We start from the raw sequence: 144,179 nt of genomic DNA on the forward strand, positions 1-144,179 counted from the left end.
GTTAGTGTGTGTCTACACACATGTAGTAAAGAGTACGTGGGACAATAAAGGTTGTGGTGACTTGCATCATGCCCTCACTTGCTTCACTGCCACCATGTGTCTTGTGCGAATGTCACAACAACCCCTGCCTCCCCCCTCTCCTCTCCTTACCCCTCCAACACCACTGTGAGAACACCTCACCCCCTTGATTCCCAGACGTGGACACACCCAATTCACAGACTCACATCCAATCAAATCACACCCTTCCATTATGTAAATGGACTTCAGTATTGGCTCCTAAACATGGTTAACTGTCACTTCTCAAAACTGTATGGATGTGTTTATCTGCACATCTCTGCTAGAGCTTGGCTACGGATTAAGATACAGCACGATAAACTGCATGAAACCAATCTCAGTGTACCTGCTTGAGTTTTGTTTTAATACACTGTACCTTTGAGATTAGAGAAGTAAATAGTCACGTAGACAGCCAGCACATCTTCAGTGTAACCTGAATACATTTCAATGTATGCCATATAATGTTAGATTACCATACAAAAGTAATCTTATTTTTGTGATTTGAGGCCACACTGCCAGGATGAATAGGTGTGGACATCTAAGCTTATTTGGACTCATGTTACAAACCCAAATAAAGTTTTTTTTAAATCCACAACCAACGTGTATCTCACACTTGACAACGGTGTCTAGTTGTCACTCCCCAGCCAAGACAAGACTCTTTTCATTCAAATCAGAAGGAAGGTGTTAAAATCTCACCTAGACCACCCCCACTCTCTTCCCTTCTCTGGAAAGATAATACAGTTGTTTACGGGTGATCTTCCAGAGAATGGGTGAACAGATGTGGCCTGCAGAGAGGACGGTGTGCAGATAAGACTGTGACACCTTTAGTGACTAAACCATTACACAGACCTGCATTAGATTATGTCTGATGTTCATCATAGGAACAAGCTTGCACTTAAAATAGACAGGCCTTGACGATTGAGTCATGAGGGAAAGAGGCGATCCCAAAGTAATCCAATATATGTATCTTTTAATGTCTTTATATGTAGCCTATTTGTTAATAAATTATTTTGTCTGTATTTGAATAATGTCCACAAAATTCCACATTCAAGGCAGATTTAATTTGCAGCATTAAAATCTTGATTTTCATCCCATAAACCTACTAAACAAGCACTTTTTAAAAAACTTTTCATAGGAAAGTAAAACTTTAAGGACACTTTCAGATTAAAATGACAGTATTTAATTTGTTTTGTATTAAAAAGAAATAGCATAATTCCTAAAATGTTCTTGGGCTATACTGGGATGTCTGTCATATGTGGAATTAATAGTCCATTCAGCATAATAAAATTCCTTGAACAAAGAAGTGTCACAACAGTAAAATCTTCAGACGTTACGCACCAGTCTTCTCCTTTTACACCACAAACTGCACCATTACACATCTGAGCTGGAGAGCTGATAGTACCCTGGATGTTTTTGGGTTATCACTGACATAATGAGCCCCGGGGTAGCCTGTTTGAAGTGTTGAGCACCTCATCGTTCACAGAGTGCTAAGTGCACTATTCAGTTGTCTGATCTCAAAAGCTGCATGTACTTCAGTTGTGCACATCTTTGATCATGTGTGGTCATTGACAGCCACTCTGAAGTCATTATGTCCCCTGATGACTGTAGATTAGCATAAAGGCAAAAAAAACTGACAACACACAGTAGAAGACGTGTATCTGATAATGACCTAGGTGTTTTCCAAAGCTTTGAGCTTGATATTAAAGTGTCTTGCAGAATGAGAAAAGGCTTATCCACTCCTGGCGACTTGGTTTGCAAGTGTTGGAGGTTGTTTGCATATTACCCTCCCCGCGTATTACTCAACTGCATGAGAGATGAGCAGATTCACAGTGGCAAAGTAGAGCTGTTGACTGTGGGACAGAAATAATCGTTGTTGCCTCGAGGCACAGTCACATTCAGGGACTAAGACAATTCTCACTGGCTTTGCTTGACATCGAAACTGACAGTTTTTTTTTTGTTTAGTTTTTTATCAACAGATGTGCACAATTAATATGACTGACAGGTTGGCTTTTGTTATGAAGGTGAACTTTATAGGTGAATTACATGAGTAACAGAGTAATTAAATTAAAACATTTATATGCTTTTTCGATCCAATGGGTAAAATATTGAGTTTTTAATCAACAAATCACCAATTAAACAGAATTTTTCATGTTTATGTTTAGTTACTTATGCCTTCCACATTAATTTTTAACAGTGCCACTCTATAATAACATTACATAGATCTGTCACGGCTGCTCAGAAATACATAAATGGTAATTAAAAATACAATAACAACAACAACAACTGTGTGAAAGGAACAAGAACCAAGTCTGCCTCAAAGCATAACTGTTCAAACTGCCAGTTTGGATGACCGAGGAGCAGCAGCAGTGAGCCAATGGGCTTTGTCCTCGTCCAGGCAGACCTGTCGGTGCACCTGCTGATTCCCAGGCCTCTTTGCCAATCTTCGACTACAGTGAAACCTAACGAGAGTGAAACTGGCTCTGAGCCAGAGGAAGGCCTGGTTGACTACTCCTGACACAATCACTAAAAGCAGGGGATCCTGGGAGGAGGACCAGCCCTGTGTGAAGATGAGAAATAAAGATGACTAACCATGAGAACAGAAAGAGAGGAGGAGGAGAAGAAGGAACAGTTCACTGAACTCCTGGGAACATAAAACCTGTCCGACATTGCCTTTACGATTGCTCAACGAGTGTACAATAACTGTATAACCTGTCTTTGTTTGCATCATGTGTGACTGTGTCATCACGTGCATGTAAGACATGGCATTTGTCATGTTTTTTATGTTTTATTATTTATGTTTATGTTATGTTTTGTATGAACGTAAAGAACATTGCAAAGCATCTGTGTTTTTCCTCTGAGTGAAAGACAGGAAAACAGTTTGAGTGGAAAAGAGTCATAAATAAGACATGACATTTAAGTGCGTTGCTCAAAGGAGTCTCACAGCCCGACTTGACCCAGAGCTGCTACCTTTCAAGATGTTAATAACCGTAGTGCTCCTGACCTTTACCTGCCCTCGCACAAAGCTGAACTTCCCTGTGCAAAACACAGACACGCACACGGGATAAACCTTTGTTTAACAGTGATCGCACTTCAAAGCGTTTCCATTACTGCCTATAAGCCCTCTAAACTGAGGGCTTAAAGATGTCCGTCCACAGTTAAATGATCATTCTGGTTAATTCCAACTGTGCTCTTATTTTTGTAATTTTCTGATAATATTAGACACAGCCAATCAGTCGATCAGAGATCAACATGGCAACATTGCTGCAATGTAGTCTAATGGGGATAAAAGACACAAGGATACAGTGTGCACGGATATCTGCCAAGTATAGTTGGTCAAGAAGGAAATCTGCCTGCCAGAACCTTTTTTAAGTTTTTAAAACCCTACATGATCATTTGACTGCTTGTATTTCTCCTTTTAGTTTTATTTCCAGATGTGAGGAATTAATCTGGTGAACACAATGTACATGACCCCCAACTGGCCTCAAATACAAAAAAAGACCCAGTTGTTGTAAACCAGTGTTCCCCTTGGTTCCATCATTGGAGTTAAGAAATTGAAGAAGTTATGTTATTATTAGGAATCGATAACCGGTCGTGGTTAGATTAAGAGTGAGTTGAGGTTAAGCATTATAGAAGATGGCTTGTTGGGTTTAAGGTTAGGTTTAGTTTAAGGTAAGGAGAAGCCAAAGGGACAACATATTTCAATACAACACCAGAAAAGATTCCTTTAACCATGAACTGTTTATTTGAGCAGTTGGAGACAACAAACTGTAAAACACGTAAGACATATTATCACATTATCTACAATAATATGGTTGATATTGTTACACACAGAGCAGATACAGACTGACCTTAGCATTTGCTTGAAGTCATGTTTCTAGTCAACTTATGATTTTAAGAAATATTTGTCACTGGAGCTTCTAGCTAAGATATGCTTTGTTTTGTTCTCCAGCTTGCTGCTAATTTTGTACTGGGCAGTGAGTTTTAGAGCTTTTTCATAAAAAAAAAATGCCTGTAGTATCTAAAAACAATAATGATAAAAGCAGTAAGGGTGAATCAGAACAGTACCAAAACCATAAATGAGTGGAGTGGAGTTTCACCACTACAAGGAACCCCTTTCAATAGTCTATTGACTAGAACAGCTTGAAATTGCTTTTTTTTTAATCTACCGTTTGAAGTGGATCAAGCTTTAACTGGTCTCTGAGTCAAAGTTCATCATGAGTCCAGTTGTATCAGCAGTGTCAGATGACAAAACACTAGCCTGCTCTCTGTGACCCCTCCTTACAAGGTCATTCGGCCAAGACGAAGGATGTCCTGCTTTAACCCGCTGATAACAGCCATTCAAACAGAACTCTGACACATGTCCGCATGATGGACGGCACACTGAGTAATGCCAAACAGATTGCTGATGTATTAGGGTGAGTGTGTGTTTTTTTGTCCTCTCGCTCATCGATGACTCATCCACCCTTGTTGTGAACAAATGCACTGCAAAAGCCATCAGGTCCGACAAGTGTTTTATAACCCGCTGTGCTCTGTCTTTATATATCTCTCCTTGTCATGTTCGCTGCACAAATAATCATCCTTTTCTCAAACTCAGATCGTTTTCACAGTCACACCTTTCAGGACGCATGTCAATGTTGATGTGCACACTCCTTTGTTGTGATAAACCAGCACACTGCTACTGTTTATTCTCAATCAGTGAATTTGATTCAATCACTGTTGAATGTGTCTCTACCCCTTTTTTTTGAAAAAGGCCCAATCAGACACAGCAATCAGTCACAGCATGGCACTGCCAAACCCCATCGGCAGTCATGTGGATTGCATTAGAATTGGTCGACCCCGGAGCACGGCTGGAGGCCAGAGGTTACTTATCATATCTTTGGAGAGAGAGGTGGTTCAGGAAAAGTACCTGGAGTGGTGAGTGGGATTAGTCAGACTCCCTACAGAGAACAGTGCTCACTGCTTTTGGAGACTCTTTTAAAAACTCTTCCTTGGAAGTAAAGTACTTGCTACTATGAGATGGGTTGTGAATTGCACAGTGATAACATTGCGTTGCAAGCTGTTCTAAAAATGTACATAACACAGAGGCTATAATTTGCACTTCATTTATTTGCATCACATCACTCCCGCATGTAAAAAAGACACACGGGTTAGACAAGGAGATGGTGAACTGATACAGAATGTTTGTGGGGTACAAAATCAATGCATTTAAAATCCATGTCTTTTTTCATATTTAATATACATAAACACGACAAATGACCTGTTTTAACAAACAGAATATCATATACTTTAGACTGACTTCCACAAGAAGCATAGTAAAGCCTATCCCTGGCTCTGGTCACTTATTTACACTTGTATATCCCTCAGAAAAAAAGTATATTATTTTACACTTACATTCAAACAGAGGCAGTTTAGCATTCTCTAACTCTGAACACACTGGGTTACTATTGAGGCGTGTATTGAGCATATAAACAAAGAGAGGCGAATAAAAAAAGCCGGTTGATGGTGGTGGTGGGTGGATCTGTAGGGTGGAAGTTAAGTCTCCTGCAGAGTTTGCTTTCACAGATGCAGATTGATGGGAGACTGGGACAAAAAGCCAAAGGTTACCGCTGGTTACCGCTCCCATGCAACCATTCAACTGAGACAAGGGGGATTTTCAAACAAGTTCCTGTGCCAGTCTGAGAATTAAGGCAAGAGGACATACATTTGTTTCTGATTTGTCACAAACAAATCGCCCTGCTGTGTGTCTTTCTCACATCGGTCGGCTTTAACGATTAAACATAAACGTCAGGTGTGATAAGATTGTCAGTTGATTAACTTGGAAGACTTGAGAATATCAAGCCAAACCAGCCAGGGAAGCTTTCACACACAGGTAAGAATGTGGCACCTGGCACTGCAACCTGAACTTGCAGCTGCCGCATATAAATAGGCTGCTGTAGCCGGACGGCGAGAGCACAACACAGAAGTGGCTAACGCCCATCTGCTCAAACACTGCCCCGACACTTTCTGTTTCTCTCTCTCTCTGTGTCATTAACAAGGCTGCAGCTGGTAGCAAAACACACCATGCAAATTCACAGCATTTACATGGTGCCCAGTCCTTTCACTCTGTGGCTGTATGTTGATCGACTATATATGTTCGCCTCGTTTTACTCTCAGTTCACTTCCCCTTTCTCTTAAGTGGCTCACCAGTGATGCATACACACAAAAGCATGCACACACTTTGATTTTAATGTGAGAATTTTCCTTTTGCCCTGTAACAGTCAAACATTTGAATATAGTGTAAACAACACTACAGTCCTTAATCAGTCTGCTGAGGTGTGAAACCAGACCTAGAGTGACCCAGAATCCTCTCTGCCGTCTCCACAGATGTTAGTTCCCCGATGCTTACTGCGCACCATTTGGCATCCCAGAGTAAAATAAGCCAAATACTTAAACAGGGAAGGATGCCACAGATCTGAGTGACGACATCAAGCGAAAATAAAGGATTTAAATAAGTTAAGAGTTTTTTTGTTCCCAACCCACAGGGTTCGCAGTCTGTTCATGAGTTCAGATGAAGCAGAAGAACTTCTTCCAGCTACACCTCGAGAAAGCTTTAGTGCGCCTGTCGGAAAACCTCCTCTTCTTGGTCTTCCGGGTTTTGTTCTTAATGGCGGCGAGGATGGCCGCATCAAACGCCTCCTTTAAGTTCTTCTGCGTGAGTGATGAACACTCTATATAGTCTGTAGCCCTGATCTTCTCTGCCATACTCCGAGCCCGTGAGCTCAGAACTGGTTTGACATTAGATCTGTCTAGGTTGATGAGGACGTTCACATCCAGCAAAAGGTCCGACTGTGTCCCAACGAGGACGATGGGTGAGGACGGGTTATACGCCCGGATCTCTGAAACCCACTTCTTGGTGATGTTGTGAAATGAGGTGGGGTTGACCACGCTGAAGCACAGGAGAAAGACGTCCGTGTGGGCATAGGAGAGAGCTCTAAATTCATCAAATTCCTCCTGAATGAAACATGAAGACAGAAAGTTAGTGTCAATCAAGCTGTGTACAGACAGTGAGACAGGAATGAGTGCAAAGGACTGACTCACTAAAGTGTTATGAAAAGATCATCTATTGAAATTCAGGGTGAAATCTTGTTACTGAGTCACAGATTGGATAAAGCAGGGACGTGACAGAGCTTGTACCTTCACAATTTACCTCTTGTGACATCAAAAAATACAATATATTATTTGGGGATTTGAAGTTTGTATAGATTTTGTGTAATCACTTGAGAAAAGGAACTTAAAAAGAGCTTAAAAACTATGGTGGAACTATGGTGATATTTGTCTACATAAAACACAGACTAACTAAGAGTCTTACCTGTCCAGCAGTGTCCAGAAGCTGAACTTTGACTGGAGAGCCTTCTACCTGGACCTGACCTGTTGAAAAACAAGTAACATTAACCAGTCAGTATCACTTTAGCAGATGAATACAAATCAAAGCACACACACTGACCATCAAATGACTAAAATCTCATCAGAACAGTGCATCAATTATAATTAACTTGTAAGAAATAAAACATTATTATTTATAAGTCAATAATTCAATCTATGTTACTACTGAACCAAACAAGCACACCAGCATTCATGCACTTTTACTCTCAATAAAAAAAGTTACTCCTTTTTTATTATATTGTAATAAATAATCATCATTATTATCACTATACTGAAAGTTCATCATAACTAACCGGAGAAGACGTCAAAGCCGGTCTGTTGATATTCGGTCGGGTATCCATTGGAGGTGTAGCTGACTATCATGCTGGTCTTCCCGACGGCTCCGTCTCCGACCAGCATACAGCTGATGACACCGGGCTCCAGCTCATCTTCCCGGGTCAGCCCGCAAGCGGAAGGGACTCGGGACTCGTGGTAAAAGTAATCCATGTTAGGTGGCATGTCGATCCTCACATTAAACTCGTGAACGCAGACTCTCCTTCCTTCAGGTTGCTGGGTCGAGAGACTGAGACTAGATACTGAGAGTCAGCTCAGGAGTCTGTCTGTAACATACCGACAGGCAGCTCGTCCTATTCTGACTGACGGACGACATGTGCGGGGAGGGACGTTTTTAGGCCAGGGGAGTTTGTGCTCAGACAGGTTGTGATTTGCATAGACACTCCCACCGAGAAAAGAAAGAAACAGAAAATAGATAGATAGATAGATAGATAGATAGATAGATAGATAGATAGATAGATAGATAGATAGATAGATAGATAGATAGATAGATAGATACCAAACTACTTTTAATTACACTCCTAATTCCTAAAATGTATGTTTTAAACCTTTAAATCAGACCAGATTACGTTTTTTCTTTATTATTATATTATTATGTTATTATTTTTATTAGAAGCAGAGTCCGGTTTTATTGCCAAGTCTGTTTCCACATGCAACAAGTCTGCCTGTGTGTTATGGTGCATAACAACAAACACAGAGAAAACAAAAACAAACAAAAGAAGAACAACCAAGTAGAAACAGGTACTGCAAACAGTCAAGACATATTAACATAGAATGGAAACACTGACAATAGAAGGATATGCAAAACATGTGCGATATATCCGTTTTTTTAATATAAAGACACAGTTTTGTGTATAATGTGCAGAAAATGTGCAACATACAGAGATAATAGTACAGTGTGTATTTGTTTATGATTATTTAATTATTCAAGTATGTCTCTTTTTTTAAATGTATTTTATCCTTGCGTGCTGATTTCAATGCCCACATGGTTATACTGCAGTTCTATGCATAAAAATGACACATTAGAAAAATAAAAAGCTGTGATACGCGTAGCTTTTAAAGTGCAATGAGAAATGTGTTTGCACAGAAGCACATGGGAGTTTATTTATGAAAATTGTCTGTGCTCATTAAAAAAAAAAAAAATCTTCATGGTCGCTTCACACAAGTCCGGACGCACTGCGCCCCCTGGTGTCAGAGATCAACACTACACCGCACATGTGATCACATGACTCCATGTGTCACCTGATTGTCCGGGTCCACCCTGTGTTGTGTAGTCGGAAGCTAACCTAGCTGTGATGATGACAGCATGAATGATTGAAATTTCATATATTTCTATGTTTACCGCAGCGCGAGGCATTACAGTCTGCATCTTGCTTCTCGGTTTAGGCGCGTGCGTAGAGAGGAGGTGCGGTCGCGTGTCCTTTAACTGGTGCTAAGTTGTGATAGCTAGTTAGCTGTTTAGCCATGTCGTCTTAGGGTTGTCTCTTCGAAAGTCTTGTTTTTTTTTTTTAGATACATTTATTTACAGACAGTGGAATAAGGTACATTCAAACATGGCCTCGATTCTTGACGAGTACGAGGACTCCCAAAACACCAGGCAGAGTGCGCAGCAGCACAGCCGCCTGTCGACCGCTAACATCGGGATAACTCACTCAGGTAGGTCGCCCTCTCTTCTTCTGGAGAGGCTCAGTCTCTCAGTGTTAAAGCACGTTGCTTTCACTGACACTATGCTCTGCTTTGCCCCCCCTGGTTAGGCTTTGTGAATGTGAGACTCGAGGAGGAGAAGCCGATATTCAACAAGCAGAGGATCGACTTCACACCGCCTGAGAAGATCAACCATCTCGCGGTCTGCAGCAATCAGCTGTGCATGAGTCTGGGAAAGGACACCCTGCTGAGGCAAATAACACAATCATAAGCACTTAAGACACTGATAATGCGTTTGTGTGGTTTTGATTGGATTAGTACTCCTGGGTTGTTAATGCAGCTGATACTGATGTTTCATGTTGTTTTCCATACAGGATTGACTTGGCCAAGCCAGATCAGCCCAATCAGATTGAATTAGGAAGGAAAGATGAAAGTAAAGTGCACAAACTCTTCCTGGACCCCACTGGTGAGAGTCATAGTTTGTTTTGATGAGACTAATTATACGTCTGCCTTCTATCATGATACATTGGCTGCGAACACTGTATTCTTTAGCTCGTAGAGTGTATTACGTAGTAACGCATGAGGTATAACGACATGAGACTATGCCAGCCAAACTCACGTCTAGTGTGGCTGTCTCAACACCTCAAGCCTTCAAATTAAACGCCAGTTGCTACTACACAGTTTATAAGATTGCTATGTCAGTGTGAAAGTTGTCATGTATGAACAGCAGCTCCATCCTCCTCCATATTTTCCCACTCCAGGCTCCCATCTGCTGATCAGCCTGAGCACCAGTGAGTGTCTGTACCTCAACAGGAACACGCAGAAGGTGCGCAGTCTGTCCCGCTGGAGAGGCCACCTCATCGAGAGCGTAGGCTGGAACAAGCTGCTCGGCAGTGAGACCAACACAGGACCCATCCTGGTTGGCACAAGTCAAGGCATTATCTTTGAGGCTGAGATCTCTGCAACTGAGGGCAGCCTGTTCAACACTAACCCAGATCAATACTTTAGACAGGTCAGAAGATGTGTGATTTGTGTATAATGTTATTTTTCGGTTTAATTACTGCATGAATGGTAGAAAATACTGACCTACATATTATTACTTCCTCTTAGTATGCACATAAACAATAGTGTATTCTTTTCCTGAGACAGGTCCACTCCCTAGAGGAGGATGGAAAGCCTGCGCCTGTCTGTTGCTTGGAGGTGGAGCGTGGCTTGGAGAACAAATACTTCATCATCGCCACTACCCGCAAACGCCTGTTCCAGTTTGTGGGTAAGGTGGCCGAGGGGTCAGAGCAGCAAGGCTTTAGCTCCATCTTCAGCCAGAACCAGGATCTGCTGCCCAGTTTCCAGGAGTTCCCAGCCAACATGGGCTACAGCGAGATCACCTTTTACACCTCGAAACTTCGCACCTCCCCTAAAGCGTTTGCTTGGATGATGGGTAATGGAGTTCTTTATGGTCAGCTGGACTATGTCAGGCCTGACTCTCTGCTGAGTGATGTGCAGGTAAATGTCTGTGCGTGTATGGAATAATTTTCCAGCTCAAACTGATGCATCTTTTTGACATGCTGTCTTCATATTTCCTTTTTTTAACAATCAAACAGGTGTGGGAGTACACCGCAGACATCGACCTTAGCATCAACAAGCCCATCTCCATTGTGCTGACACAGTTTCACTTCCTGCTGCTGCTCCATGACCGAGTTAAGGCCATCTGCACTCTGAATGGACAGGTGGTATATGAGGATGTGTTCCCAGATAAATTTGGCGCCCTAAAGAAGATGATCAAGGACCCAGTTGGCGGGTTAGTGTGGATCTACACTGAGCGGGCAGTTTTCCGGTACCATGTCCAACGCGAGGCCAGGGACGTCTGGCAGATGTACATGAGCATGAATAAGTTTGATCTTGCCAAGGAGTACTGCCGTGACCGGCCAGAGTGCATGGACATGGTGCTGGCCAAAGAGGCTGAGCACTGCTTTCAGAACAAGCGATACCTCGAGAGTGCTAAGTGCTACGCACTGACGCAAAACTACTTTGAAGAGATAGCGCTCAAGTTCATCGAAGCCAAACAAGAGGAAGCCCTAAAAGAGTTCTTACTGAAGAAACTAAATAATTTGAAACAGAGTGAGAGAACGCAGATCACCTTGCTGGTCACCTGGTTAGCCGAGCTCTACCTGAACCGGCTTGGCCAGCTGGAGAGCGACGGTAACAGCATCATCTTCCAGGAGACCCGCGAGGAGTTCCGCCACTTCCTCAGCAACCCCAAGCACAAAGAGTGCCTGTTCAACAACCGCAGCACCATCTACGACCTTCTGGCCAGCCACGGCAACGTGGACGACATGGTTTACTTCTCTGTCGTCATGCAGGACTACGAAAGAGTGATATCCCATTACTGCCAACATGACGACTACAGCGCTGCTCTGGATGTGCTCTCCAAGCACTGTGATCAGAAGCTTTTTTACAAGTTCTCCCCCGTCCTCATGCAGCATATTCCCAAAAAAGTGGTGGATGCGTGGATTCAGATGGGTAAGCGGCTGGACCCAAAGAAGCTCATCCCAGCTCTGATGAACTACAGCCAGATGGGCAGCACCCAGCAGATCAGTGAAACCATCCGCTACATGGAGTTCTGTGTGTACGAGCTGACTGTGACAGAGGAGGCCATCCATAACTACTTACTGTCGCTCTATGCCAAGTACAAGCCGGAGTCTCTGCTGTGGTATCTGGAGCAGGCAGGTACGCACGCCTCAGAGATCCATTATGACTTGAAGTACGCCCTCAGGCTGTGTGCGGAACATGGCTACCTCCAGGCCTGTGTCCTGGTTTATAGGATTATGGAGCTGTATGAGGAGGCAGTGGATCTTGCTTTACAAGTAAGTAATGCGTGATTTTGATGTATTTTTATATTTATTCACAAATAATTATCCAGATTATTGTCAAGAAAAAAGAAAAGACAAATGCCACGCTAACTTGCAATATATTTATCGTCCATAGGTAGATGTAGACTTGGCCAAGTCATGTGCAGACCTGCCTGAAGATGATGAGGAGCTGAGGAAAAAGCTTTGGCTGAAGATCGCCCGGCATGTGGTGCAGGAGGAGAAAGATGTGAAGAAAGCCATGAACTGTCTGTCCAGCTGCAACCTGCTCAAGATCGAAGACATCCTGCCCTTCTTCCCAGACTTTGTCACTATTGACCATTTTAAGGTTTGTAACAAAGTATTTCCTCTCTTTGTTTTGAAGCTCAAATGTGAGGTCAACACGCAAAATACAGTATATTGCTGTACTTCATTCTCTGTTCTTTATGGTTTCTCAGGAGGCCATCTGCAGCTCCTTGGAGGAGTACAACCAGCACATCGAGGAGCTGAAGCAGGAAATGGAGGAGGCCACAGAGAGCGCAAAACGCATCAGAGAAGACATCCAGGAAATGAGGAACAAATATGGTGTTGTGGATTCCCAAGAAAAATGTGCTGCCTGTGACTTCCCATTGCTTAACAGGCCCTTCTATCTGTTCCTGTGTGGACACATGTTCCACTATGACTGTCTTTTCCAGGTAATCCTGCTTTTTTTTTAAATATCAGTATGTGCCGCTGCACATTCTTTAGTTAGTTTAGTAACTACCATTATATAGTGTAAGATTTGCCTGAACAGCTTTCAGGTTGTAATAATTTCCTTTTGTTTTCTTCCACTTTCTAGGAAGTGACCCCTCACCTGACGACCTATAGGCAGAGTCGTCTGGAAGAGCTGCAGAAAAAGCTGGCTGCAACCACGCTATCCTCCAAGTCACGTCACCGCCCGGTACCCAAGGATGAAGGAGACACTGCCAGTCTGGGAAAGGGCAGTGCGGGCACGAGCCGCGAGCAGATCAAATCAGACATTGATGACATCATTGCCTCTGAATGCGCGTACTGCGGCGAACTGATGATCAAATCCATCGACAAGCCTTTTATTGATCCACAGAAATTTGAGGAGGAGAAATCCAGCTGGTTATAAATGAGACCACCCTATGACAGCCCACCATCTGTATGTCAATGAAACTGCACCATGCGTAGGACTGACCCATTCACTGGATACAGACATTCACCTTGATTGCCTGTTGGTAGTGCCTACTGCTGAAAACTGTATCAGCTTGTGTTGTTCTCTACAGAATACACTTATTTTGTTGGCAGTATTTGAAGCTGATTGAAAGACCTTTGCACTTTGTACAGGAGCATGTAGTAAAACATAGACATTGTCAGCAATGCTACAAGATGTGATGATGTAAAATATTGCCAGGGCTGTACAGTGCATAAAAATGTGCCTGAACCTCCAACCATAATGGTAGAAAAGGATTCAAAAGCTGGAATCAGATACAACTGCACTATACGTTTATTAACTGCATTAGATTATGCACTTGCTTTAATTGTTGGAAACATTACCTGCACTTAGACAACACCTGTGATTCCTTAGTTCAGTTCAACCACTCCGCTCTACAGGTCTATGTTATCTATAATAAACTGTTAATTCAAATGTACACTGTTTTGCAATTCAGTTGCGGCAAGCTTGTCAGCACTGATGAACTGATTCTGGTTGTTATAAGTGTAATAAATATTTAACAAATGATTTTTTTTTTAACTATCAGCTGTATTGGAAGACTCCAATACCGTTCATCAAAGTTACTTGTGTGTGTGTGTGTGTGTGAGAGAGAGAGTGTGTGTGTGAGAGAGAGAGTGTGTGTGTGTGTGGGGATCAATAGCACCTGGGAGCTGAAGCAGGACATGGACTATACATATGGTGTGTAACATAAAAATAAAAATAACTCCAGTAAATAAGTCCAGTGGCAAGCATCATTGGAGTCCCTACTAGAATCATGATAAAATACACAGTACGTTAATACATTTATACACAAGTGTGTGTATATATATATATATAAATAAAATATAGAGTTAACTGTCAACACTTAATATTAGATTCATATTTTAGTGTCATATTAAGTTGTGGATATGTAACTACTGCCTCACCATACCTAAAACGGAGTTCCCTTCTGATGACGTCAGACGCAGCTCGGTAATCTTCGCAGTGAGCAGACACTATTAATCGACATCGGAAATTCATCGATAAATCCGTTTTAGTTGCGCATTCACGGCCCCAAATGATATACATGCTAGACGCGTACCTCGCCTTGTTAGAAAAAATACATCGCTTGGATTTGTTGTTACATTAATGCTCTCGGAGACGTCGATAGACGAGCTTCCCTTTATCTGCGATTGATTGGAACGCCTGCTCCTTGCTGTACCCTCGCCATGGCGTCGTGTCTCTGCTCTCTCAGTAACAGAAAGTGGCCGCCTCTCTGCTGCTGCTGCCGACTCAAAGCTCACAGACTCGCTCGGCGCCTCGAACCGCCATTTTGGAGTCAGAGAACCGAGAGTCGGCAGCAGCGAAGAGAGGGACGAAAAGGGGGACACGGGGCCGAGGTGAGAGACTCCATGGTGGTTGTTATGGCGAAGGAGCAATGGGGGGAAGATGGCCGGGAGGGAGAAAGAATTAAAACATGGGGATCATTCCGTTCACCAGGCAACCGAGTCCCCGCTCGTGTCCGCAACAAGGGTACGAGAGGCGCGGGCGGAGGGCCTTGCTTGTCGCCGCACCGCGGCTAGCCTGTTTAAAATAACTGCCATTAAACCAATATCATATCTTAATACATTGTTTAGGCAGGGAGGTGGTGGCCTTAAAGAGACAGAGCCGGTTTGAATACTTCATATTAGTGGCGTGAGAGGACGTCTTAGTGTTTGACGAGCTAACGTCTGTGATGGAAAAGCTAACTTACATTAGACTTGTAGCGAGGGGACTCGCTCGACCCGTGACAAAGGCCACACGCTACAAGAGCTGCCTAACGCTGATTAATATCTCTGGTGTTGGTTTACATAAAGCAGTAAGCTGTCAGCGTGTGTAAACCAGCACCTTGACCCTATCATTGATCAGAGGCGATGCTTCAAGGCAGCTAACGGTCGTTAGCCCGCAAGGTTAGCCCGGGCTAACGCTAGCTCGGAGCTGCTAGCCTGCTAATCACAACACAACATAACGGCGCGATAGCAGAGGAAGATTATTATTATTATTATTAATTTGAGATTACACAGCAGTTCTTAGTATGTCTTCATTTAAATAAAAATCAAATAAAACAAAAGGCCGAACTCCCGCTTGGCTTTTGTTATTGTCATCTTCCCACACGGGAGGCAGTGAACTCGTCTCAGAAAGTCAAGTGAGTGGTAATTACAGAGGATTTAAGTTGACTGTATAAATGTCCCCGTCAAAACAAACACACAAAAAATGAAACGATAACCCAAACAGCATTGTAATAATTGCGTAAGGGACATTTACAGAAGACCTGGTGACATAAAACTATTACATTTGATTCAGTCTGACCTTTTAAAGAAACTGAATCGACTGATACAAAAATAGTTTGCGCGATCTGGTGTGTTATAACAACAAGGAGGGAAACAAGATTTTCATTATAAAGAAAGCAACTAGTGTACAATGTAAATACATAGTGTTACAGGTGCTGCCATTTTTAAACTAGATATGTTTTTATGGAAAAGTTCTGTATCTAAAAACCAATGAACAACGAAAGAACAACTTACCATAAACAAAACACAATATTAAAAACACTCAAAGATCAGTGCATGATTGTGGGTTTCTTCTTTTTTTTTCCGTAGGGGTTTTCACCTTTGTCTGATCATTAATCTTGGAATCAAGAGCTATGGCTTTCCTTACAGTGAAGGTAGGTCCACTGCGTATACTCTATTCGAAAACATGCAGTAGTACCATACTGCATGCCCGGTCATTGGAAAGGAAAGTCATCTTCATATTTAGACAAAATTTAGGCAGCGATTGAGAGGTGTGGAAACTGGCACCCACATGCCAGACTAGCTGGGAAAAGCTGTACTGGAAAAGGGAAAACTCAGCAACTGCTTATGAACGTTTCATGAGTCATTTACAAATCCTTTAAGTGGTATGAACCATCATACCATCGGTTCTTGCTATGATTTAGGTGAGATATGATAAAACAGCAGACTCTTACTCATCCCATAGTCAGCAGAATCCTGTGCTGCTCAGTCTGACTCGGAGCCATCTGCTTATCACCTTTATCTCGATCTCCTCTCTTCTTCCTCTCTCATTATAGTAAAAGTTTCTGCCCTGCTGGGCAGAGGAGTGTGTGCTGCATGGCGTCAGGGCAGGGTGCCCGGCTGGAGGTGGGGACATCAGGGAGCTCTGCCCTGGCCAAACCTCTCTACCTGCAGCGCTTGGAAAGAGCCCTTCGGTTGGATAGTTTCCTGCGCCAGACTGCTGCCATCTTCAATGAAGACATAACCAGGTACAGGCCCAGTGAAGATGTGGTGCATACACTTTGTAGTTTAAAGATGGGTCCAAAATGGTGGACTTACAGCTATGTATTCCTCATTTTCTAGTGATGACAGTGATGACAGCGATGATGCATTGGGGACAGGGCTGTCCCTGGAGCCCTCATCTCACCATACAGCGTTGACAGTAAAGAGTGAACCATGTGAGCAAGGGGATGGGTTGGCAGAGGGGAAGCCCCTCAATGGTGTTCTGCTGCAAGGTAAAGGTAAGATACATACATATATTTATGTTACTCACATATTACTACACATGCACACCATCACTAATGTAATTCAACTGCTTGTGGAAGATGTCGTTCATGCACATTTATATCATGTCATGTTTCTTCTCTCCCTTTTAAACTCCACAGACCAAAAGGCAGATAAAACTAGCTTGTATAATTTCTCCAAGCTAAAGAAGAACAGGAAATGGCTGAAGGTATTTTTATAGACGTACTCTTCATTGTACTACTGATTGAAACATTCAGCCGATTAATATATTTCACCAATAACTAATAGATTGATCCTTTCACCGTGTTTCTTCCTCTGCCTCCTGCAGAGTATCCTGTTGAGCGACGACACCACAGACTCGGACACAGACTCAGATGACTCAGATTTCAGTTTGTCTCGCGAGGAGCTGCATGACATGCTGAGGCTACATCGTTTCACAAGGCAGCATCAGAGCAAGTTCCACTCTGACCGGGAGGTATACCCACACACACACACACAAACAAATACTGTAATAATTACAATACCTCTGACATACTATTTTAAATGTCATCACTTCCATATGTGTATAATTTCCTTGCAGCTTCACCAATATCAGTACTACAGCACTGGACTCCTCTCTACTCATGACCCCTTTTATGAGCAACAGCGCCACCTACTGGGCCCAAAGAAGAAGAAAATCAAAGATGAGAAGAAATTCAAGGGTAAAGATCGTGACTGTGTCAACACTACAACGGCAATAACTGAATAATTACTGGAATAGTTAGAGATTTTATTTGTTTTGTTTTTTACAGCTAAACTAAAAAAGGTGAAGAAAAAGAAGAAACGGGGAGAGGGAGAGTTTCTCGATGAGGGGCGTCCTTATGTCACCAAGATCTTTGCAAAGTTTTCCCATGATGCTCCGCTGCCCATGGTGAAGAAGAAACATCTCACCATCGAGCAGCTGAATGCACGGCGACGTAAGGTCTGGCTCACTATCGCTAAAAAGGAGATCCCCAAGGTTAGTATGCATGACGATGGTCAAAAATGAGTTGCTGGTTATTAGTGTATTACTACAGTTATTAGTCCTAATTATCTTATTCATTCCTATTTTGCAGTCTTTCAAGCAGAAGACCTCTGCTAAGAACTTAGTATTAACCAATGCTAAAAAGGTAAGCAAAGTGTTTCACACTGCTGCTTTTATTCAGAAATCTTCTAAACCATTTTGTGAAATCTGATTTGTTTGTTCCACATTTTTCTGTTGACATTTGACCTGTACGACGAACTCATTTTTATTTTCATTGTGCAAGAACAGATTGTAGATTAAGTACAACATTTAACCTCCATTTTGTTTGTCCCAGTTGGCTCACCAGTGCATGAGGGAGGTTCGACGTGCAGCTATCCAGGCCCAGAAGAACTGTAAGGAGACGTTACCTCGGGCACGTCGCCTCACTAAGGAGATGATGCTTTACTGGAAGAAATATGACAAAGTGGAGAAAGAGCACAGGAAGAGGGCGGAGAAGGAGGCCCTGGAGCAACGCAAACTGGATGAAGAGATGAGAGAAGTAGGTGGAATGGAAACTCGTGTGGCTTTTGCTTTCTACAGCAGATTATTTTACGTTTTGAAAACACATATAAACAGCAGTTTTAAACAAAGATTTAGAATATATTACACAAAGCATATATTCTCTGCTTTCCACCCTCTCTCACAGGCCAAGCGTCAGCAGCGTAAACTGAACTTCCTCATCACCCAGACAGAACTGTACGCTCACTTCATGAGCGGTAAAGCCAGCATGGCAGGTCCAGAGGGAGATACAGCCCAGGAAGAAATTCTGAGAAAGCTGGAAGACACTGGAGCACAAAGACAGATTGACATTGGAGGAGGGGTGATGGTCAACATGGGACATGAGGACTATGGTATGAATTACTCAGGCTAGATTATTATTCTTAGTTAGTAACCGAAACTCAATGTTGATGTTTGACATTGGTAAATTTGAAGTCTTTGTATATACAAAGTACTGCCAAATACATCAAATGAATTGCCAAACAGACTAGTTATCATTGTATTTGTTACCTCTTTATTCTATTTTCTTCTATTGTATTACTCTTGTGTATAAGAAAGAGATTTGGCACTGAATTGGATTTTTCTCTTTTGTGCAATTTCAGACAGTGAACACTACAAGTCCCAGGCCTTGAGGAATGCCAAAGAAGCCTACCAGATTCATCAAGAGAGAGTAAGTTGATGCATGCACGTCCTCGGAGGTCCACGCATGCACATCGCTGCTCTGCCCGTACTGTGCTAAGCTTCAAATCTCTCCCCGTAGACACGGATGTTCGACGAAGAGGCCAAGGACAGCCGCAGCGCATCGCTACATGCGGCTTGTGGCTCGTCCTCAGGCTCCGGGTTCGGAGAGAGCTACAGCCTTTCCAACCCGTCCATCCATGCAGGCGAAGACATTCCACAGCCCACCATCTTCAACGGCAAACTCAAGGGTTACCAACTCAAGGGCATGAACTGGCTGGCCAACCTCTATGAACAGGTATGCCGCTGACATCAGAGGCCTGTGTGTTCGCTCACCGTGCTTTGAGTTGGCATATCTAAGATTTGTATCAACGTATTGTGTGTGTGTGTGAACTCAGTACTCCTCTTTTCCTAATACCAGACTAATATTATGGCATTAGAATAAGATGAAAAGAATTATCTTCACTCATATGCTGTGTAACCACTAATAATACATTAGTTAGAACAGATGCTCAGTTCAATATGTCTTAATCCATTCAAACTCAGTTTTAAGTTTTTAAGTTTTATTATGTTTTACAGTCATTGTAGTCATTATATTCCTATTTATTCAAATTCGGCCTCATGCAGGAAGCGATACTTGAAGAGATTTATATGAATGCATGACTATCATATAATCAAATCAAATTATCATACATTTTAGAATAGTTATAATGATTGTATCATTACATTCATAGGCTAAAGAAATGCTATTGGTCAACTGAACCCAATTATGACTACTTACCCACCCACTGTGGACTTTTCTTTTTAAAAGAATGTTGCTGCATGAGGCTCGATGAATGATTTATTTCCTCCTGTGTTTTCTTGCGCAGGGAATCAATGGAATCCTGGCAGATGAGATGGGACTCGGAAAGACGGTTCAGAGTATCGCCCTGCTGGCACACCTTGCAGAGGTGAGAGAGAGTGAGCGCCAGGCCAAAAGGTTGCTTTCACCGTAAACTAAAAAAGCTTTATGGAATATTCAATTGTCTCTGCTGTTGTTACTCACTTATGAAAACATCTAACATCCAGATTCTTTGCACACCTGCATCCTTTTAAAGAGTCCCCTGTTTCTGGCCGCGCATTTCATCAAATGACTCATGCGACTTATTTCATTGTTGCGAGTAGGAGATTTGTAGATTGTTTGGTCTCGTAACACCAAAAGGAGAAAACGTGGAATTTAGGGGAAACGTGTGCTTTTCAGTGTCGAACTATCGCTGACAGGAAGATGCATGCTGGGCTTCCTGTTATTGGGTGCTCAGACATCCACGTACAAAGACCACCTGCGGCGACTGACTGATGTATTCTCCTTTTTTTCTGTTCCCGCACAGAGAGACAACATCTGGGGTCCATTCCTGATCATCTCCCCTGCATCCACGCTCAACAACTGGCACCAGGAATTCACCCGCTTTGTGCCCAAATTCAAGGTGAGAATCCACGGCGCGGTAGAGGGAGTTGAGCCGGCGGAAACACCTGCGAAAACATGTCCGCAGGAATCCTGGCATCCTTCATCTCCACTGTTGTTTTAAATCGTTTTCTCTCCTCTAATGAACCCGGCGCTGGTGTAGGATTCTGTCAAACATCTGAGAGCTAATGAGGATGAAGCACATCGAGAAGTATTCATTAGGGGGCAGTATTGTACCAGGACACTGACAGCATTGCTTATCTTAACACTTGACTCCAGTGCTGGTAATACATTTGATTGCTGAGTGACTGCACTTTCTTGTTTTTTGCCTGTAGTAACCAGCCTCTGACAGGCAGCTTTGTGCATTCTGGAACATTAAAAAAACATTAATCAAACACATCAATACGTCGTGTGCTCACACATGCACACGCACCAAAATATGCACAACCCTTTGTTGCGCTCAGCGCTCAGCTATGCCTGTTATTTTTTTCTCTGCGAGTTTGAAAATAAATCAATTCCAGTCTGTTTTGCTAATGAGGTGTGAAAAGAGTCTATTACACAATTTGAAGATAAGCTTCCTGAACACTCAAAGCAAGACTGACCCCAAACAATGGAAAACCAGCTTACGCTGACTGATGTAACGATGTGTAAATCTTTTCCCATCGCATTTTACATCAACAACTCAAGTGAAGCAGTAATTGATACATGATGCTATGCCTAAAGCGTTTCCCTTGGGAACATCACTATAGCTGTGTTTTTATTTGACTCTCCTCTGTGTAAATGTGAGCGTTTCAGGGAAGTTTGAATATCTTTTTTTTTTAGTCACGTCTCGTCATCGTTATTTCTTACCCTGCCAGGTGTTGCCATACTGGGGGAATCCTCATGATCGCAAGGTGATTCGGAAATTTTGGAGCCAGGTAAGTGACAAGAAGATGATTATTATTATTATTAGATACTGTACTCTTCTGTTCTAGTCTGTATACCACCCTCTACATACGTCTGTGTCTGTTTTGAATAGAAAACCCTTTACACACAAAACGCACCATTCCACGTGGTGATCACGAGCTACCAGCTGGTGGTCCAGGATGTCAAATACTTTCAGAGGGTCAAGTGGCAGTACATGGTTCTGGATGAAGCCCAGGCACTGAAGAGCAGCACCAGGTAAAACAATAACACAGCTGCTGTGTCGGTTAAGATGTGTTCATGCCCTATACTTGATTTATTCATTTAATCTATTTGATAATTATGTTGACAGAGTACATGCTGCTTTTTGAATGTTTCAACCCACGTCCTATGGATGGAGTCGAATATTCATTCAATATTCTAAAGTTTCTCAAAGTTTTATAGATTTGTAGCTGCATTTTTTTAATCCTTCACTAACCACCACTTTCAGCAGATAAATCCACCACCCAGATTTTTCTATATTGATTTTACTGCTTTACTAACTACACAAAAAACATAATATATAATATAACTGTGAGTTTCGAGCGTTTGTTGAAAGTTGAGTGTTAACATGAACAGATCCCAGTAGTTCTTTTAAATAAGCATAATATGTAATTTGTAATACATTGGTTAGAATACACAGAACAGCAATATGTCTAAAAGGTGAAAAAATATAGTTCTTCATCTGTACTGCTGACTACATTAATATGCGTCATTTCTACTATTGGACTCTGTCCAACATCTACAAAACTAGTCACAAAATGTCTTGAGACGAGAAACATACGCTTGCATACAAACCGTGATCCACAGTCTGAGTAATGGGTGTGATTACAGTACAGTCGAGTGTCAAACAAACACGATTAACTCATGTAGTTGTTGTAGTCGACCTCCAGCCAGCTAACCACTTCGCTTCCGCGTTTTCCAGCGTTCGGTGGAAAATCCTTCTGCAGTTCCAGTGTCGAAACAGATTGCTGCTCACCGGGACGCCCATCCAGAACACGATGGCAGAGGTGAGCAGTGTGTGTGTGTGTGTGTGTGTGTAGGTGTGTGTGTGTGTGTGTGTTCATGTGAGCAAGACAGAACTGTTGACGACCGTATGTTATTACTGTCTCTCAGCTGTGGGCCCTGCTGCACTTCATCATGCCTACATTGTTTGATTCCCACGAAGAGTTTAACGAGTGGTTCTCCAAGGACATCGAGAGCCACGCTGAGAACAAGTCTGCCATCGACGAGAGTGAGTACACGTCTCGGGTCTGAGAAAATAAAAATGTTTTTTTTTTCTCTCCAGCTGACGGCACAATATGCTTCAGCTCATTTGTGCGGAAAATTCGTGTACCATTCGTGTGGCGACGCCGAACTCTTCCTTCTGCTCGTTGTTGCATGTGATATGTTCTGCAGGTAACCATTTCTCGTTTGATGTTTTTTGTTTCAGATCAACTTTCCAGACTGCACATGATCCTCAAGCCTTTTATGCTGCGTAGAATCAAGAAGGATGTGGAAAACGAACTCTCAGACAAGGTAGAGGAGTGAGCCAAGCTTCAGGTCCAGAGCTGACATTGATATCGTAGCAACCCTCAGTTTCAAATGAAAAAACAATGATTATATTAGGCAGAATTGTATCATTAATATTACAAATTTCAGTTAAAATGTGTCCCATGTAGCCATACTTCTTTCCCCGTCCTCTTTAAAGCTGCACCCTACCTCAATCTATCCCCCTCTACACCTCATTGACACACAAAGTGTTGTAATAAGCTTTTGAGGGATGCTTGTGCTGACAGATCCTCTTGACAGATGTTGGATTCGGGGTCTCTCGCTGTCACACGCGGCAACACATACTCACTCACACGCCGTGGGAGTCTCAATGCACAAAGTCAGAGGAGTGGCAGAGTTCACAGCTCCCCCACATCTGTCTTTTTCACTCCCCCCCCCTTTGCACCCACATGCCGTCCTGCCAGCCCGCTTCCTTTTTTCTTCTCCACTTTCGTCGGTTTCTCTTGTTTTGTCAGGGCAGTTCACTCGCGGTTCACGGTCAAGTTTTTACGGTTTGTTGTTGCTCACTTTCACTGCTTTCATCAAAGCGTGACACTAGATAAAACCAGAGATCTTGATGTGTGTTTAAAGAACGGTGGGTCGAGTTGTAATTTGTACCCATAAATTCAATTTTTGGTCGCGCCCGTGTGAAAATACTGTGTGTGTTCTAATGGAGACATAACACTGCAGTAATGCTGAATCATTTGTCTTTACTGTAGCCACATGTTATATATGCAGCCAACTTTTACTTTGAAAATCAATCTCTTTACAAACCAAGTCCAATGAAGGACATTTTCATTCACTGCTGTCATGTTACATATCCTTCCTTTTTGTTTCATTTCATCTTTAAATGCAGCCAACCGCAGTAACTTAGTCATCACTCTTGAAGCCCTGAACTTCACCAAACAAATTTGAGAAAACCATAGAGACAGTTTACAGTGTCATTGGTCCAATAGAATCATTTTTTATGTTCTAATCGTAGTGTACATACAGGAACTCCCCAATAGCGACGCTGCAGATTTGTGTGTTAATTAGTCGAAAGCTTTTCAGACACGCTTGTCCTCCTCTCCCTCTACAGATCGAGATCCTGACCTACTGCCAGCTGACATCGCGGCAGAGGTTGCTGTACCAGGCTCTGAGGAACAAGATCTCCATTGAGGATCTGCTGCAGTCCTCCATGGGCACGGCCCAGCAGTCCCACAGCACCACATCCTCCCTCATGAACCTGGTCATGCAGTTCAGGAAGGTACGGGCTGTGGCCTGCGTTAAATAGCCCTTTTTGGTTTCCAGTATAAAATTAGAATTAAGCACAGCAGTTTTGATTGTTTTCTCTTGACTCAGCAGTCACAATGATTGATTGCAGTTATTAGTCCTAATGATTTAAGGATCATTTTCAGTAACATATTATCAAAACGCTGAACTCTGAAATTCAAGATGTACAATTAAACAATGACTTGGCAGTTTTTAGAACAAGCATGAATATTGCTGGTTCTTTTGCCTATTTTTCCTAATACACTGTCCGCGTCTGCTCGTCTGTAGGTGTGCAACCACCCTGACCTGTTTGAGCGCCAGGAGACACGCTCCCCCTTCCACATGTCCCTCAAGCCCTACATCATGTCGAAGTTCCTCTATCGCTGCGGCCTCATCCACGCACACAACCAGGCCAAAAACAAGTAAGTTCTTCCACACAGAGGAACGAACAAAAAAAAAATGTAAATGTGTATCAAAAATTCTGTCGTTTTGAATATTGTTAGGTTTAATACATATTCAATATATACTTTTTAAAGAAAATGTGTTTACTTATACTTAAAAAATCTTAGTTCCTGTGGATATTTGATGATTTGGGGGGTTGTAAAATGCTATTATCTCAATAAAAGCTGTTAACAGAATAAATGTGGGTCAGACTAGGATCGGATTATTCAGTGGTGTAACTCTGTCTCTACGTCCTCCTCAGATTACTTCAAGTGCTGTTGTCTCCCTTCTCTCCAAATCACATCCAGCAGTCTCTTTTTCACAGAAAAGGTGGGCACGTACTAAGCTTTGAGTTCAGACGTACATGAAGCTCTTGACAGCCTCTTTCATTTCACATTCAAACCTCAGTTTCACCCCAGTTCCTCCTTTTGATGTTTGCATCCTGCCCATTTTTTTGTTTGTTTGTTCCGTCTCACAGTCTTCATTCTGTATTCTGTTTTCACCGTTCCAGGTGATGACAAAGGGAGCTGTTTCTCCTTCCTGCGCTTCATCGATGTGTCACCAGCTGAGTTGTCCAATCTCATGCTTCAAGGCACCTTAGCGAGGTGGGCTTTCTGTTTACATGTTCGGTTCTGTTACTCTCTAGAAGTTAGATAAGGGTGGGATGGTGAGTAAAAAGACTGCCCTTCAACAAGAAGGCCACCGTGTCCAAATGTCTCTTAGAAGGACAATAAATGTCCAAAAGCCCTGGAGATCCCGTGCTGCAGTCGATTCTGCCCTCTGGAAGTTAAATAATTAATGCCCAACTTTCGAACAGTAGCCATGGTGATTGCAGAATTATTTATAAAGCGTTGCTATGAACATTCTTTTGTAATTTAATTTTCCTCTCCGGCCTCTTGCTACTTTCTTTCACAGATGGTTAGCCCTTTTTCTGTCCCTCAAGGCTGCGTATCGGCTCCACTATCAGCGCTTGTTCAGCCTTGAAGAAGAAGGTCAGGCAGAAACCAGAGACTTGGAGGGGGATGGCGGCAGGTCAGGGCCCAGGAGTAAGTGTCTGTCCCGCAAGGACCTGATTCTGTGGCTGAACAGACCCACCAATTTCCCGAACACGCACACCAGCCCTGTCCTACAGGTAAGAAGAGACACTCATCCTAAAATCAATATACAGGAAGAGCAGTTTACTGTGTGTGTGTAAGACAGACAGGTGAAACTCCAGTAGTGAGACGTGCTGCTGACGATGCTGAAATTGTCCCCAGAGCATCAGTCAGTGTTTGGCCACACGGCTTGCTCTCTGCCCCAGGTTTCCTCTCCCCTCCGCTGGGATCCAGTGTGGAACCCAATCCATCTGTAGCTCCATGACCCAGTAACACAGTCCTCCCTCCCTCTAAACTGTGTGTCTCCAGTGTCTGTGCAGATCAGCGTCAGTTTGTATCTCTGCTAACACGTAGAGGAAAGTCACATTTTCAAGATCAGCAAGTGATTCTAAGGAGACAAAGGGCCAAAGTCTGAAAACCGGGAATCGCTTCTGTCTTTTTAAAAAAATATATTTTGGTCTATTTTTTTTTGTCACATTTAATAAACAGCACACACATCTCCTATTAGTTAATGTCATAATATATGAAGCAAGTCTGGCTGACCGCTGCTCTTTCACCCCCTCAGAGATTCGAATGCTTCTGAGGACGATCATAACAAAAGTTGGAGTCGGTGCGGGTTAGGCAAACGGTCGCTGCAAAACAAACGGGTTGCCGCTGGTTTACGGCACACGCTGTGAGATCTGCAAACGACTTGTTTTCGTTCCGTCAAACTATTCTGGCAGCTTAACAGTCTGAGCAAATGTAGCACGCCACAGCTCCTTTCAACTGTATTCAAACGCTTTCGTATGTGTTGGATTCTGCAGCTGAGAACCACAGAGTTACATTGAGACAGCACATACTTGTACTTTTTGGCAATATGGAAGCTTAATTATTAGTTAGAAAGAGACAGTATAAAAGCAAAGGTGCCAGTTCAAATACACAGACCACCTCCGAAAAAATGTGAACAGCTGCAGCCTGCAGACACACTGCTGTAGGAGTGTTTTAATCATACTGAGCTGAAAAAGCATTAAAAAACAACACCCCATCAAAAGTTTCACTCAACAGTTACCCTTTGAGCAGATATGTTTCACATCGCCATCCTCTAACAAATGAAACTGAACTTGTTGGGGAGAAAATACTTGAAAAGCTGTAGGGGTAATTCCATCCTCCTCTTACTCTCCTGGCCTCATCACACTGAGTCAGGCAGCTGCCTAGCGTCTTAGCTTTCCCTCCCCTGGAGCTTCAAGAACCAGAGAGCAGAGAAATATTAAGAAGCAAATTTAAATATGAGACCGAAACTTACAGACACTCGGAGAATTAATACTGTATGTATGCTGTATGATCGCGCTGACCCCAGACTCCCACTTGAGCTCCTAGAAATTACTCACTCCCACAGCTTATGCCAACTCCTTTCAGCTCCTCGTTTTTCTTTTGAAGCTCTGTGTAGCTGGCTCACGGCGCTCTCTTCTCTCTCTGCTTGGCTCGTTGCTCTCTGGCTGTGTACTTGACATTGTGGTCAATGTTGCCTTCAGCTTTCCTGCTGCTCCTGTTGACGAATTGAAAGAACCGGGGCGACTCTTAACATGTTTTTGTTCCCGGAGCACTGCTTTATACGTGTTCTTTGTGCCTCTCTCCTTCTGTCCATCCCAACACGAAGCACTCGTGTAAATATAAATTGTAAGTGTTTATTATATAGTATGTATGCGTGAGTGCTTGCTAACTCACGGCGGAGATGTCATTCTCTAAACTCTGCCATGAGATGGCACTGTGTATCCACCATTTCTGTGGCGTCACACAGTAACATACACACAACTTTCACATACTCCTTTAACTCCTACATTATATTTGAATTATTTATCATCTCCTCAGCTTCAGCCGTTGCTCAAAATGTATGTATAATGTATGTCTCTGTAGGAGAGATTACACGATCAGGCGGTTTATCCTGTAACGTACGCAGCTCAAATCATATAAGCTGCATAATGACAAGGTTTTAAGCATTTAGCTGATGTTTTATAGAACATTTCAGGCGTGTAGACCAATAAAATTTAAATATGCTGTTGGAGCAAAAAAAAAAAAAACCCACACAAACGCTGCACTCTGTAACCTCTGTAGGTTTTAGTTTGTTTGCCCGATCTCCCTGCAAAGCAGGAGTCAGTTCAACAGGAGATGTAACATCAGCTGTGATTTGTGTTTTTGAAATTGCTGCAATGAATATGTTTGACCGTTACTCTTTTTGTGAAGATGTTTTGGCCTGCAGAGTAACGTAGATTTGTGCGTGTGTTTCAGGACCTCGTGTTCACACCGCTCAGGCCCGGCATGATGGGACACGCAGACGTGACGATCCACAGTCGAAACTCTGCCTCCTCGTCGCTGCGTCCCTGCCAGCGCACACTGCCACCCAAGTTCCTGCTAGCCGTCACGCCCAGGGTATGTGTGTGTGTGTGTGTGTGTGTGTGTGTGTGTGGCCAGATAAAGGAAAGTCCTTTTGTGTGTTTGTGTGGACAATCTGTGTGTGTGTGAGAGACAGACAAGCGTTTGGGTGGTCGTGGAAAGGGAAGAGGGAAGCGCAGTGCATGTTGCCTTTGTAGCCTTTCAACAATGAGCAACTCGTGTGTGTGCGTGTGTGTGTGTGTGTGTGCGCATGTGTGCTTGTGTGTGTGTGGTTGGGCTGTGGGGGTCACCACTCGCTTCCAGCTGCATTTAAAACAAACAAAGCCTCTAAAAAGGGCTTCTTGCTCAGTTTGTTCACCAACTGTTAAGCTTGCCATCTTCCTACACACACACACACACAGAACCTGCTGATTCAGTGAAACCTCAGTCTCTAATGTAAATCTCTAGATAGTAAAGTCCAATCTAAGTTTTTGTGTTTTTCAAATGAATAAACACAGAAATATACTTGTATCATGTTATCCTGAGATCTCCCTTCTCTTTCCCTCGCACAATATTTTCTTTTGTTTCAAATATAGAAAACCGAATTTTTCTTTTTGGTTTCCTAGGTGACAGCAGTTCCCATGGAGCGTTATTGTGACGACCGTAGCGCCGAGTACGAGTGGCGGGTGACACGCAGCGGAGGGGGCACTGTCTTCAAACAGTGTTTCCTCTACGGCTCCCCTGAACTTGCCTCAGACTGGTGCTCGAGGGCCAATGCCTTCCACCCACAATGCCCTGGGGGTGTGATGGCCCTCTACCCACGACATGGATGGTCCTTCATTCGGATACCTGGTATGTTTCTCACTCACTAACCTGATGCTACGTAGCTAAAGGGTAACACATTAACGAGCTTCCTCTCGTTAATAACTATCAGTGCAGCTGATAAATGACTATCGAAGGCCGACTGTTAGTCTGTGGGAAAAAAGCTCATAACATCTGTGATAGTAACTCATAGTTTAGCTCTACTTTCATTTGTATGAGTCATACTTTAACAGACACTTTTATCAAATGGTGGATATCCAGCTTTTTTGACTGAAGGGTGAAATAGGGGCCCGTGGGAGAATCTACAGAGGCCAGCCCAAGGTCAGCAGGGCAGAGCCGGGTACATCACTCTCCTCTGTCGCTGCCTGTCCGTCTGCCAAGCAGCCAATCCCTCACAATCTAATGGAACCGCTGAGATAAAGGGCTTCTGCAGAAGTTCACTCACATAAACTCCTACCACCGATTTCCATTGAGCTCCCAACACAGGGGGGCCATGGGCGTACGTGTGCTCGCAATCGCTTTTATCAGAAGAGCTCGGGCTCATTGAGTTAAGGGTCAGCTGGAGCAGAGTGGGAGCTGATTCGCTGCCAGGGCTCGGATGACTGATGGATGTTCAGGGTTAGAGAGGCCATTAGAGTTTTACAGACAACACTTCCCTTCTCACTGACCTGCGCAGCCCCTCTACCTCTGATAAACGGTCTCTGTCATGGATTATGATGACTGCTCTCTTTTTGCTTTGTGTTGTAACAGAGGTTCCTGGAACATAAAATGGACGTGTGTGTCCTTTTTACACTTGTTTGATAAGCCCGCAGTACGCACATTTTGCAGGTTTTGCTACTTGACGCACTTTTACTTCATATTGTGCACGATGCAACATAAAATCCTTTTAAAAAAATCTATAAACACGCTCTCTCAGATGGTAATATTGTAATGCTTGATTTTCGTCCTTGCACCCATCTGTGCATACATGCGCTTGTGAGAGTGTTTGTGTGTAAAAGTGAGAAACAAAACAAGTATTTGTGTGTCTGTGTGAGAACCTTCTGAAAGCTCTTGTGAAGTTATACGGAGGCAGACAAAGCGAGGAAGTTTAGCTACTGGTCATTGTTCAAGTGCTTAGTTAGGTAACACTAATAGATGGTCCGTCTGTGTGTGTGTGTGTGTGTGTGTGTGTGTGTGTGTGTACCATCGAGTCCATTCAGGGAACTCACACAGGGGAATGAGGTGTCTCTCACCTCTCCCTACACACTCTCCCACGCTCGGCAGCGCTGCCTTTTCACACACACACACACACACACACACGCACACACACAGGCTGAGGACAAGCTTCACCCCCGTCCCTCACGCTAACGGACGGCACGGCAAACTGATCTGAAATCAGTATCTGGCCGCTGCCTCGCAGTCCGTCTGGTCTCCCACTTCTTTCTCAGCCTCAGTAGGAAGGAAGTGACCCAACACTCCGGCACCCGTCCTCCGCTGAACACATTGTTGCCACATCAAGGCCCAGATATGTACAGTAGCCCAGCTGAAGTTTCCCACCCTCCCTCTCCTCTGCACTCCCAGCCCCACACCTTTCAGAACAAATGGCAGAGCTGAATAACTGTTTGTTTTGAGCGCCATGGCGTGAGTACGGCTGCCCGCTGATATCGACGGAGGAATCTAATCAGAGGACTTATTAGGAATCAGGCCACACAGGAGGAAAAAACAATTGAGGCTGTAATGTCTTGAGCCTCAGATATTTTGTTTTTGTTTTTGCTGTTATTATGATGGCGAGGACAAAGTTTTTCATCCACGAAACAATGAACTATCTACTCCACGTTAGTAACGTTAACATTGACGATGATGTGACACCGCCGCACCATTCCCATCAGCGGTGATCACAGAGAAGTGCGCAAGATGCACGCAGGGTATTATCAGCCATGAACTGAACCCATGCAGTCATTTAGTCTGAGCCACCAGGACATGACAGGAGAGAGGAGGTTTCAACTATAATTAGAGAGACATTCCAGTCTTGTTTGTTTGCTAAATTCCTGCAGTCCTGCGGTCACCTCTCTTTCACTTTCCCGGAAACTGCACATATAACCGTTGGTTTGCTTATATTCAAACGATTTCATGCAGAGAGTTTGGTATGCGTCAGGTTAGAGAAAGTTTTTTTTAATTCGCGTGCCGTGGGATTATTTGCAGAACATTCCAGCGCGACACAGGAATAACCTCCCTGGCTGTCTGTGTGGCCCCCCGTGTCGCTTTCAGTAATTAGAAGGAGCCGCTCCACAAAATGACGGCCTTCTCACTACAGCGCCGCCTCTTGATTCTTTTTCTAGCGTTATCGTGAGCTGGGAATGGACCGTCACTGCTGGAATATGTGTGAGTGTGTGTGTCTATGTATCAATCAGACTCTGAGAGAGAGAGAGAGAGAGAAACCAGTCAGGTCTGGCCCGGCAGCCCACATCAGGCTGTGGGAAATGCAGTTCTGCCTTCCTGTCCCTTCAAAGAAACTCTGCTCTCCAGCAAAATGGCAGGAAGCTTCCCCCGGCCATCTGATAGACGGGCACAAAACAACACAGACGGCCAGCCTCACCACATCACCGTCTGACTCTGCCCTTCGCAATGCTGCATTAAACTGGCACCGGTAACTGTCTGCGGAATTTAGCAGAGAGAAGAAGAAAAAAAACAACCCAAAAAACATCCAGCTAAGTGTGTAAAGGGACAGAGATGTTTTGATCTCCTGGTCTAATTTATGGCTGTTAATGTGACAGGAACAAGAAGGAGAAAAAAGTGTGTTTTACTGACACCACTTAAATCTCAAAGTAGACTGAAGGGGGAGACATTAGCCACATTATACCTCTACGGTGAGATCTTTAAACATGGAGGCCAAGTAGTATCTGTCTCACTCTGTCCCTTAGCCAGCTAGCTTTCATCTGTGGTGTGTGTCGAGGCAGCACTGGCCAGGGGTAACTAGCAGTAATCTATCTTAATGACAGAGTTCACAGTGGGCTGCTGTGGTGTGGTGAAGTTCCCCCCACGATACTCCGGGTCCTCCACAGACTGTCTGTCTCTTCCCCTGCTTAACGACTCCTAGAGACCCGAGAGCAGTGTTTTTACATGTCTGAGAGGAGACAGGGAGACAGTGATGTACTGTGTTTGCAAACATGTTCCATATATATATATCTCTATGTATCCATGCGTAAACGCAGTTCATCACTCACTTGTCTGTCACAAGTAGTAGTCACGTAGGCTCATTTTTTGGGGGGGGCTTTTCTGGAATGCGTGTCTGCTGCTCCAGAGTAGGCGTATAGTGGCCTCTGTACAACTTCACCAAGGCCCCGAGAAGACTTTTTAAAATCTCCTGGTTTCTCTCCCGTCTTTCAAAACCTCCCGTCGGCATCTGGCTCTTAGCCGTACTGATGCTGCAGCTGCGAGAAAATTAAGTTTGAGTCTGAGTTTTGTCAATAGGTGCAGAAGCAGCAAAGTAGTGTCAGGCTAATATTTCCATCATCAGCAGTGCTGAACAAGTGTTGCCCATTGACTTATTGATTGCACAGTGTAATATATCATTATACAGTGAGGGGCTGACGCTCGGTTCGATCGTTGATTCGACCCGCTCCGTGGCCCCCCATCTGTCTCTCTTTCTCACATAACCATCCATCCATCTTCTTTCATCAGCTCCTTTTCGATCGCATCTGGCCCACTTCCCTCTCTGGTTAGGGCGGCTCCATTCTCGGCTTTGGCAGCAGCAGCAGCAGCAACAGAGGGGAAGGGGACAGGACAGGACAGAAGATTGTAGTGGCGAATTAATGAAATTAGCGCCGTGGTTGGTTTGGGAGTATCAGGCGCCAGGCACCAGGGCTGGGCCGGGGTTAATTAGCTGGCAGCAGGCCTCTAATTGGGTCAGGACCGTGTCAGGCCCCTGGCTCTGGCCCTACAGGGATTGGATTACACCGTCGGGGGACAGACAGAAGGGGGAGGGAGAGTGTGTAGTAGCGGAGGAGGGAAGGAGGATGGAGAGGGAGCTGGAGGGTGCACGGTGGATGTGGTAGAAAAGGGGGAGAGAGAGGAGGGACAGGGGAGTGTAGCCTAATCTGCCAGCAGGAGGTAAGATGGGGAGGGCTGGCTGGGTGAATACCGCTGTGAGACTGGATTGGATTTAGGCGTGTGGGTGGGTGGGTGGAGTGCTATGAAAGGGGGGGCAGGGCAGGTGGTGTAGCTTGATATGTGTATCCATAGCAACGGCAGAGTGGTGTGACACCACATGGGATTTGCTTGTGTTTTTGGGGTGTGGTCTCAATGCAGTCCTTGTACTTGTCAGTCCACATTTAGAAAGTTGTTTTGCGTCCATTTCAGGACATTTAAATCCACATTTTTATTTTGTCACTCACTCTGGAGGGTCCTGCTGTTTTGGTTTTTATGCGAGGCGAGGTGATCTCACACTCCTTTTTGGCTTTGCCATCAGCTCTATGTGATGCTGTCACTCTGTAAACTCATTTTAACTGAGTGAATCTTGAAGGCCAATTCATTTAAAGCGCCACACGCCACAGATGTATAGACCCATTCATTTAAATGCTTCTAAGCCCTTGCACAATTCATGTTACATGCATGGTTACTACATCCAGTTTGCTCACATTTATGACCTATGGTCATGCATTTCACTGCAGCCACATGTAGCTTGTAATGTAAGCCATAAGTGTTATGTTGGAATGAGACCGACCACTAAAGCCCTCCCAAATCGCAATTATTCATTCTCTTGGCTTTGCTTTATAGGGAATAAGAGTGATATTTAGAAATAGGGATTTTCTGTATGGAGCACTAAATGTTTTGAACTCGGCCACCTCTCTCTGTAAGCCACATCGCCGCGCTTTAGGGAGTTTGGCTTGTTGCAGGAGTGAGATTTTTTTTTTTTTTTTTTTTTTTTGCAAACAGTCTCGTCATTTCTGTCGGACATCTGTTTCCCTTCTTTCCTTTGATTATTTTGCATCTTTTCTTTTTTTGTATCAATCCTTTCTTTGGATGTTGAAATAGTTCAAATCGCGATCAGACGGTGCCCGTCAGCTGGTACTCAAAGATTAAAATGGAGGGGGTATCATCCCTGTCGTCAAATATCAGACGGTGGCTTTCTTAAGGAGCAGCGCAGCTCTCCTATTAATGGTCTTCTTCATAATCCAGGCATAAACAAGAGGATTAGCCTGACTGTCCTGCCTCTTCATACAGAAACAATAGTATCCAACTGCTTAATATGGGATTTATAGATTTACAGTTTATGCCTTTCAAGAATTAGTTTAAATACATACCGCATTTAGTCCTGTTTGGCCTCAGACAGGGCCTTTAACCTATCTTCAAACATGACACTGGAGTCTGGCGGCTTAGATATAATCTTCTAAACAGAAACAGATTGGTGGCAGGGGTTGAGCAATATTGCCTTATATGAGCATTTGCATCTTTGCCAAGTCGTGGTTTGCATCTGGGTGGTTGGTAGTGTGGCCCACAGCGTTGGTTGGTGCCCTTGACTGAGCAACGGCCCCCGGTTAGACTGGCACCTGCGGTGAGCAGGCCTGTCTCATCTTAACCACAACATCACGGCCGCCGCCACTGTGCTAATACTGCCTCAGCGTAGCCGGAGCCACCACAGACCCCCTTCACTCTCCCGTCTGTCCCTCTCTGTCTGGACCTTTTTCCTTTTCTTCAAGTCTCTGCACGCCCCACTCTCTCCTTCTTTTTCTTTTTTTTTTACTTTTCGCTTCATCCACTTCCTTGACGCCAAGGCCAATTATAAGCCTTTGATGGCATGTGTTTGTGTATCTCAGGGATTGCGGTGTGCTGGTCTCTTGGTACGCACCATATTTGAGCCACAGCAATGTAACGACTGCCTACTTTCCAATAAATCTAGATTTAAGTTGGATCTGCTTCAGATTTAGTTTATTGTCTCTTGCTATTAGTGTATTACGAGCATCTTTTATCATCCTCCCATGCCTCCTTTTCCATTTCTTTAGTTTCCTTTCAGAATTTTAGCCCAACTCTTCTTCAAGTATTTTCATTCAGAATGACAACAATAGTGAAAAACATATATACTTTGTCTGCAATACACCAGCTGTCTGGAGGAAACCCAAGCAAGTGAAATTAAAGACCTAACTTTGATTCAGAGCTCATCCTTGCCTTGGACTTTGTGACCAGGGCCAAATGTATGTGAAAGGGCTGACACTCCACACTGACCTGTAGGTGAGCTCCACAATACCTCCCCAGAGTGTTTCCCCTGTTCATCTGTTCTATTAGTTCCTCTTTAACACCTCTACAGGCCCTGACCTTGTTTGGGGGCCTGTACTAAAGGGTCACAGGTCAGGGTTCAGCCTGAGTACACATTACCATAGAATGCTACAGCTTAAAAACGGAGAATGATCCAGTCGGTTTTCGTGAGTCTCGTTGGATCATCAAGCGTCCTGATTGTCTTTCAGCGATGACTTCATATTGGGGTTTTACGGATATTCTAGGAGAAAGTTGTCGTATGCATTTATTATCACAGTCTCAGTTGAAATATTCCGACCTTGTGTTTTGGATTAGTGGCACGTGATTTTAATGCGGTTGGTTACATTGCATTGACAAAGCAAGGAAATATGAATGGGAAATATTTATAAGCCCAGGTTTTCACTGTACAAAAGGTCTTGGGAACAAGTGTCCCAACTCGAGTCCGAGACGTCCAAGCCTGACTCTCCCAAAGGGACTCTCTTGTAACCCTGGCCTGACCCTGGACCTGGCCTTAGGTTTTCCCCACTCAGGGTCGCGACCCCTTGGTCAAACACCATAGTGTGCCTGTCATTGGGTCGATGGCAGCCACGGACCTTTTCTCATTCTGCCATTGTGCCAGATGACGTTAATTCCTCATCAGCTATACGCTGAGGGAACCACTTCAACAGCAGACCCAGGGTCAGATCGCTCCCCATTTGCTCTCCGTGGTCAATCATTTGACGGCTGAAGAATACCTGACAGTGGCAGCAACGTGACCGAGACCAACTGCCGGGCCTATTTGTTCGTCTTTTGTGCTATTGTGTGAAAACGAGAGTGTAAATCACTTTTCTCCCAATTTCTCTCTCTTTCATTCTCCCTTCTCGCTCTCTCTGCTCTCATCAGTAAGTCCTGTCAATAAGGCACACGCTTTCTTTAAACAAACGCCAGATCAGGGACAGATTTAGGAGGATTGATCCCAGGCTGATCCACTCCGGTGAAAGGGTCTTTATCCTGGAGAATGCAGCCTTATCGAAGACTTGTATTGATTAGGGGAGAGTTATTAACCTCTGAACTGATCGGACTGCTTTACTGTGTCATGCCATTAAGCAGATGTATTAAATCGTGATATTATGTTAACTCACGAAATAAAACAAGGCAAGCTTTGACTGTTTTGTTGATTAAAAAAAAAATGCATTTTTTTAATGTTTTATTGGACGTTCTGACTGTGTTAAATGAGAGTAAAGTCTTGATTTTTATTTCTTTGCCTCTTGTTATTCTAGATAAAGAGAGCCTGATCACAGAGAGCGGCAAACTGCACACTTTGGATATCCTACTGAGTCGGCTAAAGGCCCAGGGACACCGAGTCCTCATCTACTCCCAAATGACCCGCATGATAGACCTGTTGGAGGTAACGGCACACACACGCTCTCTCTCTGTCTCTCTCGCATGGGATGGGGTCATTGTGATTTGTTTAGGAAACTCTTGCTCATCTGAAATTAATTGTTAATTAAAAAGCAATTTAGTTTTAATTGTGCCATAACTGAAGACTTTGGAACCGTGAAATAAAACACGAATGCGCACACGCGTACCAACTACCAAAAATAATCTCTAACAACACACCTGTAATGTGTCATTTGCATACATCCCTGTTGTTCCAAGCCAGTTGTTGTAACTGGTCCCCCTTCCAATGGCGAGGCATTGAGCTCCAGTACCTCTAATAAGCCTGCCTGTCCCCCGTTAGCGCACTCATTAGATCGCTAATTAACAGGTCAGGGCTAATTAGCGGGGTCTCATCTGCAGGGGAGGCAGCCAGATGGGAAGGATGACTGGAAGGAGTGAGGAAAGAGGAGAGGGGGTGATGGGAGTGGCAAGGGTCTTTGGGTTAGAAGAGAAAGAAATTCAGCAGGACAAAGATAGGAGGGGAAAAGACGGGAACATGTAAGTAACACAAAGCCAGAAATGATAAACAGCCTTTATCTACACAGGATAAGTCTGAGCTGCTTTAATGGGCACAGAGTCAGCGCAGATATGTCATCATATTGTTTAGGTAATTAATGAACAAGAGCTGTTAAAATCATCAACTACATCCAACCCAGAGACACCTTCTCTGCGTTTAAACTTCTTGGCCAGCTGTAATCTGTTGTGGAGGCCAGGCGCAATCAGGGTTGAAGTTCATATAATTTGTCATATCTGCGTCACCGCTCTCCACAGGAAAACAATAGCGCAGCGCAATTTTTGCCAGCGGTCATGTGTTGAAAGCCTCGGCGCAACGCTCTATTGTTGCCTCCATATTTGTTGCAAACATCACTATGGAGCCAAAAGCCTCTGGCATGATGTCATTGGGAATTCCTTCCCCATTCACACGGCGCAGCACTGTTTGCACAGCCAAATCTTTTGATGGCAGATGGACCCGGCCCAGGTGGTTAAGGACTGTCTTCCTGTGTGTCTGGAAAGTCACGTTTACGGGCCGAGGGAAATCAGCAAGTCAGTCGTTCTGCGTTAATGTTCTTCTCACCGACATGTCCCACCTGTAGACGTCCCTTCAAGCTGTGATTTCCAGGTATAATTAGGGAATATCACATGGCCTATTTTACAGGATAAGTGACCTCATACAGTAAATGGGAGGCTGTGACAGCATCTCTGCTCGTGGGTTAAAGAGATCCACAAATTGATTCATATATTCACGCAATCTGGCTTCAGTTTTCCTCGTCCATATTATCTTTCTCATCGGTCGGGGATAAAAAACTTCTGCAGATGGAGTTGATTTCCTGAACATGAGACTGCGACTAAGAGTAAGAGTGAAGGAGAGGCTGATGCTAATCTCTGTCATTAGCGTCATTGTTTTCGTCGCCGCTTGGCTGCCGGTTCTTCTGGTGACTTCACGTCGTTGGGTGATGGATCGCCCGAGATCCGGGTGGCCTAAAGAAGAATAACATCACTGGTTTTCTCTGGCAGCAGTCGACGGTGGAGAAGGACCGCCAAGTTAGTGCCCTGCTGCTTGAGTTGTGTGTCTGCGGCTGCTTAGACGGCACTTTACTGTCGACTTAGATTACAGTGCTGCCGGGAATGCCCACTCTGACTCTGTGGTACTGCAGCCGGAAAATCAGCAGCAGATTCTTTTATCAAAGAATACAGATTACAGATATTCAGCTCTGACTATGTTTGCCTGTCAGCTCCTCGTTATTAACCAATAAAAAAGTGGAATACCGTTGATTAAATTTAGATTTTTTTTTATGATGCATTTATGATACGTTCTGACTTTATCTCTTTTTATGACTTATTATATATTTCTACACTGTGAGTAGAAAAAGAAAAGTGTAGCCTGGGAAAACAAATTAAGAGCCGTGTTATAGGGATTATGGGTAGTAAAGTTTATTTATTGTGGCCTGTAAGTGAAGCTGATGGATGGATATTTTCCAAGCTCCCGATCACGTTCATGCAACAGTCTGGAGTGGAACGCGATTCTTAGCATCTAAAAATTGTTGGACTCAAAAGGATTCAAACTGATGCAGCACAGCCAGAGATATCGAAATTTCTAGTTCCACACATTCATCAAACCGGGCGCCTACATTACCCAGAGTGCAACTTGACAGCAGATGGTTCAGATATTTGTGTGTTATGCTGATAGCTGCTAACGTAGCCTGGAGCCTCTGGCCTCGAACAGGGATGAGGACTGAGCTATAGAGGGAGAGAGAGAGAGCTCCCTTTCTTTAACTCGCAGTTTTATAAACCCAACCCGATGGTGACTTGAGTGACATCACTTGAGGCAATTTGTCAGACTGCGCTACTGCCCCCCTGGAGCCACTAAAGGTTTTATACAACTTGCAGCGTTCAAACAAGTTTTGATGGCTTTTCCAGTCTCAGGCTGGTAGAATATGTTGGTACTGTATGCATTACAGCGCTAAAAGCAGTTATGACACACTGGTGTGAGTTGCACTTCTAATGAACACATCATGGTGTTGGCGGTCTATGCTGTTTGCTGGCTAAAATGTATTTATAGTGCCACTACATCATGTTCTTTTTAAGTGGTATTTTTTTGCAGTTGTTGGGACAGGAACAGACTGTGACCATGCACACTGTGTTCCCAAAAACTGTAATAAATACACAATGTGACCATGTACTTCTAAGAGTTTTTTTTGTTCCTTTCTTTTCTTGACTTTGGGGACTCATTATTGTTTGAAAAGTTGAGAACAACCTGGCTGCCAGTCTAAGAGGCGGTTTTTCATGCACGGGCGAATGCCAACTCCGAAGATTTAAAGTACAAATCCAATTTGAGCGGCGACAGAAATACAAGACAGGAAAGAGGAAATTTAATCATGCTTTTAAACCAATGTGTGTTCTCCCATGCCTCTCTCCTCTCATACATCATTTCAAGTGTGTTTGTCAGATAACACAACCGTCGAGGTTTGTTTTTACTAAATATGATCCTGCTGACAGTTATTTGGACATTTTGTCAGCTTGACTTGAACCCACACCTTGATTTATAACATTTGCAACAAAATACAAGAGGAAATTGCCAGCTGTTGAGGTATAGATTTCAGTGTGGCAGCACTGTTGGAGGAACTCCATAGCAGGACTCAACAAACTTCAACACGTGGCAGTTGAACAGACTGAAGTGATCTTCTAAAACTTTTTGTTTCCCTGATGATTCAACCATAAATGAGTCTTTAAGATAAAGAAGGCTGAATAAGGCTTTCTACAAGAGCAACAATATCTGCAACATCCTGCTGGCAAACCATCAAACCTCAATTCAACAAGGTCAGCAGCAGTTTGGCGAGCACGGGGCTAATGGTCCCTAATGTAGTGTTCACTCAGAGCAGATGGGGCTGTTGGGAACAGAGCCAGACACACACAGAAAGGAGGGCCGGAGGCCCCAAGCGTCATGACAGAGGTTTGGGAGGGGTCACAGAAAACATAGTGTCAAATCATTGATATCATTGGTAATGATTGTGAGAGGTGAGTTGTGATGTGTGCCAGCAATTGTGAGCACTTTCTTGGTTTCAGGGGCACTGACATGTTTGAGTGAGGAGGTCAGGGGTTCGGGCCAACACTTAAAAAGAGATCAACATGTCACCTAATCACTGCTGTTGCACTCAAGAATCCCTCCCATCGGACATAACACCCACACGCAAACACACACACACACACGTATACAGAACAGCTCAGCAGACATTGGGGGGGTGTAGAATATCAAATTTGGCATTTCTCAATGTCTCTCTAGGCTGGGATTGAGGTTTTAAGTCAGCAAATACGCATAAGAAATGTGGGATGTTGATATTTTGGACACAAAAGTTGCTTTCACGCAGAAAATCTTACATTACAGATTAGTATTTCTTCACCCTTGGACCTTAACTAGTAGACCTACAGGGCTTATCTGCTCCTCGGGGGGAAAGAGTTAAATAGCGAAGCATATTTGAGAGCTCAAACTCAGGAAAAACAGTTTCCAGTTCGTTCGAGTTTGGAGAGTCTGTAATTTGTCGGTTTCAAAATCGGTAGTGAAGGTGAAGGCTGTGGTCATGTTGCACAAATCCATGAATTCAAACCTTATTCAAGAATTCCACGCAGGACTGGAAAGCAATTTAAAAATGAGTTCTTTTGATAACCAGTTATATTTGAACTTTTTTTTTTAATCTCTCCAGGAGTACATGGTTTACCGTAAGCACACCTACATGCGCCTCGATGGATCCTCCAAGATTTCTGAGCGCAGAGACATGGTGGCTGACTTCCAGAGCCGGTGGGTAAAGACAGATATGATCTACAGTATGTGTGTGTGTTTGAGTATGTGCAGGAAACCAAACACCCCTTCTATTTTTGCCAAAAAACTACCCGTAAATCTGCCTTTTTCGTATATTGCAGCAATCAGCGAACAGTTTAATCTTACATGCGTGCGTCCAAATATGTGCCTGTGCCTATATTTCCTCCAAACGCTCTGGTTTACATTAGTGTGCGGCTCTGAGGCGCCGGCCTGGTTCTCGTTGTAGGTGAGAGAGCTTGTGGCTTATTTTGCGGCGGCCCTCTTCAATTGGTATCAGGTACAGGTTTGACTTTGCAGGCCTCTCTCCTCTTAAAGTTTTAATGAGTTATAACAAACTGTGTCATCGTGAATCATGCCCAGTTGTGCCGCCAGGCTTTGAATTAATGTTGACATGGTTCTTAACTTGCATTGTAACTTAATTTTGTGCCCTGATACTGTATATGGATATCTGTACTGTGCCAGTTGTAAATGATACCTTCGATTCTCTCCCTCCCCTCTTTGCTCCCTCCCTCCCCCCACTGCCCACTGCAGGACGGATATCTTTGTCTTTCTGCTGAGTACGAGGGCTGGAGGGCTCGGCATTAACTTGACTGCTGCTGACACTGTGAGTCACTGAAGGAAAAAACACTGCACCAATACAATCTCAAAGCTTCAACAGCAGTAACATTTCTTATTTATTCAGATAATATGTTGACATACTGACCATATCATATATATGTGTGTGTGTGTGTGTGTGTGTGTGTGTGTGTGTGTGTGTAAGGGTGGTGAACATGTATATATAAATGCTGATGTCTCTCTCTTAGTCTTAGTATAATCTCCCTGTGTGTCCCCGTTCACGTGGGATTAGCTTTCATGACAATGACTTTGTGAGTGAGACAATGACTGTTAACACAAGACATCTGTCATGTTAAAGGGCATTTCACTGGGGATAACACATCGCTGTATTAAGTCTCAGAAATGACGAAGGGAAGGGATCATGCATCATGTTTGAGCTTTCAGCGCCCAAATTGAATCATTTGTTCCAAACAATAACAATTACTTGAGCAATGATATCGTGTTTTTGTCGAAAAGTAAAGGTTTTGTTTTCCCCTTTCAGGTCATCTTCTACGACAGTGACTGGAACCCCACAGTGGACCAGCAGGCCATGGACAGAGCTCACAGGCTGGGTCAGACCAAGCAGGTCACTGTCTATCGGCTCATCTGTCAGGGTACGATCGAGGAGAGGATCCTGCAGCGGGCCAAGGAGAAGAGCGAGGTCTGAAACACAAGCACTCATTCATACAACGTCCAAAATTTGACACAGTTTGAGAGTCAGTCTATTAACGCTTTATTGTTCTTGTCTAATAAGATCCAAAGGGTGGTGATCTCTGGAGGCAACTTTAAACCAGACACACTCAAACCCAAAGAGGTGGTCAGCCTGTTACTGGACGACGACGAGCTGGAGAAGAAATGTGAGTGTTTTTACACACCTTTGTCTTCTTTGCGTAAAAGCCAACCCTGACCGTAACGATAATACGATGTGTCTTCTCCTGTAGTGCGTCAGAGACAGGAGGAGAAGAGGCAGCAGGAGGAGAGCAGCAAGGTGAAAGAGCGCAAGAGAAAGAGGGAGAAGTACGCAGAGAAGGTACGGTACAACGTGACGGGCAGAAACCTCAAAATGCATGGTTGGTAGAGCGTAGAGAAGAATGAAGAAAAGAACAAATGTGGGACGTTAAATAGGAAAGTGATGAGGTGAGAGGGGAAGGAATGAGGTAATGGAGGAAGACAAGCAGCCGTCAATAGAGGCTGCATTAACACCTCGTCAGGAATGACTCCAAACACAGAGGAGGAATGTCCGAGAAGACCAGGGGGCCTTTATATCAAAATCCACTCATGAACATGGCTGTGCTAATCAAATCATGATGATCTGTATATTAGATTATGAGACAACTTTTGCGTCAAGATGACTTTTTTGGCTCACACACACAGTGTCCAAAATGCAAAGGGTTCACCCTCCAGGGAGCATGAATTTGCTGTGTAAACTTAATTTCAGTCAGACTGTTAGATGTTAATGTTTCTTGCGTATAAGTGTAGACTTTGATCCGAGAGGTCAGGTCAGAGAGTCGACAAAAAGATTTGGATTTGTTCTCTGGGGATCACGATTAACCAGAGCAAATTTCATGGAAATCCAACCATTCGTTTGAGATACCTTGTCATGGGCTTAAGTAGTGCTAGATGTGAGGTCGGGGGGGTCACAAAAATCATTAGATGTCAACCTCTGGGGACCGTATCCATACCAGATTTCACGACAATCTGGCCTGTACTTGTTGAGTTATCTTGCTCTGGACTCTGGACAGACGGACGTCCTTAGTCCATGAAGAGGACACTGATGACTGAGAGGTGATGATGTGAGATTCAGCTACAACAAGGAATGGGTGTAAAATGTATGAAACCTAATCTGTCCCCTTCTCCCTCTCCCCCTTTTCCGTTTCTGTCACGCAGAAGAAGAACGAGGAGTCGGAAAACAAGAGGAAAAAGGAGGTGAACCTGGTCATCTCCCATGCACCCTCAGCCGACAACTCCAACCTCTCTGCGGACGGAGACGACTCCTTCATCAGTGTTGAGATGGACTCGGCCATGCCAAGTCCCTTTAGTGAGGTGAGGGAAAGCCGGAGGGGAGTAATTGTTTCGTTACCAAAGTGGAGGAGGAGAAAAATAAGTGTGATTTATGATACAGGCGATGGTAATGGCTGCTCCATTAGCTCACTTGGTGTGAATCCACAAACGGTCTCTTCTTGATATTCACTCCTTATTTGGTTTGATTCCTCGCTTTCCATGTGTTCTTCTTTCATTCCACCATCTCTCACTTCCTCACTCCCTTCTTTACGCTCTTTATTCCTCTCTTTCTCTCTATCCATCCTTTCTCCTCTTCCCGTGCCTCCTTCCCTTCCTTTGCCACATTGTTCCTCCTTGCATTGTTCCTCAATTGGTTTCCTTTGCCGTACCGGGTTCCGGGTCCCGGGTCCCTCGTTCCCTGTGGTGCTGACCCCTAGCCTGTGTGTGTGTCTGTGTCCCCCCCTGTGCACGGTCAGATCTCCCTGAGCAGCGAGCTCCAGCCGGGCTCGTTGCCCCCCGATGCCGACGCAGACGAGAGCAGCAGCGACATGCTGGTGATCGTGGACGATCCGGTGTCCTCTGCGCATCAGTCACGTGCCACCAACTCCCCCTCCTCTGTGTCTGGATCGGTCTCCGACAACATGAATGGTGAGAGAGCAAATACATTTCAGGCGACCTTTGACTTCGATGTTTGAGCAGGAGGAACAACACACTTTGAATGAATGAATGAATTATTAGAATTTCTCTCATGAAAATAATCAATTGAAGTACAGTAATTAAGTACAATTTGAGGTGCTTGTAACTGAGTATTTACATTTTATGCAACTTAATGCTTCTACTCCATTTTATAAAGATAAACCTTTTTTAATTCTACTTTTATCTGACAGCTCTAGTTATTATTTGAAATTGGCTTGGCTTTAACATCTAAAACATTAAAATGCTGCTTACGTGTTAATGAATCATTAATAATCCAATATTGATATTTATACTAACCTAACACTGTGAATGGGGACATTTAGCCTTATGTGTACTTTTGACACTTGATGTACATTTTGTACATTTACTTTTATTTTTACTTTTACTTTTACAGATGAAATCCAAATCAGTCTTGAGCTTTAAAATCTTAATTTAACCCTAAAGTGTAGGGTATAATCAGCACATAGAACTATCTAGCCTCTCATAGGAACATTTCTGCTCTGTCCCACGCTGTTCATCTATGATGGTTTCCTAATTTCAGATAATCCTGACACAAACCATCTTTGCAGCTGCACCTCGTTCCAAATAAAACATAACCTGTGTTATCTGTGAGACAGCATCGTCGTGTTAGAACAGCGTGACTCACGTGAAGGTCGTCACAGCACACAGAAGTCCATGTTACCTCACCACTATCAGGATCTGTGTTTTTATAGGCTTGCGTGCACAAGTGGTCCGTTACCTCATCTGTGTTTTGCAGCTGCTCATTTAGATTTATGAGGGTTTTATTTTGACTTGGCTACAGTGCATCAGCTCCGTACTGTGGGATCCAGATAGATAGTGAGCGTATAGTTTTATATTGCGTATATATTTGTACTTTGGATGCGTTGCAATAAGGTAATCCCTCCTAAATTCATGCAGCTTCATTTGAAACCCGTTTGGGATTTTTGCTGCCATGCTACGAGATTCCTGCCAGACAGATTATTAATGACCGCTGCTTAAAAAAAAAAAAGCTGGGAAAAAGTCGGTGCTTTCAGAGACGTGAATGACGTTCTAATGAAAGGTTTGAACGACAGAACGAAGGTTAGAAAACGTATAGCAATCGGTGAACTTGTATAAGCGAGTGAAAAGGGAGGAAGGGTGAGATAAAGGGATCTGAAGGGAGGGTAAGAGTGAGGGATTTGTGGAGAGGTTTTCATCTGTGCCTGGGTGTTACTGATAGGATAGGCTCACCCCCCCAACACACACACACACACACACACACACACACACACACACACAGACGGGTTGTACACCACAGCGTTTGGATGAAAATAAAGACTCAGTGGAGAGAGTGGGCAGTCGAAAAGAGGGGGAGAAGGTACGGGAAGGATTAGGCACATTACCAGTGATGCAGACACTGGCTGTAATTCTGCAAACTGTGTGGAAAATAAGAGCAGTATTCCAGGTTTTGCTTGAATCTGTACTTAGGGTAAAGATGACTAATGATTAATGTGTAATAATTCTTCTATATTACAGTAAAACCCAAGCCAGATAGAACAGCTCTCACGACACTGTGTATTCCTGCCTAACATGATTTCTGTATCATCCGTTTAAGCCAGTTTGAATTCAAAGAACTGTCAATAGATAGTATATAAATAGGAGACGTATTTTTTGTTTCTGATCTCTTTCATCCATTCGTCTCTTCAGGTGTTTCAGCCTCGGACACGATCAGTCCCGGCAGAGGTCGGTCTGGACGGAGTCGGGGGCGGCCTAAAGGATCTGGAGGCAGCGCAAAGTCTGGAGGGAAAGGACGCGGGCGCAAGTCGACGGCGGGCAGTGCGGCAGCTATGGCGGGAGCGATGGCCGGTGCGGCAGCCGCATCAGCAGCAGCGTACGCTGCTTACGGTTACAGTGTTTCTAAAGGTCAGTGAATGTTTTAGAGCTTAGATGGATGGATGTTATCACATTTCTTAGTGAAACATCTCTGATGGCTCGAGTAGAAGGAATTGCTTTCCTCAGTCTGGAAGTTTTCTTCTCTGTTATTTCACATTTTGGGGAGTTTTGTTTCCAGATAAATTCTTTTTGCCTCTAACTGTAATTAAAGAACAAGCACAACAACAAGCTAAACTATCCTCATTTCACTAAAAACAAGTTACAGCTGAAGAGAAAGGCCTTTGTTAGCAGCTACATCACACTGTGTTTGTGATCTGTTCTGCTGACCTGGCCTAAACATCGTTCTCAAAGCTTCTTTCTCAGTGACTTTGTTGTTCTGGCGTATGGCAACAACATCAGAGAGATATTTCTAAACTTCAAATTTGGAACAGAAAGTTAAAACTTGAGATTTACTGTGGGAACTGGGGAATTAATTTTGGCCTAACATATCAGGGTATGATATAAATTCCATATTCCACAAATCCATCAGCAGTCATTTCATACTCATCACTCTGCTGCTCTGAGTTTCTTTTTTTTTCTTTTTTTTTAACAGAAATGTTTTCATACATAATAAATTCTACTTTTTTCTTCTTTACCTGATTTGATCTTCATGTTTTTTCACATTAAAAGCCTACGTTTTAAAGGGGAAAGCTGTAAGACTTTTAACATGAAAATTCTGGAGGAAGTGAGTTCCATTCATGGTAACCTGACATTGTTTGGGAAAATAGGCAAATGGACATTTTGCTGAATGTTTTAAGAGGTAACGGTAAACATAGAAAGTCCTGGTTCTTTCATTAGAGACTAACCATGTCCATGTCCGGCCCTCCTTCCAGCAGGCCTCGCTGCGTCCAGCCCCCTGCAGCCTTCCTTGGGCCGGTCTGGTACCAGCCCCGCTTTCAATCCCAGCAGGAGCTCCTCTCCACAGGCCAAAGGAGGCGCCTCCACCCCGAGCCCCCACAAACAGCTGGCCCACGGCCACCACCACAGCAGCCACGGTGCCGTTAGGAAAGGCAAGGGCCCTGGTGGTCCCGGGGCTCGATAATGCACTCATACACACATGAATGTTCCCTCACACACATACGCACAACTCTTGATATAGAACACACACACACACACATACACACAGATAACTGACCTACTCTCACTGTGATCCCCACAGACGCCCTATGCCTAGACTGATAAATAGGGAATACAGTATATATAGTAACTACGGCTCGCTATCTGGAGGACCATGCTGTGTCTGTTGGCTCAGCAACTTAAAGGACCCTCTTCACACCTACACACACACACACACACACACACACACACACACACACACAATCATTTAAAGGTACAGTCTCTACCAGCCTCCACATTTCTTTCAGTTCAGTTTTATTTTAACGCGTCCAGGTTGGTGTACAAAATCTGCCTTGAGTATTTTTGTTTGCATCGTGGACAAGAGTATTTCCAAAAGCTTATTTTTTTTCTGAGAAGACAGTCTGTCCTTTTCTATCCATAACAGCAAACTCTTTTAAGTTGCTACCCAGCTGCGATGTTACAGCACAGACGCGAACCAACACATGTAGCGCAAAGGGCTTCGAAATCCTTGTGATTGCTCGAGGGTTAGGGAGACAAAGGAGTTCCTGTCAAATGCACTGAGCCACGTCTTCCGTTTTTTGATGTTACTACTCTCATACATGTACATTAGGTTATTTAATTGTTCTGTAGATATGCTCGATGCAAACCCCGTGGATGATTCTGCATTTAACAGAGCTTAGTGTGAACCCATACCGTACCAACCTACACTTAACCAAACAATACAGCTTTTCTACTAAAGCTCTTATTTTTCTAACGACGATGTGAGCACCCGTACCGACATGGCAGGTCTTTAGCATTTTGAAAAATTTCTTGTCCATAAAATATATACCCGTACGGAAAGGAAATCGATTATATATTTTTTGTCCAGTGGGAAAATGAATGAATGGATGATGTAAAAAAGAAAAATTATATTCCAAAATGAGGGGTACCGGTTGATACGGCAATGCTGCTAACTGCTAAATTTGTGAATTCACTCAGATTATTTGGTTGTCTAATATTTAAGTTATTTGAGTTATGTTTAAAAAATGGGCAATTCACGATAATTGTGAATGGGATGTTCACCTGTAAAACAGTGTAAATTGTACTAAAGCCATTCTTACTTTTCAGAAGTTGTTTTTTTTGTGATGAGGAGTCCGTGGTTCTCTTTGATGTCATTGATGTTTTAGAAGAAGAAGAAGATGAAAAAAAAACAAAAAAACATTTGCATCAGTGTCCTAAGTTGAGCACTACATCTGTTCTAGGTTTGTTTGTTTTGTGTTAATAGTGTGATTAAAATATGATGTTCTATATGGATGTACATAATGATGAGAGCGACATTTCCTCTGGCTTTTCCCTCATTTGTCTATTTTTATAGGTCATGTGTACATATGAAGAAATGCATCAGCCATTTTACTAACAGGAAGAGCCAACTGAAAATAAAGGAGTGCTAAATCAGTCTTTGAATTCTTCTGTTTTTTTTATGTTCAGCGTTGTTCAAGACAACACATTAACATTTATCTATTTATTTATTTATTCATTTACCCACAAAGGGTAGATAAAATAATAGAAACATGAACAATATTTGGAATAAAAAAAAAAACCTACACAAAAACATGAACATGGGTTAAAAGAGATATGGGAGGCCATAAATTACTCCTGATATATACATAGCTGCTGTGACCGGTGCTGGTCCATAGCTCCATATCTCGTCGCTGTTAAATAATACAATAAACATACAGAGCCGTCATCACTGCTAATGGACCTTCATATCAGCTGAAGGGTATCCTTTGGCTTTCCTAGAAGATAAACCCCTCTGCATGAGTGAAAACACTTCTTCAGACTATGTTTCTTTCCTCTTGAGTCTGGGTTTTTTGTTTCATACTCCATGTTCTACACAGTGTTCAACATTATCATAGCAGTATTGAATCAACTGTGGTTTTTGAAATCATAATTTTGTGGTCTCTGGCGACTATGCTGGCTGTAAAGCTCTTAAGTCCCTGTTCTGCTTACTTTGCCATGTTAAATAATTTTGCACTGACCCAATACCATTTGCAATCGTAGATTTGTATGTTTACACACCAAAACTGGAACCTGATCTCTGCAAAACTTACTAAAACTTGTTGGGTATTCCAAATCTCTTCACTAAGCCTGCAAACTACAACCACATTTTCACTTTGCATTCAGTTTACGATTCAAAAATTACAAACAAATCTCAGTTGGAAGGCCGTAGGGCACATCCAGTCCAGTTTGTTTGCTCCCAGCATTCAAAAATTACAACAAAAAATAAATTAAAAATCAGCTGTAATCTTTCCAGAAACAATTTCCCTGTCACTCAGAATAATCTGCAGACCTCGCCGTGGACAGTTTTTATTGGAACTACTTTCTATTGAAGAAATAGTCCCTATGAAAACTTTTCAGAGTGAGACTTCATTGTTTTTGGAAAGACTTGTTGTTTTCTAAATGTCGTTTTTTTTTTTAAAGTGCTTTGAGCAGCGCAAACCAAATTCCATTCACATCCATTGTATTTGGAGTGGAGGAAATCGCCAAAATCAGATATCTAAATCTCTGGCACCTTAAACATCTATCTACAAGGCTCGACAGCACCCTGAGTTTGTGAGAAAGATGGATTTTTTTCTTTATTTTTTTTAGAATTTGGGTGACCTGACCCTTAAAGTTAATACATTTCACATGATGTTGACCTGAATAAAAAGTACAGACACAAACCCAATCGAGACCTGAGAGGTCAATGCTCTGTAGTGCACTTGAATTAATGGGAGTATTTTTTCACATGGTTCGGTGTACGACCGGTAAGATTTCATCTCGATGAGCACCTCAGGAGCTTGTTCTTCCTGGTGCACTCTGACATAACCACGGAGCAGACTGTAAACACAGGACTTCCAGGTCTGGGCTTGTTCCCAGCCAGTTCCCTGCACCTCGATAGACTCTTGATTTGAATCACGTCCAAGGTACAAGCTGCTCCGGGCCAATGTTTGGGAGTGTCCAACGTATGTTTGTGTGTATACTTAAAGAGACTGTGCCAAGAAGTACAGAGTTATCTGGAAAATGCTGAGTACAATCAGGACATGGACTGATCTAGGCTTCATATGCTTCTTGGAATAAGTCTGCTGCCTTGTATGGCTATCAAATGTGCAGTTGGCATATATGGTGTGTTTTCTGGTGGTTCACAACCTTGTAACATTTAAAACAAGTTCTAATCCCTTTTAGTGCTTATTCCTGCAGAAACATTAGTTAAAAGGACTTTTAAAAAGAGGCCAAGTACGTTTTCGTTAGGTCATTCCGGTTTTCCCCAGATGAATTTCATATTCCCCAGCAATAGTAGGGGCCATCAAGGCACAGAGTGTTAAAAATCAAATATTAGCACTTAATTTAAGTAAGTTCATGATCTGAAGAAAATTCACAAGTCACAGTAGCAAGAGAGCACAAGAATTCTTTCAACTTTTTTTATTGGCATTTGCCTGAACAGTGGGTGGAAATGTTGCCACAAGCAACTCAAATATAAATTACACTTTAAAAAAAAAAAAAAAAAAAAAAAAAAAAGCAGCCATTTGGTGAACTGGCAAACCACAATTATACCGTCTGAGGTGGACGGAATCTGAATTGTGCAAATAAAATAAAACCATTAATGTCTTCAAAAAAGACAAATACACAAATGTTTACAGTCAGTGATCATACATTTTATAAATGTACAAACATGTAACAGGTGTAACGTTACAGTGTTAACATGAGGTCATGCTTCCCTTTAGTCGTCACTCAGTAGCATTCAGTACACTGTGTGCTAGTGTAAAGCTAGATCACAACATAAAAATAACACAGGTGGACAGGCATGACCGATGAAACGCCTCAGTGTTGTGTGTAGTGTATTCATCCACTATGAGCTAGTAAGACAGGGTACGAGCTACTGTGCTGCCACCAGATAGGACACCACGGTCAGCGCAGCCGCCTCGATGGAGAACAGGTGACCGTCCTCCACTTGCGGGCAGCTTTTCCTCATGAACTCGGCCAGCCGGAGCAGATACTCCAGGTTGTGGCCCGTCTTCCCTCTGCATATGGCGATCTGGGTGCCAATCTCCTCCGGGCTGGCGGGCCCCAGGTACAGGGGGTTGTCGGTGGTGGCGATGTACAGCAGCGCCTGAACCGGAGGCTGGCTCCCGTCCTCGGCGAAGAAATCCACCATTTGGGTTTTGTAGCCGCCGCAGACCGTCTCGCGCACGTTGAGGTACTTCAGGGACTCCTCGACTTGAGAGCCCGTCACCTCGAACGCCACGCCCCAAGTGCTCGCCTGTGTATGGAAAAAAAAATCATGTTAAACTATGATGCAGAAAGAGAGAGGGGGGATTACAGTGAATTTCCTTAAGCTTGGGAACTGAAAGAGTTCCTGCAGCCAATAGGAAGCAGAGCTTTCCACTTACGTCATCATCCTCAATGAGCGTCACCACTCTTCCGGGCTGCGGGGGGAGAGGAGGAGGAAAGAGGTCACGTCATGGACAACGCCTGAACAAAGTGTGAGCTCACGACTAACTAAAAACATAACGTGGCGACATAAAACATTAAATAAGCTTCTCACCAGCTCGTCGTTGCCGCGGTGGAAGTTGTCTCCGTGCCAGAAACGCCTCTTGTAGCCTTGAATGTAGCCGACCTTGCTCCTCTTGTACTTGAAGTCAGGCTTCCACACCAGTGACCCGTACCCGAAGATCCACAGGCTGCTCTTCGCGGCGATTACGTCTTGAGGCTTCATATTTTTTGTTTGTTTTGATCGATTAGTGTTGAGATGGAATCAGATGGATCAAACGTTTATGCTAAAAACAAAAAAAAAGGCTGACTAGCTAGCTAGCGTTAGCTTCCTCCGGTCCAGCAGCAGCGGTACCGGTTGGCTCGCAGGTATACCGCGGACGGTATTTGAGCCCAACTGCTTGGCAGTTGCGAAGATGGAGTTTCGCGCTTGGTTTTGCCTTGCACTATGCATTGCCATTGCATTACAGGTGCCGCATTATGCCTTAAAAATCCATGGTCAGCCGCTTCGGCCTTTACTCACCGGGAGGGAAAAATTAAAAACCGGTTTGAGCCAGCTGCTCAGCTGGCTGCTGGCAGTACGAACTTAAAAGCTTACGAGTTAAAAATGTCGAGGTTTAGTGTTGTTAGCGTCTAAAAACGCCCTGTGGTTAATCTTCTCCCGGGACGAGAAGCGACGGCGATTTGAAGCGTTTCCTCGATAACATGGCGAAGCGGGGCTCACGTATTTATACAGTCCAAAGCAGGTGGGCGGGTCCGTTCCAGTGTTTTCGACCAATCATATTTAAGCAAGGCTTGCCCTTGTTCATATTCTACCCAATCAGATTTTGGTGCGCCGAAAGAGGCGGGGTTTTAAACCAAACCGGTTATTCCATTGGCTCACATTTGACTTAAGCGCATGCACTTCTTTAAACACGATTGGCCGATGAACTGTCACTCTAACCGGCTCGGTTTATGATTGGTCGCCCGTGGTGTCATTCTCCCAATGTATTTCCATACGCTTCAGACTTGCTCTGGCTGATGCAATTTCCCACAGCGTTTCAGGGCCATAGCAGCAAACAGGCAACATACCAAGACATTGCATCAGACCTGAAACAGCAGAGAGGCCCAGATAAGGCGATGTGTTTCATTTTTACAATGTATGCCACATAGAAAATAAAGTGAAACAATCGAAATTATCATGTTTAAATATCTATCCAACAAAACATAATTCAATTATCTGTATCCCATGGGGGATGCCATGACCTGAACCCAGCATGGATGGAAATCACGTTTGACATGTGAGTAAGTAAATAAGCACCCTACATGGATGTTTAAATGAGTGAGGGCAAGTGCAGGGCCGTAATCTAGTCCCACAGCTCAAAGATCCAATGGCAAGACGAAGATCACTGACAACAGAGGACCCACCCCACCAACAACACAGTCATCTCAGCCCTGAAAACCTGTTGAAGGAAGGTGGAAATGTATTTTTTTCACCTCAAAATTTCTGTGTGTGTTTAGTGTTTGGCTGACACTTCCTTGCAGATAGTGTCACCACATGTGATTGGCTGGCTCAGCAGTGGGTCAGTCTGTTATCATTCGACATCCCACTCTTGCAGGATTTTGTAAACTCACACATAAGTCCTTTTTTTTATACACGTTACTTGATAAACATCCTGCTTTTGGCCAGGCTCATGGTGAGATCAGGTGATTTTTGAGTTTGATAACCACCCCACAATTTACTCTGTATGTAGGCAACCCATGCAAGCTCCTAATAAACCAAACACCTGAAAAAACTGCCAAAACATTTCACACAGCAGAGGCAGCGGAGAAAACGTTGATCAGAAAGATGGAAAACCTGATCAAAAGCCCAGCACTCCTGCTGAATCTGATATACTGTAATAGCAGAGGCTCATCTGTGCTCAATAGATAGATTATCTATAAATAGCTGGCATTATCTGCCTTGATAAGAGGCCAGGCATCTGTATCAGCTCTTCATAAATCTAAAGCACCGCACAATCCAGGCCTTTGAGCGATCCTGCGTCATGCACAAGCTTCCATCCCATTATGCCGTGGCCTTTCATGTCCATCCACTCCTCGAGCTCTGCTGTTACAGTATCTCCGAGCTAAGCCACACTGACAGCCTGCCTGTAATCTAATCTAGTGCACTGATTCGATGATTTGACTCGTTGATACGCACCTATTTGTCTTTGCTGTCAAACTGACGAATCGATCACCATTCATATATCAACTTATGTAGTGACTTGTGAGTTGCGTGGGAACTTTGCTCTAATATCCTTGTGCTTGTGCTTTTTTTTCCGGCTCACAAGATATGAAGTACATGCAGACAAGCAAGACTATCTGCATTTGGTACCACTCCTGCTGTTTCTTTGAGTATGATGTGAACATTCCTGGATAGGTCGCGAGCTTGTGGTTGGGTTACTGGGACAGGTCAGGGGCATCTAAAACTAGAGCCAGCAGAATGTGACTGCACTTACAAGAAAAACATCCACAGCACAAATTTGTTTATGCTTCAGGTCTTGTCTCAAATTCTTCCAGGAGGTTTGTATTATTACGTACAGTATATATTATTCAAAGCATTGCATATTATCTGAAATGTTTAGGTTATGTGCCGCTGTTTCATTTATGTTGTTTTAAGCTTGAACTTGAGTGTACCTGGTGTTTTATTTTGGCATGTACTGACCACTTATTTCCTGTGTGTGGGTTTCATACTGACACCTAGTGTTAATTAATGAGACAACTACAAGTGCAGTGCAGGGCAAGGCTACACTGAGTGGCAGCGAGTGTATGAGTATAATCTGCCTGCGTATGCATGAACAATACAAGTCAAACGAGGCTTCAAATTAAAAGAGTTGCAGCTGTGAAAAGACGTTTTCCACTCTTGATCGTGACTGAGCATCATACGTGTTATGTAAAGGGTCTTCCACATTCCCCATGAAGAGATAGGAAGATTTTAATTCCTGATCTGCTTCCTGATTCTCCATTCATGACATCAGTATCACAGATCCCCCCCCCTCTCCCTCTCTCTTCCTCCTTCAGAATAAATAGTGCTGATTGGCGTGTTTGTGTGCGCTCTTGCCTGTTGTGAGGCTGTTTCCTGAAAACTCCAAGTCATCTGCGCAAAGCAAAGTGCGGATTGAAGAAAGCGATGCGTGAGAAAAACCGTTGGCCTGTGCCGGCATGTTCTGAATTTTTTTTTAATCAGGGAGGAAACAGGAACTGATGTCACAGGGTCACAAACAGGATGCTGTGATTATAACACAATGAAAATGCCTGGCCATGCTATGGAGACCCAGAGGCCAAAGAGCAAAGCCCTAGTATGTGTTTGCCACTGCGATCGAGTGTGAACGAGGGTGTGTGTCTGTTTGTAGGTGTGAGTATGATGATGGTGGGAAGAAACTCTTGAGTACTATCAAGCTGGGTCAGGTAACAGACAAAAGCATGAGGGAGTGAGAGGGGGGCTTTAGATGATTTATCGTTATCGTGATAACGTGTATGTTTTTCTTGAGCCGGGCCGGAAGAACCCTTTTCCAAACTTTTTTTTTTTGTTTAATGCACACACAACAACACAAGCCTTTAGATGAGGATGCCTAGGTCAACAGGCTAACAGGATGTGTGTGAGGGAAAAGCCATCCAGATTCTCTGCCGAGTGTTGATTGCTGCTGATTAGGGGGTGTTGACTGTCGCAGGATTTCTGTTAACTGGAGGCAGGAGAGGTTTGCATTCGATAATGCGGATGACACATTTTCAGACACACTGGATGGAATTTTTAAAAACTGGTCCACGGGTGATGTCTCAAAAGGGCGATTGACCAGATTGCTCTGACAACTCAACTTTTCTTCTTTTTATTTATGTGGATTCATAGCAGATCCACTGGCTCCCATCTGGTTTCCCCTCCCCTCTGGTGACAGCCCCAGTGCCAGGCCCTCTCCCCCAGCTTTGTTCGCAAGAGTGGGTAGTACAGAACCGGGCATTGAAATATTGCTCTTAACCCTGAAGGGGAGGCAGGCAGGCAGTTGGGGAGCCTGTAAGTGCTCGAGTGTGTTTTTTTATGGGAGGAGGTCTGTGCACTCTGTATGTCATACACACGGGGTGAGAGGCCTGGCATATGCTGCTGTTTTTATGGCACTACAGACTCACTCCGTGCTTCCCCCACGGCATCTGTTTGGTTGGCTGTGTGTGTGTGTGTGTGTGTGCGTGTGCATGGACGCGTGTGTGCAAGCATTATGAGAGGTGGGGTGGGTGGGTGTATGTGGGGGGGGCGTTCCCCTTTGCCCTGTGCCTGCTTTGTTTCGCCATTTCCAGCTTGAGGGGGTGGTATCCGTGGAAACGGATTTGAATTTCAAGCCAATTTAGGGCCAGAGAGAGAGAGAGAGAGAGAAACGAGGGGTGGGTGAGTGGGGCGGGAGCCAAAGGCGTTTCCAGGAATTACTCGAAGTAGTGATGCCACAGTCAGGGGGCTTTATGCCTTTACATAATGTCCAAAACGTTAAATATGATGTGTGACTGTAGGAGAGCAGCTGGATTTCATATTCAGAAATGTGCTCATGATTTAAGAGGTTGAGCTGAGTATATAAACTGAGTACAGGATGATTTCCCCCTTCGAAAAAAATGAGTGCAACACACATCTGATCATTTGTACTCAGTTTCATTATTTAAAAACAACCTCAAAAATATATATTTTTCCCCATTTACTGACATCAAATTAAAAACAGTTTTCAAGGAAGTTTTATTCTTCAGAAGTTTGGTCCTTATAAATATGCATTATATACAAAATAATATTATAAAACATATAAAGAGCAGTGTGTCATATTTAAATTAAACTCTGGAAATAATCATTTAAAAAATTACATTATTGGTTCTGTATTTTTGAAATTTATTATAGGCAGGCAGTGGTGTGACAGTCTTTTCTCCTTGTTATGAGTCTCTTTGTTTTCCTCCGTTGCGTTGCATAAAAAAAAACAACACTTTTCTATGCAGACATTTTCCTTTCTCTTGGATCTTGCTGGCACAGCACTGACTATTGCGCTCCTGTGGTTTTCTCTTCAAATCCCTGTTGATTAAAAAGTATTTTCCCCCGATTTATTTTTGTAGTGCAAATGATCCAAGAACAGACAAGGGCACAAATTTAGCATTCAAACCCCCTCTTTTAAGGCTTCTAGTGAATTTTGGGACTGCATACAATCTTCACCGTTGCATGGAAAAGTCCAACCAGTCATTTTCACGTGATTGACAGTTGAAGATTAGTTTCAGACATTCATAACACAAAGTGTTCGTGAGGTTGGATTGTGACGGTGGGCGAGTTCACTCGTCTCGACCCTGAGTCTTGCATAGCAGGCGAAGATGGCAGGAGTGTGTGTGTGTGTGTGTGTGTGTGTATGGGGCAGGGGGCGTTGGGGATTTGAAGGGGTCAAATCTTAGGCACCTTTTTACTGATTGGTTGGCTGTTAAAGTCATCATGATTATCACACAAGGCCGGGTCAGATACGAGGGGTAATGATCCACTTTCACCTCCTTCTACTGTCCAGGATGGCCGAGATTATAAATTAATATTTCACCGATGCTCTGTCGATCTTCACACCTTGTGTAGTCAGTCTATTCGCCAGTCCGTTTAACCATTGTCACAACTGAGAGAGAGGTCCTTCACTGTACATGTTTTGCATACAAACACTCGGTCAACATAAAGTTTCTCAGGTCTGTTCATATTTTTTTGTTGTTTTTTTTTCGTTGTTGTTTTTTTTTTGCAGAGCAGAGGTTTCTGCCCTCTCCAGTTCTCAAGTGTTCCAGAGCAGCAGTGGACATCTTAAACAATCTCCAGTCTCTTCTCAGCATTTGTAAACAATCCAGAATATGATATTCTGCCTCGATTGTGTCTTTTTATCTCGTTCCCTCGCTTTCAGACCCCTCACAGTTTATACCTATGGGAAAAAAAAGGAGAGTAAGAAATTGTAGTTGAAAATATATACTGTATATATATAGAAAAATGAAATAACACAATAATCCCAGCGCTAAACCCGTCCATACACCATTTTTCAAACTATTATAGGTCATGTGTTTCAGCATTAACATTATATTTTTCTTGGAAATGTGCATCTTAAAAATTCCACCAAATGCCACAGCAGTAAAACATAGCACCTTGGAGACCGAGCTGAGCCAAACATGTGTGAGGAATCAGTTTAAGTTTGGACTTAAGGTCATCATGTGGCCAAGATAAAGAATAGCCAGAGTAATTTCCAGAAACAAATAACGCAGTTGATTGGGCTTTCCCCAACTTCCGTCCTCACACTAGAATACAGACTTTCTACAAATAGCATCATCCGCCTGTCATAAATGTTGGTGCATCGGTGAGGGATAGTGTACTTGGGACGACATGATGCATTTCAAGGAAAAAATGTATGGAAATGCTGATGAAGATGTGATTTTTTTGTTTTGTTTTTTTTGCTTACCTCAGTTGCTATGACGCACTCCCTCCTCTCCTCTGCTATAACAAATACAGACTGGTACATGGAGTCTCTTGAGGAACATATCGTTGATATCCTACACTCTGGCTTTTCACTGCAAACACAAATCACGCTTTACGTTAGCACAAACTAGAAGCACATGGCAGAGCTATGCATTAGGCGTGTACATATACAGTGAGGCAAATGTCAATTGTCAGATATGTGTAAACTCTGTGCGAATAAAGAATGGGTGATTTCCGAGTTGGGTTCAAACTAAACTGAGGTATTGCGTGAATGGGAGTATCCATTCAACAGTCATTTCACCACTGTATGAACGCAATAAATAATGGAGATCTATGGAAGTTTCCTAGCACTTGACAGATTATAGTTCAGTATAAGATGTGAAATGTGTGTGAATGTGGTTCCTCTTACCTATACATTCTACTCAAGGGCATTTTGTCTTCTAAACATTTGTCATAAATATGACTTTTATCCTCTTGTGACTTTTCATCCTTGAACTCCTTTGATTTAGAGTTGTAAGAGTCCAAGTGATAGTTTTTGTGGATAAAGTTCGATTTCTCGGAATCGCAGTCCACCTCCAGGCCGATTTTCTGGTTGGTGTTTTTCAGCTGGGACGCTGGAATCAGGTTGTCTCTCTGAACATTGGACAAGTTGTTCATAGTCTCTGTGTCTCCCCTATCTCTTTGGGCCTGCCTGTGGATGTGCCTCAAAGCCAAGCCCACCATGCACAACAGCACTAGCAGTGCCACCAGCCCCACGGCCAGAGAAACCGCCGCCCACTGGAAGCCATCTGGATTCTCTGCAGGAGGGGTGACAGTGGAGAACTCACAGCGAGGTCCGTTAAAGTTTTTAGTGCAGATGCAGCTTGCTGGGGGCTTCCCTGGCCCACCCCCACCGGTGCAAAGACCACCATTGAGGCATGGGCGAATGGAGCACTCATCCAGGATTCTGTCGCAGTTGCGTCCGCCGTAGCCCGCAGGACAGGTGCAGGTGTAGTCGTTGATTCGGTCTTGGCAGGTACCACCGTTGAGGCATGGGTTACCAGCACACTCATTGATGTTTATTTCGCAGCGCTGGCCGGTAAATCCTGCACGGCAGCTACACACACGCGTGCCACCATGGATCACACACAGACCACCTACAGAAAAGGAAACGAGCATGGTTGGTATCAACAGCTAACATCAGCATCCAAAATGATTTCAACATCAAGGCATTTCAAAATCAGAGAGAACATGATCGCCTCCCACGAGGCTGCCTCAGTTCACACATCTCTATCAAATCTACAGTGTGACCACAGTACAGTGTATTGTTCTCCCAACACAGACCAATCCCAAAGCCCTGCATGTTTACAAGAAGACAGAAATCGAGCTGCGCTGGATATTTGTCCTCTTTTATCAACAACCGCAGTGAGCTGTGGAGACATTTACAAGCTGCTGCTCTGAGCTGCCGAGTGTTTATATGGAAGACAATAGACACCAAGTTCCCACCAATTCCTGTTGTTCCTCACTGCTTCCAGTTGCAGGAATTTGAAGGGGGGGAGAAAGAGAGCGAGGGGAAGTTCAGAAAGGGGGGGCGAGGGGGGGGCAAAGAGGGGAGGAAGACTGTACCATTAGCACAGGGAAGCGACGTGCACTTGTCCACTCTCTTCTCGCAGTTGAGTCCGGTGTAGCCGCGGGGACACTCGCACATGTAGCTGCGGCCATTGTCCTTCTCCCAGCACTTGCCACTGTGGAAGCAGGGGGAGTCGGCGCATGTCAGCAGGCTGTGCTCACAGTGGGAACCCTCGAAACCTTGGGGACATCTGCACGTGTAGCCACTTTCCAAATTCTGGGGCTTGAAGAAGAGAGGAAAAGTTAGTCAGGGCAGTAAAAAAAAAACAAACACGGAGAATCAGCATGAATGAATGAATGAGTTCGCAACTCACTGTGCATATTCCTCCGTTCCTGCAGGGGTTGCTGTCACACTCCTGCATTTCCAGCTCACAGTTGACCCCCGTGAAACCAGGCAGGCAAGTACACGTATAGCTGCCCTGTCCTGTGTTCATACAGGTGGCGCCATTCACACAGGGACGGTGATGGGTGCAGAAGTTCAGATCTGGGGGGGAGAGGAGAGGGTTCGTTTACAGGCAGCCATCTACCCCGGATGTGTACGAAAGCTATGAATGGAACACTTCAGAGGAAACCTAATTTACTAATGCTTTCAAGTTAATTCAAATGAAAACAGTGCGCAAGTAATACGAGAACATCTTTTTAAAAAGGAACAGCAGCAGTGGTCCTAGTTGTGTGGTGTACCTTGGTCACATAATAGGCCTCCCCAGCCCTCCTGACAGTTACACTGCCATGGCAGCTGGCAGGTACCGTGCTTACAGGCCGGGTACTTCCTACACTCGTCGCAGAACGTGCCTTGCCAGCCGTCTCTGCATCTGCAAAATTACAAAACAGGTTTTCTTTGATTAATCACTCATAACTCCTTCTTTTTGCACGTCTTATAATCGCCAAGAATAACTTGGATATCTGAATCTGGTCATTTCAATTCATGCAATCAGTCGACTTAGATGAAATGAGAGCAGACCTTGATGCTTTATGGTCCTGTCATGGATTAGTTGGTGGTTACGTTATGAAATCATTAATCATGTAACGAGACATTAATAGCTGCTCCACTGTTGGATACGATCATTAAATGCTCATATAAATCCATCATGGAAGAATGAGAAATTAAGAGTGACTTTTCTTTTTCCTAGAGATGCACCAGAGCTTTTAATTATGTTTTTCCCTCCAGCCTTATTGCATGACTACACATCGCTTATTACATTTGTCTATAACCACGGTGGATAATGATATAAACATTGACAAACTGATGTCAGGGATCAAACAATCATGAAGGTATGTACAGTATATTAAGGATAAATAATGACCCTGTAAAGGTGAAATGTTACTTTAAAGATTCCTGGCAGACCTTTTTTTTTTTTCTCCTTTCCCATGAATATCTATTTCTCAGCGCAACAACCATGTCAACGCACGAGACTGTGGAACTTAAGATGTGCTTTTAAGGTTCCAACATTTTTTTTTCTTTTTGCCGAGTGTGTGGAGGCATGGGCGCAGCTTTACGGTGTTGAGTATCTAAAGGGTTTAACCTCAATTTAGGTCAGTTTGAGGGAGTGGGAATGATGGATTTGTGTCTAAAAAGAGGACAAAATAGGAATTTCACACAGTAAGAGGACAAGTATGTATGTATGTATGCATATGTGTGTGAATTATCCTTACTGGTGAGTGACTGAGTGAGTGAGTGCGACAGGGTAGTGACAAGAAAGGAACATGGGAAGGCAGAGAAGTCAGTGAGTGACGCAGGGAGACATGAGAGGGAATAGACTGAAATTTGTTGATCTAGAGAACTTCAGCCTCTTTTAATAAATGCTACGAAGGCAGGAATAGCCTTCAAGGGATGACATATCCTGCTCTGATTAGTTGTATATAAACATCATTTCGTAGGAGACAGAGTTGCTGATGTTAATATGACAATGAGCTCGAAAATGAAAATGAGAAACACGACCACGAAACTTGCACAAACACTCACTGTTCCCATATGTGTTCATTCTTACACTTTAACAGCCCGTTTCAACACTTCATAATTATTATTAATACTTACACACACTCGCCAGGTTTGGAGCAGTTTCCATTCCTCTCGCTGCAGCCCTCCAGACAGATAGCTAAAGCAAAGAGAACAAAAAGACAAACATGCAGTCAATCTGCTGCTCTTTTTTTTTCTTTTTTCTTTTTTTGGCTCCAATCTGGTAATTTTTTAACATAACCGTGCCACAACTTTCCAACTGTTAAAACATAACAAGTAAGATCATAAGAAATACTGTTTAAAAAAAAAAAAAAAAGCTGCTGAAGCTCTTTAAAATAGTTGCACCTCACATTACAACCAAAGCAGCAGAGCTCTCATTTTCTTGAAATAGCTGACCATGATACAATATGCTGAGGTCCATGAGGGCCTCAATCTGTCTCAACTTTCCTCCATTTGATCTAAACCTGTCCGCCACACCCCCAGCAGGCACGAGGTGGGGTTTGGTGGTGAGGAATGGGTTTGTCCTGTTTTTTTTTTTTTTTTTTTGTGTGTGTGTGTGTGTGTGTGTGTGTGTTTTTTTTTTTTAAGTGTACCGGTCTTGCATGACACTGATTCGCAGGACAACATATCAGGCGACTGACGGTAAGCGGCCGGTTTAGTCCAGAACAGATGCTTGCTCTCAATAGCAGACAGCTGTCACTATTGTTGTTTGTGGTCTGCCGCAACCATATTTGCAGCTGCTACTACCGCGCGCCCAACAATGGAAGGGACTAAACATCGATGGCGCGTGGCGGATAATAATGCCGCGATTAACCTTGGCGCGTGCAGTCGGCTGGGCTCCTCCTATCAATGCCCGCGCGCGCCCCCACCCCACTTGCCTGCGGATTAAGTTACCGGGCACGCGCGGTACAGTACTTTATGATGGTACAAGAAATGTGTTATTTTTTATTTTTTTTTATAAACACACCTTGTAATGTGTGTGTGACTTCCTCTGTGTGTAACTGCAGGTATAGGTGCACACCTGTTTAAGATAACAGGAAATGGTCATTTAGTGTTCATTAGCCATTTGTTTCCAGTTTAATTCCAATGATTCGCAGCACTCCTGCTCTATATTTGTGTCCTAAATGTACAAAGTGCTTAAAAACAACCTCCTAAAATATGCGGGCCCAAATGACCAGGCTTGTTTAAACTGATGTATGGGAGTGTGTGTGTGAGAGAGGAAATTATAGTGTCTGAAAGATGCCTAATCTATCTTTCTCATGTATATTTTCTGTAGTCACCGACGATTGATGCGTCTGTAATTGCAACACGTGAGCCCATCTGGTTAGGATTTGGCGCCACAGTCAAAATAGCACATGCCAATTTCTCTTTCACCGCCAAAAGTGACATGGATGACAGATCCGCTGTCACCCATGTGGTCACATATCCAGCACATGGTAACTATTACTCTCACGGTGCCTCCTTCCAATCTACTCTTTGATTAATTTGTTTTGGTGAAAAGGGGTTCTTGGTATTGTGGAGCCAAATGGCATCGGGCCTCCTCATATGCCCATTCAGAGCTGTCCAAAACATGCGAGTGTTGGTCTATGATTTGGCCAAGTGGGTTTCCACAAGTATAATGTGCCTGTTGTCATGCTAAACCGTCTGTCCCTCAGCCCATATTCAATGCGTGTTCACAAACCCACAACCATTTACACATAGAATTATATGATTACATTATATGAGACACATATCTCTGAGAAATGCACTCAACACCAAAATTGCCTATCAGACTTGCCAGATATCATTACATCATGTCTTGTTGTAGTACTCGACATCTCGTGGCCTTCCATTGACGTCCTATGGGTAATCTAAATCTTAATAAATACTGGTATCTTGTGCATGCTCACAAATCTTGTTCTCTCTTTAGGATCTCAACCACAGCAATGAAGAGCAAAGGTCGTACCCTCGCAGGACAGCAGCTCTTTTAAGGTAAGGACCAATCCTACAAAGCTCTTATCATACTAAGCTCCACAGCTTGGCCGAAACAGATTTCACTATCTCTGAGTCATTTGCAAACATCTGGATGATCCTCTTGTGTTAAAAAAAAAATACACAGACACCAGCTCAGAGCAACACTGAGTGACAAAATCCACCAAAACCGGACTGCTGATACATCAGCCAGGTGTAAACAGGCCTTTAAGATATTTGGTTGATTGCTTACGTTCTTCGCAGTATTTCCCCTTCCAGCCAGGCAGACAGGATAACTGCCCCTCTCGCGTGCAGGTGTAGTGGCCAAATCGGTCATCCCTGGGCGTGCATTTTTTGGAGCAACTCTCTCCGTAGTAACTTTCGTTGCAGATGAACCGGTAAGAATATCTCAGCTCTGTCTGTTTTCCAGTCTGCATATTTGGAGTCCAGTCAGTTCCTACACCCAGCTGCCTTTGGATGGCGAAAAAGCTAATCAAAAAGTCTGGGTTGTTGGTATCTGAAAGATGAAAAAAAAGAGGAAGAGGAAGATGTCAGAATTAATGTAGGATATCAAAGTTTGTTTATGCCCTGCGATAATTATGGTTTTATGTCAAGAGCTGCATCATAAATGGCTTGTGGGTTCAAAAGTCACTTTCGCTTTAATAATCTGCCCAGCACCAAGCTGCATCCCTTATCAAATCCCATACAGCTTAGATGAAAGATAAACTCAGGTTGAAATTTCCTCTTTCTTTCCGTCAGCAAAAACATTCCCAGGCCCAGTCCCCTCTTCCAAAGGGCGGAACAGAGTAAGGTGTAAAATACAGGAAGATGTAGTCAGGGGTTTTTGGCAGGCACTGTGTATTCTCACCAAAGCCCACAGCTCTTTCCCACGCCAAAAATAAACCAGAGGAAGTTCAATTGTATTGGGTATAAGAATGAAAAAGGTGTTCTGAAGTTCATAACAAAGGAGTGAATAGGCGTGAAAATGTGTGAAATCTTGAACAATTAACAAGAGGTGGTGAGGAATATGTTGAGTGAGTGAGCTGAATTCAATAGCCTAATTATTTTGTCGCATTTTTGTGCGTGCATGGACAGTATTTTGTGCAAAATGGGAAAGTGGTTGGGGAGCGTCATGTGTTTAAATGTACAGGCAGAGCTCCCTCCTGTGGTAAAAAATGTTGCACTTACCTACAGGTAGATTTCCATAAGGTGAATGCCAGGCTTCAATTATTAATGAAAACGACCCCTAAGGAGAAAACACATGCAGTTAGTTCATATCCACTGTATTATTATTATTATTTTTTTACACAGCTCATAATTTAGGGAGGGAAGCTTACATGATTTCTTTCTTTTATTGTTTTTGATAGAATAGAGTTTAAAAGAACTATTTCATCAACATTAAGAAATATGTTACATTTAATTGCCTGCCCTTCTGGATTTGTCGTAGCAGTCCAATCTGTTTGTCGACAGAGTATTACCTAATATTATGGATTATATGAGCTGACCAATAACCGGTGCGCTCCCAAAATGCATAGCAGTTCCCTGAAAACAACATGATAGCGGTGGCTGTGGAGAAACAAATAAAGTGAATGCACTGCTCCACGCTCTTACCGGCCATCCAAAGTTGAACGGTATTTGAATCGGTCTAGGTAAAGTGCCACTGTCCTTGGCGCTGAAAGAGTTTGTCCCCAGCACTGCTGTCATTGTACTTCCAAAGATGCAGTCACCTGGCGAGACCACAGCCTGATAGTTCTTCAAGCAAATTCTGAAATAAGTCCTGCAGTTGGGTTTGCACGCGTTCCCGTTTGCCAGCAAACCTTTGTGATTTTTAAATTCGTGAAGATCGAGCTCAAAAACACCGGATCCAAATACCTAAAAGAGAAGGAGATATGATTTAGGGAAAACGTCGGTGCGTTTACATATACCTTATTCTTTGAGAGAGGGGAAAAAAAGAAAACAAGTGGCTCTCCATCTGTTTTCGCCGAGGTCTCAGGACCACCGGGGAGATGCATTATCCTCCTTCATACCTGTGTTATCAACGTGGTGCTGAATGCGATGGTAAAGGTGAACCAGGCTGCCATCCTTCTCGCTTCTCCAGGGCAGCCGCGTCACCAGCCAAATAAAGCAGCAAAACCTTCCTATTCCAAAGTATTTACACCAAGGTAAACAAATGGAAAAAAAAATCTCTAAAACACATATAAATCCTTCTTCACTCCAAGGGAGTTCTCCCGTAGCTCCTTGTTGGTGTGCGTCAAAAGCGTCCAGAGAAAGCGTTTCCAACCTCCAAGTTATCCAAAGGTGAGGGAAGACCAATATCCACAGCCGTGCTTCTCTCTGTCAGCAGGCGTCCCCTCCTTGCATCGTACTGTACTCCACAATGGTCACTCCGCGGTGTGTGCGCGGCTCAGAGCTTGTTTTGGTGCTGAACTTGGTGCGTCAGTGCGCCACGGACGTTCATCACTCGTCTTATTACTCGTGAATGAACCGTAGTGTGTCTCCTCCCAGATATATAGACTTGCACTGCGCTGCTCATTACATAAACTGTCAATCACCCCACTGACACCGCCCACTCTACATATTCAACCCCCTTCCCGTCCAACCCAACAACAATTATCCAGATTTAATACCCACTGGCACTGTGCAGACTGACCACCATGGATACTGGGCGATTATTAACAAGCCCCTAACATCTGTTGACTTATTTTTAGCACACAATATGCCGGACACACATTCACACATTATGGACAGTGAGTAAGGACAATGAAGGAGAGACGAAACTTCGAGAGTAGAAAGCAGGAATTCAATTACTGTCTTACTCCTTGCGCTCCGTTTGCCCTCGGTTCCACTCAATTGCACGCCTAATTAGCCCTTTACCACAGCGCAGGAGCCGTGCGCACTATTTCCTCCCAAAGCCCTCACTCTCTGTTGGGTCATACGTGTCTCTCCCTCAGGCAGCATCACAAACAATGAAAGCAGAAATGCGATTTAAAGGGAAAAAAATCTCTCTGGCGTTGTTTTCAATTGATGTTGACGCTTTCTTTACTGTTTCTTGTTTTTAGGAACAGAACCACAACCTGTGACAGAGACAATATGCAGAACAAGCCCTAATGTGTTTAAATTGCCCTACAAAATATGTATTGACTTTAATATCGGTTTTCTCTGATTACTAATAAAGTACTTGGTTTCCTTTTACGCACAGACGCACAGGCCTCTATACTGTAACCAAGCTTACACCCCCACCCCACCATCATATTTTGGGTGTGTTCATCATCTTGTTGGTGGCGTGTGCCCCTTCATGCCCACCCATGCGTTTTACGGTTTAGTGGCAGCGTGCCTCCTATTGTTGCGGCGCGTGTCCCTCTCTCGCCCTCATGCGGGTGTAGTGTGCGGGACGGGAGACATAACTATTCAGCTGTATGCAAATGAGCCCTATCTCTCTCTCTCTCCCTCTCCCTCCTCCTGACACACACACACACACACGCACACACACACCTGCATCCGTAAAATTGGTTTATTCTCCCTCGTAGCCTTTAACAGCTAGTAAGAATGACACAGGGCCCGCGCGCAACGAGCCCCCCCAGGATTGAGATAAAAGATTTAATTTGATGGCCTGAAATTGACAATGCGCGACTAATAAATAATTTCTCCCTCCCTGAATCGGTTTGCCACGACGGCAAATAACTTTACACGCTCTTAAATATTGAACATGCTATTAACTCTCCTAAAATACGCAAAATGATGAATTATAGTCCCTCTGTATCAAATGAAATGATTTGATTTCACTCACAAATGAATAGAAGGAGAAAAGAAAATAGTCCCGAAAGCAAATCAAAGTAGAAATTCCTCCTAAACAAATTAAAAGGGTCTTTTAATATTTGATTAAAAACCGCTTTTCCTCTGTGTTTTCCCCTCTTTTATACATGGCTTGTTTTTGATAATCTGATTGGTTGTATTTGTTATTCGATCGCCCGTGTCTCTCTCATTTACCATCTGGTGGGAGACTGGCAGCCCGACGCACCGTTTTGTATCGTCTGTTCATGGAGGGGACAAGCCAATTTTCTGCAACCTGTTCGTCTAAATTCTGTCTGGCATCAGTTGTGCGTTTGTGGAGAAGATCTACAGTAATCCCGTAATAACATTCAGAGGGATGTGTTATTTCCCATGTTGTAAGAAAACTGGAAATATCATGCACCAGCACGATTTGTCCACATGAAGAAGATACAGTGGGATTCTGTTAAATGATAAAGACGTTTTTAAGCACTGTTATTTATTAGTGACATAAAATGTGCAATTGTGCATCATTTATTATGTTCATTATGTTAGAAGTATCAAACAATATATGGAATTTATTCTATTCACAAGTGAACATCAAGAGATTACATTATGTTATTAATTAATTTGTTTTTGATAACTGTACATGTGATTCATATATGTTAAAATCAAGTTATTTTGCAAAGCTAACACAACTTTCCTCTCAAAAAAAGTAGTTTTGACGGACGTGCAAACTTTATTACTCTCCCTCCTCATGTGTAGCATGTATTATCTATTAATTTATGTTATGCTTAAAAACGTGATGCAAAAATGTTTTTTTCCCCCCCTGCTTTGTCCCTCGAACTCTCCACGATCTCTGAATGTTTGCATTTCACGGTGGCTGTGCACTGCAGAGAGTGAAACTGGAAAGCGTCTATATTTATTCAGTGTTTATGTGGGGCAGACATATTGGATTGGTTGAATGCTTGTCATATTGACACACCTGTTGTGTCTCTAATGGGTCCACAGAGACACAATGGCGTTGGCTCGGCGTGGCCGTATGCCATGCGGCTCCTCTCTGTGTCTATATGCCCTCGGCTACTAATTCTGTTACTTGTTGACTTTACGATGTTGATGATTCTTTGCGATTTCATCAAATGAAATCTCGGACTGAATCAGCCTGATCTTTTTTGGGTGGTGTTCGGTCAGGTTTATGATGCTTCTCGTAGAATAAGTGCGGCATTATTCAGATGCACTTTATGTGTTATTTTGCTCTGGATGGGTGAATTTAGTTTTGATTCCATTTTTGCTTTCATTATTGTCTGTCCTGCCGGTAATGGTTGCTAATGGTGAATATTACCCAGCATATCTCCTTTTATAGCCATATATCTCCAGTCCAGCTACCATGGAACTGCCATAAAAAAGGTGACAATTGCAGTTTATAGTGGGTTTAACAGGTGAGCACAGCTGATAACACAAATCTCTCTTCACTATGAGGAGTAGTGAATGACATGTGAGCCGTATGTTCTCTTCCACACAGCTGAAAAAAAAAAACCCTATACACACCGGCTATACTTTATCATAATGCTGTCAGATGGTCCGTGCTTTTATTACACTGCTTGCACTAGCTGCACATCTCACATATTGATTTAGCTTAACGGCCTCTTCTTTCATAGAGAACTGCGTGCTTTGTGAAAAAGACATATAAATCTGTGAACGCTTTATTTCAATATTGTAAGAGTCTAAAAAAATCAAAAGCAAGAAAACTTTAAAGTACAGTTCATAAACTTTAAAAACATGTCGCGTGAGCTACAGTCACTATATTTCTAACAGAGGAGCCGAGGCAGTGCTGAGCCGCTGTCAACAGATGCTTTCTGTGGTTTTATTTATAACATGCCTCGCTGAAAAAGCATTGTATTATTACACTCTTATGCAATGCCAGGCAGCAACTGGAGCATACAAAAAAAAAACAAAAAAAAAACACAACTGCTCTGGTGCGGCTCATACCGATGCTATTTGGACCCCATTCAGTAAACCACAAGCTGGGACCATGCATATGTTAAGATGTCGCATCAATGCTCTCTACTTTCGAGCAACACAGCAGGGTCCGGCTGACCAGACTTTAGTTCAAGTCTTCTTTCAAAAGCTTTGATGTTTGCATTTGTGTGTATGTGTGTGTGTGTGCACAAGCTTTTCTGCGGGTGTCACGGGAAGACGGAGAAAGCATCTCGTGTCATGTCTCCTCCGCTTCCCCTCTTTGCCTCGTATCCTTCAGAGAGAAAACCTTCAGATTGTTCCGTCTGTTTGACGGATGCCCTCCCGATTGTTTTTGGATTTGAGGGACGCTGTTGAGAAAGCCACAGTTCCTGTTCTCACCATTCTGGCTATTTCTCATGAATAAACCGTGATCTTCTGACAAGGAAGTGTAAACAGGTTGATTGGTCAGAGAGCGGACACGAGAATATCTATTGTTGTGGATGGAATGCGGAGAATGCTGCCGTATTAAATATGAAGCAAGAATGCTGCCATGACGTCAGCCTCTCAGTTTATCACCTCCATCATCATCATTTTCAGCTTTTTATGAGGCATCTGAAAAAGAACGGTGAAAGCTGCTGAACACATCTGTGATGCAACTTTAAAATGAATAGCATATGATTTCTGATATGGTGATATGCTCAAGCCAGGTCAGTAACTCAAAATCACCCTCAAGGGTTTTACAATCTGTACTGCATGCACTCTCAGCAGACCCTAAATTCTGATAAGGAAAAACTAACTTAAGGAAAGGTTGCACCACGGGCGCCTTAAAACTAGCGGGAACAGTGCCAGTCGGAAGTAATAAATATTCAGCTATGTAGGTCCCAGAAACAGCCGCAGATCTTTAAAAAGTTTAGCTGGTAGGGGGTCGAGGAGGCAGGTAGTGGATTCAGCAGTCGACACCATCTGTGTTTCAAGAGTGATTTTTTTGGGAACAGATCCAGGGCTCAAATTTGGCAGATTCTGAAAAATTAGCAGACAGTAAAAAAACTTATTTTAATATCATTTATCATTCTGCAAACATTATCTAATGCAATACCCATCCTAACTTTGGTTGTCTGTTCTCTGGAGTAGTTTTGTCTTGATGCATAAAACTTCACAAAGACATCAAGCTACAACTAATTTTCTAATCGTGAAATGACATAATAATGATTTGTCATTTGTTATCGAGATAACCCTTTGTTTGTATTTCTGTTTTTTTTCATAATACACAATTCTCTGCACATCAACTCCTTTTCACGTAGACATAAAGTCATAACATGTAACAGTTTAAGGCTTTCAGGCTGCAGATGATGATAAAAAGACAGTAAACACGTGGATTCATTTAAAGCCCTGAATATTGCTACATATCTTAACTGCAGACACAACTTGGAGACATGTTTTAGTAACAGAAGCACAGCAGGTGAAATAGATTTAGACTTCCCGTTATGGGAATATGACAGCAGATTGAGTTGCCACTATACTATATGTTGGTGCAGTCGGCTTATCTGGCTGGTGGGACACCTGTTATATTAATCAGGAGGCACCGGTGATATTTGCTGTCCTTAATACAGCTTATGTTTGAAGTCCAGCTTGGCTTTATCGTAAAAGTATTATAAATCTTGATTTAAGTGAAGGGAGGCCAATATGTTGTAGCAGATTGACAGTGACGTCGGCTGTAAGACCAGAGGAGGAAGGTAGATTTATGACCTGCTCTCCAGAGATGCAGGTTCAGTTCCCAGCTGTACGCCCAGTCCCTCTGAGCCACACCTGAAACAGCTCCCTTTAGGAAGTCACTGGTGACCTACATAAAAGAAAGTCAGTGAAAATCAGTCATCAGGTTGGAGTCTCTCTGGATTTCTCATTTGCTCCAGTTGCAGGTGAAGGAAATGACCTGCAGAGGTTGAGTAGTTAAGATTTGTTAGTCTCTTTGATGAGGGCCAAATGAATGTGAGAGTTAAATATTGTAAAGCGTTTTAAAACCTGAAGTGCTTCATGTTGTGTTTGATCAGATAAACATGTTTCTACTTTTTTTGTCATTGGAACCCAACAGAATCAAAGTCTGGAAAATACTGGTGCTAAATCCATGAATTTGTATAGTGAAACCGAGGTTATTATGACCGATGACACACAAAAAAAGGAACAACTCTCAATTGACATCTGGGTTTCACAGGAGCATGATGCCCGTTCAGTTTTAAATCTACTCGTCTTGATAATGCTCTCCCCCATGCTCTGTTTTGGAACTTTCTTTTCCTTTCTCTGACTTTTTGGTGTTTACTACAAACAGCAGTGCACCTGCACTGAACTGTCCTTTTGGCGAGTACACTGGCAACATGAACCAACAGGGTTGTTTAGCCGTGCTGCAAACTGCGGGGAAAGTGTCACCATCGTCATCAAAACTCACCTTTTCTAAGAACATCATGATCTGGAAGAGAAGGACGAGGTGGTGGTGGTGGGGAAGTCGAGGTCAACTTTAGTAAATTCACGTGGGGTACACGTGGCTTTTTATTTTTTATTTTTTTATTTTTAGGTTAGGTGCTTGCAGAGCACAATTAGGGCTAGGTTAGAAGTAAAGTTGTCTTAGTTGTCAGGCCATAAATAATAGATTGGGTTTGAGTGTAACTGAAGAGGGGCTTTGCAGAATTCACTCAGCCCACTTTCAGTGAAAAGCACAAACCACAGAGCGCTCATGATTGTAGCGAATCATAAAATGACTATTGGGTTTGCATGGATTTAATAATAAAATAAAAGTTTATGTTTCAAATGAAATCTGCTTGAAATAAAAGAAAGGCTTTTCAGAAAATTGGTTAAAGTGGACTGAGAAGAATTTTGGAAAACCCCTTTTTGAAATTGGATGCAGTGTGTGGCTAAGTTAATAACATTTAGGTGGGATCGCATGAGACCCAGGTGGAAACGATTCAGAAGTCAGACACACAGGCTGTGATTACTAACATGATCTCAAAGTATATAGATTGTGTAAATCTGCTGCCTTCTCCACACTTCAACTCTTGTAGCCATGGAAACACAGGCTATATAGGCTAAATTTAGTGACAGCAGCTCATGAAGTTGATAAAAGCATCGAATATCACTCACCATGAAGAGAGGACCTTCATAATTCATTCAGATAAGTGGATGGACTCACCACTTGCTGATAATCAATGCTCCGATTGGTCACTACACTAGTGTAGTGATGATAATCATGCACTCCAAACCCAACCACAAATACACAAATAATTGTGCAGTGATATCTCTTTCTTAACATGCCGCAAGCAAATTTGTGTGTTTATTTGCACCTTTTTACAGCTTGAATAGTTGTTCAAGTGTTCACATATCAGTCTTTTAAAAATCAAATCAAACCACCCATAAGATGAGCAGCGACTGAGAGAATTCACTACACAAATCCCTCCTCGGGCATAAAAGTCCCAGTGGATTGGTGCCACAAATGCGAGTGTTTAGGAGTGAGAGTGAAGTGGGTGTACACAGTCTCTCCAAAGCCTTAACCACAATGAGATTAGTGTCAGTCGGCAGCATTAATCCCAGTAGTCTCCCAGCAGCAGCACCAAGCTGGCCCACCGTTAGCTGAGGAAAACACCACAGGGAGACTGAAGGGAGCGACTTAACCAAATAATGGATTAATCAGATACAGCTAGAGAGAGGAGGAGACGTCTTTTTGCATAATGTGTAAAGCAAAACAAATGCAAAGATGTCAGCGGTACAGCAGTGTCAGATGGGGCAGGCTGAGTGATATTGTGGAGGAGGGTTTGGTAAAATGCTGGTTTTTGATTTTCCGGTCCAGTTTTAATGGGTGTGACCTTAAAATAGGCTTAACAAGTCCCATCGACTATAAAACGTCAAGCACCTAAATCATAGTTTTGAGATGAGCGTCTGGTCTGTGGCGTGTGGTCTTTTATAGATATTGTTTTTTCGTGTGTGTTTTGTTCCACATCCTGCAACGATTCACAGATTATTCAAGCCACGGAAAAAATCATTGGCAAATAATTTGGTAATCAATTTATTTACTAACTTCAGCGTCTCAATTTTGACATTTTTGCTGCTTTTCTTTGTCATATATGACAGTAAACTGAATATTAAGGGGTTTTGGTGTATCGTACAAATTAAATTGAATACATCTCCTTGAGCTGTGGGACACTATAACATGCATTTTTCATTATTTTGTATTGTTTTATAGACAAAATTACACATAATTAATCAAGAAAGTGATTGACAGATTAATCAATGATAAAAACTGATTGATAATCTTTAGCTTCATATGTCTCTTGATTTTGATTATTTGATTTGAAGAGCACTAATTATCATTATATTAACACTGGTGATATGATTGAAAGCTCAGAGAAGCTATTTTGTGAAAGTTTGAGGTTAGATATTTGATCACAGATATAGTCCCCAAACATCAAGAATGCACTTCCACGCTCAAATATTTTATCCAGTGTTGATGACTGCAGAGACACACCTATCTGCTTTATAAATCATTAAACATCTACTAGTCTTTTGGCAAAGCAGTGACTATTTTGCAAAAACTCTGTTCTACCCACTGATTCCCCACCAGAGACATCCCCAGGCTCCCGTCCCCTCCCTTCCCCTCCGACGTTGGTACGATCCAAAAGCCCGGCGGTTTGTTTGCTTGGGAAAGGAGAATATCCTCTGAGGTCAAGTCAAACAGGATGTGCTAGAGTGTGGTCCTTCTCTCCTATTGGCTCTTTGTAATAACGCTCTCAGTGGGGCTAACACACTGTGTGTGTGTGTGTGTGTGTGTGTGTGTGCACATAGACATCTGAAATGCCATACCTAACAACCACAAACTCAGTTTTGTGAAATGCCTATCTGACAGGCCATCCACATGTATTTACCTTAAAAGAGGAGTTTGTGATTAAAGCAGCGTGCTCGGAGCAGACTTGTTTGAATAAGACGTTGCGTTAGGAAAATGTCAAACACTAAAACTAATAAACAGAAACCGCTGCAGATGAAGACGCCACTTAGTGAAAGCAAGAGCGGGACAGCGCAATCAGAGGAATTGCTGCATCAGCAACTGGTCACGGCTTAGTTGAAGTCACAGTGGTGTTTTTTTTTTTCCTTTTCTGCTGACCTCCAGAGTAAATCAGCAACCCTGGAAATGTTTGTTAGCTCCAGTGTATCCAAGCAAACATAAGACTGAGTTATTTTATAAAACATCCCCTGAACTGTAATTCCCAAAAACCCAGAAAATCATTCTCCCACTCCAGGCTGAGTGCCAATAGTGTAGGAGAAAGAAAAGGACAAGCAAATAAGATTGTTGTTTATCTCTGGCAACATTGTGGTCTGTAGTTTTTGTCAAACAATGATACACCAAACAAGTTCTGCAGATGAAGCATTTCGCCTTGCATCTTGCATTAATTGTTTGCCAAAAGATTTCAAGTCAGACTGATTAGCGACACAAAGACGTGATAAAAACCAGAATGAACCCTAATCCAACAGTGTTTGATATGAGCTAAAAGTGAAGTTTATATTATCCAGGAATGCAATGATGAAATGCATCACTCATCCAAATTTCAAAATGCAATCCAGGCTTGAGTCACATTGACACGAGAATTTTGCCTTGGGCTGTGTTATGCAATTCTCCACAGTATCCCTATCAGAGGTTTTTGTCAAATTCGATCAGTTGTCACATCAACAAACACGTGTATGGAGTACATAAACAGACATGAGAACAAACAGAGGTCCTCAGAAGTAGTTTATTGATGTCATATTGTGTTTACACAGAAATGGATCTGACTTGGGTTGAGATGTTTATGGATGTTAATACCGATCTGTCACTTGCCCTTCATAATATGTCAGTATTCTCATCACTCAAACTGACTTGCCGCAGATGCCACTGACAGGCAGGATAGTGTCTACATATCTTAGTGTGAATAATGATGACATGAATCTACCTTTAACAGTCAGGAAAATAAGTTAGCATTCGTGGTGAATAGCAACCACGTACGTTCTAGAAACAGTCCTGTCATCTACCCCGGTGTTTGTCCTGTGCGACAGTCAGCCTGGAGCCTCGAACAGGCAGTGCCTGAAGGCAAAATAGTGGTCACGTGGTGCCTGCCAGTGATTTGTGTGCGACATATGACACAGGGAAATGTAAGTTTCCATAAATCTTATCACATAAGAAAGCCATTACACAGTGCTTAAAAATATATAACTAACATTTTTTAAAATTAATTTCTAGGATATGTCCTTTATGTAATTCTGTGGAAATAATAGTTTGGATTGTTTGGAGTCAAGGCAGTTAAAAATTCAGGTGTCAGATTTAGACAGCTATAGCAGACAAAAGACATTGTTCCTGCATGTTGTCATTTAGCTCAGGTAAACTGCAGATGACTCACTCACCACATTTCATAATCCCTCATCTACAGCTCTCCGCTTTAGTTCCACAGATGACGTCACTCTGTCACTCAAAGGTTAATTGCGTCATTTAAAGGTTATTGCCATTTTTAAGGTCGGGAACAAACGTGAAGGGACGGAATTGTGCGTTTAAATGACATCACATGCGGACAGGATGACAGAGTTTAGTAATGCAAAGTGAATTCTCCCAAGTACAGGAGCATGAAAATGTGTCCTTTTTTGGAGACAAAGGAGCTATGGGTCTATTAGAACATCCTAATTGGAGACCAATGGCTAGGAAATTGAATCAATTGGGAAGACGAGGTCAGAGGAAATGACCTCAGGGTCAGTGAACCTTAGCCACAGGAAGGGCTCGATCACAGCGCTGTCCACTGGATCTGACAATGTGGTTAACTTATATCTGCTTAAAGGAGCAGATCTTACATTGATGTATGTAGTAGAGCCGTAATGCATAGTCCAGCTCTACTAATGAAGTTTTACACCCTGAGGGTCACCCTTTTCTCTCGTATATGCATCACTTGCATGCTAACACATTTCAGGAGAAGAGTCAGATTATGTAACTGTGTTGCAATGCAGAACATTAGTACACCACTTTATGAAGCCAAAGGTGAATGAAAAGTTAGAAAGCAAGCGGGTACAACAGATGAAACACTGGACTCATCCCCCTACCAGCTTGGAGAACCGCTGGGTTTCTGGTTTGCTCTTGAAGGACTCCACTTAGCACTGATTACCTCAGAGCCTAATGAGGTTTATAGTTCGACCTTCTGCATGGCTTTCTTGACCTGTGTGGGACCTAGGAAGACTGAAAAGATAGATCTGAGGAGCAGTCACTGTGGACAAATACTACTACTCGAGCGAATGTTTCCTCGATGTTGAGCAGCCAGTAGCAGAGTTGACGCGCAGAGGATGAGATGAAGGAAGTATGTAAGGAAAACTGTCCTGAGCTAGAGGATGAGAGTAATGATATTTCTGTTTATCTGCGGAGATGGTCCTGAGGTATTTTTGGATGGCCGTTGTTTTTTCCTCCGTAAATTCCAGGTTCCGGCTGTTTTTCCTTCTCCTTGTTCCCAGCCTGTGAATGCAGGGCCGCTTCCTCTCCCTCCTTCCTATTCTGAGCCTCTGATTGCATCGAGGTGGGGGTGGTTAACAGGATAGTGTGGATATGTGTGTGAGAGCAGGAGGGAGTGTGTGTGTGTGTGTGTGTGTGTGTGTGTGTGTGTGTGTGTGTGTGTGTGTTGTGAATCTGGGGGGGAGGAATGCAATATGTATTTTTTCTGTCAGTCGGTTTAAACTAATGAAAGTGTGTGTGTGTGTGTGTGTGTCTGTCTGAGTGTCTCGGGTGTTGGGTGTGGAGGATGTAACCATTAAAGAGATCAGCGTGTCAACTGTTCCCCAAGTGCTGCTTTCTCCGATCCAGCTGGTGATGGGAGGTGTGTGTGTGTGTGTGTGTGTGTGCACTCTATGCCCTGCACGCTCCTCTCAGCAAGAAACAGACAGATGGATGCTTTGCTTTGCTTTGGCCAGCGTTGTCTGGATCGGCCTTTTGATCTGACTGTACGGTCGTGCTGCAGGCCAAATTACTCTATAAATTAACCTGTTTTTATCTCAGCATGTGGAGAGCTGCAAACACCCCGGAGGAAAAAGATGAATGCATATAAATACATGTTTATATTGGACTGCATAGTTATATATAATCAAAGTCAATTTACCATAACTGTGATATTGACTTTGCACTTATTCCATGTTGTTGTGTATCGAGCAATAAACATGGCATACACAAATTGCGGCATTTGTTTTCTTGCCTTTTGGCTGGCATGCAATCACACATGTTGATGTAACATTAATCTCGCTAAAGCGTTTTATTTTGACATTTTGAAACACGGTTATTAGTTTGGCTTCTTATCTGCTGATGTCTTCATTTTTTAGTTTATAAACTCTCCACGGTTTATACAATTCAGAAAAAGGAGGGTGAATATCTATATTTGATTAAAATATTGAAATTCTTGCAGGGTTATTTTATTTTCTTCCCATTGGAACATGTTGTATATATAAATTTCATATTTCCTGTGTGACCCTGGGTCTTGATTGCTAGATGTTATTGTAAACACTTGGAAGAATCAAATTTTGGACAGTAACAGTCTAAGCTTGTCAGTATCCCTTCAGCCTCTGTTCTTTTTACAGCACAGAAACAAAGAATGATATATTTCGCCTATTGCACAGCCTACATGACTCATGCCGTACGTAACATGGGACAAAGTGCAGCTGAATTTGTATTGTTTGTGAGTTTCAGGGAAATAAAGCTGAAGTGCAACTGAAAAAGGGAGAAGTACATAAAAGTGTGGGCCTGTTCATTGTACAACCAAACTCCTATTCATGTTAGTAACATTTTACCAGTGTTTGTTTATGCTTCATTCACAGTTTTTCCAAATCTATGTTTCCTGGTTTTCCTGGTTTCAAATTTGGACAGAGATGGACTAGCTCTGATTCGTCTTTGTGCTAAGCTACCTAAGCTTGCCAGGTGTTAGTGGGGGTTTCATGTTTACGGGTATCAATCTATTCGTTTAACTCATCATAAGTCACACGCATTTGGAGCAGGTGACACACAGTAGTAGGTCAAAGGGAAAAGAAAAAGACGCGCGTGTCCTTCTCTGGATGAACAGCTCAGTGTTGACATAAAAACAAAGTCACACTGCAGCCTGCTCCTCTGTTTACTGCACAACAAGCCTTTCCAAACCACTGCCGTATTGAATTTTTCCTCAGTCTGCAGTTTTTAGCTTTATGACTAAGCTATGTTGTTTAATGTATGCACACGGACACACACACAAACACACCATGTCAGACTTGTTTCTCTGTGGGGGTCTCCCATTTATCTTCTCAATTCTCCAAACTGCACTCGAGTGTTTTATGCAGGCTGATTTATCAGATTTATAGATGTTTTCCCTGAAGACGGGTTAAGAGCACGGTGGTGTTTCCCCAGTTCTGTTTTTACTATCGTTTGGCATTCGTTAAAGTGCACGGTAAATTTGTAAAACTATTGTTTGTATCTTTCCCATCTACCTCACACAGTAAATCTTAATATTTAGCTCTTTGTCTGTTTCTGTTACTTTCAGGGCTATTTGCCTCGACAGCTGAGATACTAGAGCTCTTTTTTCATTACGGTTACATCTAGATAGGAGATAGACGCTGTAGCCTTTGCTGGGGATTATGAAAAATGTTTCTTCTCTCGAAAAGGCAAGAGCTTTCCTGCTTCAAAGGATATGTTGTTATCCTCTTTTCTCCATTGGACAGTCTGGAGTTTCCAGCTGAAAGCAAAGTGATAGGGGTGGTGTTATCTGTGTTTAGACTATAAATGTTTATGAGGGATATATTTTATATTTTCATTTTCAGTGTAGCAAAAAACAGACCTTGTGTGTGTGTTTTATTGTGTGTAAGCATGCATGAAAGCCGTGGTCATATAGGCAGGTAAGAAATGGATAGATAGGCAATGCACCAAAGGTTTATTTTACAGGGATAGAAGGAATTTGTCTTTTCCTGGACTCAATATGGCAGATGTTTCCTAAAGGATGGATCACGAGGCCTTTCAAACGGATTCACAAACTACCTTAATTGCGTTTTGTTTTGTCTCCCTCCAACCAGCCCACCCCCCTTCCCCCTCTTCCACTCTCGGCCTTGCGTCAAACATCTGAGGAGCATTTTCAAGAACAAAAAGGGACTCATATTGCTGCAGCATATTTGGCTCTCGGACACACAGGGAACTGCGTATTGTTTCCAAGCTTTTATCCATCTACCATTTGATCTCTGCTTCCATCCACAGTCCAAACTGTGCTCTCTCATTTGAGCTGAATAGTGAATCCCATTCATTGTGTTTTTCCATGCCTGAGATGGGTATTGGGCGCTGATAGGATATCAAGCACACCTAAGTGCTTCCCTTTCCTCCCTCTCTTTATTTTCTTTCCTTTTCTCATCGGCCTCTGCCTCTCTATCAGGACCCCCACACATGCTCTGTGTCACGTCCTGTACCGAACAACAGCCCTACCTTCCCTGGAAGGCACGGTGATCGCTGCCTTGGATCAATCCTCTAACATGTATACATGATTGATGGGAAGCTTGGAGAAATATTTAATGCAGACAGCAGGATTAGTCATGTTTTATCCTTCAAACCTACATGATCTCTCTCAATCTTCACCCTTTTATTCCTGATCCTCGCATACAATGACACATTTATCTTTTTTTCCGCCTTGCTCGCCCCATCCCCCGGTGATTGGAGACGAAATGAATGCAAGTCATTCTGAGCATTTGAATCTCAGTCTTGTTTTACCTCTTTCCATGTGTTTCTTGACCAGCAGCCATCTTTCAGCCCCCACCATCATCAGGTAGGGTCGTGTTTGTTGATGTTGTCTTGGTAACAACATGGGTTGCCAAGATTCGTCTGACCACTGCTGAACCCTCAACTCTAGAACAACTTGCTTAACTCTACATAACCTGAGAAAATGTTCATGATTTAGTGAACACTTCCTCCTGAGGTTGTACAGACACATCCATGACTGACAGATGAACAGTGTCATCACTCAAGATCAGAACTCGTGGCATCCCGAGCTGTCTAATTTTTGGAAAACCTGGCAAATGCTCTGTTTACTGTGAGATACAAGTTGTTAGGGCTTGCTAAGGAGCAGGACAAGCTCTATCCTGACTGGCATCTTGGTTCCCCATCCAGCAAGGAAGGGGAGGTATGACCTCATGGTTGACTCAACATTTGTCTTAAGTTATATTTTAAGTGCACAGGGAATACAAGTGAATGCAGCACAATAATGAAATAAAGTCCTGAATGATGCAGTGATGCATGAGACTAAGCGGCATTGCTTCAAATACACCAAGACAAAGAAATTAGCTCAGTGTACGGCGAAAACTATACTGAGTAATTTTCACTATAAGCCCCTCGCCCTCTCTGTGGCAGCGGTGATTCATGTGATTGAGAAGAGTGTGGGAGGGGAAGTGGGGTGGAAGGGGAGGAAGAGAGGCAGGAAGTAGGGGGGAAAAGCTGGTCTATCAACGAGGCCTGATAATGGAGACCCACAGGAAACTGCTGAGGAGGATTTTCCACGATGTCGCACAGGAGCCCTGGCACTATAGCCGACTAACACACACACACAAACGTTATTTTACCCCTTCACCACCCCCACCCCCACCTCTAATCCCACACAAACAGGGCCACCCACGCCCACATGGGTGTCGAGTAATACAGCAGTGTCCCATCAGCCAAAAAGTAGGCTCGCATCAACCGTCTCAATCAGTGTTTTTAAGGTTGATCGGCAGATCTGTCAGCATGTTCTCCTTATCTCCTTTTCTGGCTGCACCTGCTCCAGCGGGGGCACCGTGCCAGCTCCCATCCCAGGCCTGTCATTAGCTGGCAGCTCGCAGGTCCACGGGGCATGTTGGCCAATAAACAAGATGAAAAGCGAGTGTACACAGAGATAGACGTGGCCCTCATCTTCCACCTAATTTGAAACTTAAAGCGCGAGCTGAGCCGTGTCACGCTGTGTCTGATCTAACATCAAAACATATTCTTCAAATATGAGACGTAGCCAACTAAACACGCTAAGAGAAAGGTGTCCAAAGGGAACTTGGCTCCCATCCAGATCAGCCTGAAAGGAGAGCGAGGAGGCATGTGTGTTAGTGTGTGTGTGTGTGTGTGTGTGTGTGTGTGTGTGTGTGTGTGTGTGTCAAACATGTTTGTCCCATACTCGGACAGGGAGGGGTCCTTGTTTTCCTTCTGCTCTTCCCTTTGGTTACACTGTTGTTTCCCAGCCCCCAGCCCCCCCACCCCTGTATACAACACATCCCATTAGGAAGGCTGCTGCTGCTGAGACCTCTTTCACACACACTCTGATGTGGATACACACACACACACACACACACACACACACGCGAACACAGCATGGACCCAGGAGGAAAATCAGTGCTGAGAAGACCTTGCTTCTCTTCCTATGGTGCAGTCGTTAGGGAAATGGAGAGGCAGTTCCATCTGCGTGCGCCTGCTGCTAACAACATCTTTAGGCCCTCCAATGCTGTTTTGCTGCTGCTGCTGTTTTTTTCAACCACTGGTCATGGATAAAGCATCAGCTGTAGTATATTTCCCCCTCATTAACATAAACAGCTGCTTTTTGAATACTTGCCAGATGAAGCTTTAACTGTTACAATCCCCTCGTCGTTCACTTATTGATATTTAATGTCTGTTTTGATGGATGGGCGCTTCATTTTCTCATCAGCTATCATGCTGTTATGTTAGCCTTCGGGGGGGCTTTATGATCAAGTATTGCATGAGCAATGTGGTGCGCGGCTTGTTTCAGAGGCTCGCCATTCTCAGGACGTCCTGTAGAGTAGTCCCCCCCCTTCCCCTCCTCTCCTCTGCTGAAAAAAGAAAAACACACACAAACACAAACAGACACAAACATGCGCACACATACTACATCCCAACCCCCCCACCCCCCCCCCCTCCGTTCACTCTCACAGCTCCAGCTCCTTATCTTCAGCGTCCAGGCAGCTGTGTGTTTGTCTGTGTGTGTGTGTGTGTGTGTGTGTGTGTGTGTGTGTGTGTGTGTGTGTGTGTGTGAAAGAAGGTAGACAGACAAAGTGTGTGTGCATCCATGTGTGTAAGCTCATATTGTGTGTGAAGGCAGAGAAATAGGTGTGAAGTACAGTCACCGAGGTTGCCTTTCAAGTTCTCCTTCCCCCCTGGTGACTGTGGTCAATAGTTGGAGTTGGGAGGGAACAGGATTAACAGCTGCCATGGACGAAGGAAGAGTCTAGTCCAGTGAGCAGTATCATAACCAGAGTTCATCCTAGGACTTTGTCTGCCAACAGACAGACAGACAGACAGACAGACAGACAGACAGACAGACAGTCCAGCATGATGTCATTTTGGAGATGAATGAAAAAGCTGAGCTGAGCAGACTTTATAATATATTAGAATGATCGAGGAAAACTATATTTAAATTAAATCCTTGATGACGAACAACTTCTCAGATTTCTTTTTCATATGTATTTTAAAAAAAAAATTCCCAAAGGTTAAATGCTGTTTAAGCACAGTGTCAATGCTATTATCATGCTTGCATCTTTATTTAAGATGTTAACATACTAACATTTGCTAGTTATCACACAAAGCACAAAGTACAGTTGAGGCTGATGGTGATGTTTATGCAGATAATAAACCAGAGTACCGGATACAATTAAATTTGTGTGCTGATTGAAAAGTCAGGGGATCACCAAAGTCATTACAACTTTCTTCTGAGCGGGGCATGAATGTCAGTTTCATGACAGTCCTTCCATTTGTTATTCTGACCTTTCACTCCAGACCACAAATGTCATGGTGGCACTAAAGAAATCACCAAAGTTGTCGGGACTCAACCTCTGTGGACCACGAGTGCCTCTACAAAATGTCATAGAAATCCATCCAATGTAAGACATTTCAGTTTGGATCAAAGTGGTGGATAGACTTCCCATTGGTTAGAAGTGATGATGAATTACGTAATGTCGATGTCAGTCATTGAGTTGGAAAGGTTTTCATTTAGCATGAGGCTTTTCAGATCATTGCTAATTGCCATTGCACAGCAGGCCAATTAGTAAGCCTAAAAAAATGTGTTTTTGCCTACGCACAGCCAGACTTAACCTACAATCCATTACTTTGTGTGCACCTCCTACATTGTATGACGCAGTTTTAAAGCTGTAAGTCATCCAGCATTCACAACTTGTAACACTATTTAATATTTCTCAGATGAATAGACCAATCAAAACAAGTGCTGAGAGAACTTGTGTGCAGATGGTTCAACTCAGCTTGCTGCTGTCCGCAGGGCGGAGCCATTCAGGGAATCCCTACAGTATGTTCCTGTCTCTGTGTGTTTGTAGTGCATTAAAACATCGGCTCCAGCTGTTTACAGGCAGAGCGAGTGGTTCATAGTGAATTTATGTGGCCTTGACACAGGTCAGGTGGCGAAAGAGAGAGTGTTGCTGTTGAAATGAGGCACAAAGGCAGTCCTCATTGCAAAGGGCATTAACAATATAGAAATGTGTTTTCTACAATTCATTCTATTGGAGGGTGATAAATTGGAGCATCACTCTGTCAAATCAAACATAAAAGATGCCTGCAGTTGGTTCAACAATGTTTGTCACACTATCCTCTGTTTATGCCTGTTTGTATCCGTCTCTGAACACATCTCAAGTTGTTTCTACATGTCTGATTCTGTGTTTACTGCACTGTTTGGGTTTGCAAGTCTTTGATTTTGTTAATCGGTTGCATTTGATTTGTTCTCTCCTTGCCTCAAGGTTCTCTGCGTGAACGTGGGATGTTTGTGTTTCTCCGGCGTGTTCCTTTCGGGGTTGTTGTAAGTTTGCGCTGAGATTGCGGGGTTGCTCGTCCGTGTTATCTGTCACTTTGTGTCTTGCTGTGATTTGGGATTGTTTGTCTGTGTTTTTGTCTTGATTATTATGGGATGCAGCTTGCTGCTGAGCCACTTCCTGTTTATTGTCCTCATCCTGGCCCCGGGATCATCACTGACATCACAAGGTTGTTTACGGTGTGGGAACCAAGGTAAGCTATATTTACCAGGAGTGTGAAGCCATCTCTTCACCTTTGACCTTATAAAAGTCAGCTGTAGTATTTTTGATACGAAAACAGGACTGAAGGAGAGAGGAGACGCAAACATTCAGCGGATCGCCTGCAGTTTGTTTTCATTCCTGTAGTTTAACACTTGTCAGCCTCTTTGGATCATAGAACGTTGAGTAAAACTGGGCTAGTTTTTTATTTATTTTTATTTTTTATTCATCATTGACATCTTACACATGTAGCCAAGTGACAGCATGTCGGGTTTTTTTTTGTTACATTGTACATTTTATGAGAAGTCCCAGAGCAACATATTTTACATGTCTGAATCCTGTTCAGACACCATCTCTGTCTGGTGTCTGCAACCCTCTCTTAAACTGTAATAAAACATATAAACTATAAAACTGTCTACTTAGCAGACTTCAGTACGGGTTTATAAACCTTTGGCAACATCCTCCTTCAGTGATAATAATAAGTGTATAATGTATTTTCCTAACATATGCATATATTAACATTAAACACTGAAAACTAACACTTTGCATAAGAAGCCCACCAGCTATTGTAAAACCAGGCTTGTAAATATTATTTCGACAGAGGTCGCTCACCTCTGAGTTTGGAATCTGTATATGAGCATTCTCTTGAAAAAGTGGAGCAAATTTACAACCCAAGTGTGTCAGGACACAAGTGTACAGCCTGCCGTCAACACAAAGAGGAATGTAACTCAGCAGTTTCGACCTATACTGACCTGTATGGAATGTTTAGTGGAATTTTAGGGAAATTATTCACTTTCTTTTTAAGACTTAGATGAGAAGATCAAGTCCATTCTGCATGTGTCTGTATGCTAAATGTGTGGCTATGAGCTGGTTAGCTCATGTTAGCTTATGATACAAGAGAGAAACAAGCACCACTAAAGCAAATGAACATGTCAAATCTTGTTTGACTACATGTTAATGCTTTTACGGGGGGTTACATGCCAGACTATTTCTTTGAAGGGCGCAATAACTTCCTAGAGTCTTCGCTGGTTGCCTGACATTCGCCTTGTATTTACAGCTCAGACATGAGAGTGGTATCAATCTTCTCATCTAACTCTTGGCAAAAAGCGACTATGCTTATTTCCAAAAATGACAATCCATTCCTTTTAAAGAATCAATCATAATATCAGATGATGACTGATTAGTCTCTGATTACCATATGAATCAAAGCTAAATGAACAAATATCTAATTCAGTGATGAGATAAAAAAGATGAAAGATCTGATACTAAACGGAGAGGAAGGTCTGTACGGCTGTGCAGTTGTGAAAGATAGGATGAGAGCGGAGTGCACAGCGTAGAAAAGAGGGAATGAGAGAAAGTTTGGCAGCGCAGCGTTTATTCTGAGGCTCCAGCGGGGTGAGTCACTGTGCAGGGTGGAGACTCTTTGCTGCCTCAGTGCCAACCAGGCCGGCCGCTGTGCTGCCAACTTCTGTTAAAACAAAACAGAGGAGCGGGTGGGGGGGGACACAGGCAGCCCGCCATTTTCCTCCTCTCCCTCTTTCAATGTCCTGCTCCCATTCCTCACCCCATTTCCTCTAAGATCACAGCCAGCTTCCTCCTTCATCTCTTGCCTTGTCCTGATCTCATCCACCTCTGCTTACGCACAGGGGAGGAAGAACAAGACATGTGTACTTTTAATTGATGTTTTGGATGATTTTTCTTACGGCTCAGTGCGATGAGAACGTAATTGTTGTTGTTGTAATTTTTATTATGCAGTGATGAGCTCAGCAGAACTTGCCCTTTCAATATCAGTCATGCCTGAGTTTAGAGATTCAATGTTCAACAAATCAAAATACCAGGTCACCCTCTTACATTTCTCGACTGTGCTGCCCTTATTACCCATATTATTGTCCTAATCAGCATGTTTCGTTGTCTGCCTCTGGAGCGTATCTTTCAAGTGATGGAGGCCAAACTCACAGAACCTGTTCTATCCCTGTTGTCCAGGTCACTTTCACCATGGAAAAGTAAACACAGAGACATATTGATTTTGATGCAGTATACAGTAAATTATACGCAGTGATGTTACTACAAATAACAGATTTGTTTACCCTCCTTCCAACTCATGGCATGGAAAACAACACCTCAGTCAAAATTTCTTCAAATCATATTTTTAATATTTGTCTAGAATGCAGAATGTTACGATGCCAAATCCTCCCTGAGAAAGCCATGAACGCACAGTTCCATGTTTTCTCTTTATGATCTTTCTACAAGACCAGCACCGATTTTACTTGAGTTTTATGCAAACACTCCAGGTTCACAAGGGTATATAAAATAGTTATTGCGTGAAGCAAGCAGCATATTTGCACTAGGGGTATAATGTTACTGGCAAAGCTATTAAATCAGCACAATAGCATACTTTTGTGGCTGCTGTAAGTGAATTATTGCCTAATGCTTTTTACCCTCCCTCTCAGCAGGGTGACATGAATCAGCTGCTATAGTTTTCACCAGATCTGGAGTTCATGTTCAAATAAAAATGGATGGATTGGATTCACAGGAGATAAGGCACCAATACATTCAGATGACACTGGCCTCAAGCACTTTTCCCAAAAGTGTCAAAAGGCCAGTGCCTCAGTTTCTCGAGGAATTCATACATGATGAAACACTTTCTTGAAATCTCACAGTGAAATGTGGTAGTTCATTGTAGCATGATATACAACATATTTTGGGGTATGGCTTGTATAATCCCTGGTAGCCTCTAAAAGGATCATTCTGGTTTATTACAGTCTTATTTTTACAGTTTTGACCACCGTTTTTATCAGTTATAATAAAACTGTACTCACCATTTCCACCAGGATTTCTAGCTTACTACAATAAAGTGTGACAGGACAGGACAGGAGGTAAGACAATCAGCCAAAACCAGATCATCAAAGCAACTACTTGGAAGTCAAACCGAAAGTGACAGAGCTTAAAGAGGACATTTTCACTTTTGTTTTTCTCCTCCAAAAAAGTTTAAAAAGAAGAGAAACCTATCCCCCCACTCCTTCCCAAAGCTGTACCTTCTGGATGTTAGTAACTAACAGCTAATAGCTCGCCGGGAGGCCACCCTGGTGGGCCAACCGCAACCTCGTTAACAGCTTGCAGAGCCCAGCATTCACACCAGTAGACGAGCAGCTAACTACTTTGCTATGGCTCCTTTCGATGTACTTCCCTAATGTTGTTCTATTAGGCCACTTTAGGGAAGTAAAGCTTTGCGTGCCAATATCACATCTTCTATTACAAGAGCTGATTAGTCTGATTAGTTTTTATACAAAGGCTGGGAAGGGGCAACAATGTAGTAATGAGCAGGGGGAGTGAAGTGAAATGGGCCGGAGAGTGAATGGGGCGGCAGTGTGACAATGCAAGAAGTTGAAGCCGTAGTTTACTACAGTTCTCCAGTCTGTACTCCCAGATAGGTGATGTGACTGGCTGTTGGGACGTGTGATTTAAGGCCACGCCCCCTCTTCCTCCATCGAACTAATCAGCTTCAGGAGTTGTAGCTTAGGTCGCCATGGCTACAAATGCTCCTGGTAGCATAGGTTTCCTCTCCCCTCTTACCTTCCCCGACATCCCTCCCTCTCTCTCTCTCTCTCTCCCTCCCTGCTCTTGGCCTTATACCTCCAAGCCTGGGAGCGGAATTCTGGGAACATTTTTCCATGTGAAACAGCGAGGGTCAGTGCAGGGGTGTGACGCCACGGCATTGTTCCCGCTGCGAGGAGAGGAACCGTGCGCCGTGAGGCCAATTCCTGTCCGCTCCAAAAAAACAGCCACTTTCTCACACCGCTTTCCTTCCTCCGCCAGACAGCTCAAAACAATCCCAGAGTGTTTGTGGGTACGAGGTACAGCGACGCAGGCCAGGGAACAAGCGAACAGAGGGAGATGCAGAAAAATTAAATTAAGGAGGAGGAGAAAGAGGTTTTTTTTTTTTTTTTTCTTCTGTTGACTATCCAGACTGTTTATGGGCCATTGAAAACTAACAAAGGGGAAAAAAAGATCCCAACTGACACTCACTCAAACAAACGGGGGGCTGACATTATATCACTCTAAGTGGGCCTGAACAGCCGGCTGTTAGCCCGCCAGCCCAGGTCTCAGCGTAATCTGTTTTGTTGTAAAAACAATGAAACATTCTTGTCATAAAAAGTGATTGCTGCTCTCTTGGCGCTTTTTCATTTGTCCTTGTCACCCACATTCTCATAAAAGTTCATCTGTGTACATTCAAATAGCTCCTCTGGGTAGAGTTTGTGGTGTGCGTGGACATGTGTTAGACAATATTTAACGATAACAATTCAACAATATTTGCTTTCCGGTGTAGCTTTCCAGAGCGTTTTCAGCTTTTTGGTGTTGGCCTCTTTGACTTGTGGCCAAAAAACATTCTGCCCCATTTTACCATAAATAGTCACTGGCGCTCCAAACTATTGGATGTAATCACATCTTACACACATCACCATAACCCAAGTAAATGGCCGTGCCCTATTTCTGTCAAGAGCAAAGCTGCTATTAAAACAGTGGGATGTCACTAACAAAAGGATGCTCTTCTGTTATCATATATAATTAGTTATTTCCTATGATTTGGCAAATTGCAGCATTGCTTCCAAGCTTCCACATAGTTTCAGCGGAGCCAGGAAGACCAGAATGAGCAGTTACTCGTCTTCGGTTGCAGCCCTCCACGGGTCAGAAGTTTAATAAGTTCCAAATGTGCGTCTGTGTGTATGTATGCATGTGCGCTGTGTGTTTAATAGAGGACACAGACGTGCATACGTGCGCCTCTCTACACTGACTCAGACAATCCCTCTCCTCTCTATTCTCGTCCCTAACCCCAGCCACCCCCGCCTCCCGAGAGCTGTGATCTTCCTATTGTTTTATGCAATGCAGTCTGCTGCACGTATGGACACCTCACAAGCCGCATTCCTGCCTGCTTTATCATGCTTCATTCACAGCACAGAGCTGATACAGGGCGTCCCAGCAGGAGTCTCGAACTCTGTATTCGATGTATTCTTTCCTGTAGACTGCAAGGAGGAAACCTGATAGGAAGGATGAGCCTTCCAAATCCCTCTCATACGTAAAACAGGAGACATTCCTATTTTGGTTTACTCAGTTTCCTTTTAATATGCACCTCAAGGTTTATTTGGCTTTTTCAAAGTGCTCCTGTTTAGCTTTTGCAGTCTTTTTTTTTCATGACTCTGTTGTTTTTTTTTTCTACCTGTTTTGTCCAAAATGGAAACCGAGACCATGGAGGAGGAGAGAAAATAGCAGCGGCTGCTCTCTAGAGTTTCCTGCCTGTTGTCAGGCTTGTCTGTGTGCGTGCCCTGTCCTCCGTCCTCCTTGGCCTGCTTGTCCTCCCCACCCCGCCCCCTCCTGTCTGAGGATGCATGCATGTGTGTGTGTGTGCGTGGGCTGGATGTCTGGGAAAGCCTCTGACACAGCTGAGGGAGGAGATGAGCAACAGGCCTAATATAGTTTGCAAGTGTGTGTGTGTGTGTGTGTGTGTGTGTGTGTGTGTGTGTGTGTTTGTATTTGTGTGTATGTGCAAGTGTGATGTGTACCATTAAGGAAGCACCTGTCCCGTGTGACCGTCAGTCCTGTTGCGTTTATCTGACCCCTCTCACATCAGGTGGCTTCCTGGTTTGCGTCAGATGCTGCTCCCCAAGGCCTGCTGCGATTGGTTGACATAAGCTCCTCCTGTTCCTTTGCTGCTGTTCATTGATCTTTAGAGGGTTTGTTGCCTCCCTCACACGTCTTCCAAGGCCCGACATCAGACATCATCAGACGGCTTTTTTTTTCCTTAATCCTTCGCAGAAATGAAACTTTTGAATGAATTGAAGTTAGAAGTTAGTTGGGTTTAATGCATTTAAATAAAGCCATTATTTTCTGACATCAGAATCAGAATCAGAAAAGGCTTTATTGCCAAGTACGATTTTACACATACTAGGAATTTGTTTTGGTGTCATTGGTGCATGCCAAACATTCTCTAAATATAAACTAGTAAAAATAAAAAATATAACAATATAAATATATATACACAGTATGTTTTGAAAGTAAAAAGAGCAGTACATGTACCATGTGCAAATGTTCACAGACGTGGGGTATGCAAGTATAGTATATTACAAAAAAAGGAAGTCCAAGCTGAGCGCTAATGTAACGTATAGAGTTATGGATGCAATGTCAATTTGACATGTAGAGGCTGAGGGTGAAATAGTGTTTGGGCTGGCAGCAGACGGGGAAAAAACAGTTCTTGTGGCGTGAGGTTCTGGTTCTGATGGATCTCAGCCTCCTGCCAGAGAGGAGTGTCTCAAAGAGTTTGTGTCCGGGGTTGGAGGAATCAGCCACAATCTTTCCTGCACGCCTCAGAGTCCTGGAGGCGAATGTCAGTTCAGCAAAATACTTTGGAAATAAATAAATAGAAAATTATGTAAAATTATTATTTATTATTTAATCAACTATTCACTAAACATCTACCCCCCAAACCCTGATTGTCTAACCATAGATTAGCGACTGTAACAGTTTAGAAGGTCTCTCTGTGCCACTTTTCCAAAACCTGACATAAGCTGCAATCGTCAGCATGTTCGGCTAATTACCAACACAGTGTTTTAGCAATGCATTTAGCATGCAAGTGCATATTTAAGGCCCCCTTTTTCAGGGTTTTTTAGAAAGCCTCAGATGCAAACATTAAAAAGACCTAGAGACACATAGGACGTACTACAGCTCATAAAATCTCTTAGCAACAACTGTCATTTCAGCTGAGAAAATCCAATGGTTTGCTGACTAGAAATAAGAAGCCTGATTGTTTGTCGCTTTAAAAATTATGAAGAATTTTCGACTAGCATTATCAGTGCAAACTGCACATGTGCTGTGTGAGAAAAGCCTGACAGACACAGCAACAGCTTTCAAGGCGGGCTAGGCGTAGCAAATGGTCAGTTGCTGCCGTCCACAAATGTTGGTATTGGTCACATATATTGTAAATATGTATTTCTTATAAAGGTTTTAGACAAAGTAAATGGCAATATAGAAATATTACACACGTCTTGCAGCCTTTGGTCAGCCATAGTCACTTTAAAAACCCACTTAAGTCACAGCAGAGACTTCCTCGACCCCTGCGCTCACTCAATCTTTACAACCGTCATCAAAGTCTGTCTTCACCTGGTAAACAGGACACTCGTGTCCTATTCTCATCCTTCTGTTGATCACTCCGCTGCCTGCCCCGCTGGCTTGTTCCCATATTATGTCTTCCTGATCCCCTGGAGTACGACCTACTGTCTGTTAGTCCTCAGGGCTGTCTAATAAAAAAAATGGGTTATTTGAGGATATACTTTGTTTGTTTTTGACTTATTGGATCATATTTAATATTATAAATGTAGTTATCTGATTAAGTTAGTTGGAAATGGTATTTTTCTGTCACCTTCTTTTTGTTGTGTTATTCTTTTTCAGTCACTTCCTTTCTCTCTGTCTCTCTCTCTGTCCTTTTTTTTAAATCATTTATTGGCTCTATACACATAGATCTATGAAAGCTACCACAGTTTTTTTTTTAAATTAGCCCCGCTTACAACAATTCTACCCTGTTTTTTAACCTCCAGCCAGCAAAGGTTTTGAACTCTGTTTGTTTACCAGCGGGAGTCTTTTCCTTGATCCCTTCAAAGGCGACCTACTGTATTCTCTGATCCAAGCCCAGGACGAGAGACCAGCTGGGTTACTGCACACATCATTTGGGGAATTAAATGACGGTGGGAGCACAGAAACAGCAAACAGAATCAACACACCACCCCCCACGTCTTCCCTTCCCTTCTCCAACCATCGGACACAATCAGGTACTTGTGTTTCCCCGAGAAACTGGCGGATAGTCTGCTTAATAATGTGATACATTATTGATCCCTATAATGAAATTCTCTCGCCGTTTACTTACTCAAGGACACCTAAATACTGCAGTGCAATGGCTGCTAACTTAATCAGTTTCCTTGAAGAGCATTCGGTCGATTTATAAAGCCTCTCAGGATATTGTAAAAGTTTCTTTAGTGGAGCAAACTTGAAAACTGTGACTTTCACAGTGCCTTCATTGGCTCTCAGAATATATATAAACCTCAGCTCTTGCGTTTTTATACACTTGAGCTGTACAAAAAGCTTCAGACTGTTTGAGATGCATGATTTCCAAGAAGGCACTGTAGCTTGAAGCTGTCATGTTAACGTCAAGGTCAGACTAGCAGAGGGGAGCAGATGTGGGAAAGTAATAATAGGCAGTAATGGTAATTTGGTTGAAAAAGCACTTTTTCTTCACTGTCCTTGCCTGGACAAGGACAAATCCTCCCCTTCAACAACTAGCAATGTATAAAACACCATTGTGACACTGTATTTTGACAATAACTGTTACCTGACAACCCCACATTTCTAAATTATACCTACTGTTATTCCTTAAGAGCATCCTGACTGCCGCTCTGACATGATAAATGGACCCATAGGACAGTTAACCTAAGTGCATTTATGAGTGTCAGTAATAGAATAGGGCTTAAAGGAAGCGATTCAATTACTTTTGTGTGTGACATGGCATGCCCTCACTTTTTTCTCTTAGTCTAATGGTATGGTGCCTGTAAAGAATGCAGTATGAATAGCTCCAGCATTGCACTTAAGGAGAGCAGTGGGATCTATATTTGGGGACAGCGGAGTGTTTTTCAATAGTGCAAAGTGCCCTCAGCCCTGGCTCTCCTTTTAAGGATGAGTAAATGCTAATGCCTTGTGTGTATTGATCATAACATATTGGCACGTTCTTTGTGTTTAAAGAAGAATGTGCCGTTCTTTGTGTTAAAACTATTGCTTTGAAAGTGAATCAGGTGCAGCTTGTTTGACTCGAGGCTCGAGACAAGAATACTCTCTGATTGCAAACCGATGCAATGGAAATTTACTGGATTTTTCCTGTGAGATGATTAATTATACTAATACATTTAGTGTTTATTTGAAGTATTTTTTAAATCATTTTAGCCTTTAGTTGACAGTGATTATTACTGGAAACAAGGGTTGAAAGGGAGGACAGCACACAACATGCGTTCCATATGGGGACATTTTTATTATATATTCAGTGTATTTAGAGATAATTGCCGTAGACTGCAGTATAGGATTAATTGTCCTGTTCTAAGAATCAGGTTGTAGATTTTCACATAGAATTTGCTTTGAGAAAATATTAATAAATAAAAATTAACTACCGGAAAACTCAAACAGCATAAATAGAGTAATAATAAAAACTAAAAATAAAAACATATGTACAATTGATCTGTTTTTAGACTGGAAGATCTGTACAGTTGCAGAATGTGCAAAAAATTCACAGTATGAAGAAGAAAAGCTGTGCAATGTACTGAGATAATAATAATTGATCATTTTAATGATTGCACTGTGGATACATGGTTGAACCATCACATATATTTTAATATATGCTTGTTGAGCTGTATGTATTTTAAAAGGTTGTTGAATCTTATCCTAAATATATATAGAGATATATATATATATATATATAATCTAAAGATATTTATATGTATATTTGGAAATGTGATACGCTTATAGTTTATACAGTATGTATCGATTAAATCATTTATCTTTAGACTAGTAACTGAGCTAAAGCAATAAATAAGAAGCTATGTGTACTATTATTGTAAAATAATATTAGAATATTGTAACGATCTTTACAGTTAAACACACGTCTATACAGTAAATCTAAAGGTACAGTCAGGAGACAGTTAGCCTAGGTGTACATAAAGACTGAAAACAAGGAGAAATAAATTCTGTCCAACACATTATAACATTTATTTATTCTGTACAGTTTTGATTTTACAGTGGGTTTTGTGTTTTCTTTGCCTTTCTTGACATCCTGACAGAGCCAGGTTAGTCGTTTCCCCTTGCTTCTAGTCTTTATGGTAACCTAAGCTACTTGGCTGTTGCTTTGTATTGATTCAGTTGGCAAGAAAGCCAATAACGATTCCTTTAGGTACAGCTGTCAGTCTTGATTTTTTCTTGTAGTGGGGTTTCCTGTATTGCTGCATACACCACAGGGCACAAATACATGAAGTATAATAATAGCAACCCCACACAGTTGTAGATAACAGTCTGCAGCAGAGCCCAAGCGGAGCCTTATCACATCGAGATAGACTCTGATGTTGTCAGTACCGTCTGGTTTGTAACAAAGACTCACAAAATCTGCAACAGCAATCACAGCAGCCCTGAGCTTTGTCAACATGTTGCTTTCTGTTTCTAATCAACAACGCGGCTACGTCGGACGACAACAAGCGGTTTGCCTCCTTCTCGTAAACCGCTCTGTTTTCTGGCACTTTCCACAGCACTCAGGTTTGTGTCCATGTTCTTATCCAGCAGGTGTTTCAGAGCCCCCCTCTCTTGCAAATCCTCCTATTTTGACCTCCTGTGACGCGCTGACTGAAACAACTGTTAAAGGCTGCTTCCCTTATGGTACCCCTCCCCCTACAGTGCTGAAGGAAAAATAATGAGCCTAATTGACTTCGGGGTAATTTTGGAGTAATTTCCTTTTTAATGGGCAACGGTTTGATGCCATTTGTTTGGTAAATGGCATGCGCCCTTAATGGTCTCTCTGTGAATGAACCCTCCCCCTTTCTCTCAAGTCCCAAGTGATCTTCAGATCCTGAGAGGGCTTAAGTTAAAAAAAAGTCTAATTTAAAGCTGTATACCCATGTGGGATGACAACTAATGTCACAGTGACTGCTAATTGTATGCGTAGAGTTGGCTTTGGATCAGTTGGAGTTGGATTTTCAATGCAAGCTGATTAGGAGTCAAAGTGTTTGCCTCTGTATCTGATGCTTTGTACTTGTTGTGCTTGCAGATGAAGTTAGGTTTGGACTGCCTCCGGTCGGTCTCCTAGTCGAGTTTTGACATTCTGAAACCAAGATTTGTATCACTTATGTTTTTGCACAGGCGTCACTGTGTTTTTGTCTCTGTTTGGGGGCATGTATGCATGTGTGCATTTAGTTCCGGAGGTTTTCTCATCAGGGGTTTGGTTCCCAGGGATATTTACTCCCCGAGGCAGAAGAGTGACATTGGCCAGAGTGTGATTTGGTGGGAGAAATGCAGCCCCTACATCATACTGTGGAACACAGGGCCTCACACAAATACACACAAATACACACACACACACACACACACACACACACACACACACACACACACACACACACACAGCCATCTGGGCAAGGCAAACGTCAATTATATCCAATTCACCTCGTGTCACTCAAGACTTGAAGTATCATTAAAACAATAACATATACTGCAGTGCAGTGATATATCGTGGAGACAAATGAGCAATACATTTCTTATCAGCTTACCTGCCAAACATGAAAGACGCCTGCGCTAACACTTAGACACATAGAAAAACATGAAAATGTGATGATTGTTGGTCCACTTAGACGAATGGCGCGTCACTCTTCGGCCTCGCCTTCTGTACTCTAAACTGTATTCACTGATGTATTGGCTCAATTATCTCGGTGATTCAGCTGTGAGAAACAAATATTTCACCAGCTTCATGATGTCAGAATTATGTACGCGGAGGTAAAGGCGCGTTTCCTTGAGTGTTCTGGAAAATGTACAACCAGAGGAGCTGAAGGTTTTGGAGTTGTTGAAACTTGCAGGCCTTCTCCTTCGTGGGTCATTTGGCGACGCAGATTCATTAGAATTGTGTCAGTGGAGATCAAACAAAAACCTGTAAGCAGTGAGGGGTGTGATGAATACCACTGAAGCAGTTTCCTTATAAATGATCCGGGATGTGATGTCATCTAACCTCCTCAAACTGCAGCAGGCCTTTTTTTAAATCTGAATATTAATCTTTAAAAATAAATGAAAGTCTTAATCTGTGTTTTACCTTTGCTATTTGTTTCTTTCCTCAATAGATCAACTCCATGGGCCTGCATGCATTTTAATTATGCACTACTTATCTTTTTATAGTAAAAAAATATATCTTCCTTTTTTTTTAAGTACAGGAAATCTAGACTCATATTTATAGATTTACTTGTGCTCATTGTTGAACTGTCTTTTTAAGGTATTTTAAGAGCATTGTGTGCCTTTATTAGACAGAAGACAGGAAATGAGGGGAAAGAGAGATGGAGAATGCAACAAAGGTCCCTGGCCGGACACGAATCATGGATGTTGCAGTTCACACATTTGGCACCTTAACCCTTAAGCCACTGAGGTCACTGAGGCTGCACCTTGTCTTTACACTAAATATTAGGGGAGCAAAGAGATTTATTTATTGATGATCTTGGAGACACATATGTTGCAAATATTTTTCATTTAAGGTGGACTTACTTAAGTATTCCTGGAGCTTTCACTCACATCCCAGGATAGTCTATATATAGGATATAGGTTTATAGTGCATTTAGACAATTTACTACATAAATATGGTATGCTGTTTTCCTACTAACATGTGTGGCAGTATGCCAGAATGCCATTTGTTCTCTGCAACCAGATAATTTTAGGTGTCAGGAAGGATCTGTCCCTGGAAATGTTGTATAAATCAGCATGAAACAACATCTTAAAGTGGCCATTAATAATTTAATTCTACCTATTCAAAGGACGAGGTATAAAACTAAAGAAAAAAAAAAGAAAAGAAAAGATCATCGTGAAATTTCATTGAAGTTTTGATACGTGGCTCCCAAACACTGTCAACTCATGACCCCATCACCCACTGCATATGTGCATAGGCTGATTTGTATCCTTGTTTTGGATTAAATTTGAAAAATTGTACATTATCCGTCCATCCATTATCTGTAACCACTTATCCTCATCAGGGTCACAGTGGAGCTGGAGCCTGTTCCAACTAAAATTGTACATTATGTGCTGCAGAAATATTTTTTTAAATGCTTTTTTATCTTATAATAATAATCCTGTGACCCCTTAGATGTAACATCTCTACCACCAGGTAAAGGACCACTGACATCTTGACATTTTTCTTCTTTCAGAAATAGTTTCAACATCTCCGCTGCTCTCCTGCTCTGACTTGCACTGCGTCAACATCGTTCTTTATCTGGCTGATCATAGATCAGTGTCAGGGTACTTTCCTTATTCCCTGTTTTGTTACAGTCCAAACACATGCCGCGCAGTATGGACACTCTCCTTATCTCTTGTCCTGCGTGTGTGATCTTGTTTTGGAGCATTCTTATCTGTCCTTCCCCACAACTGCTTACTGCACTGATCTACCCACAGCTGGCAGGATTATGTGGAGTTCAATGTATTTTTTTAAGGGGGAAAAAAAAAATTCAATTAAGTGCATGGACAGAGCTGTGTAGTTTGACTTTTAAGACTCAAGCAACGCATGTCCCCTTGAGAGCTGGTGTGACAGGAAGATTGATTGAGTTTATTTCTATCTGGTTTGCTGCGGCAACACACAGTAAGCTTCAATAGCCTCACACAAACAGCATACGTATCCAGCCAAATACAAAACACCTGTATTTGCCCACACACAGAAATATTTGGCAGATATTTTATTGTATTGAACTTCTGCCAGCGGAGACATTCAAACATAAAATGCCTAGAAATTAATGTTTTCCATCAGGCATTGATTTGTGATGTGTGCACACGATTTTTTTCTGGGCTTGTGTTGTATGTCACAGCAGCAGCCTGAAAAGTGTAAATGAATCGTGTGTGGCGGCACAGCCCCGTATGCAGTCCCATAGTGCTGCTCTGGCCTGAATCAGCCAAAGTCAAAGCGATAAGTCCCCTTCCTGTCTCCCACTGTGTTTTTTGTAGTGGTATTTCACACAGTAATGTGTATGACATAGTCTCCCAATCAATCAGAGCCATAACTCTTAACTCCATTTGAGTCAATGCCAAAATGCCATGACAACAACCCCCCCCCCCCCCCCCCCCCCCCCACACACACACACACACACACACATACTCACTTCTTTTTTTTTATTTAAACGTGTGAACGTGTGAAATCAGCAGAAAGGTTTCAGACATTCCAGAGGCTGGAAGAATGACAGCTCGCCTGGTGATTGTCTGGATCTGGATTTTGAGTGGAGGAGAGAGAAAAACATAGCAGGCCAAAAGAGCAACAAGGGAGGAACCTTCAAAATGCGGATTTCTCATACGATGTAGAGCGGAGAGAAAAAAAAGCTTTTGGAAAATTCACAGTCACATGCAATATAAATCATACTTAAGATACATTTAAGATACAGAGAGGTTAAACCTTACTCATTAGAGGAGAGATTCAAAAAGTGATGTGAGTGTCCTTTTTCCTACAAAAAAAAGTAATACGCACAGATTGTCGCTCCATGTAGAGGTCTTTAGAACAATGAAACCATCTAGTTTAATCGCTTTTTCAGCTTGGATCTATTATCACTCGCCAAAATATTTCACATGCTTGGAGAAATATTAAAGGAATTTCCTTGGAGGCAAACACAGCTGCACAGAGCTCCTGAGTGGGGTTTGGCTCCAATTCTCATTAATATTTTTAGAAGCTACTTTTTTAATCTGTGAACGGTTGGTGTTTACAGTGTACACTTTAAAGACGCAGCGTGCTGCTTCTTTGTCAGCTAAGCACAGCTGTCGTCAGTTGACACAGGCGTATGGATGCATGTTTATTGAGAACAATCCAAATAGTTTATGTTGCTCCTTATCGAAATATCGCATGCACATTTTCTCTCTCGTAAACTGTTCTCTGCCACTTGTGTTCACTCTTGCATTGTTGTTCTTATCTTCCTGACACCATGGCCTTGTAACAAACAGACCACGGACCACAATGAGAATAAAAAAAAGAGAAAAAAAAGAGTGGAAACAAATGTGATCTTTGGCTGCCCTTGAAAACTGTTTGCATCCTTTTTTTTTTTTATTTCTGTGTATTTCATTTCTGAGTATAATTGCTGTTCTGTGTGTATGTTGGCGTGTGTACTGTACACCAGTCCCTCCATGGCAGGATCAGATGAGCTCAACCTGTTGACGGTGATGACAAGATGTGAGGTCAGAGCTGAGTTTATTTTTCCACTATTTTATCCTAAATAAAGCTCCGGGGCTGCAGAGAACGCGCTCTGCTCGTTATTCACAAAGTGAAAACACAGGCAGGCACCTGGAAGAACAAAACACGAGGGGAGGTGGAGAGGATGAAGCGTGAAAGGGTTCCGCTCCATCGAACAGCTACAACGCAACTCCTCTTAGTCAATTGAGAGTTCAGCGTTTTTTGGCAAATAACCACGCTTCAGCATCGATGATTGGGTTTCAGCCTAATGAGCGTTCTCAGCAACTCTGTGAGGCGGATTAAAATCTTAACACCACATCATAAAATCGTTCCCTTAAACACACTTCCTGTCTCTTTACAGACCAATTGTAGTTCTTAAGTAAATCAGAGCTCATTTACTCTGAGGCTCACACGCTTTTCTGGGACTACAATGCAGTAGCACGACTGAAACACCTTCAAGTGGCTCTCCTTCTGTTTAAGCCATTAGTCTAGAAATGTAGTAGAGGACAATAAGTGCAGGGAGACACAATGGTGCCGACATATGCAGACAATAATGGACTGAATTTATATGCCGCTTTTCCAGCCCCCTTGAAGCTCTTTACATTGTAAAAGAGGGGGAACTCACACATGGAGCCGAGCAAAAAGGAGCTCAGGTGGCTTATAGAGCTAGACATGCAGCATTGTTTGATCCTGCAGACTAAAGCTGACGTCTGGAAATCATAAGCCTTTTAAAGCTGATTTAATGTTACACCGCAGGTCAATATTCTCCATTAGTTGAGGCTACTTCCTTCAATCATTGACTTATTTTGGGGGGCAATTGTAGGAAATTGTAGTTTGGTTCAAGTTTAGTGGTCATACAGTAAGAGTCTGCTTCTTGTCTCTCTGAACCTAAAACTGAAAGGTACCGACTTGACTTTTAAACCCCACACTGAGGCGAGTGCAGCAGAGTTCGAGGTGTAACCTGTGTCTGACCTGAGTGACCCGCCCAGCTGTAATACGATGCGCTAGCACGCGGTTCGCCTCCCATCCCATCGCTTGTTAAGCAACCTGGCCAAAAAAGAGACGCGGCAACTCAGGCATCAAAAGCCGTTTTAAATAACAAGCTGAGTGAGGAAAAAAATGGTTTGCATCTAGAAAGCCCCAAGAGGTCAATCAATCATAGGAGGGAGCGAGGAACATTTGGAAGAGAGTCACCAGTCGTGTCTGTTTTTCAGCTGATGTGTTTGAGTTTGGAAAGCGTTGTATCATCTCTCCAATGAAATGAAAGAAAACACCTGATACAACTCTGGCTCCAAGTCGATCCAGAATCTAGCATGCAGCAGCATTTTTATCCAGGCTAGCCATAATTTACAGTATAATGATTATTAATCATTTCTTCTGGCTTTTCATCTAGTGCCATCATCTGGTCAAGATTTCAGTTTGTTAAAACTTTGGTTTATAAATGCTCATAATATTCCCATCAGCCTCAGCTGTACTTGTTGTTCCCACGGCTCATTGCGATCATGTTAGTATGCCGACATTGTACTTAGATGCACTGCCACTCTGCAGAGCTGCTAGCGTGACTCTTGATCATACAAGAGGTTCAGAACAAAACATACTCTATGCCTCACACAGACAGAAATATGTGAGAACTTTAGTTGGTTGATAACTCATAACCTCAGTAATAACTCAGGAATGACCCTAGCAATGCTAAAAGCATTCTCCAAAACGAGTGGGATTAGCACACACTTTCTTATAACTGCTCGCCTAGTATGATCCCTTTCTTCTTCAGGTACTTTCCTTACCCATGGTTGTGAGTTTTTAGAGGCGGGTGAATAGAAAACATATGCCGGCTAACGCAGGAAGCATTTAAAAGTTTCGGATCTAACTGTTTGTGACACACTGTGTCGATGTGGCTGGGCCATCCGAGCCAGCTGTGTGCTTTAGTCGGCAATGATGAAGGGCGTAGTTTGTGACATTGTGTATATCGTCACCTGTGTCCAATATAAGGATGAAGTTTTTGATGAGAGCATCCTGCTGCAAACAAGCCGTGACCAAAACCAGGCCCGCCGAACAAAAGGAGTCAAGCTTAAAATGATTGGTTTTGCTGGAAAGAGGGATTACTGTGGGTATAGTTCAAGTTAATAAAAAAAGTGCACACAAGGTTTTTTTTTAGTTTATTAAAGTTAACTCTCTGGGGTCGATGTTTTTGTCGATAGCGTCATGTAATTTCCTTTTTGGGTGGGATGGAGCGATCATGAGTGTGTGCTGAGAGACACATCTGTGATGTCTGTGTTATTCTGTTTGTGTATGTAGCTCTGTTTGTCACTGCAAATGTGTTTATTTGACTGAGCTTTTTTGGTTGAGAGGGTCCGATTACAATTTGGGTGTTCTTCACCGGCCACAGCGCAGTACTATCATCAAACAGAGATACACATTGTTCTCATTTAGCTTTGCATGAGAGAGTAGAGGCTTGGCAGAAAGCAGTAGAGGCCCCTTTCTATTGATACAAAAAAGTCGTTTAATATAGTGTAAGTGACATTTAACTGGAAACATTTGACAAAAGTCTTATCAGTGTATGTAAGTGATGAGTTGAATAATAAACATGACGACAACAAATCTTTTCTCTCTCAAATTTGTGCACTTTGCCCCAGAGAAAATACTAAATGATGATACACAGCTTAGTCCAATTAGATCTTTTTACTCTTGATCTAATCCCAGAAACAATTAGTTTTCAGTATTTGTTAATCAGTGTTTGACTCATGGGTGACTGAAAACACGTGCCCTCCACCCCAGAAAGTTTCTGCAGCCTCATGATGATTTATACCAGATGTGATTTTCTTCCTTTTTTTTTGCTTGTTAAATATGTTTAAAATAAGACTCCTGATGAACTGACAGTTCAGTCCAAAAATGATAACATTCTCCTGTCATTTAAAGTCAGAAGCTACATAAGGATTAACTAGTGGTCTGAAATGGATATTAATAGTTAAAAACATCACATAATAAATGGGCACTGTGGCGGTCGAAAATGTGTATGAGCAACATGCTAGGTTCAAATCCAGATCAAGGTCTCTCTCTACATTCCCTGTCTTTGTCTACTACCTGCTACAGTGTCACATAAACCTAAAGCAAAAGCACATAAACATTTGAATTGGACGACAGCTAAATGTGTGCTTAATGACTCAATGTATAACTGTTATGAGTGATAAAACTCCAGCCAAGATATAAAGGACTGGTTTTGATGAGATTTCTGGGATGTCACTGAACATTTTCTAAGCTTAGAAGCTGTGAAGTCAGTCTGAGAACAAACAGTAAAGATAACAGTTTTGTTGTGTCGGATTTGGTTACAGCTCACATTAGCCGGTGTACTGTTGGCCAGTGGAACCAGATAATGTCTTACTGAGGGATGCTACGATGATGGAAACAAGCAGGGCTATTCATTTTTTCAACTGGGTGTAACAGTTATGTTTAACCTTGGTACTGCATCATGGTGATGGTTCAATTATGAAAATGTCATGCAAATGTATATTGCACTTAAATGGAACTCTTTAAATGGGGACAGCAGCACTTTTATGAACTTGCAGATGATTTAAACAAAAAAAGCAAAGTTCATAGAGTAGAGGTCGAGACATACTGACATCCTGACGTTTTGACATTTTTATGGGTCAAGCTCCCAAAACTTCTATATGATATCAACATTTCTGCCCACACTGCCCATTTCTTTCAAACTCCATGCCTTTACAGTACTTTGTAATACAGACTCTCTGTCCCCCCGATCTAAACCCTCCCTAACCCTGATGTCATCATTCCATTTAAATTAAAACATTTAAAGATCCCCTCTGGAGTTTTTGACTTCTAGACCAGTGGTTCTCAACTGGTCTGGCTTCGGGACCCACCATCACCCCTTCGGGACCCACCATCATCAAAATTTTCAACTTCTCAAATTTATTTAATGAAAAGATGGTGCAGTTTGGTGGGTGTCTATTAACATTACAAGGCTTGTGAATAGACGGCACTCCGCGGCATAAAAAATCCACTTCAAAATAAAAGCACAGGATTTTGTTCTTAACATTTTTTTTCCCAGGCAAAGGCCCGCGACCCACTGAGAACGGGTCCGCGACCCAAAAGTGGGTCGCGACCCACCAGTTGAGAATCACTGTTCTAGACCACTGGAGCTAGATTTTTACATTTTCTTTGTACTGTGAATGTGCTCGAGGACACACACACAACAGGCAGGCAACGCTGTACACACACTGGTTTCGTGCTATTTTGCTGATCAACGGCCGGTGTTTGTAACATGAAAATAAGAGTAGCAAAGTAGCCGTGAACGTAGTGAAGAAGACGGGGACTGCCAGCAAGTAAACATGGATGTAAACAAATGCAAAATTTAAAATATTCAAAAGCGTGACACATTTTTTGATGAGGAAATATACGCATTAATTACCGTTGCTAAATTTTGAGACTCTAAATGTAAACTTAACTTTTTTGTGTATAAGAAAACTCCACATTGCCACTAATTGTGGATCACTGTTAACTGTTGCATTATACGCATTTAGTAAAACGTGTCCACGGCTGCCTGTTGTGTCACCCCTGTCCTCGTCTCTGTATAAGTTACTGTTGAGCTACAACCCCTAATAAAAAATCACCCTATTATTCTGACTTGAAAGTAATCTGTTCATTCACAGACGCAGGCATACTTGGAGGCTGAGATTACAAATAAGCAGCGTAATCCTTCGGTGATTACAGTTGTGTGTGTGTGTATAAATGTGAGAGAGTGGTTAGTCTTAGATAACAGTGACAGTAGTGGTGCGGTCTGGAGACAGCTGGCAGACAGTCTCTGCTCTGACTCACTGAAAAAGATGCCATTGTGGTGATGCTTCAGATATTTTAGGGCACTGACATGTTGGGTATTTTAATACATAAATCTGCACCCGTGTATTTTGAAATTAACCTCTTAACATGATTCATATCTGGAAGTTTCACTGCATTTGGCTGGAATTATGGCTGAAAAAGCTCACTGCAAAGATAAGGGTCACGTTGAGTGTTTGCCAGTATGCAGAGTACTGGCCCATTAAATTGCTTGCTGATAGTGGCAGCAATTACAGGGCCACAGAGTGTAATTGAGTGGAAAAGCTGCTTCATGCAGTAGTGTGTTTGTGGTGTGTTGACAGGTGAAAACAGCAGGAGTTTGGCTCTTTCAACTGGTATTAGTGCCCCACTGCAACGTCTACACCTGTTCCTACAGTGGCAAACAATCACAACAAAGTGTTTGCAAAATACTGACTTGTGCACTGTTCTGTTTGTGGTGCGGCTGAGCCCCTCAGTACTGTTAAGACGCTAATTAATTTTAGGGACATGTTTATCATGGCAGACAAACAGGTTATTTTAAAGGAATAGTTAGGAATAGAACTGCACGCTTATTCGGTTTCTTGGTGAGAAGATTGATGGCACTCTCATGTTTGTATGTAAATATGAACTTAGCTTAGCATAAATACTGGAATCTAGGGGAAACAGACAGTCTGTATATGCCCAAAATATAACCAACTTTGCCAAACCCTGGTAAAACCATGCCATGTCATTTACACTTTGGGTTTTGGACAAATTAAACAAACACTATGACACGTTAATTAGTGAGTAACTAGTGGTAGGAAGATTTTATTACCTTTGGACGCAATCAGGCTAAATGTTTTCCCTGTTTTTAGTCTGTATACTAAGCCAACTGGCTGCTTACTGCTAAATAGACTTGTCCACAGTGTACCTCGTCTCTCGCCCAATGCCAGCTACAATAGACTCCAACCTCTCACAACCCTGACTATGCGCCGTGTTCCATGTGCACCATGACCACCAGAGCTATACGTGGCCGTTCTAGCCAGTGTTTCAAACCCCACTATACTCGCTCAGCTCCACAAGGAATTCGTGGCTGTTCTATTTTTGACGGTTGATTCTCGAAATCAAACACCCCGTGCAAACTGTTGGTCATGACGACAGCCAAAAACGATACAGTTTAACTACGTAGCATATTTACAACTGTAGAAGCACGTAAACCCAAGGAAAACAACCAAATCTGAACAAGTGAACAAAGTCTGGCTAAACTCGGGCTAAACGTTCCATTTCTGTTGTGGTTTGAAGTCGCATAGAGGACGGACCAAAACAGCATTGTGGCATGACAGAGACCTGCCCAGTGGGGTTTCAGGGTGATAGGTATAAGACATTACAGAAAGTTGATGGGTGAAAGTGATCTCAATCTTCTCATCTGGCTGTTAACAAGTAAGCCAAAAAGTATTTTCAAAATGTCAAACTATTCCTTTCTATCTAGTTCAAAGTGTATCCATTGATTCCTTTATTCCTCATTAAAATACAATCACACATTGTAGTGAATTGTGTCTGTGTACCTGCTGCCAACAGAGCAGAAACAGAGCTCTGCCTGTTGTCTGCTGAGTGTTCCCCCCAAGGGCCCAACAACGAGCTGCTCATGGAAGAAGTAGCCTTTACTGCAGTGTGCAGATTTTACACATCACGCACCAATAAATGCAATCAAACTAAATCGTTGACCGGCTCCTATGGCTCTGCTGACAGAGCTGAACACCCATATCACAAACATGCTGCATGCTTGTATTAAACAAACAACACATGAAGTGTTAATTAGTGAGATGTAGAAGTGCTTGTAGGTTGATTTGCCACCTTTTGGACAGAGCCAGGCTAGCTATTACTCCCTGTTTCCAGTCTTAGCGCTAAACTAAGATAACCGTGTGTTTGCTTTAGCTTCTAATTCAGTCGACAGATATGTGTGTGGTATCTCCTATTCTGATTCTACGAATAAACATATCTCCCACAGTGTCGACTATGTCTTGCTCAATCCAAAATCTGAACGCAAGATGGGTCTGATCTGCTACAACAGGCCAAGAAGAGGAACAGCTGGGCGGATGGATTGAAGACAAAGGGGAATTCTTTTGAGAGCATGTCAAATCAGGTACCAGAATAGGTGATGAAACATACAAGTTGGAAACATTCAAGTGATGCCGCAATGTTCAAATGTCTTCTGTTATCGGGCCCCACTTCACGTGCCACAGTTATATAAACATGACCTTGCCAATAAGTGTCTCTTTGAATCTTGCAGCACATATTCTAAGGAGTGCCCCAAAATTGTTTCGTACTCTTTGTTGAGCAACTGGCAGACAACATTTGGCACTCCGGACCCACAATAGCACAATCTGTCCTATCCCCGTAAACCCCGTAGAGGTCACAGCGAGGGCACAGAGGGGCAAAAAAGACACAGGCTGCTTTTTCACTTATCATCTTTGCAATACACGCAACATTTTCCGTTATGGTGTGATTTAAAGCTATTGTGTGGGAATGAGCTTTTACTGGTCACAATAATGTCATTATATCATTTGCAGCTCAAGAGTGAGTGCGCCGTAGTCGCTCACGCTCCCATTCCCGCGATGTGGAACTGTTGTGCTTGGATTCACAGGGGAGCTGTTTATTGTGGCACCACTCATTCTAGCCATTGTTTCTGGGCTCTTAATGACAGACTCAGCCACAATGGAAATCAAAATGGAGACTCTGTGCCAACATGATATGCATGCAAACTGAGAGTTCATGAGGCCAGAGGTGAGGAATTAAAAAAAAAAAAGTCATAAAAGCTGACAGATTTCAGTAGATTCAGAAGGATTTGACGCCTTATTACACATACTGCTATTTACATACTGCATAAATATTGTGAGACAACATTCATTTCCTGAGCTTTGAAACCTGTTTCATTTATTGAATTCACAAAATATTTTTCCACTGCTTTATTTCATCAAATGTCTAACACATGTCTACTTTCTTCCATTGAGTGATGACTATAATTAACCAGAACACTGATGTCTGTATTGTCCTGTCCTGTAATCTGCTCTGTTCGGTCTCTGGGATATTTACACGGTCCTGTAAGTGAATCAGTCGGCACATCTGCAAATTAATGAGGCATGCTGCGTACAATTTCATGGTTCCCTTGCAGATGCAGACAAACTGGAGTGATTTCTCATGAAGATTTGTCATAGATGAGGATGTTTGGAGGGCATTTGCCTTGAAAGAAGCATAGTTGACATATTCATATATTTCTACAAATTGAGGCAGGTTGTCAAACTTGGGATATGTGTCTTTCTATTGATGTATTATTATGTATAACAGTTAAGCCGCTGCAGCGCCAATTAATGTTTCACTGCTGGTTTACATGCTGTCACTTCTCACACTGTGTAATAATTACATTTCAATCACCGTCTGATTTGCCTGTCATGCCAAGGCCAAGTAATGCAGTCTGAGGTGTGACTTTCTGCTGGGAGTTCCTGTATTTTAAGGCTATTAAAAACACTGGTCTGACAGGCAGGTTTTCCCTGTAGGGCTTGTCAGTTACTCAGCCCAATCATGTTCTCCAGCTGCTAATGGAACGCCAAAGCTTACAGAAAACAAGTGGTGATTTTGTGAGACAGGTTCCAGTGACCCTCTTTCCTTTATTTCCTGGTAGATCAGTGTTTGCTTTTCACCCAGACTGCGTTTTGAAGACAGACAGAGCAGAGGAAGGCGGAGCAGGGAAGAGGTGCGAGTGCTAGCAAGTTAGATAAAGACTTGTGCCAGGGCCTGAGCAAATAAACAAAGGAGCGATTATTTCAGCACACACGACTCGGCTAATTCAGAATGAATTAAGAGTGACCCAGCTCAAAGCGCCGATAAGCCGAACCCCCCGTCGCTCTCGGCCCTCGCCTCTGTTTTCTTAACTAATGCCCTCCTCGCTCCCTCCTCGGGCCTATTTAATCAGTTTAAGATCTGCGTTGTATCTACTCACCATTCAGGAATGAAAATGTCAAAGCAAATTATCTGAATGAGCCTATTCACACATCATATGTGTGTGTTTTCAGACCAGATCAGTCCGTTGGGTCTCAGTGTACACTTACTGTAGCTTTCTTGGTTCTATTACCCAAATCAGGAGCAGACGATGCACTGACTTATATGAGGAGTTCCTCTTTAACTACAGACAGTACAAGATTTTTGTGGATTTACAGCCAGTTTCTACATTTGAAGCCACACTTTTACTCGCTGTCAAAGACATTTTACTTCTCCTGGCAAGCTCTATCACGATTTACTTTGTGAGATGACACAGCCATGCCTTTCTTGCTCAATATAAATAATGATTCACATAATGACTACAGCAAACAACTACTCCTCAAAATAATCCAATTAATCCTCCTCCTTTTGGGCGAGCTCGCCTTATTTTAAGACTCATTCCAAGTGGATGGTTTGCAGATGTTTCCTCGCTGGGACTCATCAGTGAACTTCACCCCGACTCACTGCAGTACCAGGGCTTGGATTACACTCTTTTGGTTTTTCTCATGGTGAGGTGGAGCTGAAGGTAGATAAAAGAAGGAGTGTTATTCTATGATTAGAGCTGGAGCAGCTCCTTAATGACACCCCCACCACCCCCCCTCGCCTTCTTCCAGATCAGTCATCGGCCGTCTGGTCTCTCTGGCCAGCATCACGTAGACCACAGACCTCTGGTCCCCATTAGTGCCCCCCCCTCCCCCGCTTGTACAGTATCTCTGAGTCCGATGGTTAAAAAACCAAGGCGGGTTCCGTTCCACATTAGTTTTGGCCTGGTATCTGGCCTCAGTGGCGTGTTTTGTGGCGCTGCCCTGCAGCACTCCTTGATGATTGAACGGTGCTGAGTTTCCCCTGCTTTGATGCCCAAAGTGTCCCCTGATAAAGAAAGGATAGACTGTGACATTTATTTATGACCATTTGAGCTGTTCTTCAGTCTCAGATGGAGGCCGACACAAACACGGATTGTTTAAAGAGTTAGCATGTGTTTTCGTACGTGGGGTGAATCTGTGTGTGTTCTTGTGTGTGTCTTACTCTCATGGGCCAAAGGAGTTGAGTCAGAGGAAACAGAGCCCAGGGGAAATGAGACTGTTAGTCAGGTCCTGTTCCTGTTGTCGATGCTGTCACCATGAGGAAAAAGAATAGGAAGACATGACTTCATCACTATTGCACAGGAACTACGTCCACACCTTGACAGGATCTGGATCAATATGACATCCTAAATTTAGACATGATTATTCATTTTCATTTGAATCCTCACTTGTTCCTGATAATTGTAATAATGATCATCCTGTCTGTCTGATTTAGATTTTAAGAGAATTTTTATGAAACAATCAAAAGTAGAGTTAAAATTGTACTAGGCGATCCTACAAATACAGACAATTAGTCACTTCCTGAACTATGAAAGTTTTTAGTTCCCAATTTTCTGTGTGAGCAGAAAGCCAAAAAAAAAAAAAAAGCCAAAAATGTTTTCCTCAAAACACTTCACCTCTATGTTGATTTATTAAAATGCAAACACTAACTTTTAAATAAATCAATGCAGAGGTGACAAGTCTTTGTGGGAATTGGCTTTTTTCTTTGGAATCAAATTTGCCAAACAATCAGTGCCAAAAAATCTGATGTTAATCGGAAACAAAACATGCAATACCTAAGCCTAATCAAGCACAATCAAAAAGTAAGCAGCACAAAACCAGGTCACTGGAATTTTTGTGATCCAAGACTAAAACTGGAATTGCTCTCAGCAAATTTTTGGAAGCTTCAGAATCTATATTTCTTTTCTTTCTTTTTTTTGATATTGTGATAAAATAGACAACATTTTTGGAGATACCCTCCAGACATAATATTGTTTTTGTTTATTTTTGTGTCTCATTTAAAAACACCCCAATAATGCAAAATATAGTATGTCAGTCTGCCTCCATCAGTAGATTTTTTCTGCTCTAACATAAAAATTCTCTCCTTTTTCGAGGGTTTACTTATACTTTCACAGATCATATGAGGGAGCACATGGTGTTAATTCATGGTTGATCTGATATGCAAACGAGGGAGAGAGACTACAAATTTCCTCCGACCACTTTTGCTGTCATGCTTCCAATTTAACAAGAGAGACCAGCCAGTATTCACAAATGTGCATATTCTAATTGTTCGATTGCATAACAACAGTGTCTGTCATTGTTGTGAGTACTGATCCTGTCTCTGTTGGTCAAAATAGTACAGCAAACCAATCAGAGAGCTCTCCGTATCTCTTCCCATCCTTGGAAATCTGCTGAGTGACAGTGGCCATGGCAACAGCCCGGCTCTGTGCAGCTCCCTTGCACCCCCGCTGTGCAGCGTTTGATGGCAGTTAAACGTGTTGTGAAGTAATTGGGTTGTGGACCGGATGAGATATGTCCCCTAAGGTGTGACAAAATGTGAGAAATGGAGCAGGTGGTGGAAGCCCAGAGGCTCTCCCATACCCATTGCACACTCAAGCCAATGGTTGTTTCCTTACCAGGTGTAAACCACTCCGCTCTGTCATCCAGTCTGTGTGACAGCATGGAGCGTGCACAGGTCTGCAAAATAAAATTTGTCAGTAAGTTATACGGTTAGATATAGAGCATGTTGTATGTATGCATATTGCACAATATATGCATAATATAAACTAAATGTGTCCAGTTAGTGCTCGTTTTTGTTTGCAGGGATTTAAAAAACACCAGAATGACATTCATCAACTCTGTGTGCTGTCAGAGATCTCTTCCTGAAAATGTTAATAGCCTAAAAAAACTCCAGAGAGCCCAGCCCAGCTAACTTTGGGCGAGAGGCGGGGTACACCCTGGACAAGTCAGACACATGCCTGTAGAGACACCCATAGAGTCACCATGCATGTCATGTCTTTGGATTGTGGAAGCCAGATTACCCAGAGAGAACCCACGCAGACAGGGAGAGAACATGCACACTCCACACAGAAAAGCGACAGTGCTAACCACTGCACCACCGTGCCACCCTGTAGAAAAATATGTTTTATGTTTTCATTTTGGATATTTGATTATTTGTATATTCCACAAAAACCTTTAAGGTATCTTGAGCCAGCTATTTATTTATTTTTTATTATTTTTTGACTACGGAAATGGCAAATAAAACAATCTCAGCTCAGGGTCCATTTGCTAGTTTCTTCAGTGGCTTTAGACAAAATCACATGATCTCCATCAGCAGATGAAGTTTGATGAGATGTCATGCAGCTGTAGATATCCATTCATTATTCTGAGCACTTTGAGGACTGCTTGTCCATGTTGGCTTGGAAAATGAAATGTTTGTACATTGCAGACATAAGGAGGAATAATTAAGTTTGTTTTATTCTAGATTTGTTACAAATATAATGAGTGTGTTGACATTTGATCTGTGAGCTGGTTTTATTGTTACTGTGTGCTCTGCTAGTTTGCTGCCCGAATTAAAGTGATGAAGGAGATCCTGAGCCACTTGCAGCATCCTTTAAACCATAAATACATCAAACTTAGCAGCCAGCGGTATCTCCAAAATGCACACGCGATCCAACTCAATTGACATAAGTGATCTAAATGGATCTGCGTTTCCTGTCCTGGCAAGTGAAGAGTGCTGTAACTGAGTAGCATAAGCCTATCGTTGTGTGTAGAGACGACATCAGACGGATGCCATGTGAAAGGAACGAGCTGTCACATTACACTTGTACCAACATCCATGAACAGCGCCAAGACCATGCCAAACATGATCGGGTGTCACGATGGCAGCAGAGGCCGGCCAGGTGTGTGACATCACCCGGTATCACAGCCCAAAGAGGTTGATGCTAGTCGGGCTGCCATGTGGCACAGCCGGGAGGTAAAGGGCATGTTAGTAGCTTCTCTCCTGTTTTATATCTTTTTTATTTTCCTCTTTTATAAAGAAAGATCTAGAAATGATAAATTTTCTGTATTTATCTGCTTCGTTCGACTATTCCTCTACATTTATTGAGAGCTGTAGTGAAAGTTTACTCTGCAGATTAAGTTTTTTTTCATATAAAGTATATAATCAACTTGTGAAACATGATGCAATATTATAAATCAAACAATTAAGCTAAACAATGAGTACTTCTTCCGCCACTGATGACATCAGAGCAAGAGCCAAGGATGTGGTTTGCAGCAGCTGGAACCCTCGAGGGATTTATAAATCTAAGGAGTTCCAAGATAATTAATAAGATAGGAAAGAAAAAGAAGAAAAAACAACCTCTCTGCTTCGCAAAAGTATGTTTATTTTTACAGAGTTTGCATAAATCTTTGTGTTTTCGTGTGATACTGGACAGTTCTCTTCAGGACCCTAAAAAGAAGAAGAGAATTCTTTGGTTGAATTGCTGATAGCTTCTAGACTTACGCAAAATATGACGAGGGGTCATTACTTCTATCTAACTTCTGAACCAGTGTGTCACAGAAAAAAAGAGCATCCTAAAGTGACAATGGCTCTAACGCTACACAATAAACCTTCTTTGTTTACAATGAAACTACATAAAACAGTGTCACATACTGGGTATGCAGCCATGGTTAAGTCATACAAAGGCTTCAAGGCTTAAGCCTTTGGAGCCATGAACCGAAATTGATAAACAAAAGACACCCAGTTCCTGTGCTTGGCACCATAAATCTAGAGTGTCCAGAGCATGAAGGAAGTATGTTTAAATCATCAGTGAAGTACTGTTGGTCATTCATAGGGAAAAATACATTTCCATAATACCCTTAAGGATAAACATAACTACCGGACTGAGTGGGATACAATGGTGTGAAATTGTACCCTGGTGCAGGACATCTAGCCGGCATAGCAACAACACAGCGCGGTGTGCCAGTCAGAGGGATTAAGTTGTTTTGAAGCCACAGTTGATTGTACAGCAGATAGTGAGGGAGGGAGCCGGTCCATACAGGCAGATAATGGTGTGAGATAGCCTCCCACAAAGCTGCATAGCCAAGAGCCTGGCAGTACTGGGGAGTGTGTTTGTATTTGTGTTTGTGTGTGTGTGTGTGTGTGTGTGCGTGCATGTGTGCTTTACGCAGAAGAGAGTACGTGCGAGTGAACGCGTGCTTACGTACGCGCCTCCATCTGTTTGTATACACATGGTAATCTGAATCAAGCGGGAAACTTGAGCAGGCTCGCCCACCACGTGTTTTAATTATTCAAGGTGCTTTGGCTGAAAACTCGATCACCTGGAGGCTCCATTCTACCGCCACGAGCGCCCCCGCTCGCTGCCGCCCTGCGAGAGAGGGGAGGAGGGACAGAAAAGGAGACCACTGGAAAGGAAAGAAGATACCACACTTGCTCTCTGTGGTATGTTCACCTAAACAGGCAGAATGAATTATCCAAAGATGGTGTATAATACCCAAAGAGCTGTCTGCAAATCTGCAAAGCTGTCGTTGTCGTGTAGAGGAATTATAGCAGCACAGTGAGAGATTGCAAGGGGATTACACAGTGTTAACGTCAGCCCTGCAAGGCTCTTCATTTTCTTTATATTTTCTTAAGTTGATTTTCTTAGTGTTTTTCGAGAAATTGGTGTGTCTCTGATGGTTTGAATGAAAATAATGTCAACTTCCAGCATCCTCCTAATCCCCCACGGTTCTCCAGCAGCTGCCTTGATTTCATCCAACCTAATTTGCAGAGGAAAGCAAATTGTGGGCATTTGACCATCTGGTCCTATGCCTATCCCCCCAAATAGAGTCTTTTCCTGCCCAGTCAGAGGTCCCAATTTTATTAACAGCATTGGGCAAAAGACACCCGGGAATTAACCGTCTTCCTAAGTATACCATGGGGGCAAGAGCCCTGGTTCTGGAGGGGAAGTCAAGCCATGAAAATAGTGATTTGTCGGTGTTGTAGCTGTGAAAGGCGTCTTCCCAGGGAGCAGAGTTGCTCTATAAGCCTCCAACTGGCAGGGAATTACTTGGTTCAGTAGAGCAGGGTGCTGAAGCTGTTCAACATCTCTGTACCATCCAGGCCTGCAGGATCACGAAGCCCCATGAGGGCCAAAAAGACCCACAGCTACTTATTCTGGTTCCTGTCAGACAGACCAGCCAGCTCCCACCATGGTTTGATGAAATTCTGTGGTGAATTTTTCCAGGAGAATTTGGGCATGTGTGCATGTTCTCTACAATATTAACATAATGTTAGCTATGTTTGGCACTTCGTGGTTTTCTTTCTCATTTTCCTGTAGACAGCATCCCAGGAGCACAGAGAACATTTACAGTTATTATGAGCCAATATCCTGAGGTATGATGTACTATTATTTAATGATTTCATTGAAACAATGTGTAAGACACAATGATGTAGTGCTCATAGGAGACATATCCTAAAAGCATACTACATTGTTCGCTGGCAATAAACTGAACCGCATGTGTTTGAATGGGCCCCTCAGCCCCCATATAAACCCCCTGAGGCAGCAACACAAACATCGGTGAGCTTATGATTATGTGGCCAGCTAAATGAATATTCACACTCGGCAGACTGACTGTGAGGCTGAGATAGCAGCTGGGGCTCGGGGCCTGGGGCCCAGACACCATACAACTGTTCGTTGGAACGGCCACTATTCATCTGGATGAGGAAATGACCGCTACAGCCAAGCTCCCCAACTGTTGCCAGAACAGGACTGGACAGGCCACGCCAAAAAGACAGGAAGGGCCAGACAGAAATAGGCTGGACATTTTGGGTGACTAAACAAAAATATATTACTCTAGCATGGCTTAGCTTATCCCCACTATTAATCTCTAACATGTTTTAATCAGACAGCAACGGCCACGCACTGATTTGATGTTCATGAAGCTGATACACAATAGCAGTTAATATATAATACTGCCACTTAGAAGAGTAAAATCAATGAAAGTGAAATTTGTTCTGACTGAAACTAACACATATTGATACACTAGCTCAGGGTCTCCTTCATTACCTTGTTCAGGATCACTATCAGGTAGCTTCTGTAATATGATTTTAGTTTTCCTGGAGAATAAATGTACAGTCAACATTCAGGTATCTTAAAAAGCACCAAGCTCTCTGTGATAGGTCTTTAGATATTTTGGTTGAATGTTTATTAGTGAGCAAATTCCTGACCGGAATTATTTTTGAATAAGGTAAGGCCCAGATGACCCATAATACATTGTCATGTGATATATAAGACAAAAGCGTGTAGTTATTAAATAGTCCACACAAAGGACCACACAAAAACAAAAACAGGACAAAACCAAAAAAAAATGAAGGAATCAAGCAAAAGAGAAACCATAAAATAAATAAATGAATAAAAACAATCTCTCAGCACATCTTTTGTCTTTTTTCCTAATTTGACCTTTTATGAGTTAAATTACAAATGTAATAACAAAGCAGACATTTCCACTATAATTCATGACTGTAACACTACACTGTATGCATGGATTGTTCTTGAAGGACTAGTGTTTTGGATCTAGTGTTATTTCATAACATATTATCAGTGAGAACAAAGTTCATGTTTATAGAGAATTATTAATTTTATTTATTACTTGCTGCTGTCACACAAGTTTAACTTTAACTGATTTTATAACAACTAATTACAATTACAATTACCTAATTTCCCTTCGGGGAAGAATAAAGTAATCTGTCTATCTGTCTATCTATCTATCTATCTATCTATCTACAACATAATTGTTTATTTTAAAGTAGTCATCTGCATAATACAGCTTTGTCACCATTTTATTTTTTGGCACTGGAAAAAATAGAAAACAGAAATGGGCCCAAGTTGCTTCTTTGTGTGACTCCAGAAAATATTGGTTTATATCTGTTTATAAATAAACTGCAAGACAAAGAAAATTGATCTTACGTGTATAATAAAGAAGTGGTGATATCCATATCCACATGAAGACATAGGACAATAAATATCCATTTTATACTAATTTTAAAAGGTAACTTAATTTCATGCAGCAAAGCCAGTGTACAAATAGGCCTAAAATTTAGTAAACTATTAACTGTTAACTAACTAAACTATATCTGAATAGAAATCACATCATTTTCTATCATGTTTAAAGAAGGTTATTGTTTCTTCTTTCTGTTTTTATTGCGACTGTCACTTGTTCGGTCAAATAATGACAGGTGAGGCAGACGTAATGAAACACCTGTCATGTCTCTCACTCTCTCATATAAAATGGTATGACCGAACTAACTGTATCATCACTTTAGACTTTAATTGCTACCTGGAAAAACACACAGGTGTGCTTTTAACTGCACAGTCAAGCCATAAAACAACTGTTTCTGCTTGTCTCTGCTTCTCATAATGGACTTTATTAGATGTTTTATCAGTGATTTGTACTGATAACCATCCATTAAACAGTTACCTGACCATATGCTCTTCTACCATTAGAGCAAGGCTTTTTTTATTGTACCTTCTCCTGACTTTGTTTTTATAGTGAGCCACCATACAAAGAATATGGTGTAAAGTCAAACGTCTTTGAAATCATATACAGTATAGGCTTACTGACTTACTGTACACATATAGGGTAAGATGCTCCAATAATGCAATGAAATGCCTGGAAATCTAAATTTCTCAACTAGTTAATGTCTGAGCATGCTTTATAAGTCAATACAAATATGGATTTATTCATAAAATCATTAAAAATACAGTCATCTATTTTCTGTATTAATTTGTCCATCAAACAGCAAAGGTCTAGCAATTGCCATCTGCTCTGTTGTTGTCTCACCTCTTCTTGTTTATGACTGTGAACTAAAGCATTTCTGTTTTCCCTTCGGCATCTAATGATGCGATCCTCTCCCTGCAGTACCAAACAAAGCAGTAAATATCCCTTCGCTGTTTGATCTCTGAGAAAAGGAAGAGGCTTTAAACACTTTTCCCGGATCTCACAGCTTACCTAGTTTCGCGGAAAAAAGGTGTTTTTTCCTCACTGACGGAGCTTTAGTAGTGTAGACGTGATTAGCATCAGCTTAAAAACAACAGCCAGTTTCACATATATCAAGTGAATGAAAGGATAGGGAGGTGATTCATCAAATTTACTCTTGTAGGGCAAAAACAAGGACAACTTTATTACAGGGATAAAACCAAAGAGCAATACTGATGCTACCTCTTAGATTCAGCAGCTGTTGAAAATATCTGTAGAAAATATCCCTTTAGTCTGAAACCAGAACGATTTCATCCAGTCTTCTGTTTGCAGAACTTTTAAAGGCAAGACATCTGCAAAGAAAGTCAGGCTTTACTCTCTTAGTCACTTTCTATAAATAAACACAATAAATAGACTTCCTTTTTTTACCATAAGAAAAGCCATATGCCTTATTGCCATTTTCTGTTTAAAGATTTAAAAATCAATAAAAACACAAAAAACATGCAAAGAACAAAAAGGGACAGAGATGGACATCACTAATAATTAAGGTCACAGCATACAAACAGAAAAGTATTGTGTTGTATAGTATAGAAAAGTATAGTATATTAAGGTATAGTAGAATATAGGATAGTATAACAGTAGATAGTACAACATATTAAGTTATAATTTTGTCATTTGAAAAAAGGCTTTGAAGAAAAATCTGATGTTTTCCACTAAAATGTCTCGTCATGTTTTGGCTGACCTGATGCCTACATGATCTGGCTCACTTGACAAACCACTGCAAAGGGTCAAATATCAGTTGTCGCCAGGTCATGCGGTGCAACCTGTAATGAACAGACCCAAGGACGCTTGTGTAAAATAGTCCTATCCAGTTACAGTGTATACATGCAGTATAGTGATGCAGCATACACACACACACAAACCACACTTGCAGACACACAAGGCCCCATCCCAGAGGGCCAGTAGAGGATCAGAGAGCAAAGACAAGAGGATATCCATTAGGAAGTCTCTGTAATTGGGGTGCAGTCGGGGGTGAAGACTCATGCAGAGCATCCGTGTTGATGCTTAAAACTAACTTAGAGCCCACAGTCCACATGCTTGAGAGAGATACGCACAAAATATGTATGATGCCTCCATTCCCAGCTTCTAATGATAATATTAATCTATCTAAATAGTTCAATCTATCCAATATGTCTCTCATAAATCTTTGCTGTCCAGTGGGTGGATGTTCCACAGATGTTGCCTTTATATTTATGCTGGGGCTCATCTGGGATAAAGAGAGCTGTGTGAGACTGACAGAAGCAAATTGACTCATCTTGAGCTGTCACGTTATCCAACTCAGCTGTCACTAACGTCTGCTTTTAATGCTTGTTGGACTGCTGCTGCTGTGCTGGTATTTAATGCAGAATTATTTGGTAGGGGAGGGGGGCTATGATGAAAGATATGCAGTTTGTTCTCCGGCCAGAACGTTTGACTTGTGACTTATTTCTGCTTAATCACACATCTGTCCTGAAAATTATTATCTGTTAGACATTAGCCATCCACTGGGAAATGCAGCAGGGGTTCATGTGTGAGGTATTGCAGGATCAGAATTTCTGCCATAGTCTGCCAAGTCATGACGTGTTATTTCCAGGGGAGCATAGGTTGCACACTCTCCACTCTTTCCCTTTTTATTTGTCTTTCTCCATCTCTTCCTATGTCTCTTTGTCTCGTTTCCTTCTTTTTTTTTGCATCTATTCATCTCTCTCTCTCTTTGTCTTTGTCCATTAAACTCTGGCGGTCATTATTCTCTTTTCCGTCTCTTTTTATCACTCCCCTGCCCTCGCTCCATCCATCCATCCTCCCTGCTGTTTGACAGGGCGTGTGTGTTGTTTTTATCCCAGTGACATCGGGTCTCTTCCCAGGGCACGTCCCGGGAACAGCGAGTTCAGCCTGATGGCTCCCCTGGGTCTTGCCCCTTCATGAGCCTCCATGTTCCCTTGCTAAATTACAACCTGTCCCACGCGCACACAAGTACTTGTGGGCATACACACACACACGCACTCCTGAACATGTCGTACATATAGTATGCATATGAGCAGCAACAGATCAGTATATATTTGCACATATGCACATATGAAAAGGGCAACTACCTTTTGTAAGAGTGTGAGGTCTATGTATGTGCATGTGCGCACTCATACACACTCTTTCTCTCACACACACAGTGTTTATTCAGGTATATCCTTCCTGACTTTGCCAGTAAACCTGTAGCAGTCATGTGGTTGTATCTCAACCTTTGTGGGAAAGAACGAAAGAAAAGAAAAAAGAGGTTTCAGACTGCCACGGTCACAGGTTTCTTTATGATTGCATACCTGCAATGGTTTTGTGAGACTCTGGATAAATATGAAAATGAAATACACAGTGAGTCACTGAGGGTGTCTGAAATGAAAGAGAAAATGTTTTTTTTACTGATTCGAAAGCAGACAGATAGAAAGAGAGAGATTACTTGTCCAAAGTCCAATGGCGGAGGGAGTGAGCAGCAGATAGAGAGATTGCCACAGGCTCTGTGATAGTGGCGCTCTAATTAATAGGTTGTAAAAGCAGATGAGCATGGAGGATGCAGGATGTCAGTGCCAGTGTGGACACACACTAACACACACACATGCACTTAGCAAGCCTGCCTATTAGAGATAAACACAGCCACCCTGTGGTAAAGGCGGAGTCCTTTTTCCTCCTGATTTCATGCAGGATGCTCCCATAAAATATTACAACAACTCTATGGTTTAAGAAAGCAGGAGCCAGGTGTGAATGTTGAAAACTCACACCTCAGGGTGTCAGTTCCTGAATATTATCTAACAGATGTGTTACCTAACCCCTGTATTTGGAGCAACAATCACGATGATGGATTGGCTGTCCACAGTGTATATTCTATTAGCCCATTAGCCCAGATTCAAATCCTTGCTAATAAACAAATACACAAGATATACACGAGGGAACAGGACGGCTGGCCTGCAGTTTATCAGCAGTGCTGTCAGGCTAGTTTACGTCTGTACTTTGACCCTTGGCAGGTTTACTACTGCTTTATAAATATACACAGGTACTATATGTCCTGCACTTCACATATTTTACCCCTCCACAACTATTTTTCACCACAAAATGATCCACTAACTGAGCCCCATCAGTTTTTTCTGGGATCATTTGATTTCTCAAATGTTTCTTGTTTTATTTCTAAAACTGAATCTGATTTGGTTATTATTTATGTGTGCAGCAACCTCCCCCTTCACTGATATATACAGCCAGTCTTTGACATTTGGTTTGACAGAAAGAGAAAGAGAAGCATCGTGATAGTAGGGGAGTGTGGTACTCATATCCTGCTACTGTGACATCTTTCAACTCATTGTCCCAGAATGGTTTTCTTCCTGTATATGAAATCACCAGTTATTTGTTTCCATTGCTGACAAAGTGTCTGATTGTGCTCCTCTGCCCTGTGGAGTTCCCCAAGGGTCAATTCTGGGCCCTGTCCTATTCTCACTTTATGTGCTCCCTTTTATTTAGCCATCAGTCTCTTGTTTCTTGTCGAAACTGTGCTCCAAAGAGAGTAAAAGCATTACTTGTTTGCGCCCCAAAACAACGTATCTTAAGGTTCAGATGACAAGGCCTTCTATTATTAGCACTTATTATGACAGGAGCAAAGGATAAGGTCAGGTGATGTTGTTATGGAGCGACTGAGTCCTAAGTCCATGTAGAGAAGAGGTCAGATTGGATGGATGACTCAACAAAACATCAGACTTTAACACGGTAGACCACTGACCGTTTCCTGTTTCCAGTCAACGTTTATGTGAAATCTTGACCACAAACCATAACCATAACCATGTATTTATTGTTGTCACCATGATGATGGAGATCCCGTAACTTTTCATATTTCTTTTCAGAATGCATTTCGGTTTATTCTATTGTCTTAAAAGTTAGATTCATGCTGGGACCATTGTCCATCTATGCTGTAATCAGCCACAGTTTGCACCACGAAAAGGTCACATGCAGATGTTTTCATCAGTCGGTCCTTTCAGCATTGTGTTTCTCCCTCCTGTGAACTATAAACAACACACAAACACTCGCACCTTAATGATGAAACATGATAGGGACCTGCGTGTCTGAGACTCACTTGAAACACACTTTATTTAAACATATATATATATATTATTTATATATATTGTGTGTGTGTGTGTGTGTTTGTATGATGCCAGGAGAGAGGGGGTTTGAAGGAGTGATGGTGGGGGTCGAAGGAGTAAATTGATACTGCAGTAATCCACCTCTCCTTTCACCTCCCTTCTCTATTTTCTATTGACAGCCGCCGCTCTTTTTTTCCCTCCCTCCTTTTATGCATCTCCCGCTTATACCACACATACTGGTGTCTATTTCTTTCCGCTACTTCCTCCACAATCCCGCTCTCCTTTTTTTCTTTCCCTCTTCTCTCCATTTTCTACTTATCTGTTTAATCTTTTAGATCCTACTTTAACACTACTGGGTGTTTCATGTTGTTTCCGAAGTAGTGAAAACAAAACCACATTACATGAACAGCATTAGCGGCTGTACTGTTCCACATCTTCTTGCTTAAATATCTTCAAGACATTTCATGTATCATATATCATCTTTTTTTTAGGACAATCATAGAAACTACCCTCCATCTGACAACAGAGTATTCTTTTCAATGTATTTAAAATGTGTATGTGGTTAAGTTTAGACTGAATATTGGTTTGAATTATCTCATGATAAAATCCTTTAACCAAAGTAAAAACATAGAATTTACAGTTTGGTGTGGTCTGGTTTGGCATGAGAACATGGATTTGCAACTTAATTTCTTTTCTCTGTTTGACACATTTTTCCTTTTCAGCTTCTTGTGTGTGAGCCTTGTACCATTCTCCTTACCCATAATGCCAATGTCAAAACATATTTTTGACATATCTCTGTGTTTCCATAGTAACGGATTGTAGTGCTAGAGGATAGACAACGTGAAAAAGTGCACAACTGCACATTAGTGTGTCTTTTTGTTCTCTTTAATCTATCTATCTATCTATCTATCTATCTATCTATCTATCTATCACAGTAGCTGTTGCAGGACTTTGTGATGGTCATTGACCCCTACTGGTCACCTCCAGAACAACATCTCACTATGAAATATGCAAGGTCAATCACTGATGCCATCATCTAAAGTACACAAATAGACATGCTTTAAATCTTATGCAAAATGTGTGCGACACATTGAAGTTGAACTGTCTCAGTCCAGATGTAAACATGGATTTGTGAACGTTTAAGAACACTAGCCTTGCTTTTTAGTATCAGCTTAAAATAAGTAATAAAGGACAGTTCTCTCTCCTGGCTGGTCCTTTTGTCCAGATCTGCTTTCAGCTCCATCCCTCTCTCTCTCTCCCTCTCTCTTCGGCCCACTCAAACTCCTACGCACCGCTTATCTACCTCTCACCTACATCCTCCTCTCTTCTTTTGCCTCTCTTTCTTACTCTCTCTATCTGTTAATACACACACTTCTCTAAACCCCTCTCACCAGCCAATCATAGATCATACTACAGTGTCCTGTTGTAACTTTGTATTATATAAAGAAAAAAACAAAAGACAGAGAGAAAAAAATGGGTGAATTTCTCTTGACCAATGTCATTTGGACTGAAATAAACCACAAATTGCACGTGTCAGTATCAGTTCGTTTTTTCAGTGAAAATAATGAAGAATAAGGATTTCTCTGCATAATGATGCACTTATTATTAGACTAAGAGATACTTGCACAGAGACCTTTACAAATAGCATTTTCCCTTAAAAATATCATCCACTATTCATAGCACTAGAGATGATAGCTTGGTGCATAAATGCATATAATTTGCATGCAGACACACACACACACACACACACACTCTGAGGGTAAGGCAGTGGAGTGTCTCCCATTTACACACGACTGTAAATTACCCAACACTTCTCAATCAATTATTCATAATCCGTAATTAATTATGAAACGATCAGTAATCCAACACCAGTCCACTTGGCGTGTGGTTGCCTAGTAACCATGACCCATATTAAATGCCACCATTGTTGCCCGTAACCAGAGCACCAATTTTTTTTTTTCCCAAAAGGCTTCAGGCCTGGGGGTATAATAGTGGAGAGTAAATAACGTGTGTGTGTGTGTGAGTGTGTGTACATGCAGAATGAATGCGAGGATGCCCGGGTGTATGCGTGTGGCCATATCATACTGGTTGCTTTGAAGGTTGATCACACAGGGTAAACAAGCAAGGTTGATTAATAATGCAGTATTTTGGCTCGGGCCGGGAATGAGTTGTGGCCTGCTAGAGACCACTAATGGGACACGCCACGGGGAGCACGAGCAAAGAGCACGGCGCTCACAGCCAGACAATGATGCTATAACACGTCTATGGGGACACATAACCGCATGGTGCACTACTTTGTCGGCACTTGTTCTGGAACTGCATCAGCAAGTTCCCGTATGGTGCTCTGGAGGCCTCAATGAATGATTTATAAAAGAGTTTTGGGGTGTTGAGTGGCCATTTTTAGGAGAGTGTACAGTAGATCACTTTCCCTGCACTTTACGGCAACAGCACATTGAAATTTGTGTCTGTGTCCTTTCTCTCTATCTCTATGAATTCCCTTTCATTATCTTCATAGTCTCTCCACTGATGCCTCCTTTCCTATTCCAAATTCCCCATCGCTGTCCTTTTAAATACAACTTCCACATCCTTTTTCCACACCAGGAGATAAACACAGCCTGTAAATATAGAAGCTGTGTTTTTTACTGTCAAACCATGTCACTGACATGTAAAAATACCCTTCGATCTGGGGAACATCCTGCTTCCAGTGAGAAAACATAGTCTGTTTGTGTGTTTGTGCGCCTTCTCCTGTTAGGCGAGGTAGTCGTATTTTATTTTCCACAGTGTGAATCTGTGTGGGCCTGTGTGGGAGGTGAAAGGAGACAAAGGTGAGGAGAAGTGAGAGAAAAATGTCAATGACATAAGAGAGATGGAGAATGAGAGAGAAAAAACGGATAGAGAGAGAGAGAAAGAGAGAAGTGTGAAGAATGGAGAGAGAGAGGGAGGGAGGGAGGGAGGTTGGGGTGGAGGTGAGGGGGAAGCGGTGAGCACCGTGTGACCAGACTGAGGTTCCTTCCTCGCCAGCCTGAGAACCAGGAAGTAGAGCTGCTTGTTCTTGCATTATTGGGACTAACAGGAAATGCAGAGGTCTTCAGGAGGGGTAAAGTGTGTGTGACTGTGTGTGTAGACGGTACCTTGTTGTTTTTTCAGCTAATAATCGTCATTATTTTTAACAGGCCAATACACCTGAATTAAAACCGCTATGATCAATGTTTTTCACATCAACAGTGGATTAAATTAGTGCGTGTATGATGAAAGGGTTCTTTTGTAGTAACAAATAACTCTGCAGTTTCTTTCATCTCTGTGATGCATTTTAGTGTCTTTCAGCTTATTTTTGTTTTGATTCACTGTCACAGCTCTCATTAGCGTGTACAGCAGCAGGAAGCTGCAAAAAAAAAGAAAAAAAGATGCTGTTATAAACACACTATACACTAACTAACCCATCAGAATACTGCTAAGTTGGCTGGTGAGCATAATGGAACATCTAATGTAGCAGCTAAAGAACTAGCTAGGAGTTGGTGGAGAGTAAAACAGAGCTTTAATAAATCTTGGACTTACATCGATTCATTCATTCGTCGGGGTCAAAACCAGAAATAAATCTTAATTTTGCTCTGTGGAAATGTGTATAAGCGAGTATTTTGTTAGCCATATGAATTAAATATTTCAACATTTTCAGTGTTTTCAACTTGTTTCCTTCTGCCCCAAAGGGGTCAAAACTCTATCTAATGAAATTCTGTGATTTGCAATAACCCAAGGCTCTTTTGTAGCTGCCAAATTGAAATAACTTTAGAGAGTTTCATATTGCAATTACAGATGGAAAATAATTTGTCTACCTCTGACTCAGCTCTTAGCAATTAGCCATCAGAATAACATGTGTATGGTTCTTCTAAACCACAGCCATATTTCATATTCATTATTCAGCCATTCCATATAGATTAATTGTTATTTATGGACTTTTGATATTTTCTTTCAATAGTCCAATATGGTACTCCAGGGATAGTTGTGCTTTTATTGGCCTTTCAGCCCATTTTGTTCTGTGACCCGTCAAAAGCTGTTGATGCTTTCATATCCTCTAACATGTCATCGAATAAAATTCATCCAGCCAAGTTCCCTCTGAGATTCCCTCCTTTGGTGAGAGTGTAGAAATTAGGCTAAAACACACCATTGGGGATCCATCGCTTAAAGCTACGCCAAGCATGTTGCAACTGTCAGGCTCTGTGTGGGTTCAGGGTCTGCTCTGATTGTTTCTCTTCTCTTGGGCTGGGTCCTCTTGTCTTTGCATATATGGCATTTCCTCAACACATTTCCAGCTGAATAAATGCATGACATCTAGAGGGAGATGTTAGATCAGTGGATATGGCCTGTGATGTGGGCTTCTAGCAAGCCAAGAGATCATCAAAATAATCACTGTTGCCTGTGCAAACAGTGTGCAGGTGCTCAGGCACAACACAAGATGAGACAGGGCCCCCCACGCCATCTCGCAAGGGCCAGGGAGCAGCAGGTTGCCTTGGGAACCCTCTGCAACCTCTTTCTTGTCATTACTCCCCTTGCACACTCCCCCTTTTTAATCTGCACCATGCTTTCACTGACAACCCCCATCCCCCTTGATATATACACACAATACATGCATGCACACACTCACATATAAAGAAGCTGTGACGCACAAGTAGGCAGGCAGAAATATGAGTACATGCACTCACACACACACATGAACATCAGGCCTATAAAGATAACCATGCTATTATATCCATCACTGAGCCTGAAAACCCTCTATCAATCTGTCTGTGCCTGCACTGTCTTTGGATTTCTGGCAGGAATTAAATAAAGCCATTGTAAAACAGTATTGCTATCACATACTTCATTAATCTGCAGAACACAGTGTTGAATCAGCTTTGGAAAATGCAATGTTCTATATTCTATTACATGATTTTAATATGATTGTGTCCCCATCTGTTAGTGTAATTGTTTTTTCTTGCATTTTTCTTTATTATGTGAGAGAAAAACACCCTTGTCTTTCGTGCTCTCAACCTTAGCCTTCATTATGGCATAATCAAAACCTCCTTGAACAACCCCCAACCCCTTAGGTCTCAACACCCCTCCACCTTTTTCAAGCCACACATTTACTTATGTATACATAATATATACAACATTCAGGTCGCCCGGCTGAGGATATGACCTGCGTTTAGGGCATAGCTCACACTGATTGCCCATTCAAGAGCAGAGGGAGCGGGTTTGAAATGATGCCGGCAATGATGTTGAAGTGCCCTGGCTCATCACCAAGTGAAATGACTGCACTTGAGCTCCTCATGCTGAAACTGTTCACATAGTAAATCTTCATGAAATAATGAAAAGCAACCTGTTTTTGTTCCAAGTTATGGCCATAAATCAAAGCACGCGTGTAAGATTTGGACAAAGTGCGTGTTATTCTTTTGATATAAATGTTCATTTTATGTACTGTGAATGTAGGCTTGGAATATTATGATTATATATCAGCAGTGTTCTGCAGCCTTTGGTCTGCTGTGTTTTATTTAGCTGAATTTTGGGCTTGATTAAATATGATTTTTCCTGCAGTATATCAAGTAATATTAAATGTTTTTTATGATATGCTTGACTCCAGGCACAGACATCACTCAGGACTGCATGGGCGGTGTGCTTAACACTGGAACTCTACTGCCTCTCAGTGGGCAGTGGCTGACTCAGCGAAAGATCTCTTTAATCTCACATCTGGAACTCAGCATGAACTTGACAAAGAAATTATAATTATAGACAAGAATAATTGTCTATCTATCTATCTATCTATCTATCTATCTATCTATCTATCTATCTATCTATCTATCTATCTATCTATCTATCTATCTATCTATCTATCTATCTGGATAATCAATTCCCTGGTTCCATCTTCTTCAGTGTGAGTTAGAAAACTGAATATCTTTGGGTTTAAGACAAAAAAGCTATTTGAAAATATTTCACATTTAACAGAATTATGGAAAATAGCTGCCAGATAAATTGCAGTAACTCTTATTCTCATGTCTCTGCATACCCAGCCACTGGTTTTCAGAGTGAACATGCTTTCAAGTGCCAACATTTCACAGATTGCCCTTAAATCTAAGTCATAAATTTGACAACCACTTTAGTTTCTGAAAACAAGTTTAAGCTTTTGAAAGAAAACATGTCAGTTTCTGTTTGTGTTTTGGAGTCATTTTATGTGCCAGAAAAGGCATTCTAGTTGAGCTACGATTCCCAGTAAGCTTTGAAGATTAGTTTGCAGCCAAACCTGGTCACATTTCGCAGTTCCCCTGCTGCTGTGGAGGTGTGGTTACCTTCATTTAATATCCCAAAGTTCAAATCTCCTGCATGGTTATTTCTATGGGAGGTGCCAGCTGTAGTCTAAACTCATGCAGGGAGTTGGCTAGGTCAACACACGACTCTCCTGGTTATCTGGCTGACACTGAACACACACACACACACACACACACACACACACACACACCCATACACATACACACACATACACATCCAGTCATTTTGGGTCATGGGAACGCGACGGTGCGCTCACACTGTGTTTATTCTGTATGGTTTCCTATTTGAATGTGTCCTTCTCACGGGACTGTTAATGGCTTCCCCTTTCCCAGGGCAGGGCAGTGCGATCAGACCTTATCCAGGTCATGCCAGGAGGGCAGGAGGTACCAGGAAGAATGAAGTAAGTCCTGGACCCTCCGTCTTCCTCAAGGACTCCTTCTTTCAAGGTTTATCCAGGAATTGAAAGAGCAGACCTGCCTCAAGAAATATGAACTGTGATTCCTGTGAGCCTGAGCACTTGTTGGAGAGGGTTTCATAGCTTGTTGTTGTTGGCGTTATTGTATGCACTCAGTGATTTTGCTGATAGCTTAGCAGACTATTGGAAATAGAATATCTGAGGGAATGCAGGGATTCGGGACAACAATGAATCTACAATCAAACAGAAAATAAAGCTAAGCTCACCTTTATTTGCAGTCACATCAGGTTTGGTTCACTTGAAGTAGATAAATGCTGAATGATTTTAGTGCAGAATTCACTTCTTAGTCTACTGAAGATTTATTGATTGAGCTTTGCTGTGGCAAGGGGCCTTATCCCTTCAAAAGTCTAGCCTGAAGGTAAAAATATGTATCTTAGCAGAGAGCTACGGGAGAATTGGCTCCTCAAAAAGAATGCAAATGTGACATTTTGGATTGAATAATCTTTAGTGATCTGGACAAATGTTGACATTTAGCAAAAGCGATCTAACTACAGGGACAGTAAACCATGCTTGTATCCAGCTTCGGTTTCAGTAGGAACTTTTAACATACATTAAAAAAGGTAAAACTCCAAGCACACAAATTAGGAGACATGTAGATTAGAGTCGAGGAGGAGGAGGAGAGCAGCTTTTCACCACATGAGGGAGCTATTGTGAGATGATGGCCACTTTGTCAAACAATGGACCAATTCCAGAGCAGCAGATGTAACACAACTTTAAAACACATTTACATAACCAAATGCGGTACTCATGGCATTTACTCATGAACTTATGAATTATAGTCTTAGAGGGAGCAATTCAACCGAGGAGGTCACTGGAATTTATCTTGAATATATTCATCCTGCATCCACACATATCCACTCACATAGCTCCGAGCATGAGGATTGCTTGCACACATTCACACAGGGCCCTCAGGGGAGTTTGGTATTCATCATTGTTGCATAAAGGAATGAATATAGCCCCAGACACCACAGATTAAACTACCTCAAACCAGCAAATTGATTGAAATGTTAACTTAAAGATCTGCAGCTGCCCTGAGGTTGAATTGAGAGTGAAATGAAACATGATAGGCACTTTAACTAGAGAGGTGAAGTGAAAAACAGCCACTGGTATCTCATTAAAAAGCCAATGTTTAGTATGGACTATATTAGGGTTGGTATTGATCTGAAGGAGCCGAGCACCTGGATCGATCTGTTCAGTGAGGGGCCTGCTGGGTAATATAGCTGCCCTGTGGGTGCGGAGAGTAAAGGTCATTCACCCTCCTACTTTTGTTGCTTTCACCTACACCTGCCTCAATCAACGTCCTCTTCTTGGTCTCATTCATTTAATTATTTATGGCTGCCTGTTATTCTCTACAGACGCCAGTGAAAGGCATGTCGTTATCATTGATCGTGCTAGCCAAATAATCTACACTGTTATATTGCCGTCCATATATAGCAATCAGAGGTATTTTCACACTAAGTTAGGTTCAGATGAAGTGGTAAATGGTGAGCACTTTGATGGTTGATGGTTATGTGAATGGTCCAGCTACTGATGAACCTGTTTATTCTCTTATTCTCTTTGTTTTAACAATGGATCAAATTACTATTTGTATTGTGACAGGGGTCTTTTTCAGTGACCCACAGAGAACAATAACTTAACCCTACCTTTCCCATGAGCTCTGCAGAGCTCTTTTAGCATCTTTCAGCTTCTTGTTTTTGTTTTATGGCTGCAACCTTTCTGTTAATTCCCTCTCACTGCTCTTGTAATGTTTTCCGCTGTAGCAGTTAATGGTTGTAAAAAAAGCTACTGTACACTACCTGCCTATACACAAAAACAAAGTTGCATTTATAGCGTGTACTTTTTACTAACAATCCCACAATGCATCGCAGTTTTGTGCATGCAACACTTATAATAGGGAAATACGGAAAATGATCAGGATTTCAATGAACATGAAGTGTTGGAAATCTTACTTTACCGAGTGTATATTTCTAGCAAGTAGTAAATGAATGATCGAGATAGTGACTTTTACATAGAGCTGATGTTAGCAGCTAGTAGATATAGACAGTGGAGTGGTGTTAAGCAGCCAGCATTTTATCTCATGAGTGGGTGTTTCACATTCACAAAGTGGCCAGGGACATGCTTCCAAAAAGAATGCTAATGTTGCTCTTTATCTGCTTGTTGGTGTTGACATGTCTGACCTATCATAGGTGATGGATCGGATAATTTTGTCAGTGATTGTTTCAGCTGCCCCCAAGTGGGCAAATCAGACAGGGCAGGTTTAAACAATAAGTAGACCTGACATTTCCCTCTTGATGTGCATCTCCAAGAATGCAAAGTTGCCAGGCAGGATTTTAGGCTAATAGTTTTAGCCAGAGGGCAAATAAGGTAAAACAGGAGGGAGGTGAGGAGGGAAGATATTTATCCATTATATATTAATCCAGTTTGTGGTGAGTGACTGCAAGGCTTCAGCCCAACCAAGCCATTAAGATAACTGACATGGTGCTATACTGACTTTGCTACTAATGAAATGTCAATACAGACTGCCATCTACCCTAATCAAATGTTAATTAAGGAACTGATGGATTGTGGTTGCAAGGTTTGGTCCCTATATATATCTCCCTTTCCCCTTTCTGTGTGTCTCTCCTATCTTTTCCCTAGGCTTGTGTGGGAGAATGAAAGAACTGTCAAAGCATAGATGGCGTTGAGCAATGCTTCCTCTGACGCTCCCTTCCTACAAGCTACGTCAAATGTAGTGTTAATCATTAATGTCAGTCCATGAAAACGTCTTTCTAAACCTCTGTAAAGACATCACACAATCAGAAAAACAGAAAACGAGATAGTTCCAGATAGTTTCTCTTTTAATTTGCTCCCTCTACTAGCCTACTGCTATAGTTAGACACTTCTGCAGTATGAGATGCCGGGGTTAGCACATAAAGGTTGACACCATCTATGTGAAAAATGAGAGACATAAAAAATGATCAGACAGGCTGGCAGTACATCCACATGGGTGAGTTGTTCACCTCTAGATATAATCTTCATGAAAGCCACCTGACAGGTGGCGGTGCCCTTTAAGACAATAAACAGAACCAAAACTATATTCATCTTCCGTCTCATGAGTGCTGCCGCATTAACTTGGGCTCCAGGCATAGAAATAAACTCACTTGTGTCTTTGGATAGCAAGGATAAAGATAAGTAGTAGAGCACACTGGGGTCATTAGTGGTACCGAGGAGAAACGGAAAAGGTTAGTAATTCTTGCTTGTGTTAATTGGCTATCAGCATTAATGAGATGCAGTAGCTGAAGAGAGGATGAGGGAGGTTTAAGCGGCGGGAGCAAAATGTCACGAGCAAGGTCACCTCACCTCCAGAATAGAAATGTCGGCTCACTTTTTTGTGTACATATGAGTAATGGTGTGTCTGAGTCTGTCCGAGTGTGTGTGTGTGTATGTGTGTTCTCACAGCCTGTGGTCTGCGTGCAGATTCATATCTAGTGAGAAATTAGATACTTTGTCTTGTTAACATCGACCTTTAGTCTAATTACTATTACTGCTAATTACGACCCCCCCATCCCCCGTCCTGCACCCAGCACACACACACACACATAAGCACACTTGCCACCCACTCTGATATGCTAAACATGTTGGAAACACGGGAATCGTGACACAACTTGTGAGAAACAAATAGAACAAAACACTGGTAAGTCATTAAAAAACGCAGGTCAGGAAAAAATGAACCAATGTTACTTCATCAAAATGGCAATTTAGTGTAGAAAATGAATCCTTACTTTTTCCCATTACTTTTCACAGCACAACATACCTGATATGTTTTCTGTATCACTTCATCATATTAATGAACTGTCCCTTCTTACATTTTTTGCGTGTTCGTGTAAAGATTTGCACAAATGCTCGGACCAGCACTGACATAACAACACATGCTTATATTACTTTAATGTCTTTGTCCAAAATTACATACTGCAGATCTTTTGTCAGCCTCAGCAGTTAGTATGATGTAGTTCCTGGCAGAGTCAGTAGGGGGCAGTGAATATCAGCATGTCAGTACTACTCTACACTAAGTATGAGAGCATAAAATGAAAATATAAGAGTGAATGGTATTTCCCTACCTCCAGCTCTGGGCTTGAATGATGATGGCAGGTCATTTACAGTAGATTTAAATTTGACGGCCAGTTTGACAGTCCAGTCCAGTCCAGTCTCTGGGGCCCTCAGCATCACGAAAGATGGTGTGATGAAATAGTGGAGGAGCGAATTGGGAGTGGGCAGACAATGGCAGCTAAAGCTCCTATAGATCAGCTGGAGAATGTGAGTGGATAGAGGATGGCAGTCTGGAAAATCCAGGTGTTGTCCAGTGTGTGTATGTGTGTTGTTCACATGTGTTTTGATTTGTCCAGAACTCTGACCTCCATCAATCACAGTTGAGCCTGCCAGTTTGAGTTCAATGGCCAGAACAGAACAGTTCTAGTCCAGCTGTCTGGTACAGTAGCTGACAAAACACACACACACACACACACACACACACACACACACACACACACACGTATTTATAGTTATATCAACACACACACATGTACTCACCGAAACCAACAGCAGACCCATAAATCAGCCCCTTTCGCACTCCTGAAGGACAAAAAGGATAAAATGAAATTCTTCACTCATATTTTTCCCTCACTTGTCACCTGTATTGTATAAGAAACATAAATTTGTTTACTTGTTCTGGCTGATTTACAGAAGAGCACAACATAACATCACATGAATCATTTTTGTCTTTTATTCCCCCCATGGTGACTGCTGCTGACAGTTCTGTGGGTACATTGTGGGGAGGTGTTTGCAGTGCAGACTTTCTGCAGTACTGAAGAAGGATTTGGTACAATATGCACTATTGTGTATCGTCAGTGGGGAGAGGGATACTGAGTTTGTAGGTGGGGGTTTAAACCTAAAGATGGACGCACTTGTAATGAGACTACACTGCTATTTGCGGTGGAAACGGTTAACCTTTAAATGTATTGTTCAAAACACTTTCTGCTTTTTCCTGCAGGTTAAACACTTGAAAAGATCAGGTCATGGAAGATAACAAAGCTTCTTTACATCTACTTCAATCTTTTCTATTTCATTTCTCAACATGGTTTTGGCCTTTACCAGCTTTGTTTTATTTCTGCCTGTGAGAACATAATGAAGTTTCATTTCATAACCTTGCTTTTAATTAATCAGCCCCCTCATTTGATAAGAATAAGCTATTTTTTTTCCCCTTAACATTCTTGGTGCTTTTTTTTTTGTTAAAAAAGAAAGAAAATCTAAAATGTAAGAACACAATTTACCACATTTTGATACCATCTTTTTATAGTTAACATGAATTATCTAACTGATAATGTTACGATGATCTGCATATCATTTAGGGAGAAGGTGTGTTTCGATATGAAAACAAGATATGGGTAAATAAAACCTCAGGATCAAACAGGAATTAACATATCAAATGTAGACTTTACACAAGATAGCAGAGACCTTACTATTGTGGACAGTTTATGTAGACCTTGTAAAAGGCAGCACGGTGACTTTATAGTTGAAACTCTTTGAAAACTCAAACCATGCAGAGGTTTGACATTGGTTTGTTGTCCTGCAAAAGCTCACTTAGCATAAGTCACACTGTGCATCAGTCAGATGCCTAAAAATGTGATGTAAATTCAATGCACCTTGGTAGAGATGGTAGATGTGCTCTGGGACGGGGAACTTCGGATGATTATTCAATAAAACGGCTAAGGAGGAAGTGGCTGGGGAGCAACTGAGGGGACAAAATGGAAGGAAAAAAAAGGTGGAGGAAGAAAATGATTCTATCATCTATATCTACCCAAGGATTTAAAAAAAACACCTGTCTAAGGGGACACTTTAAATGACTAAAAATAGAAAACCATCGAGCCGTTGCCCCCCTTCCCCCCCTCCTCTTCCTCCTCCAGGCTCCTGAGACTGTATCTCACACAGCAATGGTAATTGGTTCTGGAGTTTTATACCAGCACTCTTAAATGAATTCTTAATTTGTGAGGCAGACATTTGTGGTGCCCCCTGAGGAACGTGAATCTTTGTGTGGGAGGCTCCCATGCAAAGATTCACTTTCCTGGGAGCTTTCCTGCCTTAACCTCAGGCTCTGCTGGCTTTGGCTGCCTCCAGCTGCCTCGTTGTCATCAAAGGTGAAACGCAGATATATCAGCCATTCACCCCACAGCACGGCAGAGCCAGACAGAAGGTGAACGATTTCTGTTTGGGAGAATGTGGTGCAGGGTATTTAGAGGTAGTTGATACACCACAGTGGGTACACAGACAGCTGATACCTTTCCTAAACTTTTGTGATTTCTGGAGTTGGGCTGGAGAAGGCATGGCCTGGATTACAGATCAAGTAAAACGAGTTCAACTTATAAGCTTTCATTACATGTCCACACCAGATAATGTTCAATCCACAATACCATACTATACCTGTATAGTACAGACAAAGAGATTCAATTACTTCTACTATGCTCATTGTTGGTCATTTTGACCTCAGATAAACTGACATACAATAAAGAAAATTTAGAAACAACAGCCAAAATATGCTTCAGCTTTCTATCTAGGCTTTTGACATGCACATTGGCCCTGTTGACCGAGATTATTATTACCATCCACTTTTATTTAAAGCAACATTGCGTTTATATATAATGATTATATTACTTATGAGTCATCAACTTTGCTAAAAGCCAAACATCAAGCAAGTGCAAGGCACAGCATCCAGCTAATATTACCTACTAATCAACAAGTAGGTAATAACAAGAATCCCAGCTCGGCGTCTATTATTTAAGCTCTCGCAAACAATTAAAAGACCGAAATCTACTCTTCTTGCTTGTTCCTTTTCTTTTCTTAAACTCTTCACTTGGCTGCTTGCCCAGCTCCTGTTCTGACATGACAGGGGCACCACTCAACGTCAGCATTCCCCTGCTCCCTGGGCCTGAAAACCTCCTCTTCCTAGTGATCCAAAAGGCATATAGTACAAACAATAACTCTTTCACAGTCTGGGCAGGCTGGACTAACAAACTGAGCTATTAGCTAACAGCACTATAATTCCCAGCAGTTTATATCAGGAAACTCTGTAAATCACTGATGTGCAGCAACTGGACGACACGTTACACAATAGGGCTTTAAGTAAGTATGAACTGCTCGCCAAAAGAGTTACGGAGACAGAACTAACCAACCAAGAGTTTTTCTACAGTAGCTCCTTGTTAAAAAAAGAAGTGATGCACATTCTGAAAACAAAAAGCCCAAATGCATTATTGTAACTGCTTGACACACACATGGCATGTTCCCAGCTTGTTAGCTTGACTACTACACCAGTTTACCAACCAGCCCTGCAAGGATACCCAGATGACCGAGCCTCAAGAACCACATATTGATATATTGTGAAAACAAATTAATATTATATCCCTTGTTTTATGAGCACAGGTGATGAGGGTTCAGGCTTGTATAGCCTGTCGAGGTTGCTTGAGGGGGAAGCCTCTGGGATAGCATATATCATATATAACATGAGACGTAATTATAGTGTTAGCATGAAATTGATTTTTACGTCAGTGTTATAAATGATCTAGTGCCGTTAAAATGCAATTCTACAGTGCACCTTACTGTTGTATTACTGTATCCTGTCTGATATGAAGCTGTTAGTAAATTATAACAAATATATTGGGTAAAATGTCACTTTATACCAACAGATGACATAACATCAGTGCAAATTCTTGAGATAAATTAATTTCCAATGTATTTTTTAATCCATGAAAGGATAAATGGTTGTATGATGTGCATCATGGAACACGATTGCTCTTCCCAGTACTGTTTCCTACCTGCATCGTGACATCAATTTGTAAACAGACACAGTTGGCGTGAGGTTTATAGATTACAGACTGCTTCCTTTCTGATAATTAGAATTCAGAGCCACACAATCTGTCAGGAGAAGCGAGATGGCAAAGAGGCTCCCAGCAGGACTGAGCTGCTGAGAGACAGAGGGAATATCTTCAGCGAGGGAATGCAACAGTCCTCCAGTATTTCTAATAATCAATTTAGGCGAGCATGCTGCTGAAGGAAGCAACAGATTAAGCAGAATCAAAGTGCTCTTTAACCTTTTTGACAGCTTGTCCATCTGCCGGTCTGATCTATGTTCATTAGTTTGCAACACACTAAGATACAAGCACACAGGAGCTCACATTTCCCAATATAGATATTTTGAAAGCATGCTCTTCCTCGCTCAACACAATAGGGAACTCTGTACTGGGTTATTTCTACACAGCTATAACATCACATTTTTGAAGTGTTTTCCAATTCTTCTGCCCTCCTTTCTTATTCCCATAATTGGTGTTGCCTGAGGTAGAGGGGAAAGGTGAGTGAAAGAGAGACTGACTAGTTGAGAGGCACAGCGAGAGAAGCATTGTCAAGTGCATCAAGTGCATGTATTGTATCTAAAAAAAAAAAAATGCCTTAATTTTGTACCCCCACCTGAAAGACCTTTCTGAAAGGATTTTCTTTACAGTGCTTCAGCAGCTCACAATTCTTTAGTGAAAATGGGGCTAGGAGGCTGGATTTCACTCAGCCTCATTATACCACATACAGTAGGGCCTGTCACACAGTGCAAGTGCTGCTGTTGATAGATGTTTTTCTGCCAGCAGAAATTTGATTCTGACAAAAATATTGCAATTAAAGATTAAGGCCCACTTTGTAATATTTTCCTCTACAATGCATAAAAGGCCAAAGCTCTTATAGGGCAGCATATTTTATTTTAAGCGTGCCACGCTTTCCAGAGGATATGAATGGTTAGAATTACTGTTATTTCTCTTTCAGCGAGGCGGTGTTAGAGTTGAAGCCATTTGCCACTTTCATACCAATTTACATCCCCGCAGTATTTCCCTTTTAAAGTCAGAGGACTTTTAGAGCTTCACTACCTTTTGGAAGTCCCTCTTCTTTCTAAAAACAGGGATGATTTATTACACACACACATACAACTAAGTTCTCATTGATATACCAATATTTTATACCATACATTAGTACACTGTGCTGCACTACAGGCTGTTGACTGCTGGGCTGTTTGTCTCTGGGGTTCACGACAACACAAATTCAAATGTTACATTTTGAAAATATGAATAAATAAATAAATAAAGATTTATCTCCAAGTGAACTATGCATCCTCCAGCCTCATTAGCCTCTTTGTTTTGACAGTCAACATAATGGATTATTGAGAAAACACAAGCTTTGATGTGAGTTAGTAATTTATCTTTTTGGCTGAACTTAAAATTATTTATGCGGCGGGTTATGACATAAGGACTTTTAGGATCCGCCTAATGCCTATTAAAAAAAATAGGAACAACTGGAAAAAATGTAAACAAACAGCAACAAAACAAAAGTGTTTCAGGATGCAGACTACTCAGCTTAAACATTAGAAATGTTTCATAATTCATCAAAATCAAATAGAATTTTAAGTTATGCTATGATGAGGAATGCAAATTCAATTTACATACCGCACTACAATAACCTTTACACTTGTTAAGATGATGCCATGCCATCTTTTTCATAATTATATTTCCCCTTCAAGTGCTCAGGCTGAGAGAGACTCTGACTTGGAACAGAATATTTCTTAATTTTCTCGACTGCTCACTTGTAGACTCAGAACTGTTTTGTTGGCTATTTTTCAGAAACAAACCACACAAAGAAAAAGCGAGACAGCACATATACAAATTGACAAGATGGATTATAATTCGAACTCACATTCGATAGTGTTGCAGTTATCACAGTCGATATACAACACTGCATGTCATGCTGCAGCTACCAATTTGTTTGCATCATTATGTCTATTTCTTTGCATGTTGTTTACCTAAGAATATTTGAGTTTTGAGTATGCATATTATATGTTTTATATGATATTTGTAACTTGTAACACCTGCTTCGGAAAAGCATCATGCCAGCTTCAAAACAAAGCCGGATATTGTAAACAAGCACATATGAAACATATTGTGAGCTTCGCTCTAAGTCCTCCTTTGTGAATACTGGTAGTGGGGAAACAGATTAAAAAAACATACAAAGATGGAAAAGGATTGTAATGCCAGATGACAAGGGGAGTACAAGGTACGACTGGCTGTGAAGTTTTTGCATGAGGTAATCTCTGTCCTGAAGTTATCGGCCCACCTATCTGCCTATAAGTGAAACTTTCACTGATAAACAATCATATTTAGATAGGAATAAAACAAACTCTGTGCCTCTGTTGTTGCTGCTACAGTAAACACACTCAATTTGCTTCTGGCACTGCTACACTGCCATGCTGTTGTTGTGAAAGAGAGATGTTTTTTACTCGTATTTTTGCATGTAAATCCTCTCTGGCATTTGGGCTATAATATTTATACAACCAGAAAAACAAGAGATGCAGTTGATTTTATTCACTGCTATAAAAAAAAAAAATTCTTGGCACTGACTGATGACTGGCACACTCACTTGATTTCACTAAAGGGTCACAACCTCCCAGATGAGTCACACATCACAGGATTTCCCACACTAATCAGCTGTCTCTACAAAGCACTGAAGCCTAAGACTCTTGATAGAGGCGGGAGCGCACAGATGTCAAAAGGTTCATAAAGACTTGACAATAATAAGGACATACAGTGACCTACTTTTCAGTCCTTTAGTCACTCTTAGTGAAGACACTGGCCGTTTTATAGCTGATGGTTACTTTTGTGGGCATTTAGGGAGCTTTCACAGAGCCTGAGTAGCAATGACAGAACTAATCCTGCCTACATGAACATAAATCTATAGTTAGGTCAACAAAATATAGCACATAGGGAGGAGGTTATATTAGCCACCTGTATGGATGTTATTAGTCAGCTGTTAGCCAAACACCTGGTGGACGAATCAGCTGATGCCATCAGTTAATGCAAGGGTAACTTCAATGCTCTGCTTGAACCAGTGCAGATCAACTTCAAACGTCTGTTTTGATATGTAGATTTTTTTTTTTTTTTTTAATGTTTACAAGTGAATGAAATGAGTTTCCTCATGGTTGGCCGGGCAAGGCCTTAGAGATAGTGTGAAGAGCTCAGACATCTGGAGGGAGCTAGGAGTAGAGCTGTTGCTAATTCACATTGAAAGGAGACAGCTGAGGTGGTTCGGGCATCTGATTAGGATGTCCCTTTGGGTGGCTTTCTATAGAGGCGTTCCAGGCTCGTCCGACTGGGAGGAGACCCCGTGGCAGACCCAGTACCCTCTGGAGGGACCATATAGCCCATCTGGTTTGGGAACGCCTTACAGTAGGATGCCCTAGGAGGACCTAGAATGGGTTGCTTGGAAGAGGGACATTTGAAATTCCCTACTAAACCTGCTGCCAGTCTGACCCAACCCTAGATATGTGAAAGTGGATGGATGAATGGATGGATGGATGACAGTTTAAAAAAAAAAAAAAGTCTGATTCTGACATTGGTATCCATTTATCCGCAGATTCTGGGTAGCATATACAGTTTTTATACAGCAGAGATATATCTTCATATATTAGTATAATATAATGATAATATCATTATAATAATCAATCAGTCAGACTTTATTTCTATAGCACTTTTTATACAAAACATGTAAAACAAAGTGCTTCACACAATAAAAACCCGATACCCACTGCCCACCCCAAACCCTCCACCCCACCCCATTATAAACAAAGCACAACACAAACTGAGGAAGCGCCCATCTCATCAAGTGAAAATGGTGTAACAGATCAAAATACATAAACAGAAAAGATATATAAATAGTTCAAGTAAAAGCCTAATTAAAAAGATAAGTTTTAGGTTTGCTCTTATAAATATGAACATTCTCAGCTGCCCTCAGTTCTTCAAGGAGGTTGTTCCACAGATGTGGACCTCAGTGAGAAAAGGACGCCTCACGTGGATTTTTGTTCTGACTTTTGGTATTATTAAAAGGCCACTCCCAGATGAACCGAGAGTCCTCAATGGTTCATTGGTCAAGTAAATCAGATAGAAATAAGTGGGACTAAGACCATTAAGACATTTATAAACCGGTAGAAGAATCTTAAAGTCGATTCTGAAGAGACTTTAAAATGGGTGTAATATGTGCTCTCTTTCTGGTTTTTGTCAACAGACGATCCAATGTTATTCATCACAAGAAACTTAATTCAGAGATGTTATTGACACACCGCATGGTACAGTACAGACCAATAGGCTTGATGTTCAAAACTCTATGAATCTACAATTTGTTAGTTTTGTGTTCTTGCTTGACCTGCACCTGTAACTCTTGTACAGGCAATTTGATGTAGCATGTCTCACTCTCATGGTCCTCAAAAGTTCAAACTCTACAAATAATTGGTTTGTGAACTATTTGAAAGCAAGCAGCAGTGCGTTGTTGGTGTCTGCTCATTAAGTGAACTGACACAGACGAAATAGATGGCCCTTGACTGCTTTACTTTAAAGAATGGGTGCCAGACAGACAAAACACAAGGTCCTCATTACTGACTCTGTTGTTTAAAAGCAACTTTTTATTTCTATGGCTCGTCCCTAAAAGCCAGAAAAGACCAGGGGAGTTTTGATTATCCAGTCAGCGGTGAAGAGTGCAAAGCAAAAAAAGAAAAATAATCACCAGAGTATGATCTGAAGGTAAACAGGTCTCATGATGAATTGTTTGAGATAAGATCAAGCAGAAGATACTCAACACAGATGTGTATCAAGAGACATAAAGGAGCCGAGAGAGATTAAGCTAGAGAAAAAGAGACTATAGACTGTTGACAGAGACCAAGATGACATAGGGAAAGAGATACATACTGTATGAGGAAATGAAGTTTGTCAGATGTGTAACCACTTTTTTATGACTCCTTTCTTCTGGCAGAATGACCTGTTGCTATGGAAACAACAGGGACCATACTGTATGTGTGAGTAAAAATAAATTTCACCCAGTGATTACTGTTGAAACCTAAATTGCCATCCAGTTCTTTTATGTCCCTACCAGACAAGATTGCCTCATGTAAAAATGGATTTGAAGCCTAATTTAAAGCCCACTTCACAACAAATCTTGTGCTGTCTGCACTCTTTTGCACACCGAACACACTTTTCACAATCCTTTGGTGCCAAACATCACGTTTGGGGTTTAATCTTTGACACTATATTAATAATGTTTCTTCAATTAAGAGTCACAACAAACTAGCCTGACTGAATTTGATATTCGGCCTGGCGAACAGTTGACATGTTAGCCAGTGTCTTGGGATGGGGTTGCAGGTTATTTTGTTTTGTTTCTAATCAGTGAGTGACATATCCCTCCTGCCAAGATCATTGTCAGTGATTCAAAGCTGTGATGGAAGGTGCAGGTCAGAAAAATATGAAGAAAATATGTCATATTAAAACTTAAGAGAACACGTTTCCTCTTGAAGACATTTTTGTATCACTAATTTCCGCCTTCTCGCCAACTTTTAGTCATCAACGGGTGCAACACCAAACTTGCTTTAACTGCTGAACTAATTGGACATAGGCAGCTATTCGGAGATTTTGAGCTGTGCTAGCTCTTGCTGGATGATTTATGTTAGTGTGGCTGGGGTATTTTGCCTTAACAAGTGACATATCGGTCCAGCCAACGTCATTCTCAGCCTACATGGAAGCTACAGTTTCCAGGAAAACTTAGCAACTAAGAACTGCTACTTCTCTATGTCAATTACAAAAACCTATACAGCTGTGCAGGTCTCATCCACATGTTCCAGCTGGCTCAATTTTTGTTGCTAGATGATGGAGAAGATATTTTTATTGCGGCTGCACAGGAAGGTTTTGTTTGGGTTAGGGAGACAACTGTCAATGATAGAAGAATTGGAGATGTGGATAGCGACCATGTTACAGTAGAAACAAGCCCACACAGAATAGACTTGATTTGATTTTGTCACCTTGTGGAATTGGATATGTTTAACAACTTGAACTGGGGGGGAAATGGGGTTAAAGAAAGTTCATTGCTCATTCCAGCTCAAAAATGTACAGCTATTTTCATTTTAAAAATATATCGTAGATTTAAACATTTATTAATCTATATAATTTGATGTTATTGTATATTATCCCACTTGCCACTCACACTATGCCTCTTGTGTTCCTATAAACTACTAACTGCACTGTTTCATGTGCTCAACAGCGCAGCTGATCACCTCTGTCACAGGGGGCACAGGTGTAAAAGTCAACAGCCTTTCCAACATGTTGACTGTACCTCTGATGCCACTCGCAGGACAAAAGTATTTTTTTAATATTATATTTATATTGCTTATTTTTTATCCCAGTGGTATCAAAGAAAATCATTCTCTTGTGGCTTCCAGCATGGCGATAAATCTTTAGTTTTATTTTATGAGTGGAGGAAGCATCATCACAAAGTAATACTTAATTACTGTATGAAATAGTTGTTACACTAAACTGTTAACTGTAATCTAAGAAACAAACATTGTAGCAAAAAAAGTATTTTAAATGTGTCATAAATCATATATAGGTTCATGTAAAGTCATTTTCTTTTTTATTCCTGTCACCCTGCATTGGTTTCTTTAATTATGTTCATAGACTTTTTTGAAGTTCTTAATCTGTGATCAAAAATGTGATGTCATCTTCTTAATCCCCTGATTTTTGCTGGTTTTCTCAGAAATGTTGGATCTGCAGGAATACTTTAATCTTCAACCTTTTTTAGCTCAAGGACCCCTTGGACGAGACAACCTTTTTTCTATTTTTATCCTGGCTTAAATAATAACTTTTATATTTAGTTTATTCAACTTTTATTTCGCCTTATTAACCTGTTTATATACTGGGTTATTAGCCTATATGTGTTGATTTAAATTAATGATTTATGATATGATAATTTATGATTTAAAAAAGGTCATGCATAATTATTATTGGTTATTAAATGCCAAGATGATTTCTCAATGATCTGTACACTCACAGTCACCATTATTTTAGCGAAAATTGTCAATTATTATGACAAAAAACTAGTAGACCCCCTGCAGTACCTCTGTGAACTCCCTAACAGTTTAACTACATTTTATGATCCTTAAAACCTATTCACAGGAATCAAACATCAGTGATTTTAAAGAAAATCTCACAATACATAGTGTCACTTTAGACATCTGAGTGTTTTATTTAACATTAATACAGTTAAGTTTTAAAGCAGAGTGACAAAGTCAGCTCAGTGGACTGATGAGACTAATTTGTGTGCGTTGGTTTTCATCCTCGTTCAGGGGGCCTCGGGACACGGTGAACAGCGGCAGCTCAGGTGGCGGGTGGGGAGACAAAAAGACGACAAAGAATAGTTAGTGAGACAGACAAATAACCTTTGAATTACTAAATAAGTAATATATATTTACAATCAGATAAATGACGATGTACGGTAAACGGCAGCGGCTCCGGAGGCAGAGAAAGACAAAAGCATGAGTCAAACTGTGAATCGTACAGTTATCGAATATGTGATATTATATGGATGCATTGAAAATTCTGTCACTTTATTTCTGAATCAGAAGCTCATACTTACCTTTTTTTCCCGTCCACAGCTCCGGGGATGGAGTAAGAGAGAAGAAAGGGTGATTAGTAAGCGAGACAAATAATATTTGAATTAATATGTAAGTGATATTATATCTGATGAGAAGCTTGTACTTACTTTATTTGACTGGTAAGAGAAAAATTGGTTAGTAAGCTTGTTTTGGAATATTTGAATTAATCATATTGCTCAGAAGTTTATACCTACCTGAAGGAGACGGAGCTCCACAAGATGTCGTCTGTTTGGTCAAAGTTTGGTTGTTTTGGGGTTTTTTAAAAGCTGCATCAAGTCTAAAATGCTCCTTTAAGGAGCTTTCTTGGTGGTGAGAGTGGAAGTGGCATTGTTTAATATTTCTTTACAACTTTTTGCCGTCTTCCTCTCTCTTTCTCACCACACAATTAAGTTGTTAACCTATCCTGCCCTTTGGACGAGGGGTTGACAGCCCTGCCAGTTGCATAGGCTTCCCGCAGCATTTCCGCCCAGGAGGAAAGAAAAGTCAACCCAGTCGTCGTGTCAAAGCATGGAAGAAGGATTAA

The 144,179-nt window shown here is 42.1% G+C and overlaps 5 protein-coding genes across 8 annotated transcripts; 2 read left to right on the forward strand and 3 right to left on the reverse strand.

The window, feature by feature from the left end:
* Nucleotides 1–5,140: 5,140 nt before the first annotated feature.
* Nucleotides 5,141–8,213, reverse strand: rhov (ras homolog family member V). The gene is made up of 3 exons (XM_010744364.3): nucleotides 7,770–8,213; nucleotides 7,403–7,461; nucleotides 5,141–7,044 (listed from the first exon to the last, which is right to left on the reverse strand). The coding sequence occupies exons 1-3, from the start codon at nucleotides 7,972–7,974 to the stop codon at nucleotides 6,598–6,600; spliced, it is 711 nt and encodes a 236-aa protein (XP_010742666.3). The 5' UTR covers nucleotides 7,975–8,213; the 3' UTR covers nucleotides 5,141–6,597.
* Nucleotides 8,214–8,991: 778 nt separating this feature from the next.
* Nucleotides 8,992–14,043, forward strand: vps18 (VPS18 core subunit of CORVET and HOPS complexes). The gene is made up of 9 exons (XM_010744363.3): nucleotides 8,992–9,465; nucleotides 9,564–9,705; nucleotides 9,828–9,919; nucleotides 10,215–10,465; nucleotides 10,603–10,956; nucleotides 11,055–12,317; nucleotides 12,439–12,648; nucleotides 12,758–12,994; nucleotides 13,138–14,043. The coding sequence occupies exons 1-9, from the start codon at nucleotides 9,363–9,365 to the stop codon at nucleotides 13,432–13,434; spliced, it is 2,949 nt and encodes a 982-aa protein (XP_010742665.2). The 5' UTR covers nucleotides 8,992–9,362; the 3' UTR covers nucleotides 13,435–14,043.
* Nucleotides 14,044–14,712: 669 nt separating this feature from the next.
* ino80 (INO80 complex ATPase subunit) lies at nucleotides 14,713–48,815 on the forward strand. Of its 4 annotated transcripts, none has more exons than XM_027284462.1 (37): nucleotides 14,713–14,894; nucleotides 16,134–16,198; nucleotides 16,601–16,792; nucleotides 16,887–17,044; nucleotides 17,189–17,256; nucleotides 17,377–17,523; nucleotides 17,629–17,749; nucleotides 17,840–18,045; nucleotides 18,143–18,196; nucleotides 18,386–18,589; nucleotides 18,737–18,941; nucleotides 19,191–19,258; nucleotides 19,349–19,564; nucleotides 20,136–20,216; nucleotides 20,634–20,729; nucleotides 21,565–21,624; nucleotides 21,726–21,868; nucleotides 22,575–22,659; nucleotides 22,766–22,883; nucleotides 23,082–23,167; nucleotides 24,258–24,425; nucleotides 24,719–24,852; nucleotides 25,134–25,201; nucleotides 25,383–25,476; nucleotides 25,787–26,003; nucleotides 28,231–28,371; nucleotides 28,941–29,166; nucleotides 36,627–36,754; nucleotides 40,986–41,080; nucleotides 41,633–41,705; nucleotides 42,198–42,356; nucleotides 42,450–42,552; nucleotides 42,637–42,725; nucleotides 43,583–43,738; nucleotides 44,173–44,344; nucleotides 46,079–46,294; nucleotides 47,140–48,815. In XM_027284462.1, exons 3-37 carry the CDS (start codon nucleotides 16,641–16,643, stop codon nucleotides 47,343–47,345), a joined length of 4,713 nt encoding a protein of 1,570 aa, XP_027140263.1. In that variant the 5' UTR covers nucleotides 14,713–14,894; nucleotides 16,134–16,198; nucleotides 16,601–16,640; the 3' UTR covers nucleotides 47,346–48,815. The 4 variants fall into 4 exon arrangements, with proteins under 4 accessions (XP_027140263.1, XP_027140264.1, XP_027140261.1 ...); XM_027284463.1 differs by having other exon boundaries at nucleotides 16,887–17,038; nucleotides 47,137–48,815; XM_027284460.1 differs by having other exon boundaries at nucleotides 14,714–14,894; nucleotides 47,137–48,815.
* A 2,093-nt stretch (nucleotides 48,816–50,908) lies between these two features.
* chac1 (ChaC, cation transport regulator homolog 1 (E. coli)) lies at nucleotides 50,909–52,607 on the reverse strand. The gene is made up of 3 exons (XM_027284464.1): nucleotides 51,945–52,607; nucleotides 51,790–51,825; nucleotides 50,909–51,659 (listed from the first exon to the last, which is right to left on the reverse strand). The coding sequence occupies exons 1-3, from the start codon at nucleotides 52,113–52,115 to the stop codon at nucleotides 51,276–51,278; spliced, it is 591 nt and encodes a 196-aa protein (XP_027140265.1). The 5' UTR covers nucleotides 52,116–52,607; the 3' UTR covers nucleotides 50,909–51,275.
* A 3,971-nt stretch (nucleotides 52,608–56,578) lies between these two features.
* dll4 (delta-like 4 (Drosophila)) lies at nucleotides 56,579–66,354 on the reverse strand. The gene is made up of 11 exons (XM_010744359.3): nucleotides 65,895–66,354; nucleotides 65,479–65,739; nucleotides 65,056–65,113; nucleotides 64,121–64,384; nucleotides 61,996–62,056; nucleotides 60,642–60,772; nucleotides 60,275–60,444; nucleotides 59,958–60,183; nucleotides 58,762–59,488; nucleotides 58,336–58,444; nucleotides 56,579–57,807 (listed from the first exon to the last, which is right to left on the reverse strand). The coding sequence occupies exons 1-11, from the start codon at nucleotides 65,946–65,948 to the stop codon at nucleotides 57,802–57,804; spliced, it is 2,067 nt and encodes a 688-aa protein (XP_010742661.1). The 5' UTR covers nucleotides 65,949–66,354; the 3' UTR covers nucleotides 56,579–57,801.
* Nucleotides 66,355–144,179: the final 77,825 nt, after the last annotated feature.

This window comes from Larimichthys crocea, chromosome XI (genome assembly GCF_000972845.2).
Source record: "Larimichthys crocea isolate SSNF chromosome XI, L_crocea_2.0, whole genome shotgun sequence".
Classification (NCBI taxonomy): Eukaryota; Metazoa; Chordata; class Actinopteri; family Sciaenidae; genus Larimichthys; species Larimichthys crocea.

Coding starts and splice junctions, on each gene's coding strand:
- rhov (XM_010744364.3), bottom strand. CDS start 7,974: ATGCCACCTAACATGGATTACTTTTACCACGAGTCCCGAGTCCCTTCC. Junction 7,462..7,769: donor CGGCTTTGACGTCTTCTCCG/GTTAGTTATGAT, acceptor GTTTTTCAACAG/GTCAGGTCCAGGTAGAAGGC. Junction 7,045..7,402: donor TTCTGGACACTGCTGGACAG/GTAAGACTCTTA, acceptor TGTTTCATTCAG/GAGGAATTTGATGAATTTAG.
- vps18 (XM_010744363.3), top strand. CDS start 9,363: ATGGCCTCGATTCTTGACGAGTACGAGGACTCCCAAAACACCAGGCAG. Junction 10,466..10,602: donor CAGATCAATACTTTAGACAG/GTCAGAAGATGT, acceptor TTCCTGAGACAG/GTCCACTCCCTAGAGGAGGA. Junction 12,649..12,757: donor TCACTATTGACCATTTTAAG/GTTTGTAACAAA, acceptor ATGGTTTCTCAG/GAGGCCATCTGCAGCTCCTT.
- chac1 (XM_027284464.1), bottom strand. CDS start 52,115: ATGAAGCCTCAAGACGTAATCGCCGCGAAGAGCAGCCTGTGGATCTTC. Junction 51,826..51,944: donor ACCGCGGCAACGACGAGCTG/GTGAGAAGCTTA, acceptor CTCCCCCCGCAG/CCCGGAAGAGTGGTGACGCT. Junction 51,660..51,789: donor CGCTCATTGAGGATGATGAC/GTAAGTGGAAAG, acceptor TTCCATACACAG/GCGAGCACTTGGGGCGTGGC.
- ino80 (XM_027284460.1), top strand. CDS start 16,641: ATGGCGTCAGGGCAGGGTGCCCGGCTGGAGGTGGGGACATCAGGGAGC. Junction 24,853..25,133: donor CACAACCAGGCCAAAAACAA/GTAAGTTCTTCC, acceptor CGTCCTCCTCAG/ATTACTTCAAGTGCTGTTGT. Junction 25,202..25,382: donor GTCTCTTTTTCACAGAAAAG/GTGGGCACGTAC, acceptor TCACCGTTCCAG/GTGATGACAAAGGGAGCTGT.
- dll4 (XM_010744359.3), bottom strand. CDS start 65,948: ATGGCAGCCTGGTTCACCTTTACCATCGCATTCAGCACCACGTTGATA. Junction 60,184..60,274: donor GGAACGGAGGAATATGCACA/GTGAGTTGCGAA, acceptor CTCTTCTTCAAG/CCCCAGAATTTGGAAAGTGG. Junction 58,445..58,761: donor CCCTTGAGTAGAATGTATAG/GTAAGAGGAACC, acceptor TTGTGTTTGCAG/TGAAAAGCCAGAGTGTAGGA.